Below are 142,928 nucleotides of genomic sequence, written 5' to 3' on the forward strand. Positions count from 1 at the left end.
GAGTGGGGGGACAAGAGACAAAGAGGGGAGAAGGGAACGGCCCAGAACACAGTGGTGAACTGATCCCAAGGTCTGATATTTGTATGTCTGTTATGTGTAGAACGTGGATATATAATAAGGATGGAAAAACATTAATAAATTGGTACAAAAACCACTGCCCGGTTTTATTCATTTCCATAAATCAACTTTACACTTCTGTCCCTCCCTCATCATCCTGTTTCTGATCAGGAGAAAATGTCCTTTTCACAGCAAAACTGAGGAGTCTGCAGATCAGCCATCAACAGAAAGTAAAGTGAAGTGATTGTCACATGTGATACACCGCAGCACAGCACACGGTGCACACAGTGAAATTTGTCCTCTGCATTTATCCCATCACCTTGACAGGCGCCCGGGGAGCAGTGTGCGGGGACGGTGCTTTGCTCAGTGGCACCTCAGTGGCACCTTGGCGGATCGGGATTCGAACCGGCAACCTTCTGATTACGGAACACTAGGCCACCACTGCCCCGGAACCAATTGTTCCTGGAACCGATTTGTTGCTAGAAGAACAACTAACATTTAAAAAGCCAAGTAAAATAAAGTATTTTTATTTAAACAGCTGAATGTTTGTAGGGGCTAACCTGGCAAACACAAGTAATTTATGTTTATATTGTGAATAATGCTAATACGCTAGTATTTTAATATTTTAACACTTTAAATATGCTGAGAAGCACTTTCTTATGAAACAAAGTTGTCTTCATCCATGATCAAATCTACGGATGTAAGAAAAGGTGATTGTTGCAACAAAACTACAGAATACAAAAATATATGTGTTTTCTTGTCCCTAATGTGTGAAATCGAACCCAAATGAAACTGTGACCCTACAAACCAAGCCATGGAGTAGTTTTGCACCTTTAAATTGAATGTCCTTCTTATTGTGCTGCTGTTGTGCTTTGCCTGGTTTTCTTTAAACTGGTACCAGCATTCCAAAATGGGAAATCTGGTACTGTTAAGAAGTCTCTGTGTATTTAAGACCAGCTACAACATCGTAGTGGTTTTTATGATGATCCATTATTGGGTTCTAATTTTTAACACCAACTTTATTCTTTTTATATAAAATTTGTTAAGCGGAGTTTTGAAACTCGTGACTTTTATGATTATTGCATCAGAGAACACGGTCTGGTTAGCAGCGCAGGCCTCAGCTGAGATTGTCTCGCGGTCGTCTCACTGCGTCAAACGGGACCGTCCTGGCTCCGTCTCCCCATGTTTACCCCTCACTAAATTACAGTATCAGGTTCAGACCCTTCCCACAAGCCACCACATCACCACTTCTTTCCCCCCCATCTCTCAGCGGGAGGGTGGGTTATGAACACACATTTACGAACATACACACAAAGCAGTCTCGTCCTCCACAAGCCTGCCTGTGTACTGTCAGCACATACACAAAAACCACTCCTCGGTTGACGCCGAGGGTTATTAACGCATCAGACAGATTCATACACAAGAATAACAAATATTACAGCAGGTGCTGAGTGAGACATGGTCTCTGTTTAAACCTGCGGCGCTGTGCTGACTCCAGCCACCAGGGGGCAGACCTTACCAAGACCATACAAAAAAACACACACACAGACATGCAATTAATTACAAAAAGAAAACATAAAGGCACACACACATGAAAACATAATTCATAAAGAAAGTTAATAAATGGTGGTGCTGCTGGGAGTGCAGAATTCATTTCATTGGATTGGGAAGCACGTGTATTTATATTAAATAGTTGTCCCAGGGTTCTATCTGTGTCACTTGGCTTTTGGAACAGTGGGACAAGTTTGCAGACGCGATGAACTAAGTGTATTAGCTGCAAACGCAGAAGTGTATCAAAAGCCCAGTTTTACAATGTAGTTGTCTACAGGTCAGTTGAATTAATAAAAATAATAGTAATACAATACAAATACAACACAACACAATGGTGGTGCCTGTTTGTGTGCACAATTGCATCATGGTCAGCTTAGCATGAGCAATGTTCAGGTTCTGGGTCCTGCTGCTGTCATTTTATACCATTCTTTCCACCACAGAGCGGTAAGTAAGAACGTTGGGGTCCTGTGTACCATTATTTTACCTCTAGACGTCAGCACAGCATGGATGACATCTTTACTTGATTACCAAGTTTTATTTTCTACATTGCCCGACGACCAGCCAATCCGAATGCAGCGTACCCCAGGCACTTCCTGAAATGAGAAGAGTGCGGCTGTGATCCTAAAAAGTCCACAGTTGGACATGATGAAACCACACTGGCATTAAACCCTCCGGTTCAGCCTGGGCGAGGTTATTTTACACCCCCGGGGAAACACAGGCCGCTCGTTTGGGTTCCACCTTCCTGATAAATGAAATAAGGCCGCGTCTGTTTCCTATTACTGCGGGATTACAGGTAATTGGGCCGGTATTTACAAGCACACTCCATACTACTGTCAGAGTGCCAGAGCGAGAGCGCCTCTCTCTCTCACACACACACACGCACACACACACACACACACACACACTCACGCAGGTTTGATGGTCCAATTCGTGAGTTTCAAGGCAGTGAAAATATTTTTGCAAGGCCATAGGACACTCAAGTTAGGTCATTAAAATACACATTAGCTATTCTGAAAATTGGATTACTTGCTCACACACACACACACACAAAACGGTAAGAGGTCACAATCAAAAGGCAGGAGTGGGAACTCGACGTTTCACAGCAGTTTATGAGCTAAAATATCCAGATTTCAACCCGGCTTTGGTACCAGCAACTGGGAAAACGTTCGGCTGATGCAACTAGAGAGCGGCTGCTGACTGCGTATTACGATCCAGTTCATTCTGAAGTTGAGTCATGAGGTCAAAATAAAGAAATTACAAAGGCAAACGCACAATCATCACATTTATTTTCACATTTTGCCCCGCTGCCAGCCATCATGAGCCTTCATAACATGTGTGCATCAGCTCAGTCACCTAAAAGGTTCCCATGATTCCGACCGGTTTGCATTTGGAACAGAAAAAAATAAACACTTTGCAGCGATCCGACTGTCACTCAAGAATTCCATCCATGGTTCATTCATCATCTGAGGTCTCATTAAATCCGCCAATTCGAGCATTTTCTTCGTTATTATCCCGTTTCAGAGCACAATTTGGCTGCAGGGATGGCAGGATTTATGGCCTGCGTGGGGTTTGTAGGTTCGCAGACCTCGGGTGAAAGCATGACTTTATTGTACAGTAATTGCAACATTAGGCCACCGAGTGCCGATGCAATTCATAAAACAAAAAAGAAACTCTGCTTTTTCCCTCCATATTTTCTCTGGATGTAATTGTTCCCATACGGCCCCAGGAAACCATAAAAAATGTTGAAATGCACAACACTTATGAATTTATTCTAGTACACACAAACACACACGCAGTCTCATTACAGCGGCCAGAGCAAATCCGATTTCACCTCACAGGGGTCACACGAGCGTGTAGTGAGGCATTCTGGGAATTTGCCCATGGACCCGTATTCCTCTCATTTACAGTGACCCCGTGTCAGCGGGTCCGCGCGGGGACTTGAAAGTATTTTTTTGTTCAGCCAGACAGGATTTTGACAGGAAGGCATGACGACTCCGAGGACTTCGCTTCACCTTACGGTCGTTAGTTTAGATTGCGCTCAGAAATGTACTTTAATGGATGGAAAAATTAGCATTTTTCTATTCACAATCCACACACATACATCACAAAAGCAGGCTTAATAAGATTAATTAGTGCTTATGTTCGTACTTACCCTACTGTTTACTACCTATTCTTTATGCAGAAAAGAAAAGAAGCGACTGTAGGGGGCGCAAAAGTAACTCAGACAGAGGTTTTAATCCTACGTGTGGAGCCAGAAATCCCCACGACCCCAAACCCATCCGCTCTCTGTCCATCCTCGCGCTCTCGCTCTTTCTCTCTGCAAGATTGGAAATGAAAGTAATTCAGAGTAACTGTATCAGGTATCATCAGAGAGTAATAACCCTCCAATCACAGCCAATTTCATCGCGACAGAAGAAAGAAAGGAGCGCAAAGCTTTCCATGTGTGTTTCACTGAGCTGCGGAGGCACATGGTACTGCTTAGGAGACGAGACAAGGGGACACGGCACAAGAGACGAAAAAAGAGAACCACGACAGCCAACAGCCACTGCTGCAATATCAAGCACACACACACACACACACACACACACACACACACACATAACCCAGCATTGCCTCCAGACATATGCAGCAGTTGATCCAGAAAATTCTGACCTATTTTTTGGTGAACAAGCAAGCGTGAATACACACACATGTGCACACGCACACACACAAAGACAGACACATGCAGGCAGTAATATAAAGGAAAAACATGATTTAAATAGATTATTTAAAAAAAAATCCACAGGAAAATGTCAAAATGAAGTGATGTGTAAAAAACGCAATATGATAATATTTATTGCCCTATCACTACAATGCACACATGCGTACAGGCAAATACGAAGACCCCTGAATGGCTGAAGCGTAAGAGGTAGATTTACATCGCGGCGAAGGAGACCTGTCGGCCCGTCTGTCCCGCGTAATGGGAGCAGAATAACACGTCAGGCTAGCTAATGGTGTCTAATTTGTCCAGAGGCTTTAATGGCCTCAGTTATTCGTAAACCTTCCACTCACATCAGCTCAAGTGTTCTCTGTGGTCACTTCCAATTCCCTCGGCCGGCACACATGCTTCCAATTTCTCTCATGGACCAATGAGAGATATTATTGAAAGAGTACGTGTGTGTGTGTGTGTGTGTGTGTGTGTGTCTACTGTAAGTGTTGCATGGGTTTATCTGTGTAAGAGTGTGTGTGTGATAGGAAGAGGGAGGATTGATAGAAAATGTGCTCAGAGTTGTATTGTGTGAAATTCTTAAACAGTAGAAGATGAACATTGTGTGATGTTGCTGAATAAAAGTTTCTCCTTTCTGACCAACTGAAATCACTTCTGAATAACATACAACACACCAATGAACACATGCCGAAGAGCTTAACAAACAGTCAGAGCAGGAATACACGCAATTAGACAAAACCCACACACCAACCTGCTCAAACTCCCGCAGGCTGTGGGTCTGGACAGGGCGGCCCTTCTCAGCCTCCTCGCTCCCCAGGTCTGTGTGTCAGAGGGGAAAAAAAGACAGACAAGTTCACCCCAGTGGCGCCATGAATAAATAAAAAGTAAATGAAATCATGTGGACAACGTGGACAATAGTGAACCTTTATACTATTCTGTCCAAGTGAGAGCGAATGAGGAGCTCCCACGGGGCATAATCAGGAAGGCTGGCAGCGTTCTTCTGGCTCGGCACAAACCCATTACACTGCACATAGGCCTCTAATAATGTGTGTGAGTGTGTTTTAAGACGTGCTAATGATTTACCCAGCAATGTGAAAAATATGTAGCACAGCAGAATGAAGCACTGTATTCACCATTTATATGTATTTAAATATTTACTCATTCCAACATAATTAGAACAACGTCCAACGTCATAAAACAGTCACAAAGGGAGATAGTAAGTGTCAATCTGTATGTGTGTCTGTATGTGTGTGTAAGTGCGTGAGTGTGTGTGTGTGTCTGTGTTTGTGAGAGTGTGTGTCTGTGTGTGTACATGTGTGTGTGTTTGTGTGAGTGTGTAAAAGTGTGTGTCTGTGAGTGTATGTAAGTGCATGAGTGTGTGTACATGTGTGTGTGTGTGTTTGTATGTAAGTGTGCGTCTGTGAGTGTGTGTGTGTGCATGTGTTTAAGTGTGTGTCTGTGAGTGTGTGTTTGTGTGAGTGTGTAAGTGTGTGTTTCTGTAAGTGTAAGTGTGTGAGTCTGTGTGTGCGTGTTTGTGTGTAAAAGTGTGTGTCTTTGAGTGTGTGTAAGTGCGTGAGAGAGTGTGTGTGTGTCTGTGTTTGTGTGAGTGTGTAAAAGTGTGTGTTTCTGTAAGTGTAAGTGCGTGAGTGTGTGTGTGTGTGTGTGTGTGTGTGCATGTGTGTGTGTTTGTGTGAGTGTGTAAAAGTGTGTGTTTCTGTAAGTGTGTGTGTGTGTGTGTGTGTGCGCGTGTGATTAAAACTCACCACTCATAACACACATGCTCCTGGGCCGTCCTGCTTTGTTCTCTCCATAATGCCTGAAAACACACAGACACTCCCCTTTACAACTATACACACACACTCTCAACATGTTTACACACTGATACACACATGTATCACACACCCTGCTGCGTCCAATTAACATCAAAGGCTTCTCATATCACAGCTGTAAATCTCAACTTCCAACTATTTAATTCATATTAATGAATTAAAAGTCATCTGTGTTTATTTAGTGGATAAAAGCTATTTCACATTTCCTCAGGGAAATTGATGCATGACACACCATTCAGAAATAAATATTTTAAAACACAACACCTCCCTGGCTCTTGGTTGTCTTGGTTCTATTATGTAAGGAAAGTTGCATAAACTTTTCATAAACTCATTTCTGAAGACAAATGTCAAAATGCTGATCAGCGGATTTTCTAATAAAAAAACACAAAAGGCTGAGAGTGAGAGAATCAAAAATCGGTACGCAATCAATAAATATTTTTGGGAATAATTGTCATGATTATTCCAGGGTTGGGACTGGAGATTTATGTTCGTCCTGTGTTCCTGATTGTTAACTGAAGCTCGCTATAATAGTTAAAAATGTTACAGAGACATGTGTTGTCAGGCTATATTAATCTCATGCACTTTGAGGGCCTTATTTAATACAAATATAAAACTGCCATAAAACCAGTTTTCTTAAGTGACCTGTCTGAAATACACCAAATTAGAGTCTAAATGTTTAGTGTGTATATATATATTTTTTTCTTTTATGACTGCACTATGCGGGGAGGAGGGGGGTCTGTGTGAAAAATATTTCAATGCACGGTATACTGTATATACTGTTAATAAACCAATCTAGAATCTTGAATCTTGAATCTTTTGAATTATCAGGTCCTGACATGGAGGAAACAATCCAGCTCTCCATGGATAAATCTGCAAATCCCTACGTCTTGTGACATTAGCCTGAAATTGTGTCTTGCCCATCTATCCAGCTGATTCCATGGGCGGTAATGGCCTAGTGGGGTTTAAACTCGCCTATGAACCAGAAGACCAATGAGAGTAAAAATTCCCCCTTCACGGGGTCTCCGATCCCAATCGACTCTGTCCTCCTTCGTTGTCCCTGGCTGGTAGGACAACTTGCCCTGTTCCATTTGACTAGCCGAGACTACTACCACCTCTAAGAAACATTTGAAAACCAGCTTGTTCAAAAAGTATTTCAAACGAGTTTAAAACTAACACACTAACACACACACTCATAAAACAAAAAGAAAAAAAAACTCGTCTAGCACTTAACAATTCCCCCGCATGTTCTATTCCTGACAAGTTCGGCCTTATCAGGGCTCAGAGTTTCGTAACTAAAAATCTACAGAAACCAAATGAGAATTGCTGGTGTCTTCCTCCTGAAGTCGCGTATGCCAAGTAAAGTAAAGTAAAGTAAAGACCAAAAAGTCCCAGGTTCAAGCACCACTTACTGCCATTGTGTCCCTGTGCAGGACACTGAATCCTGAAAGTATTGGCTATATTTTTTCTCACCTTCATGATAATTGGAGACTTTACACATTACAGAAAGCCACTTGTGGAATATCGAGTAATAAAATCTGGCAAAATGTCTGCTGACTATGGGGTCCACAAAAGAACACTACTGTGTGCTTAAAGCACGAAATCAAATTTAATGCACGAGTGAGTACGTATTTGAATAGATTTGCATTAACGGCGTCTCTGCATGTCTCTGGTCCTGCAAGTATGAGTGTGATCAGTATGAGTCAAACACACACACACACACACACACCAACAGGCAGGAAAAGGCTTGCAGTGAACTTAAACACCACCTGCTCCCAGAAGATCATCGTCAGCACGCTAGATGATGGGTTGGGGAGGCAATCATCATACCTCAGATCCACATGACCACACTTACGTCCATTTCCATTTCACACCAACACACACAAATCTTACATAAATCTAGAGTAAGTCCACTAAGAATGGTATATATACAACATATGTTTCACATCTGACCCTAAATTAATCATATGAACATTTCACAGTGATTCTAAAAAAAACACGGACAGAGTTAATCATACGTTTTTATAGCATTAGTGCAAATATACGTCTGCATGTAAATAAACTGTATATGTTGCTTGAAAAATACCACAGGTGTCCACAGAACTACACCACATTTAGCTTACCTGCCTCTGTACAAAAATCCACTCATTCTTTCCACTCAAAGTTTCAATGGAAACAAAACAAAAAAAAAGAATAAAATGATCTTGCTCCAGTTCTCTCCAAGGCTTTAGTTTTAAAAAAAAAACTGTCTGTAAGAGACAGTTCAACAGGTCTCCAGTCACCACAATCTACTCTCCTTATCTTAGCATTAGCTTAGCATTAGCCATAGCATTAGCTTCTCCCTGCTGCTGGAGCTCAACACTTCTCCCCAGGAGCGAGAGCCCATGTTCAGCCATCTGACGTGGCAGTCGAGGACCCAGCCAGCCAGTCCGAGTGTCCACACACACACACACACACACACACACACACAGAGTCACTTGCAGTGCCGTGTTAGCGGTAAACAGAAGCGGCGTGAAGGTGCACACACTCTCACACACATTCCCAGTCCTGAAAGGCTGATCTGTTCCAAGTACAAGTCTCAGTGTGTGTACGCGTGGCTGCTCTTCTTGCCCAGACTTGAGCAGTCTCTATTATACTGTCGTTTGGCCTGTTACCTCGGGTAAAATATACCAGGGGTAGGGAGGAGTGTGTGTGTCTGTGATGGGTGGAGAGACACACGTTCAGACAGGTTTCTCAGTTAAAGCTACTGAAGAAGATTTCAGTGTGTGTGTGTGTGTGTGTGTGTGTGTGTGTGTGTGTTTGCCTAATCCTCTGTGTTCAAACTCTGAAAACAACATTCCAGTAGTTGGAAGAGCAGGCCCTGGGTGCAACTTCCAATACACTTTTCCTAATATTTCCTAACAAGCTGCACGCTATTGGGGTGTGGCTGTGTTCTGGAATGTTTTGCCCGAGCGTCCGAAATTCCGAGACCAGCTCAGAAAAGTTTGCATGAGGTCAGTGGAAGATCTCGTCTCTGGTGGAGTGGAAGTTCACACAGTACTTCACACTACAGCAGCAGGGTGCCTGCAAACCATCCTTTTTCCCACAGAACCACACACACACACACGGCCAGACCCTGCCTTGAACATGAAGCCACACAAACAGCTGACCTGTCCAGTTTAAAGGGCCTCTATTATCCTCCATTTGATGATGAACATCCTTATTTTCCTCTATTTTTTGTCATCTGCGACAGTGACTCAAGATCCAGTGATCATGCTCTCCTGACCGTATGAGTAGTTTTGAATTCTGCTGATGTCTTTCTCTGTTTAAGAAAGACCAGACTGTGAAATTTCACGCTCAGGGAGCTGCTTGGTCATCTCTTATTATGTTAAGTCCGTCTAATAAGTAGAGCTGGCAGTCAATAATAAAATGTAATGAATTCCTCGCACAATTCTTCAGACTAAAGCTTGGTATAATATATAAATTATAACAGGGCTTGCACGTACGCGCTGGACCTGCTTTCTATTCACTTCGAATGGGGCCAGAACGTTGAACATGTTAAATGGTGCAACTCAGACGGGTTTATTGCAGGTTATTGATCGGTTGCTGTTCCTGTACAGCAGACACGCCCACCCTCAACACGTACGTGTGACTACTCAGATAATATAATGCACTATTGCATTACTGTTAAAAGGGCAGCCACCCCTCCACCTTCACACGTGGCTCCTGCTGTGTTTGCACAGCTGCCATGGAACCTGCCACCTGGCATGCTGTGTTCCAGCACAGCTGACTTCTTGAATACACTTACTCTGTCAACCACTGCACATCTTTTTTAGAAAAGTCAAACACTGCAGCACAGCACACAGTGCACACAGTGAAATGCATCCTCTGTATTTAACCATCACCCTTGGTGAGCAGTGGGCAGCCATGACAGGCGCCCGGGGAGCAGTGTGTGGGGATGGGACCTTCATCAAGGGGACCTCAGTGGCACCTTGGTGGCTCGGGATTACAAGCACACTTCCTTACCCGCTAGGCCACACACACACAGTGCCAGACTAGAACAGTTGGGAAAAGGATCAGTGCATGTTTTGTTCTAGTGCTTTCTTCAGTCCTTGGAGCCCAACTGCCCCGACACACATGTGTGGCACATGCCAGTGTATGAGGCTGGATCCCTCTCTCACACGCAGATTGAAAGCAGAGGTGGCTTATCTAGTTAGAGAGAGATGTGCTCCCTATAATTAACTTCCACATTAAAGCAGCTGTTAACAAGCCGGCCCACCTCTGACACATAGCTGTAATCACCCCAGAACACGGTCTTCTCATGTAAACCAGGGCTTCGTGGTGGGAAAATACGGCCATTTTTACAGTCATACTGAGCATGATTAAAAAGTTGGGCTCGGTCTGCTGCACGATTCTGCAGGCCTGGTCCATACCGTGCATTCCCAGCACCATCTTATCTGGTATCGGCATAGTTCATATCCCCTTTACTACTTCCTCATCTTCACCAACCTGGACGAGCTTCCTTTCCAAGATGACTGAACATGGCCCATGGAAAGTAAGACAGGAAGTTGGGAAAGGACTGGAATTTAATCGTGTGATACAAACAAACTTGACGCTGGTAAGGTTGGTATGTTGGTTGCTATGTTAAAGAAGGGACTACATTGTTCACAGAGAACCATGGAGAACATGAGAAATGTGGCCCATCAACAGTCTGTTGACTGACATGTATAACATATTACACATAGATCTCAGCACACTAGCTGTCCATCAGAAGACTAGATATGGACCTTCATCTCCCAAAGATGACCTGGCGACCGACTCAAAGTGCATCACACGCACCTCCCACCAATGTCCTGAACAAATAGAGAATACAGTGTCCAGCACGAGTAAACACACACACACACACACACACACACACACACGTTTTTATATGGCAGTGACCTCACAACTCACAATAATTAAACCTAAACGATTCACTAAATCCTGTCTGTATTATAACTTTATGTAATAAATTATAAGCCCGCGTTGCAGTGTAAATGAACCCGGGTCCAGGTGTCCCACCCCGCCTGGTCTCCGTACCTCAGCGCTGCGCTCCACGGATCCATGTCGGTCCGGTCCTCCGGTCCTGTCGGGTCCGGTCCTCCTGTCCTGTCGGGTCGGGTCCGGTCCTCCTGTCCTGTCGGGTCCGGTCCGGTCCTCCCGTCCTGTCGGGTCCGGTCCTCCTGTCCTGTCGGGTCCGGTCCGGTCCTCCCGTCCTGTCGGGTCCGGTCCGGTCCTCCTGTCCTGTCGGGTCCGGTCCGGTCCTCCTGTCCTCCCTGGCGGACACGCGCGCGTCAGATAACGGACACATGCGACAGTGACGGCGACGCGGGACGCGGGTTCTCACATTCCGTCTTCTCTACGTTGTCTGTTGTAAACTGTACAATACTCAGTTCTGCGCGTATTTATGCTGGAACGGCAGGTTGAAAAACACAAAATATTCAGCAGCTTTATAAAGCACGTGGTGCAGAAGAAATGTCATTTATGGATGTTGGAAGATCTACTGAATCCCGGAATGTTGCTGTGTGTGTTGTGTGTTTTCAGTAGATCCTTAACTAGGTCACTTAGTCAGCCATCACTGTGTGTGTGTGTGTGTGTGTGTGTCTACGTGTGTGTGTGTGACATTTAGAAGATGAGTTTGTCCTCAGGTTTCTGCCACTGTGGTGTTCCATGTCCATTTATTTAAAATCTATAAATAAATAAAAAAATAGTTTGATAAGCTGGCATTTCATTAACATGCAATCAACTCCATCAATCAATCAGTCCGTTTTAATGTATTCAGCTTTGACATGGCAAGGAAAAGGTCCTCCTCTGACCCTGGGTTCTTCATGGTCAGGAAATGCGGTGGTACAGACGTTATTACTGTACAGTTATGTATAATGAGGCAGGTCTGACGTGGTGTATTAGAGTCCTATAGGCGGCTATCAGCAGAAAATGTCCAACCAGGCCAGTTTCTCACCAACGTGTCAAGATCAGTTCACCTCTCCTCTACATATACACCATGGACAATGATGACTATAATTAATCATTTCATCTTTTATAATAACAATGAAAGCGGTCTTCTATTATAATTACAGTTCACATCTGTATGTAGAGCTTGTAGATTTTAAACTTTAATTGTTACTCTTTAAGAAACCCTTAAAAAATCTAGATGTATTAAACACTACGGTGTGTGTGTGTGTGTGTGTTTTCACTTTCTGCATCATTTAACAAACACACACGGCATCCACATGAGTTGCAGTGAACGATATATGACCGTGCAAACACATAAAAAGTGCACAGATCTGCCTGCAACACACTGCTGGCTGGGTGACTTCTGTCTTCTGACCCCTAGTGGTCAGAAACAGAACTACGCGGTGTCCAAAAAATACATGCAACTGTTCTAAAGCCAGCGACAGTGGTGGAATGTAACAAAGTATTTGTACTTCGTTACTGTACTTAAGTACATTTTTACGTATACTTATGCATACTTTTTATTTAACTCCATTACATTTTGCGGCAATTATCTGTACTTTCTACTCCACTACATTTCTACAATTTATGCTGTTACTCGTTACATTTTATGAACACAATTTCCTCAAAATCCTGCATGAAAAAATAGTTGTCTATCGCCTTCTGCCGTTGTTTGCCATTTCCTACCAATCCGGCTTTTTATTAGCTCAGTCAGTTAGCAGCAGGAGCTGGTAGACCGGCTTGATAAACATATAGAGGTAAGCTATGCTATGCTATGCTATGCTTTTGGGTATGTTATGACATGTTATGATACTATTATCTAGCGAAATGTATGCTGACATACAGAAATAGTATAAAAGTCACACCAGTGTAGCTTCATTACTTTTTTAATGCGGTGGTAGGATAAAACTGGTTTATTAGCTCAGACAAGATAGCTTAATGTCTTTGCTAGCATAATGTCCAGCTCACATTGACACATTGACACATTGTTGTGCCAGTTCACACTGAAAAAGAACTAGTTCACGTTCATAGTTCATTTTTAAAAATTTTGAACCATGTACTGATGTCATTACGAGCAATGACATCAGTACAGGCATAAGTCAGTATATGTACTATGCTTTTACAAAATGGCACACCTCAGATGTTGAGACAACCATTGTGTGAGTAATTTTACTTAAAAAAATACTTTAAAGTCTACTTTTACTTAAGTAAGATTGTTGATGTAGCACTTCTACTTTTACTTGAGTACATATTTTGCAGGTTACTTGTACTTTTACTTAAGTACTCAGCTTCAGTACGTCCTCCACCACTGGCCAGCGAGCACACATGCATTTACACACAAGGCTAGAGCTAACCTGCATGTCTACAGCCACTCTACGAAGAGAGCAGGACACCAACCTTGGGCTCCTGTGGGGCGGCGCCACTAACATAACATCACGTCCTGATAATGTGGCTCCAATCAGAGCAACGCTGTCCACATGTGCTGCAGATTTACTCATTTACTCCTGTTTCAGAATGATGACTGTGGACGTCGTCGATACAATAAGACAAATACACACACATTCTGATTCAGACTTATCACTGTATTATCCGCCAGTATGACACAGGTCGGGTTTATAGATGTCACAGCTGGGCCCTGGTGACGTACAGGAAGTAAAAGGAAGGAGGTGGCAGCATTAATACGGACATTACGTGTAGTACTGTAAAGTAAAGTAAAGTAAAGTAGAGTAAAGTCATGCATTCCCCTTCGCACCCCAAATCGTGATGATACAACAGCCTGTGTATGTGCATGTGAGTGTGTGTGTGTGAGTGCGTGTGTGTGCGTGGGTGAGTGCGTGTGTGAGTGAGTGAGTGTGTGCGTGAGTGTGAGTGCATGTGTGTGCGTGTTTGAGTGAGTGAGTGTGTGCGTGAGTGTGAGTGCATGTGTGTGCGTGTGAGTGTGTCATATTATCATCACTCCGATCACTCTGTCCATCATCAGGTGACTGGTTTGTTTGAAATCGTCATAACAATGAAGATTGCTCAGGCATTCCTGTTTTTCTCTCTCTCACACACACTCACACACACACTCACACACACAGACGTCAATAATCATTCTCAGTGTCATTCTTGTGTGTGTTTGTGTCCACATACAGATTCAAACACTGCAGGGGAATAAGAGAGCAAGGAAATGCATCACATTCCTCCGTACTCCCCTCAGAGTACCAGCCTGCAGTGGGTGAAATCAGAAACACACACAGTACATTTACTCAGGTACATACATCTTAAACATATATAATGTATATATTCAGTCATGTATTGTTACTACTTTGTGAGTGTGAGTGTGTACATGAGACCACTAGTCCCCTGTTTTAAATAACCAAGAGTGTGCAAGGACTACAGAAATTTGTAAGAACCAGTTCAGTGTCCAACGTGTCTTACTGTGAGGGACTGTGACAGAAATGACCTGACACACCGATTTGGTCACATCTTAATCAGTCTAATCAGAGCCGTTGGATTCTGGGCCAGGAAACTCTTGTTAACACACACACACACACACACACACACACACACACACACACACATACACACACAGAAGAGTTTAATTAAAAACAGACGCCTCGTTCCTTGATTATCAGTCGTCTGTCCATTCATCCATCTGTCTAGCTCCATTGTCTGGAACTTTACCGAACCCGTCCCGTGATGATCGAGGGTTTTAATGCATTAACTCCCTGACGAGAATTCCTTCTAAACCATCAGTACATTATTACACTGTTTTATGATTAATGAGGATGAGCTATCTATGGTGCTGATTCCCAAATTGATAAATCAAAGTCTTTTTTTATATGAGAAAGTAATATTTCTTTATAGTCATGGAACAAATGAAGCATTTTAAGGCAAATTTTGTACATTTATGGCATTTATCAAATGATTTTTTTTTCATGTCATGATTGTATCGCAGAGAACTGACCTGAAAAGAATAGTGATGTCATTGTTAATGTGGAAAACATATTTTATCACATCATATCCCACTGAAAACTTTCATTTGGTTTTAGTTGGTTGCATATTGTCACATATGAACATATATTACGGCACCATTTAGCAGTAAATATTCTCAAAATCTATGGAAACCAAAAGAAAAAATGCTGGTTTGGATAAAAGCGTCTGCCAAGTAAAGTAAAGTAAAGTAATTTAATACTCACATGAACAAATCATGTACTGTAAAAATAACCCAACTTCAAGACATAAATTAAACTGAAATTGATCAATTGTCAGATTATTCCATTCTTACGCTGTTACAGGGGAGTCAGTCGGAACAGAAAGAGGCCGTCCGTCGTGGAACATTATCCAGATAAGCAGCCATTAAGATTAAGGCCTTTGTTAAAAAACGGGAATAATTTAATTTCCGCTCAGTGTGCGTATCATCTTTAGGTCAGCACTTGTGCTAAATGGATAATTGAGGAAAATAAACTCTGGGGTCCACTCCAGCCCAGCGGACAAGCTCCATTAGTGTGTGTATATGCGTGTGTGTGTGTGTGTGTGTGTGTGTGTGTTGCAGTTTTGTGGCTGTTAGATTAAATTCATTATGTGTTGAAAGCACATAAAAAAATGCAATATATGGTACGTGCATTAATACAAATTGAATTAAATAACATATACAAATACAGAAGTACCGTATAGTATAATTTAATATAAGATATCAGGCTTACATAAACTAACACCTAAAACTCCCTCAGAACACAGAAACCTCCATGTGAAACACAAACACCTTGATAAAGAGGTGGTGAATGGAACTCTGTCCCTCGTATATAAGCCTCAACGTGTCCTCAGGCCTTGATTGTAGGTCACAGTCTAGACCGGCGCACAAGCGCCTCTGACAAAGAACAAATCATTCCTGAAAAGCAAAACCACCAGCTTCAAAACCCCGAGCCCGGACAGAGCGGGATGAAAAGGGGGAAAGAAAAATTCGAAATCGAGCTCCCGCCGGGGCGCTCGCCTCGTTCATTACATGCAACTGCTTTCAGAAGACATAACGCGCCGGCGCGCTGGCCTAATAAAGATTAATCACTGCTGAAACTTCCTCCATTTGAAGTTCGGGGAGAATTTGTGCCCTCCGCCTCTCGCTGTGTAACGGGAGACTTTTTAAAAAGCTGCAGGGGGAAAATAAAGCGAAAAAGCAACAGAAAGCAGATTTTCCAGCCAGGGCTGCCTCTGCTGCCTGCTGAGATGTGGACATTAAAGGTCTCAGTTATGACACCGACCTGCCGTTTGTTATTCAAGCCAGTCAATTAAAAGCAGTTCATTTATCAACCAGTTATTATAATTGGATATCAAAAATCCTGCAATTTCCCTAAATACATTGAAATACCTGAATGTGCAAATGTTTAGGAACTCCTCCTGGATGGTTGGGGATGTTAGGAGGACAGAAAGATACCTGCACTTGTTGCCACTGATTGGCAGATCATAATAAATAATCATAAATGCTACAACAAGCACCAATTACACTGAAAAAGAATATGAATATTGTGAAGAAGATCACTCATTTTCATGACCCAGAAAGGAAAAGATTCCTATATGTTACATTTGTTATATATATATCACGAGAATCATTTTTGTAAAAAAAATTTTTCCTCTATTGCATTACTAATTTGAACGATACACATGGCAGATACATGATAAAGTTTCCGAACAGACAGGAAGGTTTCCATGGCGCAACACAGGCTGGAAACGGTCAAAGAGCATCTTAGCGTCTGGTTTGACTTTTGAAACCTGTGTGAACTGTTCACTGCTGTCACATTAAGATGAAAGTGAGCAATTCAGCGCCGAAAAGGATTCCTCTACAAACCAAAGAACAAGACCTTTTCATCTGCATTTCCTCCCGGGGAGTCACATGACCTGAGATGTTTGCGTTGTCCCGGCGTTTTAGCCGGCCCCCAGGGGCCCAGCATTGACCTCTGGGCCCGGCCGGGCGTGGGCCCCGTCCGAGGCCGGTTTCCGTCGGGGAGTCCTGCCGCCGCTGGGACGTCTGTCACCCGTGCGATGCAGACAAGAGTAATGAGGCCAGGAAGTTGTTGTGCTTAAATTAGCGACCTGCTAACCGCGAAGGTCAAGCCAGAGTCCCGTTCCACACTCCTTCTGCTCCATCAGCGCAGCCGTAACGGCCGAGAGGCGGCGGGCCCGTCACATTCTTTCTCAGATAGCGAGCGGCGGGATCGCATTCGCCAAACGAACCCCACCACTGACTGGGCCTCACCACACGCACTCTCCCACAGAAGAACTCGCGCCGCGGCTCCTCTTCCAGCCGGGTTTGGGGTCTGGGGATGGGCCCCCACTGGCCGAGGTGATGTTCCAGCAGGGGGCGTCAGAGGGCCAGCCCTCCCGTCCCTGCCCCGGAGCAGCATTACCGACAGGTCTGGGAACAGTTGTGTTGTGTGGTGTGATAAGGACACTCCTGGACGGAGAGCTGGTCCTGAAACAGTGACCTGTTGTTCCAGTTCCTCCTTCAGACATTCTTTCTGCCAGTTTGTCATCACTGCCTCGGGCCAGTATAAATATGTTGATATGGATTTGACCTTTGACCTCAGCTGAAACGTAAACAGAGTATAAGTCAAGGAGGGTCGGTCCTTTCGAGCTGTGTGTGTGTGTGTGTGTGTGTGTGTTGAAAAGACCTCTTTACTTAATGAGGATTAAAATTGCTGCGCAAACAAATTAAATGGCATCTGGCATCAAAAAGAATGTGTGAACGCAGCCGCCATCTTCAGAAATTCCCCATAATCATAATCATAAAAAGGAGGCGGCCGGGGGAGGTCCTTCATTTGGATTCTTAAAATGCCAGGCGAGAGATGCTTTTTTCATTGTGTGTGTGTGTGTGGGTCAGTGTAAAGGATTTTTTCATTGTGTGTGTGTGTGGGGGGGGGGAGGGGGTCAGTGTAAAGGATTTTTTCATTGTGTGTGTGGGTGTGGGTCAGTGTAAAGGATTTTTTCATTGTGTGTGTGTGTGTGTGTGTGTGTGGGTCAGTGTAAAGGATTTTTTCATTGTGTGTGTGTGTGTGTGGGTCAGTGTAAAGGATTTTTTCATTGTGTGTGTGTGTGTGGGTCAGTGTAAAGGATTTTTTCATTGTGTGTGTGTGTGTGTGGGTCAGTGTAAAGGATTTTTTCATTGTGTGTGTGTGTGTGGGTCAGTGTAAAGGATTTTTTCATTGTGTGTGTGTGTGTGGGTCAGTGTAAAGGATTTTTTCATTGTGTGTGTGTGTGTGGGTCAGTGTAAAGGATTTTTTCATTGTGTGTGTGTGTGTGGGTCAGTGTAAAGGATTTTTTCATTGTGATTAATTCCTATGTTTAGTACTTGCTTTAATATCTAAAACTATTGACTCTGAATGAGGAAATATCACGCGGCGCAAATTGTGGCACCAGCCAGTTGTGTAGTTGTGTAGTTGCGTTGATGGTGTTCATTTATTTGAATTAATTGCTTAATTGTGGAGTTTGTGCAGTGATTGCCAGCGGCGATACTGAAAAGATGGTTCCAGGCCGCACGTGTGCGCAGGTCGCCGTGCAGCTGCGGGTTGCGTGAATGCGTCGGTGTGTGTGTGTGTGTGTGTGTGTGTGTGTGTAGCGGCGAGTTGAAAGCTGTCACCGTTCAGCGCCAGCACGCACATGTGCTTCACTCGGAGCCGCAGGAACCCAACGCCCGGCGCGCTCCGGCTCGTATAAATACAAGAGCCCTGAAACGGGCAAATTCTTTAAATAGTTCTCTGCCGGGGAATAAACGCGTCCGGTGATTTCATACGCCGGAGCTGAAATGAAAAAGCGCGCAGCCGGCCCCGAGGCTCCGAGGCCCCGAGGCTCCGAGGCTCCGAGGCCCCGAGGCCCCAGAAGTGTTTGAAAATGCGAGCGACCGTTTATTGCGCACAAAATGATTTCAGGATCATACGCTGCCATTTGGCCAAACCGCATTGTTACTGCGCGCTCGCAGTTCCCTCGCTAGCTCGAACAACCGAGTCAGGGGGGGGCGAGGAACAGAACGTCCCGTATAAATGAGTCTTTAACTTTAGAAGAGACCCCGTCTCCTCATTTCCTGCGCGGAGATGGTCTCCCGAACCGTTGCCCTGGGCGTGGCGGGCGTCGCTGTGCTCTGGACCTTAAGGGGTAAAACAATCCTTTAACCCCAAGATGTTTGGACTGAGGGCCCTGCACGACCCTGCCTGGAGCAGCGAGAAGGTGCCTGTAGATGGAGACGCGTCCTCACACTCACGCGTCCACACACTCAGCACAATGATTCATGCGTGTGTGTGTGTGTGTGTGTGTGTGTGTGTGTGCTCATCGGTTCTGGGAATCTGCAGAACAGTTCTGACCATGCGGTGTTAACAGCTGGGCAGGTTTTTACACCAACACACACTCACACACTGCGAGGGAGACGGAGAAACCTAGAGACGGTTTACAACAACTAAAAAACAACACCCATACACTCCTCCACCCTACAAACACACACACACACACTCCCCCGACTGTCTCCCCTATAATCGGCTCCATATGTGCTGCTGAGGGGGTGAGCTGCTTGTATGTCATCCACACAGCCGTATTGTGTGTGTGTGTGTGTGTGTGTGTGTACACAACTTGTATGTCATCTATGAGGATATCGAGAGCCTGTGTGTGTGTGTGTGTGTGTGTGTGTGTGTGTGTGTGTGTATGTGTGTGTTTGGGGTCAGAGCCTCTGCACATATGGAAACACTTCAGGTCAGCAGGACCCTGTGGTGAAAGGTGAGACGAGATGCCGGTACTGACACACACACACACACACAATACCATCAATACCGTGCCACACAATTCATCTCCGTATAAATAAATGTGCTTGTAAAAATAAAGTTTTTTGTGATCTATTGAACTCTATAAATGTAGGGTTTTAACGGAGGAGATTTATTTCTCAACCTTTAAACAAACGTCGGCCCTTTAGAGGGAAAAATCACTCTTTTCACCGTGAAACCGTATTCTGCACTCGTGTACGACACACACACACACACACACACACACACAAATAAAGCCGAAATGAGCACTTGAACTGCAGGTAAATCCAGTTCACTCTAAAAAAGGATCATTGTTAGCAATAACAAGCAAACGCCTTAAATAAGAAATAAAAAAACCCTCAAAATTATAATTTGTATTCTTGATTCGTTCTCGATTGCATTTGAATTGCATGTAAACGCGTGGCCTTGTCACCATAGAAACAGGACGTGGCTGATGGTGCGTGGTGACAACATCATCTTTTTTTTTAATAGAGAAATTAGATCAGACGACATGAAAGTAAAAATCTAAAAAGGTTTTTGGCTATGAGGCCAGTTGTTGTACAGATAAACTCTCCAAAGAACAGGCTGACAAGCACACACACACACACACACACCCACACCCACACACACTCGCACACTCACGCACCGTATGGGCAGACAGAGCGGCACCAGTCCAGTCAGGCCCGGCCACGAGTCCCCCAGCAGCCAAACAGCTGGAGAGAAAATCCTCGGCGCTGCCGTAAGCGCTTCTAATTTCGGAGTCTTTTTGTGATATTCGGTTAAACTCGGTTTGCGAAGCCGCAAGATAAATTCGATTCGGTTAAAAAAGAAAGAGAGAAAAAAGTAAAACGCGGTGTTCTGTGCAACCCGATACTGAAAAATCCCGGCGCTGCCGTGCGTGCGCAGCCAATCAGAGAGGTTCTTTCCAGAGCGACATTCCTACCTGCCTGCCAATCACAACTACACAAGTGTGGGCAGCTACAGTTCCACACGCACACACATCAACACAATACTCGACCTACATTAACACACCTCGTCTCTAGAACCACAATAACGCGCACAGACACATCAACACAATACTTATCAACACAATACTACACCCACATTCACACACCTCGTCTCTAGAACCCACAATAGTACGCACAGACACATCAACACAATACTAGACCCACATTCACACACCTCGTCTCTAGAACCCACAATAGTACGCACAGACACATCAACACAATACTAGACCCACCTTCACACACCTCGTCTCTAGAACCCACAATAACATGCACAGACACATCAACACAATACTAGACCTACGTTAACACGCCTCGTCTCTAGAACCCACAATAACGCGCACAGACTTATCAACACAATACTACACCCACATTCACACACCTCGTCTCTAGAACCCACAATAGTACGCACAGACACATCAACACAAGACTAGACCCACCTTCACACACCTCGTCTCTAGAACCCACAATAATGCGCACAGACATATCAACACAAAACTAGACCCACCTTAACACACCTCGTCTCTAGAACCCACAACAACATGCACAGACACATCAACACAATACTAGACCTACGTTAACACACCTCGTCTCTAGAACCCACAATAACGCGCACAGACTTATCAACACAATAGTACACCCACATTAACACACCTCGTCTCTAGAACCCACAATAACGCGCACAGACACATCAACACAATACTAGACCCACCTTAAAACACCTCGTCTCTAGAACTCACAATAACGCGCACAGACACATCAACACAATACTAGACCTACGTTAACACACCTCGTCTCTAGAACTCACAACAACATGCACAGACACATCAACACAATACTAGACCCACCTTAACACACCTCATCTCTAGAACCCACAATAATGCGCACAGACATATCAACACAATACTAGACCCACCTTAACACACCTTGTCTCTAGAACTCACAATAACATGCACAGACACGTCAACACAATACTAGACCCACCTTAACACACCTCGTCTCTAGAACCCACAATAATGCGCACAGACATATCAACACAAAACTAGACCCACCTTAACACACCTCGTCTCTAGAACCCACAAAAACATGCACAGACACATCAACACAATACTAGACCCACCTTAACACACCTCATCTCTAGAACTCACAATAACGTGCACAGACACATCAACACAATACTAGACCCACCTTAACACACCTCGTCTCTAGAACCCACAATAATGCGCACAGACATATCAACACAATGCTAGACCCACCTTAACACACCTCGTCTCTAGAACTCACAATAACATGCACAGACACGTCAACACAATACTAGACCCACCTTAACACACCTCGTCTCTAGAACCCACAATAATGCGCACAGACATATCAACACAATGCTAGACCCACCTTAACACACCTCGTCTCTAGAACCCACAATAATGCGCACAGGCACATCAACACAATACTAGACCCACCTTAACACACCTCGTCTCTAGAACCCACAATAACATGCACAGACACATCAACACAATACTAGAACTACGTTAACACACCGCGTCTCTAGAACCCACAATAACAGGCACATCAACACAATACTAGACCTACGTTAACACACCTCGTCTCTAGAACTCACAATAACATGCACAGACACGTCAACACAATACTAGACCCACCTTAACACACCTCGTCTCTAGAACTCACAATAACGCGCACAGACACATCAACACAATACTAGACCTACGTTAACACACCTCGTCTCTAGAACTCACAAAAACATGCACAGACACATCAACACAATACTAGACCCACCTTAACACACCTCATCTCTAGAACCCACAATAATGCGCACAGACATATCAACACAATACTAGACCCACCTTAACACACCTTGTCTCTAGAACTCACAATAACATGCACAGACACGTCAACACAATACTAGACCCACCTTAACACACCTCGTCTCTAGAACCCACAACAACATGCACAGACACATCAACACAATACTAGACCCACCTTAACACACCTTGTCTCTAGAACTCACAATAACATGCACAGACACGTCAACACAATACTAGACCCACCTTAACACACCTCGTCTCTAGAACCCACAATAATGCGCACAGACATATCAACACAATGCTACACCCACCTTAACACACCTCGTCTCTAGAACTCACAATAACATGCACAGACACGTCAACACAATACTAGACCCACCTTAACACACCTCGTCTCTAGAACCCACAATAATGCGCACAGACATATCAACACAATGCTAGACCCACCTTAACACACCTCGTCTCTAGAACCCACAATAATGCGCACAGGCACATCAACACAATACTAGACCCACCTTAACACACCTCGTCTCTAGAACCCACAATAACATGCACAGACACATCAACACAATACTAGAACTATGTTAACACACCGCGTCTCTAGAACCCACAATAACAGGCACATCAACACAATACTAGACCTACGTTAACACACCTCGTCTCTAGAACCCACAATAACATGCACAGACACATCAACACAATACTAGAACTACGTTAACACACCTCGTCTCTAGAACCCACAATAGTACGCACAGACACATCAACACAATACTAGACCCACCTTAACACACCTCGTCTCTAGAACCCACAATAACAAGCACAGACACATCAACACAATACTAGACCCACCTTAACACACCTCGTCACTAGAACCCACAAGAACGCACACAGACACATCAACACAATATTAGACCCACCTTAACACACCTCGTCTCTAGAACCCACAATAGTACGCACAGACACATCAACACAATACTAGACCCACCTTAACACACCTCGTCTCTAGAACTCACAATAACATGCACAGACACATAAACACAATACTAGACCCACCTTAACACACCTCGTCTCTAGAACCCACAATAATGCGCACAGGCATATCAACACAATACTAGACCCACCTTAACACACCTCATCTCTAGAACCCACAATAACAAGCACAGACACATCAACACAATACTAGACCCACCTTAACACACCTCATCTCTAGAACTCACAATAACATGCACAGACACATCAACACAATACTAGACCCACCTTAACACACCTCGTCTCTAGAACTCACAATAAAGTGAACAGACACATAAATACAATACTAGACCCACCTTAACACACCTCGTCTCTAGAACTAACAATAACATGCACAGACACATCAACACAATACTAGAACTACGTTAACACACCTCGTCTCTAGAACCCACAATAACATGCACAGGCACATCAACACAATACTAGACCTACGTTAACACACCTCGTCTCTAGAACCCACAATAGTATGCACAGACACATCAACACAATACTAGACCCACCTTAACACACCTCGTCTCTAGAACCCACAATAACAAGCACAGACACATCAACACAATACTAGACCCACCTTAACACACCTCGTCTCTAGAACTCACAATAAAGTGAACAGACACATAAACACAATACTAGACCCACCTTAACACACCTCATCTCTAGAACTAACAATAACACACACAGACACATCAACACAATACTAGACCCACCTTAACACACTTCGTCTCTAGAACCCACAATAATGCGCACAAACATATCAACACAATACTAGACCCACCTTAACACACCTCGTCTCTAGAACCCACAATAACATACACAGACACATCAACACAATACTAGAACTACGTTAACACACCTCGTCTCTAGAACCCACAATAACATGCACAGGCACATCAACACAATACTAGACCTACCTTAACACACCTCGTCTCTAGAACCCACAATAGTACGCACAGACACATCAACACAATACTAGACCCACCTTAACACACCTCGTCTCTAGAACCCACAATAACATGCACAGACACATCAACACAATACTAGACCCACCTTAACACACCTCGTCTCTAGAACCCACAATAACGCGCATAGACACATTAAAAATATTCAACACCTACATTAATACACCTCTTTTCTAGAACCCACAAGAAAACACTGACATCAACACAATACAACACCCACCTTAACACACCTCTTTTCTAGAACCCACAATAACGTGCACAGACATCAACCCAATACAACACCCACCTTAACACACCTTGTCTCTAGAACCCACAATAATACGCACAGACACATCAACACAATACTAGACCTACGTTAACACACCTCGTCTCTAGAACCCACAATAGTACGCACAGACACATCAACACAATACTAGACCCACCTTAACACACCTCGTCTCTAGAACCCACAATAACATGCACAGACACATCAACACAATACTAGACCCACCTTAACACATCTCGTCTCTAGAACTCACAATAAAGTGAACAGACACATAAACACAATACTAGACCCACCTTAACACACCTCATCTCTAGAACTAACAATAACACACACAGACACATCAACACAATACTAGACCCACCTTAACACACTTCGTCTCTAGAACCCACAATAATGCGCACAAACATATCAACACAATACTAGACCCACCTTAACACACCTCGTCTCTAGAACCCACAATAGTACACACAGACACATCAACACAATACTAGAACTACGTTAACACACCTCGTCTCTAGAACCCACAATAACATGCACAGGCACATCAACACAATACTAGACCTACGTTAACACACCTCGTCTCTAGAACCCACAATAGTACGCACAGACACATCAACACAACACTAGACCCACCTTAACACACCTCGTCTCTAGAACTCAAAACAACATGCACAGACACATCAACACAATACTAGACCCACCTTAACACACCTCGTCTCTAGAACCCACAATAACGCGCATAGACACATTAAAAATATTCAACACCTACATTAACACACCTCTTTTCTAGAACCCACAAGAAAACACTGACATCAACACCATACAACACCCACCTTAACACACCTCGTCTCTAGAACCCAAAATAACGTGCACAGACATCAACCCAATACAACACCCACCTTAACACACCTTGTCTCTAGAAGCCACAATAATACGCACAGACACATCAACACAATACTAGACCCACCTTAACACACCTCGTCTCTAGAACCCACAATAGTACACACAGACACATCAACACAATACTAGAACTACGTTAACACACCTCGTCTCTAGAACCCACAATCATGCGCACAGACACATCAACACAATACTAGACCCACCTTAACACACCTCGTCTCTAGAACCCACAATAACATGCACAGACACATCAACACAATACTAGAACTACGTTAACACACCTCGTCTCTAGAACCCACAATAGTACACACAGACACATCAACACAATACTAGAACTACGTTAACACACCTCGTATCTAGAACCCACAATCATGCGCACAGACATATCAAAACAATAGTATACATATGTTAACACACCTTGTCTCAAGAACCCACTAGAAAACACTGAAATCAACACAATACAACTCCCACTTTAACACACCTCATCTCTAGAACTCACAATAACGCGCACAGACACATTCACACAATACAACACTCACCTTAACACACCTCATCTCTACAACCCACAATAACGCGCACAGACACATGAACACAATACAACACCCACCTTAACACACCTCGTCTCTAGAACCCACAATAACGCGCATAGACACATTAAAAATATTCAACACCTACATTAACACACCTCTTTTCTAGAACCCACAAGAAAACACTGACATCAACACAATACTAGACCCACCTTAACACACCTCATCTCTAGAACCCACAATAACGCGCACAGACATCAACCCAATACAACACCCACCTTAACACACCTTGTCTCTAGAACCCACAATAACACGCACAGATACATCAACACAATATTAGACCCACCTTAACAGACCTCGTCTCTAGAACTCACGAAACACACAGATAAATCAACACAATACAACACCCACCTTAACACACCTCGTCTCTAGAACCCACAATGACGCGCACAGACACATGAACACAATACTAGACCCACCTTAACACGCCTCGTCTCTAGAACCCACAATAACACGCACAGACACATCAACACAATACAACACCCACCTTAACACACCTTGTCTCAAGAACCCACAAGTAAACACTGAAATCAACACAATACAACAGCCACTTTAACACACCTCATCTCTAGAACTCACAATAAAGTGCACAGACACACAATACTAGACCGACCTTAACACACCTTGTCTCTAGAACCCAATATGATGCGCACACATATCCACACAATACAACACCCACCTTAACACACCTCTTCTCTACAACCCACAATAATGCGCCCAGACATATCAGCACAATACTGGACCCACCGTAACACAAAGACACATTAAAAATATACAACACCCAACTTAAAACACCTTGTCACTAGAAAACCACAATAACACGCACAGACACATCAACACAATATTAGACCCACCTTAACACACCTTGTCTCTAGAACCCACAACAGTACGCACAGACACATCAACACAATGTTAGACCCACCTTAACACACCTTGTCTCTAGAACCCACAATAACGTGAAGACACATCAAAAATATACCTCACCCACCTTAACACACCTTGTCTCTAGAACCCACAAGAACACACAGACACATCAAAAATATACAACACCCACATTACCACACCTCATCTCTAGAACCCACAATGATGCACACAGACACATGAACACATTACAACACCAACTTTAACACACCTCATCTCTAGAACTCACAGTAACACGAACAGAAATATCAACACAATACTAGACCCACCTTACGCGCAGACACATCAAAAATATACAACACCTACCTTAACACACTTCGTCTCTAGAACCCACAAGAAAACACTGACATCAACACAATACAACACTCACCTTAACGCACCTTGTCTCTAGAACTCACAATAACGTGAACAGATATATAAACACAATACTAGACCCACCTTAACACATCCTGTCTCTAGAGCCCACAATAACGCACACAGACACATCAACACAATATTAGACCCACCTTAACACACCTCGTCTCTAGAAACCATAATAATGCACACAGCTAGATGAAAACAATACTAGACCCACCTTAACACACCTCGTCTCTAGAACCCACAATAACGCGCACAGACATCAACCCAATACAACACCCACCTTAACACACCTTGTCTCTAGAACCCACAACAATGCACACAAACTCATCAAAATATTACTAGACCCATGTTATCACACCTCGTTTCTAGAACCCACAAGAATGTTCACAGACACATCAAAGCAATTCAAGACCCACCTTAACACACCTCGTGTCTAGAACCCACAAGAACAAACACATCAACACACTTCAATAACCACCTTAACACACTTTGTCTGTAGAACCCAGAAGAACACACACACATCAACATAATTCTACACCCACCTTAACACACCTCATGTCTAGAACCCACAAGAACACACACAGACACAAGACACATCGTCTCTAAAACAGCAACACACACACATGCACGAATACACCACATGTTCATAACAACACATTTACACACACGCACACGTCATCACAAAAAACTCCCCGTGGTATTTTCATTTCAGACACATACACAAACCTACAGCAACAACCCATCAGCGGTTCCGCACACAATGATGGTCTCCTGCAGTGACTCTGCATGTAATGACATCTTTATTGCGTTGTTATTATTATAAAACATTATTAACCCCTTTGTAATCGGGGTGTTGACCACTGAGAGGCACATGACATTACAGGCCATGACAGGTTATGGCTATTCACACACACACACACACACACACACACACACACAAAATTGAAACATAAGCAAAAACAATACAAGTTTTATGGTACTTTGTACATGTTAAGGAGCTCTTAATGTATTAAGGTGATTCATAATGTTGTCAGTGGACAGCTGGAACTCTTACTAAGCTCATTACTAAAAAGGAGAACCGTTTTTCTTTTTTTTTTTTTTTTTTTATTAAGTTTGTTTAACTTTTTCTCTTGAGAATTTGCAATAATAAGTGCAATCCGGGGAAGAAAAAAACGTGTTAAACTGAGTAAGGATGATGTTTAACATTGGGAAAAATCCTCAAATGCTGGTAGGCCTGCTGTGGAACATTTTACACTACAGTGCTCACATTCCTGTAACTAAAATGCAGCATTTTAATCAGCAGTAAAACTTTATCACCCCAAAATCTAGTTTTAACCCCCCCAAGACCCAGCCCTTCCATGCATTTATACATTTCCAAAACTTAGGGTGCTTCATGTTTTAACCATTAAAATCCTGGAAGCGGAGTTTGAAACACGATGCCCCCGTGGTTCCTGTCAGGGGTTCCTGTCCTACAAACAGCACATTAAAAAGCTCTAAAGCAGCAGAAACCCCAGAAAATGGAAAAAAAATCTGCACATTTCTGTTAAACTTTTACACATTCTGGCACTGTAATGCAAACGTGATCCGTTTTTGCTGCTGCCAGCAACAGCTTCAGGCTCCGTCCCGATGCACAGAACCCTCACAGTCACTGCTTCAGATGCAAGTTTATTAATTTATATTTAGATTTATATATATATATGCCTGTTATTATAAAAGAAATGATACAAGTACAAAGTGAAACTAGGGTTTGTTTTGCAAAAACAGAAAATGACACTAGTTTTGCTGGTATGAAGCACAATAACCACGTAAAAAAACTCGGTCAGTGGTGTAAAGTAGAAATGAGAAGAAATTAATCATCTTTTTTGTGGGGGGGAGCCCTTGTTTATGTTCCGATGCTCCCGGTAGCACACAGGGGGTGCCGCAGGGACAAGAGGGACGTGGGGTGGTATGGGATTGTCTCAGACAATGTTCAATCCTCTCACTAGCAAATTTGTGGAACTTTAACACAAAAAAAACCTTGTCCAATTGAAAAGAAGATCGTAAAAAATACGTAAAAAAGCATTAACACATCAACAGGAAATATCGACTGAAAAACTGAAATACTGAGTCCTTTTCACCTAATTTCATGCTTCGGATTTGGTCCTCAGAGCCCTTTGACACGATCTGGTCTGTTCAGTCTCCATAAACACACTTTCAGTGGAATTGTACAGGCAATTCCCCGAAATGAAACCAGCATGATGGTGATGAAAGTGATGACACAGGCGGTAATGATGATGATGATGATGGTGAAGTAAATCCCAGACGGAGTTTCAGAGCTTGAATCTCAGAAGTTTCCCAGGATCCCTGTAAAAGGCTCCAGGCTTCCCGGCTTTTCCCCGTTCCTCGCCTCTCCTCTGCTCAGTTGACGGTGGGCACCTGGTTCAGGTTGTACTCCTTCGCTTTCAGCCGCAGGTTGGCAATGCTGCTGGCCATGTTCACCCCCGCGGCGGAGGTTGTGTTGGCACAAGTGGGTGGGTAGGTGGCCATGGCGCTGGAGACGATGAGAGCAACATGCCACAAATTTAGAAAGATTTAGAAGAATGACAAAAAATAAATCTACAAAATCAAATCATAACAAGGGACAGAAAGGGAAATGAGATCACGGAGCACTGTGCCACTTTTTCCACAACTGCCTCCCGAGGCGTGACAAAAAGCCGTCACATCAGCGTCATCGACTACATGCTCATCGTGGGGGTGCACCCAAACCAACGATTTTCAAATTCTCTCTTTAATACCCGAATAATAACGGACATGCAATATAGTCATATAATGTAATCAGGGAGAAGATTTATAGCTTCATGCTCATCCGACTGTTCCAGCCACAACAAGAAATGCAAAAAGCCCACAAGTGTTCTTTTACATCATTCCTCTGAAGAAAAGCGAGGTGAATGACATGGAACAACACTAGTGGTCAGAGTTAAGCAAACACTGTCGTCATAATGAAGCTCCGATGCTCTCCGCCTTCACGTTCTTATCTGATTTTCTCCTGACGTGCAGCGAGGCGGCCGTGACGCTTTCAGTTTGTCCCCCAGTTCGCCGCGCTGATATTTTAAATGAAAGATTTTAATGGCTGAATTGCAGTGCTGAGACTTGTTAAATTTACGGTTGCAGGCAGACAGACGTGGAAAAGCACAGGAAAGGGAAGAAAAAAGAAAATGTACTTGCTTTCTGTGGGCAGCATTTTCTGTGGCACTCGAATTGGCCCTCCGTCCGGCCTGGGATACCAGCTTAAGAATATATAAACCATCGTTAAAGCCTTCGGTTATTGTGTGACTATCAGTTCATCAGTGCACAGTGCATGAAAACGCCCGGCGTTTTTGGGGGTCACAGAAAATCCTGCCCAGTAAGGACGAAACCTCGGGACGGGCCGCAGATGGATTATCGCCTCTGAGACGGCGGGACTCCCGCGTGAGCTTGTCAGTCAAGACAGGAGCCTCCGCCATCGAGACAGAAGCAACAGATTCCCGAGGGGAGCAGGATCAGCAGAAGCATGAGAGAAGGTAGAAATGGAGGAGAGGGAGAGGGAGAGAGGCGACAGGAAATGAAATGAAAACAGCCCGTGGTCAGGGGTCACTCAGCGGGAGGCCAGAGGTCACATGGTGTCAGTTATTAGAGGTCAAAGGCCACTGACGTTTGGCGACGGGAAGAGACAAGGTGGAGTGTTACCTGTAGGCGGAGGCGGAGCCCCAGGACAGGTAGTCGTTGGGGCGGGGCGCAGGGCGGGGCACGATCGGCTGCTCCACGGCGGTGACATCACCGGAGTAGGACTTCAGCAGGGACGCGTTCTTGCTGGCCAGCATGGCGCGCTCATTCCGGCGGAACTTGGCCCGGCGGTTCTGGAACCACACCTGAGGAGAGGACAGGTCGAAACGTTCCGTTTCATTATTTTTAATACAACTATTTCAAAACATTTCACTGTAAAATACCTGATATGGCAGCGAATTATTACAAAATTCTCGTGCATGCGGGCCAACTTTTTAATAAACGCTACAGTATTCGTACTTCATTTTTAAAAACTTCTTTCTTGTTGGTCAATATGATGCAGTTGTGGCTCCACGGTCTGTGATGTTTCAATGATATTTTTTAAATCACACGTACACACAATCCCAGTAATTTGCGAACTGGGGTGAAAAATGAAATTCAGCTCCGTTCTTTCTGGTTTGTGTGCTAACAGATGTTGTATTTTGGCACAATCGGGATCTTTATTAGATCAGTAAACTATCTATCTGTCTGTTTATGTAGATGACTTGGAGCAGTGGTGGCCTGGCGATGCGTTACAGGACCACGTAACGATTTGTCTAACTTTTGAAATGAACTCCTTCGCTCCAGATGAATCAGCGCAGAACCTGATGTTCCAGCTCCTTCCTGCCTCTGGACACAGAATCACGGTTTTCACTTTAACCTCTTTATTTCCTCCTGCTTTTTAACTGCAGTTGTCTCAGACCCCACTGCATATGATAGAATGCACAAACACACACACGCATTTGCACACTAAGGTGAACGCACACAAATAAAGGTGTGGAGCTCAGGACTCTGTTATTAAAGTTGTTAAAGGTGCAGACATGAGGAACGGGTTCTGAATTTCTATCAGAGCTCCGCCTGACTCTCTGGGACACATTAATCACAGATGTGCGTGTTCCTTCTCAATATCTCTCTCTCTTTTGTTCTCTCTCACTCCATCTTGCTCGCTCTCTCTCACTTTCGCTCGCTCTCTATCTTTCACTCTCACATCCCCCCTTCCTCTCTTTTCTGTTTGATCTATAAAAAAGCCTAATTCTCGTCTTTCACCAGAATCCTTCTCCTTGCAGCCAATGTGGCTGCGTGCGTGTGAATTTGTGTCTGATCACAGGGCCGGTAAGAGTGTGTATGAGTGTGTGTGTGCGTGTGTGTGTATGAGTGTGTGTATGAGTGTGTGTGTGTGTGTGTGTGTATGAGAGTGTGTGTGTTTATGAGAGTGTATGTATTTGTGTGTGTGTATGAGAGAATATATGTGTATGAGAGTGTATGTATTTGTGTGTGTATGAGTGTGTGTGTGTGAGAATATGTGTGTATGAGAGTGTATGTATTGTGTGTGTGTGTGTATGAGCGTGTATGTATGAGTGTGTGTGTGTATGAGTGTGTGAGCGTGTATTTGTGTGTGTGTGTGTGTGTGTGTATGAGCGTGTATGTATGAGTGTGTGAGTGTGTGTGTGTATGAGCGTGTATGTGTGTGTGTGTGTGTGTATGAGCGTGTATGTATGAGTGTGTGAGCGTGTATTTGTGTGTGTGTGTGTGTGTGTGTGGCGTGTATGTATGAGTGTGTGAGTGTGTGTGTGTGTGTATGAGCGTGTATGTATGAGTGTGTGAGTGTGTGTGTGGTGTATGAGCGCGTATGTATGAGTGTGTGAACGTGTGTGTGTGGTGTGTGTGTGTATGAGCGTGTATGTATGAGTGTGTGAACTTGTGTGTGTGTGTGTGTGTGTGTGTGTAGAGCGTGTATGTATGAGTGTATGAGCATGTATGTATGAGTGTGTGAGTGTGTATGTGTATGTGTGTGTGTGTATGAGCGTGTATGTATGTGTGTGTGTGTGTGTGTGTGTGTGTGTGTTGTGTATGAGCGTGTATGTATGAGTGTGTGAGTGTGTGAGCGCGTGTGTGTGTGTGTGTGTGTATGAGCGTGTATGTATGAGTGTATGAGTGTGTAGCTGTATGAGATGTGTGTGTGTTGTATGAGCGTGTACTGATGAGAGTGATGTAGGTGTGTGTATGAGCGTGTATGTATGATTGTATGAGGTTGTGTGTTGTATGAGCGTGTATATATGAGTGTATGAGCGTGTATGTATGAGTGTGTTGAGTGTGTGTGTGTATGAGAGTGTGTGTATGAGTGTGTGAGTGTGTGTGTGGTGTGTGTGTATGAGCGTGTATGTATGAGTGTGTATGTGTGTGTGTGTATGAGCGTGTATGTATGAGTGTGTGTGTGTGTGTGTGTGTATGAGCGTGTATAGAGTGCGTGTGTGTTGACACCGTCCCCGTATGGTATGGTACCTGCACCCTGGCCTCGGTGAGGTTGACCCGGCGTGCCAGGTCCTCGCGGACGAAGGCGTCGGGGTAGTGAGTTCGCTCGAACACGCGCTCCAGCGCCTGCAGCTGGCTGCTGTTGAACGTTGTTCGGTTCCTCCTCTGTTTCCGCTTCTTCTTCTCCTCCGAGTTCAGCTGCTCATCTGCACACAGAATCACATCATGAACATGTACACAAACAAGAGGAATACACACACACACACACACACACACATTTTGTTCTCTGGTGCCTGTTTACTTCGGTTTACTTCTTTGTTTGGTTGTCGTTTTACTAAAACCACTTGAATGAAGAGTTTCGGTCGAGTTTTTAATTGAGGGAATATGTGGCGGTCGACCGCGATCCAATAATTCTCATTAAACGCTGGCCATTGGCCTCGCTGTTAATTATGCCAGCGTGACGCCAGAGGAGCGGGTAGGTTGGTGTGGGGTGGAGGAGTAGGGTGGAGTAGCTTGGTGTATGGTGGAGTAGGGTGGAGTAGCTTGGTGTATGGTGGAGTAGGGTGGAGTAGGTTGCTGTAGGGTGTTGTAGGGTGGTGTAGGGTGGTGCAGGGAGGAGTAGGGTGGTGTATGGTGGAGTAGGGTGGAGTAGGTTGCTGTAGGGTGTTGTAGGGTGGTGCTGGGTGGAGTAGGATGGTGTAGGGTGTTGTAGGGTGGAGTATGGTAGTGTAGGGTGTTGTAGGGTGGTGTAGGGTGGAGTTGTTTATGGGGTCGTTTTATGGGAACACAAGCGGCCAAATGGACCAGAGAGCAACAGTAAACTGGACGTGATCTCCACTGATCATCTCTCCCTCTTCAAACCTGAGCAGCAAACTGTAAAGATTAAACAAACTAAAAATTTTAATTCGAACGCAGCGAACGGGATTAGAAAATAATCTGATGAAAATGATTTAAAATCGAAACCGAGAAACTCCGGCGCTTTCTGGGCAGCGCCGCAGTGTATTTTAAATTAATACATTAATTTAAATTAAAATGTGATAATACCGCGAGGAGGAACCCCACCCACCCCCACTCATCCACCCAGTCCCCATCCGGGTCCCCCAGTGGCGCCACATCTGACATTTAACCCGCAGCTCTGACCCCAACACAAATGGTTTTCCCCGCACATTCTTTTTTATTATTCCTAAAAAATATATTCCGTTATTCTTTACATTTTTGGGGAGGAAAAAAAATCGATCAACGGGAGGAATAAACACATCATTATTATAATTTTTTTTTAATTGATTTTGAATTTAATTCGTTCACTTTTAACTCCGACGCGCTGAACCCAGAAGCTGAAAGCGCAGCGATTCCCTAAACACACATTTCATATTTTATTTAATTTTATTTCAATTTTAAAAAGAAGAAACATGTTTTCCCGATTATTAATAATCACATTCTCGGCGTATTTTAAAGGTGGAATAAAAATGCAATTAAAAAATACTAGACAGAAGAGGCCGTGATGTTTTCGAACGAAATTAATTTGTTTCAATAAATAAATCATGAAAATGAAAATGGAATGTTCTGGAAATTTTTCTTTTCGTTTCTGGAATTTTTTTAAAGTTTGGTTCTCCCTGGTTCTGCCGGGTTCTCGCGGGTTCTGCAGTAATAAGCGCCTGTCCCGCGGATGCACGTAATTATGACAGATGATTGTGTTGAAATATTTTGGAATATTCGGAACGCGGGTCCCGTTTTCATCTTTTAAGACGTCTTCACTGAACGACTTGTAACGACTTGTCATTATTATTATTATGGTTGTTATTATTAAATTGTCCAGGCCTATGATTTCATGTCCAGCATTTACCAGAGCGCCTTCCAGTCAGTAGTTACAGGGACAGTCCCCCCCTGGAGACACTCAGGGTTAAGTGTCCTGCTCAGGGACACGATGGTAGTAAGTGGGGTTTGAACCCGAGTGTCTCGCCCTCCAGCCTACTGGCACCTTATCGTGGTTGGAATGTGAGTAAAGTGTGAGTAGGAGCCTCTTTTCCTTACTCTCCTGCTGCGTGGTGTCGCTGCCGCTGGTCAGTCCCGGGGACTCCAGCATGCTCCTGCCCGGCTCTCCGACGCCGTCCTCCGCCTGGACGGCCGCCATCTCGCCCGCCTCCTCCAGGTCCAGCAGGTGGCTGACCGAGAACTTCTTCTTGGCCTGCAGCGTGTCCAGGTTGGCCGTGACGGGGCTCTCCAGGCGGCTGGACGAGATCGCGGCTTGTCGGTCCATCAGATGCGCGAAGCTGGACGTCATGACGCGGAGAGAAAATGGCTCCTGACGGGAACGAGGACGAGAGCGGAGAGGAGAGGAGCGTCGGGCCGACACACAGCATCCAGAACCCGGGGACCGGAGCTCAGGCGCGGCTCTGTTCCCTCCACTTCCACCGATCCTCCGCCGATACACACACTCACACTCACAAATCACTAACTCACTAACTCACACACTCACGAACTCACTAACTCACTAACTCACTAACTCACTAACTCACACCAAAAACAAGCCCGCTAAACGCGCACGGACGCGCGGTGACCGGCAGCTGCGTTCAGGGTCCGAAACAGCGAGACTGAGAGCGCGCAGCCGCCAAAACTCCCCAAAAACACGGGGGGGAATGCGCGTGCACGCAGCCTGCTTTACTCCACCTTTACACGCACGCACACTCACAAAAACTAACACGCACGATACACACACACTACACACACAACACACCACAAACTACACACGCACTTACTACACACACACTACACACACACCAAAACAAACACACACGCACTTACTACACACACTACACACACACTAACACACTCACAAACTACACACTGCACACACACAACCCACACACTAACACACTCACAAACTACACACGCACTCACTACACACACACTCACACACGCGCGCACACACACTGCACACTCACAAACTACACACGCACACACTGCACACACACAACCCACACACTAACACACTCACAAACTACACACGCACTCACACACACACACTCACACCACACACGCACACACGCACCACTCACAAACTACACACACACTGCACACTCACAAACTACACACGCACACACTGCACACACACAACCCACACACTAACACACTCACAAACTACACACGCACACACTGCACACACACAACCCACACACTAACACACTCACAAACTACACACGCACACACCACAACCCACACACTAACACACTCACAAACTACACACGCACACACACAACCCCACACACTAACACACTCACAAACTACACACGCACTCACTACACACACACTACACACACACACACACGCGCACACACTACACACTCACAAACTACACACGCACACACTACACACCACACACAACCACACACTAACACACTCACAAACTACACACGCACTCACTACACACACACTTACACACTCACAAACTACACACACACTACACACACACCTACTGAAACAGCGCGCGCTCTGGCACGCTGCGCGCGGGGACCGAGTTGGCGCCATAATTACGCATGTGACGCTCCGCAGACCCGCCGTCTTCATCCTCCTTCCAGCCCGTCATCATCATCGCTCCGGAGAGGCAGAATCAAATCGATTATTGATTATTCTCGATCGATCTGCTTGTAGGTACAGGGTGTCTAAGTCGGATCAGTGGTGCAAAAAATCGATTTGACTGGGCTGCGGTTAATCACGATTAATCACAGCAGGAGCATTAATGCATCATTCATATAACATCAGTTTATTACTACAGTTTATTACATAAGCTTATTACACACCAACCTTTTCCACCTTGATAGTTTAAAAGAGGGAAACAGCACTGAGGATGCTGGGATCGAATTATATGGTCACTTTTGTATCACAACCCGATGTCTAGAGTTTATTTCCTGGTGTGTGCACGTTGCTCATTTTTATTATTATTATTTATGAATAATCATAAATGCACCAGGCAGAGCAGATTACTCAGTGTGTAATAATGATGTTCTACCTACATAAAAGGGTGACGTCAGTTGAGAATTTTTCCCCATTTCTTGGCTTCCGGTGCAAATAAAATCTGACCCCCCCCCCCCAGTGGGGTGGAGTTGTGTGTGTGTGTGTGTGTGTGTGTGTGTGTGTGTGTGTGAATGTGTGTGTGGTATGTGTGAGAGAGAGAGATAGAGAGACTGTGTTTGTGTTTGAGAGAGGGTGTGTGTGAGTGTTTAAGTGTGTTTCTGTATGTGTGTGTGTGTATGTGTGTGTGTGAGAGAGACTATGTGTGTGAGTGCATTTGTGTGTGTGTGTGTGTGTGTGTGTATGAGTGTGTGTATGTGTGTGAGAGAGAGACTATGTGTGTGTGAGTGTGTGTGTGTGTGTGTGTGTGAGAGTGTGTTTGAGTGTGTGTGTGAGTGTGTTTGTGTGTGTGCGTGAGTGTGTGTGAGTGTGTTTGTGTGTGCGTGAGGGTGTGTGTGTGTGTGAGTGTGTGTGGTGAGAGTGTGTTTGAGTGTGTGTGGTGTCGGTGAGTGTGTTTGTGTGTGGTGAGTGTGTTGAGTGGTGTGTGTGTGTGTGTCTGAGGTGTGTAGGTGATGGGTATGAGTGTGTGTGTGTGGGAGGTGTTGTTTGTGGGTGAGAGTGTGTTTGAGTGTGTGTGTGTGTGTGTGTCTGAGGTGTGTATGTGTGTATGAGTGGTGTGTGTGGGGGGTGTTCGTTGCCACAGACGTCCCTCAGCTTCCAGCCTGCAGATCTGGGAAAAGAACAGTTGATGCCATCAAAGGGAAACAGATTGAAACCAGATGTGCTGCTTTCCTTCTTTCCATGTATTTAATTAAAGCGGCGCTGCTGGGACGGAGAGGAGAGGAGGAGGAGAGGAGGAGAGGAGGGGAGGAGGAGAGGAGGAGAGGAGGGGAGGAGGAGAGGGTTTCTTTTTTCCCTCCTTCATCATTAGTTTTCTCTCTGCATTCCCTTTTCCTGCCTACAAACCATCACTGGTGCCAGGAGAGAGATTTTAAATGTTGTGTGTGTGTACGTGTGTGTGTGTTTATGTGTGTATGGTTTCGGTGTGTAGTGTGTGTATGTGTGTGTATGGTGTGTGTGGTGTGTGTGTGTGTAGATGTGTATGTGTGTATGGTGTGTGTGTATGGTGTGTGTATGTGTGTGTGTGTATGGTGTGTGTATGTGTGTGTGGTGTGTGTGTAGTGTGTGTGTATTGTGTGTGTATGGTGTGTGTGTATATGGTGTGTGTATGTGTGTGTGGTGTGTGTGTAGTGTGTGTGTATGGTGTGTGTATAGTGTGTGTGTATTGTGCGTGTATGGTGTGTGTGTGTATGTGTGTGTGTGGTATGTGTATGTATGTGTGTGTATATGTGTGTGTGTATATGTGTGTGTGGTGTGTGTGTATGGTGTGTGTATATGTGTGTATGGTGTGTGGTGTGTGTGTGTGTGTGTGTGTGTGTACAGTGAATGGAAACCTCAAATAAGCTCATGAAAAAGATGATTTGCTTGACCTTTTTTGGACGACGTTTCAGGTTTAGTTAAAAAAAAAACAAAAGGCAATTAAATCTAATAAAAAAACGAATCTGACATTTTCATCCATAATTTTTTATTTCCATCATAAATGTTCTTACAGTACATTTCTAACATAAACAACCACAATAATCATAATTATGCTTTAAAAAACAAGGATTTCGTTTCTTTTTTATTAAAAATGTTTTGTACCATAATCCAACATTGTGGCCCTAAATATTATAATATTATTTTAATAAAAACTGCACTTGTTTTTTTGTTGTAATGAGTTACATCTATTAAATCAGATGACAGTCCAGGTCACTCGATACGGGGCTGAAATATCAAAGATAAAATAAACCAGCAATATGGTTTTAATTCTGCCTTTAATAACATTTATATTCACAACATTCTTATACGGAGCGATTTATATGAATGTTTTAATGTGGGTTGGTAGTAACTGGACTTTACTGCTGTTCTCGCCGTAATCAGCGTCTTAATTCAGAAAGTAAAAAAAAAAAGCTTCTGTACACGGCAGTTATGATATTCAAACAGGACAATAAAACCATAATATTTCATTCAGACTTCACTTCATCTCCACTTTCATCAGCGCTTTCCACCAACGCAATAATAAGAGCTCTGATTGGCTCGTGATCCTTTCAATTAGCGGTTTCCCCCGGAAACCCCGCACACGCCCCGAAATTCCCACGTACTACTCCACCCTCCCTACTATACTCACCCCACCCGGCACCACACCACCCCACCCTTTCTCCACCCTCCCTACTATACTCACCCCACCTACCCCACTCACACCACCCGGCACCACAACACCCCACCCCTTTCTCCACCCACCCACTACACTCACCCCACCCACTATACTCACCCCACTCAGCCCACCCGGCACCACAACACCCCACCCCCTTCGTACTACTCCACCCACCCACTACACTCACCCCACCTACCCCACCCACTATACTCACCCCACCCACTACACTCACCCCACACTACTCAACCCACCCACTACACTAACCCCACCCCACACTACCCCACCCACCCACTATACTCACCCCACCTACCCCACTCACCCCACCTACTCTACTTACCCCACCCGGCATCACAACACCCCACCCCACACTACTCCACTCACCCCATCCGGCACCACAACACCCCACCCCCTTCGTACTACTCCACCCACCGCACCCCACTACACTCACCCCACCTACTCCACCCCACCCAATACACTCACCACACCCCCTCCACCCACACTACCCCACTCCACCTACCCTACATTGTACTACTCTCCCCCGCACTACTTCCCTCCGGTCCGAGCACCATGTCTGAGTGGAGAGGAGCGCTAATAATGGCGGGAGATCAGGGTCCTTCCTGGGGGGTCACTCCCAATTACAAACTCAGTATTAAGATCTCTGTTACGAGTTTTAACCTAAATGTTTAGTCTAATAAAGTGAGAATTGTGATGAATTATAAATTCTGCTGGTAACATATCCCATGTTTACTCTGAATGATGATAAATGTATGGCTATAAAACACATCTGGCCTGAGAGAACGTAAAAAAAAAAAATCCAACATATTTAACATGTACACAACTGAGAAAAAGTCTAAACTACAAACTAAACCGCCGTTTATATAAGTACAGTTATTCTTATTAAAAACAACATTTCAAATACTGGTTTAACTAACGCGTTTATTGCAGCAATTCCTTCCTATCGGGATCAGTGGTGGCCTAGCGGGTAATGAAGCGGACTCGTAGTCAGAAGGTTGCCGGTTCGACTCCTGAACCGCCAACCTGCCCCTGAGGTCCCCTTGATGAAGGTCCCGTCCCATTTACATTTACAGTATTTACCAGACGCCCTTATCCAGAGCGACTTACAACCAGTATTTACAGGGACAGTCTCCGTGGAGCAACTCAGGGTTAAGTGTCTTGCTCAGGGACACGATGGTAGTAAGTGGGATTTGAACCTGGCTCTTCTGGTTCATAGGCGAGTGTGTTACCCACTAGGCTACTACCACCGTCCCCACACGCTGCTCCCCGGGTGCCTGTCATGGTGCCCACTGTCACCAAGGGTGACGGTTAAATACAGAGGACACGGTTCTTTTCTTTTCACGGAACCCTGACATGATGTGTGTAGAGAAAGAGACTCTGAGCCGCAGACTTGAGTCGGTAGACTTTTACTTCATTATTTAACAGAGTTGGGAGAAACCGACAGCCAGTTCTTTTAGAACGTCTGGATTATTACTTTTACTTTTTATTATAGTATTATTGCCATGTTTTACACCTTTAGAAAGTCCCCTGCTGAACTATTTCAGAGTAGCTGTTGGGAAAATTAAAAAGACTTTCATTTGTTTCACTACGTACTAAAAGCTGTGCACCGTAAAAAGTAAGCATCTAAATAAAAAACTAATTTTACAGTATTGCTGCTAGTGTACTTGTTTATTTTTTATATTAAAATGGGATTAAAACGGTCAACGCCCTTCGCTTATTCCCTCCTACTAATAAATTATCCCGTAAAAAGCTCGGGTTACTGGGGAGACGGGGTCCCCATAAATCAGGGCCCGGTCCCCGGGAGTCTGGTGGCGACGTTACGTCATCGATTCAGTCGTTCATGTGTCATTTCCACGACTCACGAGTGATCTGAAAAAGAATGAATTGGGTTTGCGTGGAGCCACAGGCCATAACTGAGGGATAAATGGAGACCTTGGCGGAGGGACTAGATGGGACCAGCGGGGACGTTATGAATTAACTACTACCAACTACCTCACTTGTCACTTTGTCACTTTAAACTTACCTCTGCTGCACTACATGGTTTTGCACTCTCCACCATGTGCCTTTATTTGTATATGGTGTTTTTAAATTTGTATATTGTGTTTTTTAAAATTGTGTTTATACCTTTGTATTCAATGTTACTGTTTTGTATTTAATGTTACTTGTGAGCACCATGGGTCTGAGAGTAACGTAATTTCAATTCTCTGTATGTCCTGTACATGTGGCAGAATTGACAATAAAGCTGACTTTGACTTTGACTTATCCTCAAACTCGGTTTACAAAGAGCCATCAAGTTTTAATTTTATTTTAGCAGTAATTATTCAGACTAGTTTCCAAGAAACGTGCACTGTATTTGGCATCTATTACTTTTTATCAGATGGGGACAGAGTACAGCAGACTTCTATATTTTATGTGGAGCTGATTATAAAAGTGCTTGTTTGTTGAAATTACACCAATAAAACTGAATGTGAACTGACGCGTATAAATAAATGAATACAAAAAAAAACTATATATTTAAAATACATAAAACAATTAATGCATCCAATAATGTGCATATAAAAATACATATTAGTGTCAGAGGGACGCCAGCCGCCTCCACATCCCACACACAAACCATTAAATACAGACACAAGTGATAAATGAAAAGTGCAGGACCTCCTTCTTCCCCAGCGCCAGTTCGGCCTGTCTCACGAGAAGCGGGAGGAAACTGCGCTGCAGCGGATCTGCTTCTCCACGGTAGCCGTGGCAGGACGGTGGCATCTGCACGGCCCCAGAACACATTTTATTCCATTTCTCAGGTGGAGTCGGTCCGTGGTGTCAGGAAGGCGGAGTCCCCGCCGAGGGGTCCGGGCCCTGGGGACCGTCTGCGCAGCCCGGCTCCAGCTGCAGCATCAGCTCCTCCAGCTTGCCGGCCTTGCGCAGCTCGTTCTGCTGGATGATGGCACACAGGTGCTCCGTCAGCCGCTCCTTCACCTCCGTGCGGTGGTGGAGGTCCATCTTGGCCGAGACGTACTCCGCCTCCGCCTTCTCGAAGCGCTTCCTGGAGAGGGAGGCAGAGGCATGAACTTCTTTAACATCCTTTCTGATGATCGGAATTCCCAGAAGAACGTACCAGGCGGCGGAGTACTCCAGGCTGGCCTGTTCGATCAGCCCGCGCAGGATGTTGATGTCGCTGGACACCGAGTCGTCCAGAACCTGCAGCTCCTTCTGGATGCGCTTCAGCTTCACCGCCTCGGCCTGCGTCTGCTTGGACCTGCGTGCAGGGACGAGGGACAGGTTTTCCTGAAACCCCGTCACGGTCCAGCGGTAGCTGCCGACCGGCTTCAACCTACTTTTCTGCAATGGTCTTGGTCAGGAAGGCTTTCTTTCGCTTGTTCTCCTCCTCCATCAAGCGCTGCTCCAGCTGGAGCTGCTCCAGACGACTTTTCTCCCTCCTGTCACACGAGACGCGGCGCGTGAGCACGCCGGACACCTGACACCCCGCAGACACAACTTACTCACTCTTCTATCTGCCGTTTATCCAGCTCTTTAGCCGGCTGGGCGGAGCCTAGACGCTGCTCGGCGGGTACCGAGGCGCCGGGCCCCTCCGGCGCAGCCGGGAGCTGAAGCGCCTTCTCCCGCTGCAGCCGGGTCCGGTTGGTGGGAGCCGCTTTGCGGCCCCGCCCCCTCGCAGCGCCGTGCACAGGGGGATCTGCAGCGGAACATCACACAAGCAAACACTGATTCACAATTTTACACACTCAAGGAAAAGTGCATCAGGGCAGAACATTTTGAGTCGTGACAAATATTGCGATTGGACTTTCATTTGTGGTTTTAAATATATATCTATAGGCCAAGGCACCACTGAGGTCCCGTCCCCACACACTGCCTGTCATGGTGCCCACTGTCACCGAGGGTGCTGGTTAAATAGAGGACATGTTTCACTGAGTCACCGTGTGCTGTGCTGCAGTGTCTCACAATGACAATCACGTCACTTTCACGTCATACATTTACATTTACAGCATTTACCAGTTACAGGGACAGTAACCCCCTGGAGCAACTTAGGGTTAAGTGTCTTGCTCAGGGACACGATGGTAGTAAGTGGGATTTGAACCCGGGTCTTCTCATGTCTGTATATTTGTGTAATAAAACTGTAATATGACGCGTAATACGTAACTAGCATACGAATTGACAGTGAGCGTCCTTGAAATGTGTTTAAGTGGGCGTGGCTTTAACATGGGACACATCTGATTGTTGAGCATGACTGTCTTACAGGGACATCAGCGCATCAGCCAGCGGCCTTGAAATATGTGTTTTACTCTACGAATTTAGATCCAGTATCTAGAGAGCGATACAGGCAATTCGGTAACACACATGTTGGATGTGAGACTGTTGAACTGCCGACCAATCGAGCAAAAGCAGGAATGGAGGAAGCAGAACTCTTTATGCTCGAGTGTCCAGAGACCTACGACACCACCAAACTCACCGAGAGTTAAGAAAACCACGGCCATTTTTACGCCACTCGCTAATTTTTGAGAGGAAAGGAAAATCTTGGGGCGAGTTCTCGTTCCCCCCATTCGGCTTTATTCGCTGGTTCTCGTTCTCCACACTGCGTCGTCCCTCATTTACATTTCCTGTATTTACCAGACACCCTTATCCAGTAGTTACAGGGACAGTCCCCACTCAGGGTTAAGTGTCCTGCTCAGGGACACGATGGTAGTAAGTGGGGTTTCAACCTGGTCTTCTGGTTCATCGGCGAGTGCGTTACCCGCTAGGTTACTACCACCACCCTACTAGCCCACTAGGCTCCTCGTTCTCCCCACCGCACCATCGCTGTCGATCTTCTGACCGCGTCCCCGATGTTCTGGGTGTAAAATCGCGGTTTGGACGTGTTGTTCAGCCTTTAATTAAATGACGTGAAACAGTGTTGGAAGTTTAAAATTTGTCTCCAGTAATCGGTTCCGGTCAGTAAAACAGCGTCATATTCTGGGACGATTTGGAACGCTGCGCTCATACAGACCGCGACGGACCGAACTGTCGCCATTTTTAATAACATTTGAACCTGTTCTTTAAACGCCTTTACTCGGTTCCGCTGCTGATATCCGAATGACGATCCGGTTCGGTACCTTTCTCCTGGATCCTCCGCAGCTCATCGTCAGTAAAACCGGCCCAGGACGACATTTCCAGACGATCCGCAGATACGATCTTCCAAACGCGTCAGGGCGCCGCCATGATTCCGACTTGCAGTTGCCACGTTCAAGACCCCGGGAAGGACCCCAGCGGGGCTGTACTGCAAAAGTGCCTGTTTGAAATGAACATAAGAAATATAATAAAGTTATTGTTTCCAGTAATATAGTGTCTGGCAAAATGTCGCTGTTTCATTAACTAGAAAATTGCGAGTCTGTAATTGGATCAGCATCGAAACGATACGATCAGGCAGGAAAACTGCTCCAATATGTCGGTAAAAAGGGATAAATTAATGACTAGAATCAAGCTAAACATTCTAGGATGTTAGAATTAAGGTGATTTTGGGTATGACAGTGGTGGCTACAGTGACCACCGAGTCTGTATCAGTGAGGTTTGTAAAACGCCTTTTCAATGAAAAGGGCCTGGATTTTATTTCACTTTTATTGTTCATTTTCTTCTAGTCCTGCATGTGCCAGTCATGCTGAAACAGCTGAAGAACTGAAGTATTTATCTGTGCAGTGGGAGAATTTTTTTAATTATTACGACTGGAGGTTTGGAATAATGTCATAAAGTTCTGAATTGGATTTAAACAGAGAAACGCAGAAAAGCACAAAATCTGCACCATGGCAGATGGCGCCACACTTTTAAGATGTGAACAACTTATTAGAATTGGAATTGTTATTATTGGTAAGTTATCATTCATAATATGGAATGATCATTTATAATTGTATGTATATATGTCGATTTGAAGCGAACGTTCAGACTGTGGGATGGATGGATGGATGGATGGATGGAGGGAGATGTGAGTGTTAGGTGGCGTTCAGGAAATAGACACTCAGCTTGTTTAAGTACGGTGCTAATTTTGTTTACCCTCCTGCTCCGAGTTTCTGTCCGTAAGGAGCCGGCGCCCCGTCCTCCCCTCGGGCTGTTTTTTCCTGCCCTCTGTGTTTAGGAAGGCCAGAGGTTAATACGAGAACTAAGTGAGTGATAAGCAGCGTGAAATCCACCGGGAGCAGAGAAGATGTCGAACGAAGGAAGGCTTGTCCATTGTTCCGCCCCGGCTTCATATCTGCTCTTCTGCTCTGATTGGAATGACCTCCGGGGGACAGGGCGGAGCCGACCTCTGCTCCTGCCCAGCGCGGCTCTTTACTGCTTTCTTTAAAGGGTGCCGTAAATTTCTTATATTATTAGTGAGCTGTATGCATGTTTATGAGCGTCTATCCTCTGCTTTACATCTTCTCTAGTTCATTCCAAAGATGTGGCGTTAGGACTCTGTAGTGACAATTACATGAGTGAAAAAGATTAATTCTCCAGAGCATTCCTGCCAATTTGGTCTTTTTTGACCAAATTTCTTCCAGAAATGAAAGATTGACTGCACTTTTTCCACGTTATTCAGTTTAAAAATCGTTTAAGAGAGATCTGTGGATGTCACCTCTTGCCACCCATGAATATTGCACTTTTATTTTTGATGTTTTTCTGCTGCTCAGGTTTGAAATGCACCCATCCACAGAGCCAACAGAAGCATGTTACGCCATTCAAACCACTAGGCAAGTGGTGTGAGGATCTCACCTATTAATTCACACAAATTGCCCGTGCTGCTGGCTCTGCTTCTTTTGATGTGCTGGCCTGTGGCCCTGCTGGCAGCATCATTCAGACAGGAAGCAGGAAATGGGCCGTTCTAGAACCTCTCGCTCAAACTTTTATTCCTTTCCATGATCACTAATAGTCCATGTCTTTCCATCAACTTAACAAACAGAGCATATTTATGGTGCAAAATTGCCATGTGGAATAAGCCTCTCTCTGCTGTTTGACCTCTGTTGACCCCTGCAGTAATTAGGCTGCCTTCGCTGATAAAGCTCCTGCAGTAATGATTATAACTGAGCTCTGTGTACCGGTCGGCACGTGGCCTTCTGAGCATCCCTCTGTATATTCTGAGAGCGTATCCGTCTTTCCCGCCTGTCATTCCACGCATTTGCATGTGCACATCATGTTGTAACCGTGTGTGTGTGTGTGTGTGTGTGTGTGTGTGTGTGTGACCTTAGCACTAACCCACCTCTGCAGACCCTCACATCTTGTTCCCATCTGGGAGACCAATTATTCCTGCGCTTAAAGCCAGGGTGCGGCGAGGGGCAGGGAGACAGGGTGATGCATGGGAACCAGATGGGTGTCCGGGGAGACGCAGCGGTCACTGGGACCCGGCCAGGCCGCCCTGGTCTGGGGTCAGTGTCTCTCTGCCACCCTGATTGGTGCGGTGCAGGGAACGGGTGAAAGAGCTGATCTGGGAACAGGGGCGGAGGACCACTTCTCCAAGTTGGAGGGGGAGAAAAATAAGAAAAACTGGTCCTAGGTCAGTAATTAAGGGCAAGGGGTAACTGCGCCCCTTAACAAAGGGTTTCTTCAACTGGCCCCAAAGGACCCGCATATGTGGGTGCCAATTAGAATCAAACGGCTCTTCACAAATCATTCCGCTCCAATGCAGGACAGAGTTCAGCTCTTTTAAGCACCACAGTGTTGCGCGGAGAGGTTTTCGGAAACCCAACAAGGTGCTCACATTCCGTAAGTCTCAGATCTTTATTGCGCGCCACAGTTCAGCATGTTCCCCGTGCTAATAAACCTGAGGGACACATGAAAGGTTAGGCAATCAGTCGGTGGAGGGAGGCAGGTAGGACCGAGTGGGGGTTTCCCTCCTCCTACAGGAGATGGATGTCCTGGCTCCAAGGTGTCTTCTCTAACCCTTGGTCTACAGAGGACTTGAGGGAGTTCAAAAGTTCAAGTGTGAAGCCCATTATAAGCCACTGAGAGTAAATGAATGTTGTTCGAGTGGCTGAAGTTGTGAGTTTGTGTAGGTTTGTGCGATTGTACGTCGCTCTGGATGAATGCTGTAAATGTGTGTGTGTGTGTGTGTTTGTGTGTATTGACAGAACGTCTCCTCGTAGCTCATTAACCTTGGAGAGATGCATTAGCTCACCTCACACCTCAGTGACTGAGTCTGCGCTGCCAGGCTTTATTATGAACCGAAATTACACACACATGAGCGGAAAAACGTTTCTCAGGAAAGCGGGAGATGCATTATGGGTGCCCATTATGGGGGAAAAGGAATAAAGCAAGACGAGAGAGAGAGAGAGAGCCTGTGGGTAAAATCAGCACAAACCTTTTTAAACAGGACTATAAAGTCCCATAAAGCAAATGAAATTTGTTTAAAGAGCAGAAACCTCTCCACACAACCTCCTGCCACATTACAACATGCAGAAAAGATCAGCGCGTTCTCACAACACCGCCTTACGTTCTCCACGAGTTGCTGCAACGTTCAGGAACAACGTCCTGCTTTTATGTTGCTTTTTTTACTTGGACTCTGAAACGGACATCACTCAGAAGTTTGGAGAAGGTTCTGAAAGTTAAGGTGGAGGGGTGAGGCTGGTGTGTGTGTGTGTGTGTGTGTGTGTGTTTTGGGGCCATGATGCCGCGGGGCTGAATAATGAACCAGAGCCCTCAGCCCCCCGCCGTCCACAGCATCTATAAACACAGGAAAGCAGTCGCGGCGGAGCTGATCAGAGGGATGGAGGGATGATTAGAGGTCAGAATGATGTGGAGAAGGGTGTGTGTGTGTGTGTGTGTGTGTGGGTGTGTGTGTGTGAGGGGGGGTCTCTCCCCTGACCCCTTTGCTTTAGTTTTTAATTTTTATTCCCGAACCCCTGACCTCTCCATAAACAAAAACGCACCCACACACACACACACACACACACACACACACACACACAATGTGATCCTGAATACAGCAAGAGGGATTTTGTCAAGAAATCTGATGATTCAACAAATCTGTAATTGAAAACACACATTTATACAGACACTCACACACACTTTATTGCATGGATCTCTCATTTTTTACTTCCTCCCACACACACACACACACACACACACAGCAGTAAGGAGCATCTGTGGTGTTTGTGAGAGAGTTGGGGAGCGTGAGAATGTGTGTGTGTGTGTTTGATGGGAGAGCAACAGAATGCTGGAGGCTGGGAGGGAAGTTAATAAGACATGATTGAAAGTGTGTTAGACTTGGGCAGATCGCAGCTTTTCTGTCTTTGCACAAAAACACACCTACTCAATCACACACACACACACACACACACACACACACACACACACAAAACAGCCTCCCATGGGCATCCAAGATCCAGATCCTCTCCTCAGAGTGTAAAATGGGGCATCATGCTGGATCCAGAGCTGGAACTGAGGAGGGACTGTGCAGTGTGTGTGCAGTGTGTGTGCAGTGTGTGTGCAGTGTGTGTGCAGTGTGTGTGCAGTGTGTGTGCAGTGTGTGTCCTCTAAGTCCTCTCCTTAGAGACTTGGCCAGTCTCATCTCTTGCTTTCCTCCAATAAAAGTGACAATATCTGCGTGCAGAAGGTCCACCGTACAGGACGGCAAACCAATTAGCTCATTATGTAATTAAGGAATGATCTGAGCCAGCCATGGGGACAAGCATAAAGCAGGGCGCAAATTCAAACCAGATTCCGCCAGCGAGCGAGGGTTACGCCTCTTTCTGATGTTTTCTGATGAGCAGCACCAGCCACACGATGTTCTCGGCGCTGGAACGCTGGAGAGACGAGGTACTTTCCTGCTGAAGTGAGTGCTTGTTTTACGGTTGGCGTCGGCGCCCGCGCTGGTCTGAGAGCAGCGCTTTGATGTGCCTGTGGCCGCTGCACATCTGCCAGCAAGATGTGTGTGTGTGTCCGCGTCTTTCTCCTCATTCTTAAAACCGTATGACAGCCGAGCCTCCCGCCGGCTCCGTACGCCTCTTCTCCTCAACACAGAGAGCGCTTTACGCCGGTACGCCAGACCGAAGCCAACGTTCGCCATGCGTCCGTAGGCCCTCGTAAAGTCATTTCGACAAATCTTTCCCGTCAGAAGCGTGGAAAAAGTTCCCGCCTCTTTTCACACGTTCTATATTTAGACGACTGGAACGGCGAAGGCAGAACGCGGTTAAATGAGCGCTCCGCATCCAGCCGAGGAGTTCACGGAGCCGCCATTTTCCAGCTCAGTCCGAGCGGCCGCCATTTGTCACCGGTATTAAAGTGTTATTTGACGGGCCGGCCCGGTTCGTACGTGGAGCGCATTTAGAAATGATTGCTCCGCCCCTCGGCCCGCTACCTAATGACAGTTGACCACGGAGCTCACGGCTGAGGTGCTTTAATGTTCCGGCGGTTTACAGGCGCGCCGACGCGCTTCCAACATCTGAATAACAAAGACAGACATCTTTCCATCTCACACCTCCAAAGCGCGCCACAGAACCGCCCTCTCAGCCATTTCCAGCGACCCCCTCCCCCCCACTGCGCACCCCCAGCCCGCTCCCTGCGCCTCAAGAAAAACTGAATAATAACGTCCTGGCAGCCGAGCGCGGTTGGCTCCGACCGCCAGAGACCCGGTGGGGAAAAGCGCTCCAGGAGATCAAGGGACAGGAAGCGCGGCCTGGGACAACATTCCGTTTTAAGGAACAGCGTTCTGCGTTATGGCCTGGCAGCCCGGAGGAACCGCTTAGAACAACATTCCCCTTGTTGCATTGTGTTTTGGAAGAGCGGAGGAGACGCCTAGAACATTAGAACATTTACATGGGAGCCTCTTATAAACATGTAGTTACCTGAATCTGGTTGTCTTGCCGTAGTGGAGGAGGAAGGCAGGCGGGGCGCCATTATTATTATTATTATTATTACTTCATTGTCTTTTCTGTGCAGGTCATTTACGAGGGCTTCTTCCTTTTATAATAAGACGCATTAATAGCCACCGGACGCCATGTTGGCTCTGCCACGGGCCGGCCGCGCTTTGGAAGAAGAACGTGCTGTTTTATTCGAGCGGTTTTGCATAATTGATAATAAGAAGATTCGGCGCTCCAGGCAGGGATTTAGTCGTTGGTGGACGCTTATCTGCTGCAGGAAATACTGACACATGGCGAGACGTTTCCGGAAGGTGAAGAAGAACCAAATCAAAACAAGTCAAATCTTGTAAACTAGACCAAGACATGAGGTCAAACAAAATGTCATATGTGGCTGGGAAATCTGCTATCAATATAACACACACACACACCGGCATCCCTCGCCGTACGGCTCCGCTGGAGAGAGATGGCATTATGGGAGCATGTGCGAGCCATTTGTTCTAATTACGGTCTGATCTGAAAGGTTATGGAATTGAAATCAGCATGAGGACTCGCGCTTCCAAGGGCACCGGGCAAAAATGCGCCTACAAGGCGGTTCCACATGTTTCCGTGAGACAGCAGGGCTGAGCGAGTTGAACAGAGGGAGGTAGAAGTCCTGTTAAACAGCACGGCGCGGTGAAAAGAGGTGTTTGTTATCCTGAATTAGGGAGAATTACAGCATGCACGGGCATTACCCCCCCCCCCCCCCCCCCCCCCCACACACACACACACACACCGTAAAACTGTGCAGTGATGCATGTGTGTGCATAATATAAACCCCTTTATGCTAATTACACGATCGGAAAAAGCTTGCTTTCTATTGCTAAAAATAAAGAATATTGAACATGCAAACTAGTACACATCTATAGGAAAAATATGTGCATAAAAGAAATCACACACGCGGCTGCGCTTACTCAGCAGACTAATTATGCCAGACCGGTCGTAACGCGTACGCACAGGCGCTCACACTCTTAAATCTTCCCCTGCTGCTGTGGTCACTGTGGATCTCCACACTGCGAAGAGGCAAACCAGCTGACAGGCAGCAGGCCTCACGGGCCAGACAGCTACTCATTTTAACACGCACACGCGTGTATGACAGGCGGCGCATTCGCGCGTTTTATGGTGCCCGCGCCCTCCTCCGCCAGGGCGTCGGCACCAGTCCTGCACCGGTACAGCGATGCGCAGTCTCGGCCTGCAGCCGATGGATCATGCAGCACAAACATTTCGAAATCAGAAATCGGAGATGCACAAAACGAAATCTAAAAAGACACGACGTGCCATGCAACAGGCCACGCAGGTTGTTTTTTACTGCACCTTCCGGGGCCAAGATATTCTTTGGTTATTGGGACCAATAATGAGGACCCGTTTTGAGATTAACTGCACGGTAGCATGAATAGTCTTAAAATGTAATGCAACTTTTAAATTTCATGCATTATACAGCTAAGCAAAAGTAGTAAATTACCGACTTTTTAAAAATTCGGAGCAGTATTCTGAGTTTCCATGGAGCCGCCGTGTTTTTTTACTCTCTTTCTCAGCGGTTAGAAATAATGCCTCCGTGACGTTCATAACCAGGGCGTTGCCATAACAATAACGAATGTCAGCAAAAAATCTACGTGAACAACATGAACTGTCTTCTCCAGCCAATGACATAAAATGTGTTTGGATTTTTCTGGGCTAGAGAGAAAATGGTTATTATTTTATTTCTTGTTTTTTCAGGGCACCTGCTGTGCTTCACACAAAACCAAAAAAATTCATTTGCACCATGGACATGCACAGGAATAAAATGCTTGATGAAGACAGAATTTGTTAGAAGCCATGCTGGATTACCTCGTGGACGTCTTCCTGCAGCCAGTGTCCTGGTTTTAACTTTTACAGGAAATACATATAATTTAACACATTTTCAGGGACTTTCACTGGACATACAAAAATATGGCCACCATACAAGTTTTAATACCATTAGGAATCAGTGGAATATGTGGGAGTAAAGATAATAGAAGTACCAAGACCAACAACTGTCCAAAAAGGCACCACAAGGTTTAGCAAAAATCCACTTTCTGTTAGATCTTTAACCTGCGGACGGACACTAGGCCGCCGGGCATGTTCCTTTTTGGAACATGAATCCCACAAAGCTCATCCAGAGCCACGAAAGGATCAACAACAGCATAAATCATCAGCAAAATTAGAAACAGGGCATCACTTTCACTCCATGATCAAGAGAATTACTTTTGTGAGTAAAGGGCACCCCTTCTGGGTTAATAAAAAGTTTCGTTTTTTTTTTTTTTTTAGTTTTGGCTGATTCGTTTGTGGGACTTGGCTGCATTACTGAATGATCACATCATTCAAAACTGTTCATTATTCATTTATATTTATGGCCTTATTTTCTGTGGTAAAAATTCAGAATGACAGTCTCTGTTTATACGTTTTTCAGCGTTTTTTATACTTGCATGCTTATTCTGTATACTCACCTATATGTACTACTGAAAGAATGAATATTTTGACAGATGAATATTTTATGCTCTGGCTGATGTCGGTTTTTATTAAATGGACTGACCCTCCGACTGTCACCGTACTGCATCAGGCTGACGCCAGTGCAATAGCACCAGCTGGTGTTAAAAAGGCAGACGTGCTGGTGCTTTTTAATTCAAATCCCTGACGGTTTATCAGCGTTTTACTCCATCAAAAGTAAAAATCCTCCATTTACATTCAAAAGAACAAAGAGCATTTGTCTTTAAATGTACTTAAGTATCAAAAGTAAAAGTACAAGGTCTAATTTTAATTTACGGGTTAAATCAATTAATTTTAGGTCAAGATTTGACATACAGTTTTAGTGGAAAGTCATTAATTACTCTGATACTGATGACTTCAAATGGTCATAAATCATACATTTATCAGACGCCCTTATCCAGAACAACTTACAAACATTAGTGACAAGGACAGTCATCCTGGACATACAGGGACTTTGAAGCTGAATCTGTGAAAATTGTAGGACTGAATGCAGAGTTTTTAATGGACATTTTGTTTTCATCACATGGGATCGAGGAATGTAGCTGGGTTCAAGCACAACTCCACTCGATTTCCACCATACTGTGCATGGTAATAGTTTTATTGTTAGCACAAGGAACATACCGTACTATAAAATACACAGGAACAGCTAACGCAGCCAGTGAATTGAAATGGATAAATTCATTTTCGTCTGCTTCTGCCATTATGAGTAGCGGCGTTTCCCCAACCGGTCTAGATCATTTTGTTGAGAAATCAGCCATCAGAAATTTCCATCAGAATGAAACTGTTTCTCTTCGTGTTTCCCCAGATTAGACAGTGAATTCTCGTATGATGAAATTGGGGCTGAGGCACAAAAGGTCCTTCTTTTCTACAACTTTGAAAAGAAATCTCTCAAACAAGGCCATGTTTTTGGATTCATTCGTTCTAGCATGTGCAAATTATAAAAACTATATTCTCTTTTCTTTCTTTCTGGATCTCTTCCTTTTCCTTACACATGAAGTGAAGGCCCCAGGGCCGCAGCGTTGCTGTGCCAGCCCACGAGTATTAAAATTCGAGAGAAGAACCGAACCCCCACACCATATTCCACAGCGCTGCCGATCAATCCCGGCATTCAGGAGGACCTGCTCGCTCCAATAAGCAAAGCAAACCATCACCGTCACCTTCATCTCTGCTGCCGAGCTTCAGGCGGCGTGGTGTCCAGCGAGGCTATTTATAAAAGTGAAGCGCTCGGCACCTGGAGCTCATGTGACCGGCTTTTTTAACGTTAGGGCCCGCTTATATCGCCGCGGTACGCGATCTTAACTCTCTTTCTATTTAGTCAAATCTGTCACAGCTGCTCCACTGGCGACTTTTTTTTAGCATTTTTGTCTGTTTATCAGTGTTATTATATTGTATATTTCGTATTTTTTGTAGATATTTGTATTGTGTGAATGGTGGTGAATCTGTCGTTGTCAGATTGACCAGAAGGTCTGTCAGCCATGGAACTGTAACCACACAATATATATAATGCACAATATAGCGCACATTTTCCATCAGAAAAAGCTTGATGGTTTGCAGGGGTCACCGTCCCAAACAAACCACTGCAGTTAGGAACAGTTTTATGGTCAAAACCAGCGTCCCACTGCATTTCCACATTAGTGCTGAATTAACAGAACACCAACGTAACCACAAAATGCAAGATTAGCATCACTCACATATACTAACTACATTACTATATAAATGTGAAAGGACGTTGTACATACGGTGCAGCAGTGCTGGCCGCTTATCAGACGTTCAGGTGGCTCTTTTCACGATGCCGTGTACGGTTTACAATCCCGCTGTTTACGTCTGCTGCGACGCTTTTCCATTCAGAACTTCCATTGTGCCTCCAAACCTCAAAGCAGATGTTGGTGTAAGGCTTAACATGCACGAGTGTTCGGGGTTCCATGTAGATGTCACGCAGATGTGCCTATCAAGCAGCCTTCAAATAAAGGCCTTATTCAGGAAGGTTCCGTGCGTACGAAGGCCGGAGGAACAGTGGCAGCACGTATCAGGGGCTGCTGGCCCGACTAACGCATGAATTTATGATTTGCTCACGTCCGTCGAGACATCAGTTGGCGTTAACGAATTCAGAAGTAATCTAAAGCAAACCGTCCCGGACTGCGCCGGAGCGTTTGTACAACATGACCCGAAACATCGGGGAGGGGCGCGGCCGCGGCACGAATATTTGCGGCGACTCCGTGACGCCTTTTAAGCAGAGGGGATCTGACAGGTCTGGAGTCACGCCAGCGGGGAGAGAAAAGAAACGTTCTGTCACTCGGCCACAATCATACACTCCTCCATTCACAGCGGCCATCTGAAAAGCATTAACCGAAACAATGCGGTTTTTCACCGGACCAAAAAATAAAACCGTTTTGCTCGTTATTGTAACTATATGGGAAGATCTCAATTATGTCTCATGGTTTTCTTTTTTCTGAAGAAAGAGAAGAATGGAACCCGTGGGTCAAGAGGCCAGAGCTGCAATGAAAGCATCTCGAGACGAGATCAGAAGATTCGACGCGTTCTACGAAGAGCCCTGACGATGGGAAAAGCTTTTCCGGTCAGGAATTCTTCACCCGCATCGGATTTATTTATTAAGTCATTCTCATTACAATTTGCTACATCGTTCTTTGCTAGTAAAATTCACAAGCGTGACATAAATGAATTTCTAAGCATTTCACTGTAAAAAAAGAAAGTTAAGAAATCTTACTATGGCAGATTTAAAAATAGAAAAATGCATTGAACTGCGCCCCATTATTATATACATCATTTCAATTTTAGTCATATAGTACAGCGAGATCATTTTTCTAATTTGGGTTAGCTATTGCAAGGTGAAAGTAATACCTACAAAATTAATCAATAAGTTAGGATTCATTAACACAAACACATATTATACAAAATATTTATACCTTTTTTTATATGTTTAAAACATTTTGGCATGAAGTGCCGTGTCAGCGCATGGCAATCATCCAGACGGGCATAATGACTTCAGGAAGGCCCTCCTGCTTCTGGACGTCCAGGATCTCCAGGCCAGCCTTCTGGATGATGGCCTTCATGATGTCCAGGTGGCGGCTGATGCTGCTGTCGATGGCGTCCAGCTTGCAGCCGTACCGCGCCATGTTGTCCTTAATGATGATGACGCCGTTGGGCTTCAGGCTGGCTTTGCAGCGGATCAGAAATTCCATCAGGTCCTTGTCGGTCAGGTGACCTGCGGCAAATTAAACACGTATATGGATATCTGGGTCCTGAGAAACATTTATTATTTTGCTACATTTGCCCTACTGACTAATTTCTAAAAATACATTTAATGCCATCACAAGGCCCCGCTGCATAATTATATGCAAAAACAATACCAGTCAAAACCTGGACACGCCTACTCATTTGTTGGTCTTATACATTATAGAACTGAAAACGCAGGACGATGAAATATACAGATATAATATATATATTATACTGTTATATTATATATAATATATAATATAACAGGTTCTGTAATAAACCAAAAAAATAGCAAACAAGGAAAAAAGTTGAACATGCGAGTCAAGGAGCATTTCACACTCACGCCATGAAGGTAAAAAGAGGAAAAATCCTTCACTTTCTCCTCATTCAACAAATACTAAATATGTTTCTTCAAAATGTCTCCATCGCAGTCTTGATAACCCCACAAAGTGTAGGGCCGTAAGTTGTAATCAGAACGCACGAGCAGATTTTCACACAGAATACTCGTATTACACTGAGTTGGGCGAAGCCGCCTGAAAGTCCGCGGGGCTAAAAACAGGCGGCGTGGGATCAGAAATAAGCGCAGTAGGCAGGCAGAACAACTCACAGGCGACCCACTGCATCCAGACCACGTCGTACTTGTTGAGGGGCGGCGTGAGGTCCTTCAGGTTGTAGCAGTAGTACATCTCCACGCGGTCGGCGTAGTCGCCCAGGTAGCATTCGTGAGCGTGCATGATGAAGTGCTCCATCATGTCGGCCATCTCCAGTTTCTCAAAGACGGGGAATAACACGCCTTTAGACACGCGACCGATTCCACAGCCGCAGTCCAGTGCATACTGAGTTCCGGCCTTACCGGGACCCTGCAACACAAACATATTACAAACTAATACATAAATAGATATGAAACATCTGGAGAAAAAGGCGTGTGCAGTCACCATGCAGTAGAGAAAAGAGCTGAAGCGTGCACACCAACAGCCAATAAATAAGTAAAAAGCACCAGATGTATAAAACCCAATAAGCGAATGTCCGTGTGCCTCTTCTTTGCTTCTGCATGATCGTAGAACAAGTTGATGAATAAACCCTTTCCTTCAGTCAATCATTACATTACATAGAGAATAATGTTAAAATCATTCAAATCCCCACATTTAAAGGAAAATGAGCAACCAATCATTAGGCTGAAGCATTCCACATTCACACAAAATATTTAAAGCACAAAACCTCATCATAAAGAATAGCTTACGAATTGAGTAGTATGGAATTTATTTCTTTTCTGTGGCCCTGAGGCCATGGATATATAAATGTGCCTGTAATGTCCACAATATGAAAGTAATGCCTCCATCATCACTCTTCTTTGATGGAATGGTGGTTAGGCAGGACAGTCTAATGACCTTGATGCATCGTCCTCGAAACATTTCACATATGAACATTAGCCTCTTTACCAATACACTTTTACTGACTGTTATACTGGTTTAGATTATATTTATATTTAGAGGATAATGCCCAGAATATATATCCTGGTTGTCATGCTTTAATCCATATGGCTCTCAGAAGTAAAGAATTCTCTACTCTACTCCACTTTGACAGTTTCTACATTATACCAACTTATATAAGGTGTGAAATGAAGCCCATGTGAAGCCGAGCGTATGAACCACATGCTGAAAACAGGCGTGCCAATGATAATCACCATTTCCCCAGAACGCAGAAAACACACACACAACTCTGTGCCCACACACGCACCATTAACCTTTACTCTGCGCTCTTAAAAAAGCTTCTTTATGCGTCCCTGTTGGAAAAGCTGCAGGCCCTTCTTCAGCGAACGCTCCATCATCGCCTCCCTCCCTTTTATTTCGACCCATCGCGCCTCTTCTCGTCCTCTCCGCCAGCCCTGAGGGGGCCGTACGCTCGCGCAGGAAGTTCTGCAGGCCGCTGAGTTACTGCTGCGCCGTTCTCATGGCGTGTAGCTCAGCGTGGGCCTTGCTGGTGCTGAACGTGGGAATAGTGAATGGCAGGGAGAGGGCCAGCTGGTCTGGGGACCATTCGCTGGAAGAGATGATTCCTTTTGCTCTGTCACCGTGAAACGATCCACAATAACGCCTTTTTTATTCATGTCCCTGTTTTTTAGAGGAGGAACCTCTTCCATGACCCCTCACTTTTCTTTTTAACACAGAGGAGCTATTCATGCTGTCGTTCCGCCGTCTTCCCTGCCCACAGCCCAGGTACGCTTCAGGATATGATGCTCAATCCAACTGAATATGAATAAATTAGCCAGAATATTATCAATGTGGATCATAAAGAATAAATGGGGTAACTCTGTTATTTTATATCAGTATTCATGAGCAGTAATTACTTCAAACTTCAACTCATAAAATCAAAAATGTGTTCATATGAGCTCATAAAATGGTTGCAATTAGAGTTTAGGGTTTTTAGCGTGATGAATGTCATGTTGGACATTTAGGAGGTTGTTCGACTCTGAGATGATAAAGTTGTGCGGTAAGAGTCCAGCTGGCGTGTTGTGCCGTAAGCTGCGTAATCTCTGGAGAGTTATCGCCGTGTTCCGGTTCCTCTCATATGTTCCCAGATTCAGGAAGCGGATGGTAGAGGTTCATGTAACAGACGTTAAAATAGTACCTCACACACACACACACACACACCCTTAATTTATATTATTCTATTCGTCAGAATGGTTCTAATGTGTTTGTATTTATTAAATCCAAGCACTGACCAGTACTCCATCTCATGCATGATCATCGTTCTTAAAAAACACCACATTATTTATCAAAATGTGATAATCATACCCCAACAAACTTCTTCAGGAACTGCCGCGACCCCTCAAGATCAATGTCTGAGATCTCCACAAAGTCCCCCAGCATGCCCTCCTCAGAGGCTGGGACGTCCTCATAGAAGCTCTCGGCTCTGTAGTAGAACTGCTTTTCTCCTTTGACGTACTCGCAGGTCAGAGGGTAGAGCTTCACTGTGTGGAGCAGAAGAAGTGCATGCTGGAATCAGTGGACCAGGTCTGGTGGACCAGTGCAACATTTTCTGAAATATGTTCCACTCCACCAACTAGGGGGCATCACTGGTAAAACCGATCACAAAACTGACTGGACCAAGGGGACGTTCTGCATCGTCCATCTGAGAGGGGACAAGTGTGTCCCAGAAAATCTGTCACCAGATTAACGATGATCGCACGGAATGTTGTGCTCCATCATCACAATCGCGCCAACAGCAGAGGAGGAGAGCACGCGGCCGGGGACGCCAGGAAAAGCCTTGAGGCCTGCATGGTGACAGGATTGGCAGTGTGTATGTTCACCTTACACACACAGACACATGGAGTGTGTCGGGTCAACCATGTGACCCGTCACAAGGTGTAAAAATAGCGAGGTTGGACGAGGCTTGGATGAGAACATCGATTTTCAGTGATGAGTGATTCCTTCTGCGCTGACTATGGCCAATCTATAATTAGCCTAAAGCCACTTTATATAAGCCAAACCAAGTTGTTCATCAAAGACTTATTCTATATTTGGCTTTTTTATGGGTAAAACCAACATATCGGGGACAGTGGTGTGACCACGTGGAACACCGGGGACGATGACATCATTATGAATGAACAACCTTGATAATGTGCTTCAGATTTTATCTGTACAGTAAAATTTATGGGGCCACAGTTAATTACGTTGGTCATGACATGTGGGCTCGCCACTCGTTTAATTTACACGGTGTGACACGGCGTCACCAACTGTGCCCCATGGACCACGTTACTAATCTCAGCCAAGGAACAACGTGCGCTTACGCCAAATGTTTAACCCGGTTATGTCCATTGTATTTGTGCATTGGGAACACGTCAGGGATGATGCACTAGACCCCAACACCCAGCTCAACCACCGACAGTTTGCAGCACGCGTTGTGCAGATAATGCGAGATAATGCGAGATTGCATCTTGCTTTCAAATGGCCTTGACTGCAAACAGCCTGCTGGGAACAGCTTCCCACGTGGCATGGAAGAGCTCTGTAGGTGTCGAGATCTTACCCAGTGGCACCTGCTCCAGCAGGTACAGGTAGCTGGCGAAGAACTCGTTCCTCAGAGTGTTGAGCAGGTGAAAGGACATGCTGTGGCGGCACATGTTGTCATCTGTTTTAGCCCAGCGTTCCCTGAAGGCCAGGTGCGTCGCGGTGAAATCCTTGGACTCCGACATGTTCCCAATCCGACGTGAGCGTCTGTCCCGGCCGCAAGTGATCAGCACCGCATACGCCACCGAAAACTGCCCCGGCTTTGCAGATCACCTGCTGCAGCTTAGAAGGAGCGAGAGGCGGAGGGGTGCGCTATCTGTTTCAGAAGCTTCTCAGACCCTGCACCCTCACGGAGCGCCATCTCGGCCTTCGATCCTCAAATACCAACGCAAGGCCGGCGGGCCGCACATTCCTGACAAGCCTTCTAGAGCCTTTGGATCCAGGAGATATTCTTATCCCCCCATCTCATGCTTGTATACACAGTGTCTATTCCAGAGCTGGAAACAGTAGATCCCCCACTTAATTACCCGTAGCGGAGATGGCATTACATGTACTGATCACAGCCAAGCATGCACTTGACTTTAATAAGGCCGTAATGAGAAAAGATTCCTATAAATATTAATAAGCACGCTCTGGCGTGATTATTACAATGATTTTTTCCACTGGCTAACCTAGACCAGTACACCCCACAAAGTCCTGGCTTTTTAAAAAAGGTTTATATAGTCAGTGAGACATGAGAAGAGAATACACACGTTTTTAATGCTACAGGCAGCCTTGGGTCACTGGGGGATTGTCATGATGACCCCCGTCTCATTTTTTGTCATCTCAGCTCTCTTGTGCCACTCATGTGATCGTCCATCTTAGCCATGACCACGCTGGAAACCAGAGGGAATCTCTCTCTGACCTTTCAGAAGATCTGTTCACTTTGTAGTTTGATCCAGGCGAGGCAAATAACGCTTCAAGCACCTGATTTCAAACACCAGATCCACACTGAGACCCACAGGACCATTCTTTCTTATTACCAAAAAAATTACATTTAAGATTACCTAAGAAACCAAAAATAAATGAAAATTAAGCTGCATCGCATGCACATAAGTTTTTTTGGCGTGACACAATCATCTTTCCATCATAACTCATTTATTTCCACAGAATTTTACTTCAGTCGAATCTGATTCCAAATTGGAATACATAGCTTCACTGGTAATCAGATAAAAAAAAAAGTAAAAATATAGCCGCAACAACCCACAAAATATAAACTCTGAGTTTATTTACAGCAGAGGCCCCGCCCTCGTCGGCGCGGTGCATGCTGGGAGGACGGGTCCGCGCCCATAGCAACACCAGCATCACCGTCCGGCTAGCGGTTAGCGGCCAGGGGCCAGGGGCCAGGGGCGTGTGGTAGGCGTTTAGCCGGACTTCTGCACCTCGGACGCCGCGCATCTCGCCGCCGGAGGAGGGGAACGATGCAGGCGGACGACGCGCGGTACCTGAAGAGGTGAAACGTCTCCGCCGGTTAGCATGTAGCCGTTAGCATGTAGCCGTCTCTGCTAAGTCAGCTGGACGATGTGTGACGTGCAGCGTGAAACGTGAATCGGTTCACGGACTACAGCCAGCGATGACCGCAGATGTTATTTTGCGTGATTCCGCAGGAAGGTGAAGGGCGGTAGTTTGGATGTTCATCCCACGGAGAAAGCCCTGGTGGTCCAGTATGAGGTGGAAGCCACCATTTTGGGAGAAATGGGAGACCCGGTGCTGGGCGACAGGAAGGAATGTCAGAAAATGTGAGTCGGTGCAGAATTAACATTACTGTCGTGACGAAATTCACACCAACTGGTACAATTCTGTTCCCGCAGCATTCGTCTGAAAAGCCTGAACGCCAACACAGACACGGCGTCTCTGGCCCGCAAGGTGGTGGAGGAGTGCCGGCTGATCCACCCGTCCAGGGTCCTGGAGGTGGAGCATCTCCTGAAGTACCTGCAAAGCCGCAAGAAAAGCAGCGGTAGTGCCCGCCGCCGCCACCGCCATGCTGCTGCTGCTGCTGCTGCTCTGCGGCGCTGAATTAAAACGACTGTTTCATGTTTGCAGAGAAGCCGGAGAAGCAGCCGGTTAAGCCCAGAGACCTGAGCCTGTTTGAAGGGATGGAGGTCGGTTTAATTTACGTACCTGGCCGAGTATTACAGCCTTACGCCCAGCTGCATGTTCTGTCTGTCTGTGTTAGGTTTATCTGTCAGTCCAACATTTACTAAACAAAGAGAAGAAAGACACAAAGCATTTGAGTCCGTTTTACTTGCAAGGAGAGCGAATGGAAGTCACGCCTTACAACAGGCCTCCAAAAGCTCTGGCGTCCTTCATCGCATCTCCTTCTTTTATTTGGTAGGTTCATTAGGGTTCACATAAAATCACACCATATTAGTTTTATGAATTGATCTTTGGTCGAGTCATGGTGACATGTTCATCTTCGTCTGTAGATTCTTCAGGTGATTGGACTCTGGTTCATCATAGTCTGCTTGTTGTTGGTCCTCAGGTCGCGGTCATGCTGTCCTGCAAGCTTAAAACCTTTGCTCTGAGATTTGTTAATGATTAAGAGTTGTCAGTAATATTCCAAGGATTAATACATATTCGTGCTTAAAGGATATGAATAAAAGAAGTAATTACATGATAACATATATACATTTTTCCAACAGTCTGTGTGTGTGTGTGTGTGTGTGTGTGTGTGCGCCCGTAGCTGGATGAAGAAGCCAACATTAACAGCATAGAGGACTACAAGGAGCTGCTGTACGAGGACGTCCCTGAGAAGATCAGAGGTGCCAAGCTCATCCTGCATCTGGCCAGGAACCCGGACAACCTGGAAGAGCTGCTCCAAAATGGTACAGGCGCCGTAGAGGACGACTTCTCTCGCTATTTCACTGTCGTACTGGGAATTTTATAAGCGGTTTGCGTACAGCGATAAACGGGTCGGTAAAGATCGAATCCCCCGATTACCGTAATAACGCACGCGTGCGTTCATCCTGTATCCAAACCAACCAAAATCCGCTTTAAAAAGGATTCTCCAAATAACACGTTGCTTTCTCAAGATAAAAACCGGCAAATTGCACCTTTTCCTCCTGGTGCAGACGTGCGTAGTTATGTGAATATTTGTTGGTGCAGGATCCTCTTGGTTAAAGTTCGCCAGTATCGGCTGTAAACTCGAACTGAGACTGAACTCGGAAGCAGTGCATTGTGGGAGTTTGTGATTAGCACCGTGATGTTCTGTCGGTGCGCATTACGGCTCCGGCTGCGCTGTCAGACCGCATTACACACGCCGCTTCGCTCGAAACGCTGTCGGCATCGAGCGGCCGTGTGAACCATGTGATCCCCGAGCCCCGGGGGCCGGAGGTGTGTGCCGGGGGACGTGTTTCTGTGTAGCACGCACTTCCTGTCTGAGAGGAAGTTGGCGTTTCTCATGCCATATGAGACTTGACCCCGAGCCCCGCCTCTCCTCTTTCCTTTAACTCAAACCAGATTTTCGTCTGACCCCGCGCCCTCCTCGCCCCGCGTCCTGTCCACCCCGCTCGTGAAGTGACGGCAGTGACGCTGTTTGATGTGTTCAGGGTTTTCTTCTGAATTGGGCCCTATTTACCGTATCTCCGCAGAAACGGCCCTGGCAGCTCTGGCCAGAGTGCTGAGGGAGGACTGGAAGCAGAGCGTTGACCTGGCCACCACCATCATCTACGTCTTCTTCTGCTTCTCCAGGTACCGCGTCTCACCTTTCTCTCGGTCTGGTTGGAGTGTGTGAAGGTGAACGTTGGTGCTCGGCGCTGTCACCGCAGATTTAAATGCTCTCGGAAAAAGAGTCCCCGCCGGACCCAAATCCAACTTTTATTTTGACAAGCTTTCACAGAGAGGTCATTAATGACAGGTCGAACACGGACCATGCCAAGAAAAGACGTTTTCTTCAAGGAGTTCCCAACATGCACTGGTTGGGTGGACCGGGTGTGTATTTTTGTCTTTTCATCCCTGCAGCTTCTCTCAGTTCCACGGACTCATCACGCACTACAAGATCGGCGCTCTCTGCATGAACATCATCGAGCACGAGCTCAAGCGCTATGACCTGTGGCAGGATGAACTGCAGAAGAAAAAGAAAGCTTATATCCTTCCTGTGGGTCAAAGGTCACTGGCAGAGTAAAAAGAAAGAAAGAAAGTGAAGTGGTTCAGCACACGGTGCACACCATGAAATGTGTCCTCTGCATTTAACCATCACCCTGAGTGAGCAGTGGGCACCATGACAGGCGCCCGGGGAGCAGTGTGTGGGGACGGTGCTTTGCTCAGTGGCACCTCGGGCGGGTCGGGATTCGAACCGGCAACCTTCTGATTACGGGGCCGCTTCCTTAACCGCCAGGCCGCTGCTGCCGAGTGATGCACGGGCCAAATGTTAAGCATGTCACTGCGGCAGTCTTAATGTTTTATTGGGAGATGAAGTGTGTCTGTAAACGTAACCGTGCGTGGTGTGTGTTGACACCCCTTAACACGACGCCACGTGAGGACGACTCGGACAACCAGACCCTGCACAAGGAGTATGAGAAAGCCTTGAAGAAGTACCAGGGACTCCTGCTGAAGCAGGAACAGCTGCTGAGAGGTGCGTGGTTCCTTCTTAAAATGACCAGGATGTCTCCATCGTGTATATATATAAAAAGAACGTGAACGGGGACGTCTTGTCTGTCCTCAGTGGCTCTGTACCTGCTGCTGAACCTGTCTGAGGACACGCGCACGGAGCTGAAGATGAGGAATAAGAACATCGTTCAGCTGCTGGTGAAGACTCTGGAGAGGGACAGCCAGGAGCTGCTGGTGCTCGTCGTGTCCTTCCTCAAAAAGCTCAGCATCTTCCTGGAGAACAAGAACGACATGGTAAGTTCCGAGCGGTCCCTGTCCTCCAGAGGACGCTGTCTCTGACGGTCCCGCTGGTCTCACCTCCAGGCCGAGGTGGACACGGTGGAGCGCCTGTCCCGCCTGGTCCCCTGCGAGCATGAGGATCTGCTGAACGTGACCCTGCGGCTGCTGCTGAACCTCTCCTTCGACACCGGCCTGCGCAGCAGAATGGTGCAGGTGGGGCTGCTGCCCAAACTCACGCAGCTGCTCGGTGAGGAGAGGACCCGTCCTTCCGGCCGGTCACCGGGCCGCGTCCCCTGAACGCTCTCTCTGTCCCCCGCAGGGGACGAGTCTCACCGGCAGATCGCCATGTGCATCCTCTACCACATCAGCGTGGACGACCGCTTCAAGTCCATGTTCGCCTACACCGACTGCATCCTGCAGGTAACTGCTGGCCTTCTGTCTCCGCCGGTTCAGACCTGGTGCAGCTTCTCAGTTGGTTGGTCCTTGGTGCGCCCGACTCAGGTGATGAAGATGCTGTTTGACTGCGGGGAGGAGCAGATAGACGCTGAGCTCATCTCATTCTGCATCAACCTGGCGGCCAACAAGAGAAACGCACAAATCATTTGTGAAGGTAACACACACACTCATTTAAATGGAGCAAAACCTCACACACGCTGCACGAGATCCTTGAGACGGGTGTGTGTTCTGAAGGTAATGGTCTGAAGATGCTGATGAAGCGTGCTCTGAAGCTAAAAGACACACTAATGATGAAGATGATCAGGAACATCTCGCAGCATGATGGGCCAACAAAACACCTGTTTATAGTGAGTTTCTTCGTCCTTCCGACACACACACACACACACACACCTGTAACAGCAGAGCGTGTGTTGTGTTCAGGACTACGTTGGGGACCTGGCAGCTCAGATCGGCCGTGACGAGGAAGAAGAGTTTGTTATCGAGTGTTTGGGCACCTTGGCCAACCTCACCATCCCGGACTTGGACTGGGAGCTGGTGCTGAAAGAGTACAACCTGGTGCCGTACCTCACCGAACACCTGAAACCAGGTACCCGCACCTTCCACCAGCCGGAGAGCTTCAGACGCTGAAGCAGGAGACCTCACGTCCGCTCTGTCGTTCAGGGTCCGCGGAGGACGACCTCGTCCTGGAGGTGGTGATCATGATCGGGACCGTGTCCATGGACGACTCTTGTGCTGCCATGCTGGCTAAATCTGGCATCATTCAGGCCCTCATTGATCTGCTGAATGGTAAACTGAACAAATGGTTAACAGAATGGTCATAATTCCTGAAGGACAAACCAGTAACTATCCACCGTATCGCCGATCCTGGGTAAATATCCGAATTGAGCACAGCACCCAGTGTCCGCTACCTTTAACCATCACCCTTAGTGGGCAGCCATGACAGGCGATTACGGGTCCGCTTCCTTACCCGCTAGGCCACCACTGCCCCCGTGCTGATCTGTCCAGGTCCTCACCTTCTCCGTGGTTTATCTGTCTTTCCTGCTTCTCTCATTCCCCGACAGCCCAACAAGAAGATGATGAGTTTGTCTGCCAGATTGTCTACGTTTTCTACCAGATGGTGTTCCACCAGGCCACCAGGGACGTCATCGTAAAGGAGACCCGTATCCTCTTCTACGCACAGTATTACTGTTATATCGCCGTACTGGGTTAGTTCGCCTTGACCCCGCCCCTTCAGAAGCACCGGCGTACCTCATTGACCTGATGCACGACAAGAACGCCGAAATTCGCAAAGTCTGCGACAACACGCTGGACATCATCGCTGTAAGTCGGAATTCTGGCCTGGTGACCTGGACCTGGTAACGTGGAGATGAGAACTTGCAGCGGTCCAGCACATGTGGTCACAGGGGCTAGAAGGTTAGATGAGGAACGATATCTGGTTACCGGTACCCATTCGTCCCATTACTAACCGTAATGCGGTAACGTGGTAACGTGGAGATGAGAACTTGCAGCGGTCCAGCACATGTGGTCACAGGGGCTAGAAGGTTAGATGAGGAACGATATCTGGTTACCGGTACCCATTCGTCCCATTACTAACCGTAATGCGGTAACGTGGTAACGTGGAGATGAGAACTTGCAGTGGTCCAGCACATGGTCACAGGAGCTAGAAGGTTAGATGAGGAACGATATCTGGTTACCGGTACCCATTCGTCCCATTACTAACCGTAATGCTGTAACGTGGAGATGAGAACTTGCAGCGGTCCAGCACATGTGGTCACAGGAGCTAGAAGGTTAGATGAGGAACGATATCTGGTTACCGGTACCCATTCGTCCCATTACTAACCGTAATGCGGTAACGTGGTAACGTGGAGATGAGAACTTGCAGTGGTCCAGCACATGTGGTCACAGGAGCTAGAAGGTTAGATGAGGAACGATATCTGGTTACCGGTACCCATTCGTCCCATTACTAACCGTAATGCGGTAACGTGGTAACGTGGAGATGAGAACTTGCAGTGGTCCAGCACATGGTCACAGGAGCTAGAAGGTTAGATGAGGAACGATATCTGGTTACCGGTACCCATTCGTCCCATTACTAACCGTAATGCGGTAACGTGGTAACGTGGAGATGAGAACTTGCAGTGGTCCAGCACATGTGGTCACAGGAGCTAGAAGGTTAGATGAGGAACGATATCTGGTTACCGGTACCCATTCGTCCCATTACTAACCGTAATGCGGTAACGTGGTAACGTGGAGATGAGAACTTGCAGTGGTCCAGCACATGGTCACAGGAGCTAGAAGGTTAGATGAGGAACGATATCTGGTTACCGGTACCCATTCGTCCCATTACTAACCGTAATGCGGTAAATGGCCAGCGGTCTGGGGAATGTCGTGCAGGCAGCGTACGACGGTGGAATTTGGCCCGTGATGGGTTCCAGTCCTCAGATGAATGTAATTATCCTGATGTGGTTGCTGTGGACGCAGGACGTGGTCCAGGCAGGAAGTGACCCTCACAGGAAGCGCAGCCCGCAGGAAGTGTCCTGTGGACTGATCAGAGGGCCTGTGATGGCGGGTCTGGGCCGCGTCACTGTCGGAGGGGAATAACGGTGTTAAGATGGCGTATTTACGTTGTAGGAGTATGATGAGGAGTGGGGTAAGAAGATTCAGAGCGAGAAGTTCCGCTGGCACAACTCGCAGTGGCTGGAGATGGTGGAGAACCGGCAGATGGACGAGGGCGAGCCCTTCATGTACGGAGATGATGGAGAACCCTTCATACACGATGGAGACATCCTGGAGCGACCGGACCTCTTCTACAGCGCCGGTGGGTCCAACATTCACATACTTGGCATAAAAGGAGGTTTTTATGAGAATGAAAGAAATGCTAAATATCTTTAAATAAAACTCCGAATTGGAATACTGTGTCACGGTAACCATCAGACGGTATAATCCCTGCAGATGGCGCCGTCAGCCCAGATTTCTACACAGATTTCCAGAATGGAGACGCCGTCGGCAGGTCAGACCCACTTTTTATCATTTATTTGATTTATTTAATGCTTTATTTCTTCTTCTTACTTATTGTTCAGGGTATTATGACCATTGTCTATTATTGGAATGAATGTACTATTATTAAATGTTCTAGCATCAGTCGGATCAGTATTAGAACCATTTTAAAACGCGGTTTTGGGGGACGTTGTCCCCTGGTTGGTGAGTAGTAATGATGAGCCGAGGAGGGAGGAGACGCGCAGAGGGGACGAGCGGCGGTGAAACATGTCCGCCATTCCAGAGGGAGAGAAACACCGAATTTCGGCAAGGAGAAAGACAGGAGGCCTGCTGTACAATTATCTTTAGTATTATGTGTTAAAAGTGGTCATTTTGTCACCAGATGTCACCCTTGGTGACGGTGAATGTAGCGCAGGGGCGGAGCGTTACCGCACGAGACTTCATTTCACTTTCTGTCAAGTCCAGTCGCTCCGGCGTTGGCGGTAAATCACGGCCTCCATCACTGGAAGTGATTTGGTCTGAAACGCCAGCGTGTTATGGGAACCGCAGGGGCAAAGCAAACATCTCATATTTTACAGGTGGGAGGACGAGGGAGGGAGAAGGAAAACAGGGGGATGGTGGAGAGAGAGAGAGAGAGAGAGAGGTTGGCGGCGTTGCAGTGCCATCTAGTGGCAAGAAACTTTTTTTCCAAATATTTACAGTTGTCGTGAAGTGAAGTGATCGTAACTGCACAGCACATGGTGACACGGTGAAACGTGTCCTCTGTATTGAACCATCACCCTGAGTGAGCAGTGGGCACCATGACAGGCGCCCGGGGAGCAGTGTGTGGGGACGGTGCTTTGCTCAGTGGCACCGTGGCAGATCGGGATTCGAACCGGCAACCTTCTGATTACGGGGCCGCTTCCTTCCTTTTTTTTTTTTTTTTTTCAGAATTTAAACCATTTTAGATATAAGAGATGGAGTTTATTTGTCCTGTCACTGTCTGTGTTCCAGCGTTGGAACAGAGGGATTTGTGCAGACGGGCGGGGCTCCCGTGCGGCCTGCCACCGCGTACGGCTTCCGTCCGGACGAGCAGCTGTACTACAGATACGGAGCGTCTCGGTGAACACGCCGTGAACATTCTGTTGCAGATGTGAAGTGACCTGTGATTTGTAAAGTTCTTGTAATAAATTAGTGTGTGTGTGTGTGTGTGTGTGTGTGTGTGCGCGCACTAATTATTCAGTGACTACTAGTTTTAATGCATTTTCACTCAATAGAAAATGACTTAACGTTTGCAGTTGTCGCATCAGAATATGCTGTTCATGAGTATTAATATAATGCATAGATGCTGAAGCAGGTCTGTGTGTGTGTGTGTGTGTGTGTGTGTGTGTTTAAATGCATGAGTTTCACATGTACACATTATATATGCTTCTGAATGGATTTTAAAGCACTGGTGCTTGACATGAAATCCAGAGCATCATTTCAGCTAAAGTACTGCATGACCTAGTACAGGGTAGGTACACGTCTTTTATTTTATTCAATAATCACTGATACACTTTATTGTGGCTATAATCCATCATCTATAATCTCTCTTCACAACCGGAAATACACTAAATATTATTATATTAAAACTTGACTGTAATTTAAACGTTTATGTGTGTTTTAAATACCAAGGCTGTCTGGAACTGAATCTTTAAGAATCTTTTTTTGTCGTCATGACCTGATTTATTGCCTTTGTTGCTGGTTAACAAGATATTGAGTTTCTGGTTCATTTCTTTGTAAAATTACATTGCCTATTTATTCAGAGTTTCATTTTTTTAGTTCGAAGTTGTTTTATATCTGAATTTTATTTCTGAGGTCCAGAACATGAAATAAAGAGTAGAAAGTTCACATGGCTGGATCACTTCTTTCATAGGAACATTTAAACTTGAGCTTCAGGGCTTGAGTGTTTTTTTGGAACTTCATCTTTCCATGCACTAATTACATTCTGGGTGTCAAATATTGAATCATGGTGCAGTTTAATAGATTATTTGCAATATCAAAAAAATATTTGAATTTATCAATATATTGTACTGTATTGTTTATCTATATCAACAGCTATTGGTGACATCAAGGGAGCAATATTAATTCTATAGGCCATGATAACCTGTCAATCACCCTCCATCTAGTAGTGCTTCTTTATATGGCACTGAATACCCATGCTCCTTTGCAGCTGAAAGTTAGTCTTGGTCTATTTAAGTCAGGTTTGTTATTCATTTTGCCCAATAAATCAAGTACAAATCTAAAAAAAAAAACTTTATTCCACTGAGAAGAGTTGCACATTTTAGCTAATACTGTTTCACAACACCAGCACGGCCTGTTTCCCCTGCAATATAAATACAGCGCTGTTAGATGCTGCTCTGGATAAAATGAAGTTTTAATCGATGATGTCAACCAGGATTAAGGGGCAGGTCAGGGGTTTTAGATGATAGCTTATTAAAATATATATAACATAATCCTCAGATAAACATGCATGTGTTATTCATCTTGGCACAAAATGTCATTATTTTATATGAAAGTCTTTATATGAAATTCATGATTACTTAATTATAAAATACTACCGTTTAGAGATAAACATGCAACAAAATCCATTTGCCAGTTCTGGCCACTATTTTGGGGGGCTTGTTTGCTTGTGTAAAGTTGAAGGCATCTTCAGGATTTTTCTTCACCTCGGAACAGTTTAAACTGGGCGGAGCCTGATGATTGACAGGTCTCATGCACGCCTCTTCCTCTTTCTTGGCTATTTATACCTGTGCCCATCAATATGTCACATGCGCAATCATCCATAAAGATTGGTGCGTTCTTTTTTCTATTAATTTATATAAAATCCCGAGGACGCCTTTGACCTCACGAGCGAACAAGCTCCACGTCGGGCACCATTTCAAAAGTCCTGCCCAAAATTGTGTGCCCGACTGTGTCCTTAAGGAGCACTTTCCTTCTTCGCAGAGATTTTTGATCAGGCACTTTTCTGGCCATCCACCAGCGCACCACTGCCATCAGAGCACCGCTGGACCACCTCCTCCACCTCGATCACCTCCACCACCAGGTCACGGATCTCCTTCACGCAGTCCGGAGCTTTCGCACTGCCAGGCTCCACGTTCTCTGCTACGACAGGTTGAGGGTCTTTGCTCACGGCCTTGACCTCAGTGAGGTCAGGATCGTGTGCTGTGGTGCCCTCGCTTGCTCCTGCGCCCTGGGAGATCTCCTCCATGCCAGTTCCACCTGCAGCTGCACACTGTTCACCACCAGAGGGCAGGAAAGCTGCAGTTTCTTCACACAGGTACCCAGGAGGACCAGCGGTGATGGGTGCAGCCCCCTCTGTGGTGGCAGCAGGAGCACCAGAGACTGACAGTAGAGCCTCTGGCACTCTGGGAACGCCGAGCAACATTTCTGCGGGCGATTCGCTGCACGCCTCTGCGGTTCTCCCTGTGGATGTAGAGGCGTCCTCTTCCTGCTCATCAGAAGATGGCTGTGTAACAGGAGCGGACTGGGCCACTGGTTCTGACCGCTCTTCTGTCTGGTCTGGCAGTGGCTCAGGCATCAGGCCGGGTTCTGGTGTCCCCTGTCCTGATTCTCCTTCCTCCTCTTGCAGGGAGGACTGGGCCTGGACCGGACTGGGGCCGCGCTGGAGGCCGTTGCCCAGCAGGGGTGACGCGGGGTGGGGCGGACGTCGGATAAGGGAGCCCCCGGCTCGGGCGGGGCTGCTGGGGGCGGATCCTGGAGGGGTGATGTAGAGGCTGGACTGGCTGAAGCGATCCCTCCTGATCTCTGAGAACAGGTTGTACTTCTGCATGGTGGCCGCCTCCTTTACCACTGGGGGAGAGACCGAGGGAGGAAGAGCAAGATGCCGTGAATCGACGCCCTTAATGACGCAGGAAACACAGGCGCTGCCACAACATGGCGACCAGCAATAAACCAACCTTCTTCAGCAGACCGGTTCCCCCATTCAAAGAAGAAAACCACCTGGTTTCTGTGGTAGTTTTAAATATTGAAAGTGAAGTGATTGTCATGGTGAGACACTGCAGCACAGCACACGGTGACACGGTGAAACGTGTCCTCTGTATTTAACCATCACCATGACAGGCGCCCGGGGAGCTGCGTGTGGGGACGGGACCTTCATCAAGCATTCTGAAAACGGTGCTGATTCCCCCACCTGGGCCACCCCTGCCCATTCATTATTATATTATAATATCAGAGGAAGCGATAGCGTTAACGCTGAATCACTAATATCAAATTTGCATGAACAGTTACCGACGCCGGGAGCTGGTCGGAGAAGAGCGCGGTACCTTTGCTGATTTCCCTCTCCAGGACCTGCAGCAGGATGTCCTCGTATACGTTCTGCACACTGACGAAGTCGGCGTGCTCAGCAAAGATGTACTGATCAAACTCCGGCAGCTCCTGCAAGCGGTTCACAAACGCTGAAAATAAATTCCATTTACCGGGCGAGGGACGTGACAAGACAAGGCGGACGTACGGCTTTGAAGGTGGAGGCCAGCGTCTTCTTCATGCTGGGGAAGGTGATGTCCAGCAGAGCCTTCTGGAAGATTTTCTTCCTGACTGTGCTGCTGTCATAGTCATATTGCTGAGGGAAACACACACACACACACACACTAAATAACTCATTTCTATGAGCTCTTCTACTTGGATGTATCAGTCTCAGATCTTTCACCTTCAGCACCCTCTGTTTGGCCTTCTCCATGGCCAGAGCCACGTTCTCAGGACTGTCTTCTAGAGCTTTTAGCAGGAGCAGCTCAAAGGTGTAGGCAACACTGGTCATCAACTAACACACACATACACACACACACACACGTTAATACCAGACCAATAGAAATTCTGATTTATTTTACTGGCCAAAACTATACATTATGTTTCATATTGAAAAAAAACATTTAGATCTGTGGGAATAATGTCTGTGTGTGTAGTGTGTATGTAGTATGTGTATGTGTGTATGAATGTGTAGTGTTTGTGTGTATGAGTGTGTTGTGTGTGTTTAGTATGTGTACGTCTGTGTATGAGTGTGTTGTGTGTGTATGAGTGTGTAGTGTGTGTGTATGAATGTGTAGCGTGTGTGTATGAGTGTGTAGTGTGTGTGTATGAGTGTGTAGCGTGTGTGTATGAGTGTGTAGTGTGTGTGTAGCGTGTGTGTATGATAGTTTGTGTGTATGAGTGTGTAGTGTGTGTGTATGAGTGTGTAGCGTGTGTGTATGAGTGTGTAGCATGTGTGTATGTGTGTGTAGCGTGTGTGTATGTGTGTGTATGAGTGTGTAGTGTGTGTGTAGCGTGTGTGTGTGTGTATGAGTGTGTAGCGTGTGTGTATGAGTGTGTAGTGTGTGTGTAGCGTGTGTGTGTGTGTATGAGTGTGTAGCGTGTGTGTGTGTGTGTGTAGCGTGTGTGTATGAGTGTGTAGTAGTGTGTGTGTATGATAGCGTGTGTGTATGAGTGTGTAGCATGTGTGTATGTGTGTGTAGTGTGTGTGTAGCGTGTGTGTAGCGTGTGTGTATGTGTGTGTAGTGTGTGTGTAGCGTGTGTAGTAGCGTGTGGGTACCTGCTGTAGGTGGATCTGGGTGCTGTGGACCAGCCCCTTGTACCCGGTGTAGCTGAACCTCTGCTGTGTCTCTCTCAGCTGCTCCTCCAGGCTGCTCACGTGCTGATAGCAGCTCTGCAGGTTGACTGGACCCAGCTGGGTCAGAGCCTGAGACAGAAAGGAGAGGACAAGAGTCCATCATTTATCATGCGTTAATGAACATCCCCACTTTTATATACAATAATTCCATGTAATAATAACCGTGTTAATAAACTAGAAAATGTTCATTTCTGTAACTTGGATTCCGCTTCTTTACAAAAGTATACCATAGATCCAATAAAGGGATTTTAAGCATGTTGTTAGGCGACTTCTTACCTGTTTAAGGTCTCCTGTGACCCCGCCCTCCTGGACATCCTGACACAGCTGATCAATCATGGCCTCAGCCATCAACCGCGCCTCTCCAAAGCCCAAGCTGATTGGTCCCATCAGCCCCTCCAGTATGTAGCCCAGGTGCGGCTGCACGTGCTCAGAACAGTGAGCCTCTGCCGGGCCAGACACCCTGGCTGTACGGTGGAGAGAGCAGGTCAGTGTGCGTTGATGGCCGTGTCTGACATATCCTATTACATGTGTGTATTTTATATATGTTTTGAAGGCAGTGAGGAGCTGGTATTTAATATCTGCACTTATAAATTCATTTAGTTTGAATTACATTGCAATTTAATGTAGTCTGGAATAAGAGCCGAAATCTATATCGAAACGTAATTTCTTTGGTCACATGACAGCTCATTTGCATGTTTATAATATAGAGGCTCCATCTGGTGTTTCATTAAATGACACGGATCCATTTCCATGCTCAGTGCAACAAAGATAGGAACAGAAAAGAAAGAAAAGCTGTCGATAAGATCAGTTTAATACTCCAAAAAAAGAGGAAATACGTAGGTAGGTGGGTTTCGGGTCGAGATTCAGCAGAATCTCCGTGTCATTCGCTGCTTGTAAATTTGGTGGTAAAAGTATTTTGTAAAATGTAATTTTTTTTGAAATGTTAATTGCCGATGCTCGGCCACCATTGTCATCGTCAGGTGATGCTTCTTAATTATCATGAGAGAGACGGAGAAAATGGATCGTTTTCGTGCAGAGAAAGACGGGCGTTTAAAAAGCTGCACTTGTCGGGTCCGGCTGGATTTCAGCTCTTCTCCATGGTACCAGGAGTAGCTTTTAGCTTGCTTGTTTAAATAAAGGTGCATGGGTTTAATCACTGATCATTTGGAATATGGATGAAATGTCCACCTGTGAGTTTGTTCTGCAGGAAGGTTTTGGAACTGTGGATCTGGTCCATGTTGGAGCGCAGCAGCCCTTCCTGCTGGTCAGCGCTGGTTCTGCAGGCGTCCTTCAATGCGCTCAGCTCTTGCTGCACACACTCCAGGACCAGGCCATGCGCCTCCTCCACCATCTTTCACCCACACAAACATACAGAAGAGAATATTTATAATACCCACACATGATTAAAACGGAGAGCCAGGCCCAGCAGACTCACAGCAAACCATGTTCTCTTCCCCTCGGTCTTCTTCGCCTTCAGTTTGGGCAGCAGCTCGGCCATAATAACATTAGCCAGCACCTACACACACACGGTACACACACCATAACCCACACGCCCACACCTGGATACCGAGGAATGTGGACAGGAAACGTGGACTCTGACTGTTCTGCATTCCAAACAGTGTTGAGCAGTGACACCTGCATGCAAACACTCGTTTTTAACAAGCACACACTGGTGTGATAAACTGAGGCGCGGTGCATTAGGGACAGCGGTGCATTAGGGACAGCGGTGCATTAGGGACAGCGGTGCATTAGGGACAGCGGTGCATTAGTAATTCTGCGTGCTAGAATTTCAGCATAGGAATTGTGCAAAGTAATATTTGTCATATTTGGGGCCAAAAGCTATTAAAAGGTGTTTTTTTTATCATCAGATCTTAATTTTATAAAATGTCTAAGTTGTCTCCGGCCAACATATTTTTAAAAAGATCAATTTTTGGTGAAAAACATGATCTAGTGGTCAGAAGGGGTATTGCAGATTTGGCCAGATGTAACCATAAAACGTGAAAGTGCCAAGGAGTCTGTAACTTGCATCTAACCTGTGCATCACTGCCAAGCAGCATATCCCAGGATTCATAGCGACCCTTCTCCTCCTGCCACAGCTGCAGAGCTCTGAGGAACGCTCTGACTTCTACTGATCCCTTCCTCAGGAAGTCTGGGAGAAGAGTAGAGGACGAAAGGCTGAGAGGAAATACGGGGACGGGGCTAAAATGTACATGTGTTACCTTGGTTCTGGTGTCGTATACAGTCATGGAGGACGTACAGGAAGCTGGCCTGTTTGGCTTCCTGTGTGAGGCAGAAGTAAGTATCTAGTCTGTATGGGACATGCAGGTAGACGGGGAACTGTCCTGGCATTCCCACCACCGGTGGGGCCAAGTCCTCCTTCAGACCTGCACACACACACACACACACACACTGTTCAATATATCAGAAATGTACCTAATAATTCCAGATGTACTTTTCTGTCAGGGTTCAGTGTCCTGCTCAGGGACACGATGGTAGTGAGGTGGGTTTGAACCTGGGTTTCCTGGTTCAGAGGCGAGTGTGTTACACGCCAGGCCACTAACACCACAAATCAGTTCTTTTGTGACGGCTGCCAGTCCTGCGGGGGTGAATGGACGTCCGTGGAGATGCAGACCATGAAGGGTGCAAGTAGCCTAGCGGGTAACACACTCGCCCATGAACCAGAAGACCCGGGTTCAAAACCCACTTACTACCATCGTGTCCCTGAGCAGGACACTTAACCCTGAGTGAAGTGAAGTGAAAGTGAAGTGATTGTCACATGTGATACACAGCAGCACAGCACACGGTGCACACAGTGAAATTTGTCCTCTGCATTTAACCCATCACCCTGAGTGAGCAGTGGGCAGCCATGACAGGTGCCCGGGGAGCAGCGTGTGGGGACGGTGCTTTGCTCAGTGGCACCTCAGTGGCACCTTGGCGGATCGGGATTTGAACCGGCAACCTTCTGATTACGGGGCCGCTTCCACCACTGCCCCAGGGGGGGACTGTCCCTGTAACTACTGACTGTAAGTCGCTCTGGATGTAGCTGTAGATGTAGATGGAACGTAAATGAACGTAACCATCACCCTTGGTGACAGGCGCCCAGGGAGCAGCGTGTGGGGACGGTGCTTTGCTCAGTGGCACCTTGGCAGCTCGGGAGTCGAATTAGGGGTCCGTTTCCACCGCTGCCCCTTAGAGCTTCATAAAGACCGAATGAAAATACTATTTATCTCGTCAACCAAACAGGCATGGAACTGATACTCCATCTCTACTCACTGTTGCTGTCTGGGAATCCCTGGTCCACCAATGCTATGTACCTCTCCTCGGTGGTGACAACGGTGCCCCCTGTTGGCAGCAGAGTCTGACGTGGTGGGGCGCCCTTCCGGAAGCTCTGAGGAACAGAAGACACACAATCACGTGGTTTCAAAGGCCTTAATGTGTCCATTTCAATCCCGTCAGAGAGGTGTAATATCGGGTATGTATCCCGTTACAAGGGCTCATCTTTATTCAGTGTCACGTAAAGAATTATTTTTTTATGTGAACGTGGAAGTTTAAGTGTCTCAGGGTCTTGTTCCCGAATGAGAGAAGAAGGGAGCAGGAGATCATCTGCAGCGATGAGGGAGCTGAGCCAGAAAGCAAGACTCTCCATTTACCGTCCCAGTCCTCACCGATGGTCATGAGCTTTGGGTAACGACCGAAAGAACGAGATCGTGGTTACAAGCGAACGAAATGAGTTTCCTCTGTAAGGTGGCCGGGCGAAGCCTCAGAGATAGGGTGAGGAACCTAGAGTAGAACCGCTGCTCCTCCACATCGAGAGGAGCCAGTTGAGGTGGTTCAGGCATCTGGTCAGGAGGCCTCCTGGACACCTCCATGGTGAGGTGTTTCGGGCGAAATAATATCTCCAATGTTGGGGTCCTGCTGGCAGGAGACCCCCCGGGTCCACCCAGGACATGCTGGAGAAATGATATCTCCAGTCTGGTCCTGCCGGAAGAGCTGGTAGAGGTGGCTGTCTGGGATTCCCTACTTGGGATGCTGCCCCCACGACCCGGACCCGGATAAGCGGAGGAAGACGAGGACGTTATTATGGAATTACATGGAATTACACGTAATTACGTGTAACAGATTACACGTAACTAGAACGCAGCACACTCTCCACGCTCAAGTTCTACAACGTTGTGGTGTTCCACCTGCACTCAGCTCAGACCCAGCGCTGCAGGAACGTCTGCAAATGCGCCCCCAGCACGGCCGCATCTTCAGAAGTTCACGCACCAGCCTGCTTCTTTCATACATGGCATCAGAGTTAAATAGAATGTATGCAGCTTATCTCCGTTCCTGTCTTAGACTGAATTAAGTTGCAGGTGAACTGAATACATTTGAAATGAGGGATATTAAGAGTCTGATTGAACACATATCGATATCATGCAGGGTCTTGATAACACAGTTGGCCACGAATGCGGTAATATCCTTCACCGCCCTCATAATCACCTCCTGGCTGTCATGACACTCCAGGCTGTAACTGGCTCGCACCACCACGTATCTCTCTTTCCACTTCCTGGTGTCCTCAAAGTGCAGCACAGGACCCTCAAACAGCACTTCCTCTTCCTGCCGGGGCACCTGGGTAATCAGACGACAAGTCCGCAGTTACGCTGTTTTAAACTCCACCTTTCATTTGGGGCAGGAAGTACATACTTACTTACCCTCTGTTTGAGGAGCATGTCTTCTTTCTGCTGGACAAGCTCCTGCCGTAATTGATTGTAGAATTCCACAGAGTATTCCTTCCTATACAGCAGCCTAAAAGCCTCCAGCTCACTTTGGGCGTGGCCTGTAACAGAGAACGTGTTGATCAAGCTCCATCATCATCATCAAATTATTATAATTTAACAATCCTTCCTTAGTATTTTAACAGGTGCGTCTTTGGTCTTCCGTGGTTGAGAATTGGTAGCTTGTAGTGACCCTTTCTCGAAAGCGATGTGATTGTCATTGTGATACGCAGCACAGCACATGGTGTCACGGTGAAACGTGTCCTCAGTATTTAACCATCACCCTTGGTGACGGTGGGCACCATGACAGGCGCCCGGGGAGCAGTGCGTGGGGACGGGACCTTCGTCAAGGGGACCTCAGTGGTACCTTGGCAGGTCAGATGTTGGCCTAACCGCTAGGCCATCTCATGCTTATATGGGTGTAGAATGTAGAATTATGGATGGAATACCACCAATTTATTAATTTTCAGATGAGGTGGCAGGAACTGCAGGTAGTGCAAAAAGGTGCGAAAGCAAATGGAAATTTACACTCACATGTGCACACTACTGAAGTCCACACCAAATACCTGATGATCTGCAGCCTGATTGGTCCTTTCGTGTCTGCTGCAGCAGAGCTCCATTGTGGTTTTATGCACCACAGCTGTACAATATTCAAATCGCAGGAAGTAGCACACAACACACACACACACACACACACTGGCAGCCCAGCTCCACCTCCACTACTAACTGAGGAGGGTCTGGCTGGGGAATGGAGATGTGGGTTCAGGACCGGAAAGGGAGACGTGCCACTGGCCTGCAGAACAATCTTCTGCTGAAACTTTACATGACGGCTGTTCTCCAAAAATGGCACCAAATGTTTATTTTATATAAAAACGTACAGCTTTATTGCTATTAATACACTATATTCCCTCTAAACACCATTCACTATACAGAAATTCGAGTTTCCAGGTTTTCCTTTTCAAAATGAAATTCAGATTTTGAAGAGTGATCTTCATCGTGTTTTATATCAGTTCACTTGATCAAGTTATTGGGAGGACTGTAATTTGCATATTCATGGGTATTTAGACCTAGTCTACCATGATGTAACACCCAAAATATCTACAGACTTCTCTATGAGGTTTATATAATGCAGGCCCGGTGCAGGTAGAACAGCTCTCCTGCTGTGCCACGCCCCTCCTGACTCTCTGGCTCTGCAGATGTCGGGCATTCCTGCGCTGGAGACGTTTATGGGACTGTCCAACCTGCGCCACCGGTTCGGCGCCGCAGCTACATACCCCCATTCCTCGCACATCCTGTTTCTTCCACTACAGAATACGGTGAAACACGATCCACATCAGCACATCGCAGGCCGGAGCTCCACATGCAGAGCAGCTGCGGTGCTTTGTTTAAAACCAGCGTTCAGGGTGGATTTCCTGTTTATCCGGCCAGAATGTGATGCAATCTGTAAAAAAGGAGGGAGAAGGTCCGAGCAGCTGCCGCGTGGTGCCAGCATGGGCCTGACGCCCACGTTATAACGTCCATGCTCATTAATAAAACCAGCAGAAGAGACAGCATGACAGCACCAGGACGTTTCAGATCGGATTCTAGGGCGTGTCTCTGCCATCGGACGCATCCTCTCCGTTCCCAGGAGATGATCCAAATGATTCTGGCCGGACTGAGATGTAATGCTGGCTTTTAATAAGGAACAAATTCATGTTCTTCAAGTTGATCATCGCAGTTCCACCCCACCAATTCTACTCCGCATTACGCTTTAAACTGGCACAATCATGAATATAGAGTTCAGCTTCAAAGGTCCAAGGTCAAAGGCTAATTAATGACACGCCCCAAGATATTCAGAAATTCCCCAGGATTGATTAATTGGATATCGACCCTGATTGGCCAGGATCGAACCCCGTCCTCGATACCCACCCACACTGTAGAGAAGTAAAAATGCTCTCCTACCGCGGATCAAGCTGGACTTGCTGGCGTCCAGCAGGGTGGACGTGGACGTCCCCATGCCTGCGCGCTGGACGAGCTTCGGGTGGCACTGCGCTCTGCGGCTCACAACTCGCTTATTTGGAATGTCGGCTGAGCGCAGCAGCGCGTCACATTTCCTGAGGCTGAGATCACCCGTGACGTCACTCCACATGCAGAAGCGTCCTGCTCCCTGATGTCCACCCCACCCAGCACGTGTTCAGGATTACAAAGTCCTCTCACACACACACAAGTCTTTATTTAACGGGGTGCACACATTACACCGAACGCAGACGCCCCGCAAAGTCACTTCATTTAATACAACACACATTACGCAACACTGCAGCATGCACAACTCGCTCGACGCTCAACATCGATGGCACAGGGACACCTGCTGGGAACCTCGGGGCAACGTTCAAGGAACGCTGGCGTTACGTCTGGAGGGAACCCGGCATGAAATTCAGCAGAGTTCGGAGGTCCATCAGTCGACCCTCCCCGTCTCTTCTTTGATGGGGGCGTGGCTGGCGCTGGCCGGTGCCACGCTGTACTTGGTGAGCACGGCCTTGAACTGCTCCAGCGTGGCGTCGGTTCGAACGCCGGTGGGGTCGAAGTGCGTCCGGCTGACCCTGAAACCAGCTTCGTTCGCCGACTGCAGAAACTTGTTGAGTCTGAAAGAAGGAAAATGCAGCTTTGAAACCCGCGTCTTCACGTCCTCCACCGTACGGAGGAAGCGCGCTGATGAACTGGACCTACTTGGGCATGTTCATGCCACGCATGCTGTGCCGGTGGACGCTGTAGTAGAAGGCAGGGTGTTCCAGCAAGGTTTCCGGCTTCAGCCTTTTCAGAACATTCCCACCTTCTTCCCCCGACTTCCTCTTTCCTGCACGAGGACAACAAAACATTGAGGTCCAATTCAGGACAACGCGCCACGTCCAGCACAGAAGAGGACAAGTGCGTTTGCCGCTACCCGCGTGGTCGGAAGAATCAGCTTCGTCCACTTTCTGCAGGGTCTTGATCAGAACGCCACACTCCACTGCAAACACAGGCAGCGTTTCAACCGGCAACCCAACACACACACACACACACGCACACACACTCCGTCCCAGGCAGCTACACACCCTGGTTGGCGAGGCCGGGCGAGTTGGTGGACGTGAAGGACTTGAAGGTGGTGCAGTCGGCCTCGCAGATCAGGGTCTTCAGAAGAGGCTGCAGGTCCTCCATGCTGTGCTGCACCGCGGCGACCAGCATCCTCCTCAGAAAGCCGGTATTAAACAGCGGGCCGGACCTGAACCCAGATTAGCGGGTCACGTGGTGAATATTCATCATTACGCCGCTCCATTGACCGAGGGTGGGCGTGTCTGCCGTGAGTGGCGACCAATCACAGCAACATTAAACCCGGCTGGTCTGGCATGAAAATTGCATGAATTTGTGTTGGTTTTTATGTTTGCATAATGTTATTATTCCAATAAAATTTGATTGGCTGGCACAAGTGAAGTGAGACACTGCAGCACAGCACACGGTGACACGGTGAAACGTGTCCTCTGTATTTAACCATCACCCCCCTTCATCAAGGGGACCTCAGTGGCACCTTGGCAGTTCGGGATTTGAACCGGGCCGCTTCCTCAACCGCTAGGACACCACTGTCACCCCGCATCAAAGCGAATGAGACCATTTTGAAAGTCCTATTGGGACAGTAGTGGCCTAAGCGAGTAAGGTTGTGGGTTCAAGGTGCCACTGAGGTCCCCTTGATGAAGGTCCCATCCCCACACGCTGCTCCCCGGGCGCCTGTCATGGTGCCCACTGCTCACCAAGGGTTATTGTTAAATGCAGAGGACACGTTTCACCGTGTCACCGTGTGCTGTGCTGCAGTGTCTCAAGATGACAATCACTTCACTTTACTCCTTTAACAGAAGTGACCAGAATCAGCACCTAGAAAGGTCCCACATGGAGACCCTGTTCTGTCCGTGTCTGAGGGCTTGAAATGGTTGTCTCACCACAGAGGACCCAGCACCACAGCGGTCTTTCCCGGCATGCTCCCGTGGCAGCGGCATGGCAGCTGCTTGTACAGACTCTCTGCAGACGGACACAGGAAACCAGACGTCAGGCGCGCTCTCGAGGTCCCGCCAGGCAGCGAGAACGTCCTCACTGACCTTCCACCATGCTCCCGGGCCTGAGGAACACCCTCTCCTCACACCACTGGCAGTGCACCAGCTGCCGGAGCTTCTTGGCCGACTCGTCGGCCTGGGTGGGGCCGCGCAGCACCCGCACCACCACCAGCACGAAGTGTTCCACGGCCACACACAGGAGAACCTCGATACCCTTATTACAGCGTCCAGCGGCCCTGCAAAACACACAGCCAGAGTACGGTAACACCAGCACCAGCACGAAGTTCTCCACGGCCACACACGGGAGAACCTCCACACCCTTATTACAGCGTACGGTAACACCAGCACCAGCACGAAGTTCTCCACGGCCACACACAGGAGAACCTCCACACCCTTATTACAGCGTACGGTAACACCAGCACCAGCACAAAGTTCTCCACGGCCACACACAGGAGAACCTCCACGCCCTTATTACAGCGTACGGTAACACCAGCACCAGCACGAAGTGTTCCACGGCCACACACAGGAGAACCTCCACGCCCTTATTACAGCGTACGGTAACACCAGCACCAGCACGAAGTGTTCCACGGCCACACACAGGAGAACCTCCACGCCCTTATTACAGCATACGGTAACACCACCACCAGCACGAAGTTCTCCACGGCCACACACAGGAGAACCTCCACGCCCTTATTACAGCGTACGGTAACACCACCACCAGCACGAAGTTCTCCACGGCCACACACAGGAGAACCTCCACGCCCTTATTATAGCATACGGTAACACCAGCACAAAGTTCTCCACAGCCACACACAGGAGAACCTCCACGCCCTTATTACAGCGTACGGTAACACCAGCACAACCACGAAGTTCTCCACGGCCACACACAGGAGAACCTCCACGCCCTTATTACAGCGTACGGTAACACCAGCACCAGCACGAAGTGTTCCACGGCCACACACAGGAGAACCTCCATGCCCTTATTACAGCATACGGTAACACCAGCACGAAGTTCTCCACAGCCACACACAGGAGAACCTCCACGCCCTTATTACAGCGTACGGTAACACCAGCACCAGCACGAAGTGTTCCACGGCCACACACAGGAGAACCTCCACGCCCTTATTACAGCGTACGGTAACACCACCACCAGCACGAAGTTCTCCACGGCCACACACAGGAGAACCTCCACGCCCTTATTATAGCATACGGTAACACCAGCACAAAGTTCTCCACAGCCACACACAGGAGAACCTCCACGCCCTTATTACAGCGTACGGTAACACCAGCACAACCACGAAGTTCTCCACGGCCACACACAGGAGAACCTCCACGCCCTTATTACAGCGTACGGTAACACCAGCACCAGCACGAAGTGTTCCACGGCCACACACAGGAGAACCTCCACGCCCTTATTACAGCGTACGGTAACACCAGCACGAAGTTCTCCACGGCCACACACAGGAGAACCTCCACGCCCTTATTACAGCATACGGTAACACCAGCACAAAGTTCTCCACAGCCACACACAGGAGAACCTCCACGCCCTTATTACAGCGTACGGTAACACCAGCACAAGCACGAAGTTCTCCACGGCCACACACAGGAGAACCTCCACGCCCTTATTACAGCGTACGGTAACACCAGCACCAGCACGAAGTTCTCCACGGCCACACACAGGAGAACCTCCACGCCCTTATTACAGCGTACGGTAACACCACCACCAGCACGAAGTTCTCCACGGCCACACACAGGAGAACCTCGATACCCTTATTACAGCGTACGGTAACACCACCACCAGCACGAAGTTCTCCACGGCCACACACAGGAGAACCTCCACGCCCTTATTACAGCGTACGGTAACACCACCACCAGCACGAAGTTCTCCACGGCCACACACAGGAGAACCTCCATGCCCTTATTACAGCGTACGGTAACACCAGCACGAAGTTCTCCACGGCCACACACAGGAGAACCATCCCATACCCTTATTACAGCGTACGGTAACACCAGCACCAGCACGAAGTTCTCTACGGCCACACACAGGAGAGCCTCCACGCCCTTATTACAGCGTACGGTAACACCACCACCAGCACGAAGTTCTCCACGGCCACACACAGGAGAACCTCGATACCCTTATTACAGCGTCCAGCGGCCCTGCAAAACACACAGCCAGAGTACAGTAACACCAGCACCAGCACGAAGTTCTCCACGGCAACACACAGGAGAACCTCCACGCCCTTATTACAGCATACGGTAACACCAGCACGAAGTTCTCCACAGCCACACACAGGAGAACCTCCACGCCCTTATTACAGCGTACGGTAACACCAGCACCAGCACGAAGTTCTCCACGGCTACACACAGGAGAACCTCCACGCCCTTATTACAGCGTACGGTAACACCAGCACGAAGTTCTCCACGGCCACACACAGGAGAACCTCCACGCCCTTATTACAGCATACGGTAACACCAGCACAAAGTTCTCCACAGCCACACACAGGAGAACCTCCACGCCCTTATTACAGCATACGGTAACACCAGCACGAAGTTCTCCACAGCCACACACAGGAGAACCTCCACGCCCTTATTACAGCGTACGGTAACACCCCCACCAGCATGAAGTTCTCCACGGCCACACACAGGAGAACCTCAATACCCTTATTACAGCGTACGGTAACACCAGCACCAGCACGAAGTTCTCTACGGCCACACACAGGAGAACCTCCATGCCCTATTACAGCGTACGGTAACACCAGCACCAGCACGAAGTTCTCTACGGCCACACACAGGAGAACCTCCACGCCCTTATTACAGCGTACGGTAACACCACCACCAGCACGAAGTTCTCCACGGCCACACACAGGAGAACCTCGATACCCTTATTACAGCGTACAGTAACACCACCACCAGCACGAAGTTCTCTACGGCCACACACAGGAGAACCTCCACGCCCTTATTACAGCATACGGTAACACCACCACCAGCACGAAGTTCTCCACGGCCACACACAGGAGAACCTCCACGCCCTTATTACAGCGTACGGTAACACCAGCACCAGCACGAAGTTCTCCACGGCCACACACAGGAGAACCTCCATGCCCTTATTACAGCGTACGGTAACACCAGCACGAAGTTCTCCACGGCCACACACAGGAGAACCATCCCATACCCTTATTACAGCGTACGGTAACACCAGCACCAGCACGAAGTTCTCTACGGCCACACACAGGAGAACCTCCACGCCCTTATTACAGCGTACGGTAACACCACCACCAGCACGAAGTTCTCCACGGCCACACACAGGAGAACCTCCACGCCCTTATTACAGCGTACGGTAACACCCCCACCAGCATGAAGTTCTCCACGGCCACACACAGGAGAACCTCCACGCCCTTATTACAGCGTCCGGTAACACCAGCACCAGCACGAAGTTCTCCATGGCCACACACAGGAGAACCTCCACGCCCTTATTACAGTGTACGGTAACACCAGCACCAGCACAAAGTGTTCCACAGCCACACACAGGAGAACCTCCACGCCCTTATTACAGCGTACGGTAACACCACCACCAGCACGAAGTTCTCCACGGCCACACACAGGAGAACCTCCATGCCCTTATTACAGCGTACGGTAACACCAGCACCAGCACGAAGTTCTCCACGGCCACACACAGGAGAACCTCCACGGCCTTATTACAGCGTACGGTAACACCAGCACCAGCACGAAGTTCTCCACGGCCACACACAGGAGAACCTCCACGCCCTTATTACAGCGTACGGTAACACCACCACCAGCACGAAGTTCTCCACGGCCACACACAGGAGAACCTCGATACCCTTATTACAGCGTACGGTAACACCAGCACCAGCACGAAGTTCTCTACGGCCACACACAGGAGAACCTCCACGCCCTTATTACAGCATACGGTAACACCACCACCAGCACGAAGTTCTCCACGGCCACACACAGGAGAACCTCCACGCCCTTATTACAGCGTACGGTAACACCAGCACCAGCACGAAGTTCTCCACGGCCACACACAGGAGAACCTCCACGCCCTTATTACAGCGTCCGGCGGCCCTGCAAAACACACAGCCAGAGTACGGTAACACCAGCACCAGCACGAAGTTCTCCACGGCCACACACAGGAGAACCTCCACGCCCTTATTACAGCGTACGGTAACACCAGCACCAGCACGAAGTTCTCCACGGCCACACACAGGAGAACCTCCACGCCCTTATTACAGCGTACGGTAACACCAGCACCAGCACGAAGTTCTCCACGGCCACACACAGGAGAACCTCCACGCCCTTATTACAGCATACGGTAACACCAGCACGAAGTTCTCCACAGCCACACACAAGAGAACCTGCACGCCCTTATTACAGCGTACGGTAACACCAGCACCAGCACGAAGTTCTCCATGGCCACACACAGGAGAACCTCCACGGCCTTATTACAGCGTACGGTAACACCAGCACCAGCACAAAGTGTTCCACAGCCACACACAGGAGAACCTCCACGCCCTTATTACAGCGTACGGTAACACCAGCACCAGCACGAAGTTCTCCACGGCCACACACAGGAGAACCTCCACGCCCTTATTACAGCGTACGGTAACACCAGCACCAGCACGAAGTTCTCCACGGCCACACACAGGAGAACCTCCACGCCCTTATTACAGCGTACGGTAACACCCCCACCAGCACGAAGTTCTCTACGGCCACACACAGGAGAACCTCCACGCCCTTATTACAGCGTACGGTAACACCACCACCAGCACGAAATTCTCCACGGCCACACACAGGAGAACCTCCACGCCCTTATTACAGCGTACGGTAACACCACCACCAGCACGAAGTTCTCCACGGCCACACACAGGAGAACCTCCATGCCCTTATTACAGCGTACGGTAACACCAGCACCAGCACGAAGTTCTCCACGGCCACACACAGGAGAACCTCCACGCCCTTATTACAGCGTACGGTAACACCAGCACCACCACGAAGTTCTCCACGGCCACCCACGGGAGAACCTCCACGGCCTTATTACAGCGTACAATAACACCAGCACCAGCACGAAGTTCTCCACGGCCACACACAGGAGAACCTCCACGCCCTTATTACAGCGTACGGTAACACCAGCACGAAGTTCTCCACGGCCACACACAGGAGAACCTCCACGCCCTTATTACAGCGTACGGTAACACCAGCACCAGCACGAAGTTCTCCACGGCCACACACAGGAGAACCTCCACGCCCTTATTACAGCGTACGGTAACACCACCACCAGCACGAAGTTCTCCACGGCCACACACAGGAGAACCTCCACGCCCTTATTACAGCGTACGGTAACACCACCACCAGCACGAAGTTCTCCACGGCCACACACAGGAGAACCTCCATGCCCTTATTACAGCGTACGGTAACACCAGCACCAGCACGAAGTTCTCCACGGCCACACACAGGAGAACCATCCCATACCCTTATTACAGCGTACGGTAACACCAGCACCAGCACGAAGTTCTCCACGGCCACACACAGGAGAACCTCCACGCCCTTATTACAGCGTACGGTAACACCACCACCAGCACGAAGTTCTCCACGGCCACACACAGGAGAACCTCGATACCCTTATTACAGCGTACGGTAACACCACCACCAGCACGAAGTTCTCCACGGCCACACACAGGAGAACCTCCACGCCCTTATTACAGCGTACGGTAACACCAGCACCAGCACGAAGTTCTCCACGGCCACACACAGGAGAACCTCCACGCCCTTATTACAGCGTACGGTAACACCAGCACCAGCACGAAGTTCTCCACGGCCACACACGGGAGAACCTCCACGCCCTTATTACAGCGTACGGTAACACCAGCACCAGCACGAAGTTCTCCACGGCCACACACAGGAGAACCTCCACGCCCTTATTACAGCGTACGGTAACACCAGCACGAAGTTCTCCACGGCCACACACAGGAGAACCTCCACGCCCTTATTACAGCGTACGGTAACACCAGCACCAGCACGAAGTTCTCCACGGCCACACACAGGAGAACCTCCACGCCCTTATTACAGCGTACGGTAACACCACCACCAGCACGAAGTTCTCCACGGCCACACACAGGAGAACCTCCACGCCCTTATTACAGCGTACGGTAACACCACCACCAGCACGAAGTTCTCCACGGCCACACACAGGAGAACCTCCATGCCCTTATTACAGCGTACGGTAACACCAGCACCAGCACGAAGTTCTCCACGGCCACACACAGGAGAACCATCCCATACCCTTATTACAGCGTACGGTAACACCAGCACCAGCACGAAGTTCTCCACGGCCACACACAGGAGAACCTCCACGCCCTTATTACAGCGTACGGTAACACCACCACCAGCACGAAGTTCTCCACGGCCACACACAGGAGAACCTCGATACCCTTATTACAGCGTACGGTAACACCACCACCAGCACGAAGTTCTCCACGGCCACACACAGGAGAACCTCCACGCCCTTATTACAGCGTACGGTAACACCAGCACCAGCACGAAGTTCTCCACGGCCACACACAGGAGAACCTCCACGCCCTTATTACAGCGTACGGTAACACCAGCACCAGCACGAAGTTCTCCACGGCCACACACGGGAGAACCTCCACGCCCTTATTACAGCGTACGGTAACACCAGCACCAGCACGAAGTTCTCCACGGCCACACACAGGAGAACCTCCACGCCCTTATTACAGCGTACGGTAACACCAGCACGAAGTTCTCCACGGCCACACACAGGAGAACCTCCACGCCCTTATTACAGCATACGGTAACACCAGCACCAGCACAAAGTTCTCCACGGCCACACACAGGAGAACCTCCACGCCCTTATTACAGCGTACGGTAACACCAGCACGAAGTTCTCCACGGCCACCCACAGGAGAACCTCCACGGCCTTATTACAGCGTACGGTAACACCAGCACCAGCACGAAGTTCTCCACGGCCACACACAGGAGAACCTCCACGCCCTTATTACAGCATACGGTAACACCAGCACCAGCACAAAGTTCTCCACGGCCACACACAGGAGAACCTCCACGGCCTTATTACAGCGTACGGTAACACCAGCACGAAGTTCTCCACGGCCACACACAGGAGAACCTCCACGCCCTTATTACAGCGTCCGGTACCACCAGCACCAGACCCTGGACGTACCTGGCGACCGACGCCAGCACCATGCGCGCCGCCAGCTCCTTGTAGTACTCCGTCCGCACGATCTGGCAGCTGTAGTGGCGGACGGTGACGTTCACGTTCTTGCAGTACAGCGAGCCGGTGTCTGTGGACGTCACCGACACGATGCCGGAATGCCGGACGTTCCGGAAGGCGGCGTCCAGGTAGTTGACCGCGGTCCCGAACGGGTCCAGGTGTCTGGCGGGAAGAAACGCTGGTGAAACGGCGCCGCTTTTTTTCCCGCCGTCGCTCCCGCGCTCATCTCACACTCACATGTAGTCAAACGGCCGGAGGTGCATGATGACGTTGGCGTCCATCTTCACGACCTCCACGGCAGCGATGGGCGTGTCGCCGTCCCCCTGGGCGTCGCCCGGCCGCTTCCCGCCCTCCACGCGGACGTGGTTGAGGTGGCAGTTCTCCTTAATCATCTTCACGCACGACTCGTTAATGTCATTTATCGTCACCTTGACGGACCCGCGCAGATGCTTCGCCCACTGCAGCCCCATGATGCCTGAGAGAAGACACAAACGGCCATATTTAATATTCTCCTGTCCGCCATGCACGACCCCACCGGCTGGCTGATAACTTGTATTAAAGCCGCCGATTGGCCAACAGGTTCACAGTTGAAATTAAGATTTATTACTTACAAACGTTAATTAATCGACAGACCTAATAAACTGAACTTATTAAGAAGACATTTTTATGGGAAATTAATCTCACCTGTGGCTCCAAACGCATCCAAGCACTCCAGAGGGTTCCTCTCTTCTGCAAGAACTGCCAGAGAACAGAAAACCAACTGCCTACACACACACACACGCACACACACACACACACGCACACGCACACACACACGCACACACACACGCACACACACACGCACACGCACACGCACACGCACACACACACGCACACGCACACACACACACAGAATAAAAGCAGACTTATAGGAAGAAGATTTTGCGGAAGCAAGTGCCGTCATGACCCGGTCCGGAAGGGGTTACTCCGGTCCTGGATCCGGACCAGGGTTTCACGTTAGTCCTGTGTAATTTATTCGTTTTCACCAGTGTCGAATGTATAGAGCTGCCCGGTTCGTTTCTGTTCTCCGTCGGGTCTTAGTTAAGTGTTACACGGTCACCATGTTATCGGATGTCTCCCCTGTCCTGTCCTTCACTCATTAAACCCCGGTTTGGTGACGTCGTGCGAATGCGTCCTTCTTCCTCGTCATGCCACCATGGTTGTGACAAGTGCAAAACTATTTAAAAGTGTTGCTGTTAAGTCAAATTAAACCACAAATGAGCGCTCTGCTCACCGATTGGCCTTCATCTTGCGGTTGAAGAACGTGTCGGTCTTCTGAGGGGTGGTGTGATTGGGCATCAGCTGGACATTAGTGCCCAACTCCTTCATGATCTGAAACGCCTGTCCAGCCGGTACTACAGAGAGGACGAGTGACAAAGATCAATCGTTCAGAAAATAATTAACGATTAAACAAAACCATATATATTCCAAATAACCATATATATTAGTCTTGTTTAATATGGTTGTCATCCCCCTTGGTTTAATCGAAGCTCAATAACTGGGTTTCACGTGTTGTTTTAAAGCCTATAAATAAGCGTGAAAACGGCAGCATTTTGGGGACGATGCTGTGACACCGTCCCAGAGGAAATACTCACGCTGCTCCTCAGACGTCACGTCGGCGCCGCCCGAGAAACTGGCCTCCGTCTCCCCCTTGTTCACGTGTCTCTTCAGATGGCTGACCATGTCGGTCTTACGGGCGATGGTCACAGCACACACAGCACAGTGGTAGTGGGCCACCAATCGGCCTCCAGCCTGAACACACATGCACAGACGAGGGGTTACCAATCAGGACCCGAAAAGCAGCATGACGTAGACATTCTACACTATGAACTATGGCCCCAACAGCTGGACAGTGAGGAGAGGAAATGGATCCAGGCTGCCACCTAGTGGCTGCTCCACTCATAACAAATTGTCCTTTTATTTATGTTTTAAAGGTCCCCTGACATGAAAATGTGACTGTGAGATGATTGAACATTAATATGAGGTCCCTGAGCAGGTCTATGGTGTTGCAGTGGCTAGAAATGGTGATGGGTGTAAAGAGGGTTTTGGTCGTTATGCTTCACCGTTCAGAGAGCGGTAGTCAGACGGTCGGATCTGGAATTTGTCCCATTATGACGTCATATGGGGAAAGGTTACTTCCCGTTTCCCACCCCTCCCCTAAAGCATGATGAAGGGTGGTAATAGCCTAGTGGGTAACACACTCGCCTATGAACCAGAAGACCCGGGTTCGAATCCCACTTACTACCATCGTGTCCCTGAGCAAGACACTTAACCCTAAGTTGCTCCAGGGAGACTGTCCCTGTAATACTGATTGTAAGTCGCTCTGGATAAGGGCGTCTGATAAATGCTGTAAATGTAAAAATGTAATCTCCACCCACCGTCATGGCTTCAAAACGTGTGAAACGTTGCGGTTGCTCAGTGATTGGATGTAAAAATGAGCACAAATGTATTTTTTTTCATTTAGTCCAGCGGGTTCATTGAATTTTTTTATGGAAAAGCCATAGGGTTGTAAGGCAAGGCGCCAAGATGAAGCGTAGGCCTGACATTTTTAAAAATGTCCGTGATGCTATGATCTGCTAGGAATTTTTTAATCATATATATACATTTTACTATGTTAAATAAATACATTCCTTGTTATACCGTAGCGCTGGGTGAGAGAGTGTTTTATTTGGCAGTCCTAATACTAGCGGATCCACATTTGTGGGTCTTGGAGTTTGGACCAGTTTTTCAAGGTGACACCCGCTGAAGCGCTTGACAGATGAGAAGATAGCTGGATCGAGGTACTGACCCACATAGCCAGGTCCTGCAAGAGTTAATTCTTTTACAAACAGGGGACCTTTAAGTTCATTTTATAGAAGCTGAACTATAAAGAAATGTATAATCCCCAGAACAGGAAGTAAAAGTAAGACGGAGATAGATAGATATATATATATAAAGCTGTTGTAAATAACCTGGTCTCCACTCAGACTGCTCCGCAGCTGTCGGCACGGCAGGTGACAGATACACATCTTCTGACCTGAGGGAAAATGCAGTCATGGGTCAAAGGTCATCGGTTGATCGCTTTCAATCATCAGCCATTTTTCTTTCGATTTGGGCTGAGTGAGTCCAGCAGGAGCTCAGTACCTTCAAACTCAACGTAGACCTTCCAGTGCAGGTTCTGAAGGTGGCGCTGTAATTTATGGCTGTAGCAGGCCTTAAACTTCTCCTCTGGACACAGAGGGCAAGACTTCCTGCCAGCTGCAAAGACAGAGAACCACACCAGAAGTCCTTTTTCCAGCTTCAACACTGTCACCAAGCTGAGCTGTAACTCACCGCCGTTCAGGTCTACCAGCATCTCCAGTCCCTTTAAACTGGTCTGGATGGACACGTGCCTCTCTGGACACAAAAGGCAAATGTTCCAAACTGGTAATAACCGATTACTCTTCTATTGTACATGTTCTTAAACGACACCAATAATTCAGGATTTATCCAATAATTAAAGACTTTACCTGGAGAAGTGACAGCTGTGGCACTTTTTACCACAACAGCCTCATCAGCCACCGAGGTGTCCGTTTTTCCGGCACCGGCCTCCGAAGTTCCCTCCATCATTTCAGATCCTCCCCTACCTAACAGACGTAAAATATTACTGCTCATATCACCAGTTTGTGCATGTCTTAAAAATCTAGTTCTTACCAGAGAGCTGCTAGTTAAACCAAAGGCAAGTCAACCATTAATAATACATTTCTGTCTGGAATATAAAGGATATATCGAGTTAAGTGGAACATTTCTGTTACCACAGCCTAAAAGAAGCATTTTCTGTAAAACCAGCCAACTGAGTGCAGTTTGGCCTTTTATACTAACCGCAAAACAACGGTTCACCTAAAACCTGTGGGCGCAACGGGTCCGAATTCCTCGTCGCTGAAAACAAAGCTTGGGTCCCATTGTGGAGCTCCACCACAAGGACGTTCATATGCACGGTTTAAATATATTGGCTTTTTGTTCTACGCTACCTATAAAATATTAATGCGTTATGATTACAATAATAGATCTAAGCAACGAACAAATGTTAATGTTGTCTTATTCTGCATTATCGACATTATTCATAACTAGGTCCTATGGCGGAGCTCCGTGATGAGGCCCACCAACACTTCAGCAGTTAAAAACTCATTTTCCAGAATCTACCCCGACTCAAGCTGAGTAGGCTGAAATGTGTAGATTTTTGGGAAATTCCGAACTTCGTTCTTTGCCTCGAGGCGAAGGTATGAGGCAATTTCCGAACCTTTTTTATCGGCGTCCTCCTGGTGTAGCTGCCCCGCGTCTCCTTCCTGGTGCTCCGCCATTTTACCGTAACTTGCGCAACACACCGTCCCCTGCGTAGACATCGCTCACCAACAAAGTGTACGTGTCGGTTTTTTAATCATTTCACCACAAGCGTGTCACTTTATTTGCAACAAATAAATAATAATAAACGTAATAAATGCAACGTGACCAGGGCTGAATACAGAATAATTATGGGACTACAACCCTCTTGATGAGTAACATATTAAACTGTTCTTGCAAGTATCACTGAATAACTTCTATTATACAGATATATTTGACATATGACATACAAATATTTGTAAATCGTATAACTCCCTCAATAATCTTTTGCCCAAAAAGACTCAATTTCCCACAATCCCTCGCGAAGTTTCCCTCGTCGTACTTCCGGTTGACGCAGAACGTCAGCGCCGTGAACTGTTGGGAACCGGTGAGTCTGTTTCACTCGAGTTTCACCCCGGAACGCCTGAAATTGCGTCTTCTTGTGCGTATGTTCATAAAACAAACCGTTTTAAAACGTTCTACATTAGATAAAAACGACCAAATGGCTTTAATATGTTAACACAGAAGCCCCGTTCTGTACTGTGGTGTTAATTAACTGTCTAACTTGCTCCACTGGCCCGGTCTGATGAAACAAAACGTTCTTCTTCTCCTGGAGAACAGAGCGACACGACCTTGAACAAATCCCACAGAAGCAGTGGAAGCTCCTGCCTTCAATGTCTTCATTCACTACAATAACTTTTTAGGTGATATATGAAGAAATGGACTCATTTTTGGACCATAAACAACAAGAAACGAGAACATGCAGTGATGTACGATGATTTGACTGGGAAGGCCTTTTCATGATGCCAAAAAAGTCAAAAAAGAAGAAACACAAGAACGAGAGGAAGAGGACTGCTTCAGGATCTCAGGAAGATGAGGAGAAGGTGAGAATCTCCAGCTCGCAGATGCTTCGTACATTAATGAATTTGTCATCGTGGAACTTTTTCTTAGTGACCTGTGCTGTGTTGTTTCTCTTCAGGCGAACCCGTTATCATCACGTCCAAAGGACCCGGGATCGAGTTACAGTGATGAGGAGGTAAAGGAGCGAAGAACTAGGCAACGCATGTTCTGTGTCGGTTCTCACTGTGGACTATGTGAGTCTGTCTGTAGATGCTGTTGGTTGAGGAGCTTCGGAACGAGTGCAGGCTGCAGGTGGAGGAGAGCTACGGGGAACTCACCTGCATGGAGATCGATCTGCCAGAGGAGGGCAGCACACGTTCACCCAGTAAGCTGACGAGTAAACCAGTAACTAGCAGTCAGGTTGTTCTTCAGAGTTGTGATGTGTGTGTGCGTGTCATTCTCAGGTAAAGAGCACGTTCGACTGGACCTGCTCGTTGTCCTTGACACCAACGTCTTGTTGAGTCACCTGGACTTTGTGAAGAAGATGAGGACTAACGGGCTGGGAGGTGAGGTGGCGGTGGTAGTGATGGAGGGTTTTTTTATGTGCTTCTGGCAGAATGTAACGTGTTCTAACCCTCCTCAGCCCTGGGTTTCCCCACGGTCCTCATCCCATGGGTGGTACTACAGGAACTGGATGCCCTGAAGAATGGCAAACTTGCCAGTGATGTTGGTAAAAAGGCCACGCCTGCCGTGCACTACATCTACGAGAGTTTGAAGAGCCAGGAGCCCCGCCTTTGGGGCCAGTCCATGCAGCAGGCTTCCCTCGCTGCCTGTGAGTGGGTTCCCCGTGCTTTTTATGCTTGTTTTGTGGGATTATTGGCTCTGTTTTTGGCTTCTCCACATGTTGCGTGTGTGAACCAGACTCAAAACTGATTTGTCTTCTTGGAAAATTCATGAAACATGATCTTTTTACAGTCTTTGACAAATCGGAATAGTTTATGATCTCTGTGATGAACTTGATTATAATAATGGCTCAAAATAATTGTCACATTTCCATAATGTGCCGTTCCGGTGCCGCTGGCAGACAAAGGCTGGAGCCTTTCGGGTTTAAATAAATATGTTGAATAATAATAATTATTATTCCTGTTTGATCTGCTGTTTCTGTGTCCCTGTCCCCTCAACCTCATGCAATAAAATGAAAGCGCCTTCTCACCAGCGGGTGGCGATAGATCACCATTCTCGTGCGTATCACTGCTCATTGAATGCACTTGTAAGACTTCAAAACGTCAGGAACAGGAGAAGGAAACTCAGGAACGGACAGATAAATCTGAGGAAGTGGAGGCGTGAAATAAGCAAACGGGCTGATGTCTGTTCTCAGCTCTCAAGGCCCAAAAACAGACACCTCAAATAAAAAATATAGAATAATAATCACTTTTAAATGCAGGAATGAAGGCTTAAATTGGACAAAAAAAATCTATTACAGTCCAGTGTCATTCATAGGTGGACTCAAGGCTGAGAATAATGATGACCGGGTGCTGCAGTGCTGCTTGCAGTATCAGAAACTGCACCCAGTGGGCGAGCTCGTCCTCTGCACGTGAGTGTGTACTCACACACACAGAACCACGGCCGCGTATGAACGTCTGAACCGTTACATCACGTCCCATCTCATGTCTCCGTTGCAGTAACGATAAGAACTTGTGCAGTAAGGCCACGCTGAGTGGCGTCCGGGCCTTCAGCAAAGCGGACCTGCAGGACGAAGTGGACAAACACAGACGCGGGGTCCTCACCTGTCTCGCCACTCCTGCTCAACACGCCCTCTGTCCAACGCAGAGTCTTCTGGAAAAAGGTCCGGCAGCGACACTGACACCCCTCGCGCTGGAATGTCTTAGAGTTATGCATGGAATTTATGCCAAATGAAACCATATTATGCCATATTAAGATTATGAATATTTATTTTTATATATCGATGTATATTTCCTGTGATGTTTGTGCAGACATGAGCAGCACAGAGCGAGACGAGGAGAGTAGACGCAGCACGGCAGGCGCCGCCATCGATCTGGATGATATCGTGTGTGTCCTGGAGGACAACCTGAGGAGGGCACTGTCTGTGATTTTGGAGAGCGAAATGAAGGAGGCGTACGGAGATCTGTGGTTTGAGGTCACACACACACACACACACTCTCTCTATATTATAGTGTATTTGTAGGGACCAGAATTTGACATTTAGCAGGTTGTTCTCTAGACGGTCTCTTGCATTTATAATATCAGTCAAATAGATTTTGAGTAATCACACATTGTCCTTTACTAACATTGTGTATTTGTGTGTGTTTAGATTGTATATGTGAAGCCGCCATGGAAGCTGTGTGATTTGCTGCAGTGTGTGCAGAAGCACTGGATCGCTGTGTTTGGTATCATTGTACCACGGGGGCTTCTCACAAACGTCAAAATGCTGAGAGACTTCTTGAATTCAGGTACATACACTCGCACACGCTCAAACACTGTATACACACCCCATACACCCGTGTGTGTAAGAGATGCCCCCAGGGATATGAGGCCATTTCTGTGCTATCTGGAGGATTTACGTCCATTTCCAGGACGTCGGTAATCTTGCATACTTCCAAGTGTCCTCTGTCCCCACAAGTATTGGATATAAAGATGTCCGTGTTTAAGATGTCGTGTTTGCAATTTGCTGCTCTTGGCTGAAAGTCAGACATGTTCTGTGTTAAAAATGGAGAGCGAGAGAAGAGGAGGAGGAGGAAGAGAGGGATGAAAAGTACTGCTGCCTGTCTTATATACCAGGGGTGTGTGTGGGTGTCTCGTTTTTGATGGGGGACAATGCGTCCGTGGTCTGACCATCGTTCTGGCCACAGGTCGGCCAGCAGAACGTTCCTCGGTTCTTTTCGCCGTGAGTACGGCAGTGGAGCTCCTGGATGCGTTCATGAATCGCTCCGGCTACAGCAGCCACGTCGCCCAGGTCCTGTCCACCCTCCGGGCGCTGCAGTCCTCGCCCCAACACGCTCAGGTGGGTCCAATGCGCGGCCCTCAGTACGTACGCTGTGCGGTCTACTTCCTTTTATGTGCCGTACGTGTGCAGACTCGCCGGACTCCAGATGTGGAGGATGCAGACGCCATCATGACAGACGAGCAAGAGGAGCATCTGGCCCCTCAGGTGTCACACCAGGAAGTGTGGAGCATTTTTGACAGCATCTGGACCAACATCTGTGCAAAAAGGCAAATGGGCTTCTTTCGTTCAGAAATTGGTTCGAACTTAAAAACGTTCTGACTTCAGGTTTGTCTCGTAGCACCGCAGTGTTCAGGGCACTACACTACGTTCCAGGCTCCATGGAGACGCCCGTGCCACCTTCCCAAGATGCTCTCTGTTGCCTCCATAAAATGTCCGTGGCTGTGGCCCACCTGGTGCAGGGCTTTCACAGGTGACCTACACGTTCAGTACCGCTTTGACCTTTTCACTGACCGGGTGTGTGTGGTATTTAATTTAAATGAAAGTGTCGTTTGTGTCTCTCTCTCAGGCTTCTGTCTTGTGACTGCACTGTCGATGATGCCCAGACGCTGCTCAACTTCATCAAGACCAATGAGGTACGAGACAGTCACTCACTTGGCCCTCTCAGGTTCTTCATTCATGTCTAAAGATCAAGGTGTAAATAATAATTTGTCACTAATATTCATACCTATTAACACTGGCTTCTGAAGGTGGGGTTGGTGTGTAAGTGATTTAAGTTCAGCAGCATGTAAATATGTGGAGCGCTGCTATTTTTCCATAAAAAATGTCTAGTGATAATACAGGACTTGGTTCCTGTTTTCTTTTTACTTGACAGATTATTGGTGTTGAGGCGGATTTCACTGCGAAGGACCTTCATGATTGTCTCTCTCAGCAGGAGTACAGGTATCGGCTGTTATCACATTTTCGAACCTGTGCCTTTGTTACCTACCTCTTTCAAACAAAACCATTTTAATGATTTGGATTCCTCAGTCTAGACTAATAATTGCCCTCAGATGGTGCGGCGTGGTGTTTCTTTTTGTTTTAGTTATTAATATTCCTGATAAAAGAATTATGCACCTGCAGCCAGCAACACACCATTGTTAGAATCTGAGAATCTTGCTGCCATGCCGACAATTGGCCCAGAAATGCCTCAGCATGTCTGATTGTGTTCTAATGTTTCCATAATTAGTACCTTGATTGATGAAGGAATGCCACGCCCTCTCCTTCCTTCATGCAATATGATATTAGTATTATTATTTGGGCCGGTCAGTATGACAGACCATTCACTAATGTCCTGTTGAAGCTAGCGACCCGAAAATCGAGGCAAGGCCTCACCTCTACGCACAAAATGACATATTGGTTGCTTGGTTGGAGACTACGGGACTCCCACAATCCGTGACCAAACTATTAAAAGTGTGAAAAAAATTGGTTTCTTAGAATTTGCGATGACACGGTTCAGTGCACACACACAACTTTCATGTCAGGTCGTGCAGCTTTTCGTTGATATATAGTTTGCCTTGGTCAGATTTGTGGTCTGCGCGCAATTCCCCAAAAAGCAATAAACGCGTTTATTATCCCAGTCCAAAATTTTACTTTTTTTGGACTTTGTGTCCAGATGGTTTGACATACAAAGAAGTGATGATGATGTTGTCTTGTAGATCTCGCCAAGACCGACATTCTGACATATAGTTGTCTATGTCTCTGTCTGATTTACCGATCGCGCACAATTTTGGAAAAACAAAAAAGGTGTCAATGGGTGAAAAAAGGTTGATTTATGCGGGTCGTACCGAAACACGCACACTGGCAAGCTGTATATCAAAAATTAGTACTTTATTGTGTGAGGTGTGCTATTACTTTTATAAGCGATCGGACTGGGCGTGGCCGAGCTATTAACGCTCAAACAGGGTCATTTTCCCATTAGAATGCTAATTTTAGCATTGGTAGCATTTGTAAAATGGGGCCCCTTTTAAGTGGTACTGCTACTGTTTCATTGCCAGCAAAGGGGGTCCTACAAGGGGTACTGATTCATTAGAATGCCAATCAAACACATTATTAAGACCCCCGGTCCTTCGGCTACTTTATTTATATCTTGGCCTCATCCTGTTAGCATTTTTTATGTTAACATTAGCATGCTAACATAAAAAAGTTTTCAACATTGCCCAAAGGTCACCAAATTTCCAATGACTCATCTTGGCCACGCCATGTTTGCGTTTTTGATGTTAGCATGCTAAGAGTAGCATGCTAACATGCACATTTTTCAACATTGTTCTAACATCACCAAATTTCATGTGACTCATCTTGGCCACGCTCTTTTAGCATTTTTTTATGTTAGCGTGCTAGCATTAGCACGGTAACATGCTATTGTTTCTTTCAACTTTCAACACCTTGCTTTAATGTTGACTGTTAGGGGCACGACAACTCTGGTACATTTGGTTTAATTTCAGCAGCATGGTTCAGTTCTATGGTTGTAAAAAAGTAAAAAAAAGATCTGAAATGTAAATTTCTTTCTCATTCACTCGGAGGGTCTTCCTTGTAATAAATTCTGGATTATTTTCACTTCCTTATATGACCTTGAACCAGAAAGGGTCCATCTAAACATGTGAAACCCGTCCCGTGTAGCATTAACACAGGAGCCGGTTATTATTAGACTTACTGTCTTTCTCTTTATTTAATTTGGGTTTCTCTGTAACAGCATCTCATGTCCATTTTTTATGGACTGTTCTGCCAGTGCTGCCTTGTTATTGTGTGTGTGTGTTATGACCTGATCTAGAACAGGAACGTAAACAGATAGGAAAGAAGGAACGTAACACTACAAAAGAAAAAAAGAAAAGTATGAACCTTGACACAAAGACAAAACAAAGACGTCGGGACAGTTAGAAGCGGACAGGGCATCTTTTTCTCTGGTCTTTGGTGTAAATGCCAGGCGTCATGGCTGGAGGAAACCAGGCCAACGTCATCCCTACAGTGAAGCATGGTGGTGGCAGCATCATGCTGTGGGTTGAGAGATGCTGCAAAGAGGAATGGGCCAAACGTGTACCAAGCTGGGGGCATCATATTCAAAAAGAATCGAGGCTGTAATTAATGTCAAAGGTTCATTGAGTATCAAGTATTGAGCCAAGTCTGTAAATACTTAAATTACATGCGATTTCCTGTTTCAAATACATTTTCCAAAACCTCAATAAATTTTGTGTGTAGAATTCTGAAGAAAAAATACCTTTATTCCAACCTGATGCGCTGGGAATGCACAGTACCGACTTTTCCACGTACGGCCACATGCTTTCATGCTGCTTATTATCTGGCCGACGGCACATTTTCATTGTGTCAAATTAAATAAAATGAAAGATGACTTGAAGTGATCCTCGGGTCAACATTACCGGAAGAACGTGAAGAATTCCCGGATCGCTTTTTATTGGTTGCTGAGATGCATTTTGCCAAGTACAATGCTGCTATTTTCTGATTGGCTGGTAACTGAGCTTGTTTCGTAGAGGCGCTACTGTTCGCGTTCTGAGAAATTTGCCAGTTTCCTTTCAGTTCAGCATTTCATTTTTTACTCCGTAACGTCCCGTCCCCCCCCCCCCCCCCCCCCCCCCCCCCCCCAATGGAACGAAGTTAAATACTTCGGTAAAAATGTACTTGAGTAAAATGTAAAAACAAATTACTCCCATAAATGATTCAACTACAGTTACGTGAGTAAATGTACTTCCTAACTTCTGCCGGAAAGAGAGAACATCGTACCCCCCCCACTCTGTCTCTCTAAAATACATGTACATAAATACATAAGTTCTATAAGTAAATTACTAGTTTTTATTGTATAAATTGATTAACTAGAATAAAATGATATATTGTGTGTGGTTAAGTCCACCCTGTTACGTAATCAGGATGCCTGGAGGATTTTATTCCCCTTCCTTTCTTCTCCGTGTTACGTCACAGCTGAGGGACAACTGTCCCGTGTGTCCCGTGAGGCTGTCGCCAGACTACACTACAGCGTGTACTGCAGGCCTTGTGCACACGCTGATCTTTATTTAAACGCAGGAAGATCCGGAGCTTTCTGACCTCTTCTCGTTTTGGGTTTTTTTGCAGACAGAAGGTGTGTTTCGGGGTCAAACAGCTGGTCGAGCTGCAGGCGAATCTGGACGAATGTGCTGCTGCCGCCGGCCAGACGTGGACCTGAGAGCCTCCGGACCTCCAATCTCCCCAGACCTTCCACTGCTGACCACGGCCATGGACGGTTCCTCTTGGTGGGGGTTTTAATAAAGACCCGTGGCCGGTTCTCAGACCCAGGAAACGTTCCACTGTGCCACAGACCCACCAGGCTTGTGTTACGCGTTAATCCCCAAATCCTTTCAGATGACACAGGGCAGGGTGACATCGGTTGTCCTGACACTTGGTGTCGGGTGTCGGTTCAGTGACACCGTGTTGAGCGGTTTTAATTCCTTCAACGTGAAGGAGAGCTTGAGATAAAATTCTCCAGATTTCTTTAAGTTAAGAAATAGACGTGCACTGTGCTGCATACGTTTCGTTGTAACCTGGGTTGCCAGTACAGACTGTAAAAACGAGTCTTCTGCCTGTAATTCACAATTTCTCACAAATGTACATGGTTTGTAAAAATTTCTACAAAGTCCTTCTTTATAGACTCTTTAAAGATTGTTACTCTTCATTAGGTTCTTTTCATTATTTCATATGAACGCGTTTTAATTTATTATAAAATGTTTTTCTACACTGAGAAAAATAAACCGGGACGTGAAATTATAATAAGCATCTACATGGCGTATAACTGCAGGTCAGCCGTCTCTGGCCCACATCCAATCAGCTCTTAGCTGTAACGGAAACTCCCATAATCCCCCATGTGTGGCCTACTACCGCGCAGTGTGAATGGAGGCGGGGCCTGGGTGACATGCAGGTTATTTCTGTGAATGGAGGCGGGGCTTCGGGTTAAGTAACCCGATTACATGACGTATCTGACTGTTCGTGTTTCATTGATCCAGATCGTTCAGTCACGTGTGCTTTACTCCTCATCCCAGTCTAGTCCAGGACACTTTTATGAATGGAATTCAGGTAAAACAAAATCAGGTTGAAATGGTTTAATTAATGCAAGAAATACGAGCATATAAACAAAATTCTGCTTTTTATTCATTGTAACGGCGAGGAAATGCAGCTTTTAAATGGTCAACACAAAATAAAGGTCAAATGTCACCTCTAAAAGGAAGGAACTGAAGCAGAAGCTCTAGGATGTGTGTGTGGAGACAGGTCTGCCTGCATCCGCTAGTTCTATGGGTTAAAAAGGCCATGGTTAACGGTGGAGCGGTGTGCGGTAGCGATGAGCTCACCCGTCCTTCAATAAGGCTTTTTGCACGGCAGATCTTTAAACGACAGCATTAAAAAAAAAAAAAAAAAGTGAAATGGGGGGAATAAAATAATACCTACGATGGAGCATAATTAATCATTCTTGAAAAAATTTAAATGGCATTCTGAGTTAACGAAGAACAAAACTACAATATATACAGCAGAGGGAAGAAATGTATAACTGTATGCAATATGCAAAGGTTTCATGTTGCGCTCAGCAACCCCGCCTCCCCAGTAAACCCGCCCTCAGCCAGTCTTCACTGAAGACCCCGAGAAAGCCCCGCCCACCCACCTTACAGAAGTCACGATTATGCCACTAAGCCTGTTAGTTTGGAAAAGGTGCCCCTCCCTCCCTACCGACCCCTGACCCCTGACCTCCCACCCAGCCGCTAGGCCTCCGCCGCGCAGGACAGCCACTCCCCCGTCTCCGGGTGGTACACCTCCATGGTGTTCAGGAAGTCGTTCCCATCGAAGCCCCCCATCGCGTAGATGACGTTGCCCATGACGGCCACGCCCGAGTTGCTCCGCGCCGAGGTCATGCCCCCCAGCATCTTCCACTCGTTCCGGGCGGGGTCGTACACCTCCACGCAGCTCAGGGCACGAGAGCCGTCGAACCCGCCCACCACAAACAGCTTACCTGCGGATCGGAGGCGGGGCTTTAGAACCCGTGAGTGCGAGGGGAGTGTTTAGCGGGGGCGGCGGACTTGCCTTCGTACACGCCCACGCCGGCTCCCCTGCGGGCCACGTTCATCGGCGCCACCAGCGTCCAGGTGTTGTTCTCGGGGTCGTAGCGCTCCACGCTGTTCAGACAGTTCCACGACTCCGCCCCTCCGATCACGTACATGAAGCGCTCCAGCCCGCAGACCGCCGCCTGGTGCCTCCCTGAGGGAAACGGGCGCGGTGAGCGGAGGGCCCGGAACCGGGCGCTAAACGGCGGCCGCGCCAGGCACACTCACTGATGTTGAGGGGGGCGCAGTTGGTCCAGACCCGGGACACCGGGTCGAAGGAGTCGCAGTTCTTCAGGCCCTTCTGGCCGCAGGGGTCCGAGCCGCCGACCACGTACAGGCTGTTCCCCAGGGAGCAGACGCCTAGCGGGCGAGAAAACGCGCGTCAACGCGACTCCGCCCATATACGACCCCGCCCATATACAACTCCGCCCACGTACAGCCTGTTCCCCAGGGAGCAGACGCCTAGCGGGCGAGAAAACGCGCGTCAACGCGACTCCGCCCATATACGACCCCGCCCATATACAACTCCGCCCACGTACAGCCTGTTCCCCAGGGAGCAGACGCCTAGCGGGCGAGAAAACGCGCGTCAACGCGACTCCGCCCATATACGACCCCGCCCATATACAACTCCGCCCACGTACAGCCTGTTCCCCAGGGAGCAGACGCCTAGCGGGCGAGAAAACGCGCGTCAACGCGACTCCGCCCATATACGACCCGCCCACGTACAGCCTGTTCCCCAGGGAGCAGACGCCTAGCGGGCGAGAAAACGCGCGTCAACGCGACTCCGCCCATATACGACCCGCCCACGTACAGCCTGTTCCCCAGGGAGCAGACGCCTAGCGGGCGAGAAAACGCGCGTCAACGCGACTCCGCCCATATACAACCCCGCCCACGCGCGACCCCGCCCATATACGACCCCGCCCACGTACAGCCTGTTCCCCAGGGAGCAGACGCCTAGCGGGCGAGAAAACGCGCGTCAACGCGACTCCGCCCATATACAACCCCGCCCACGCGTGACCCCGCCCACGTACAGCCTGTTCCCCAGGGAGCAGACGCCTAGCGGGCGAGAAAACGCGCGTCAACGCGACTCCGCCCATATACGACCCCGCCCATATACAACTCCACCCACATACAGCCTGTTCCCCAGGGAGCAGACGCCTAGCGGGCGAGAAAACGCGCGTCAACGCGACTCCGCCCATATACGACCCCGCCCATATACAACTCCGCCCACATACAGCCTGTTCCCCAGGGAGCAGACGCCTAGCGGGCGAGAAAACGCGCGTCAACGCGACTCCGCCTATATACGACCCCGCCCACGCGCGACTCCGCCCATATACGACCAACCCACGCGCAACTCCGCCCATATACAACTCCGGCTATATACGACCCCGCCCACGCGCGCCCACGCGCAACCCCGCCCATATACGACTCCCCCTATATACAACCCCGCCCACGCGTGACCCCGCCCACGCGCGACCCCGCCCATATACAACTCTGCCCACGCGTGACCCCGCCCATATACAACTCCGCCCATATACGACCCCACCCACGCGCGACCACGCCCGTATGCGACCCCGCCCACGCGCGATCCCGCCCACACGCACGACCTACCTGCGTTGCAGCGGTTGGTCCGCAGCTCCGGCACCTGCGTCCACTCGTCGGTGTCGGGGTCGTACGTCTCGCCGCAGCTCAGCTCGTCCGAGTGTCCGTTGGAACCGCCCATCACGTACAGCTGGCCCTGTTACCCGGCGGAACGTCCGTTAGCGTCCGTTATTTTACTTGTTTACTGATCTGGCGCCGCGACGCACCATGAGAACCGCCATCTGGAAGCGGGCGCGCGGCGTGCACATCGGCGCGATGAACGTCCAGCGGTCCGCCTCCGGGTCGTAGCGTTCCACCGTCCGCAGACACTCCTCCCTGTTGTAGCCGCCTGCACAGACACGGCGCCGCAGGTGAGACCCGCGCCGCGTTCTACCCCCCGTACACGCTGCCGGCACCGCGCCCCACCTGCGGCGATCAGCTTCCCGTCCAGCGCCGCCGCGCCCAGCCCGGAACGCGCGTACTGCATGGGCGCCAGCGGCTTGTCCTCGCCCGCGTCCAGGGAACCCTCCAGGCTCAGGCTCTTCAGCAGGCAGGGCGTGGCCGAGGGCGAGGTCTGAGGGCTGCTCCGCCCGTGCAGGAAGATCACGCACAGAACGCCGTTCAGCACCGCCAGGCACAGGTACGTGTTGTCTGCGCGCACAAAACACCGCGTTACAGGAACCGACGCCGCGCCGGAGAACCGCGTGACCTGGACACTCACTGCTGGTCTTCTCCGACGCGATGTACTTCCACTCGGGCTTGCAGGCCTGCGCCGCGCCCGGGCTGCCGGACGAGCTGCTCGGCTGCCGGTGGACGTTCTCGCGCGGAACCTTCTTCTGCAACACACACAGAGACGTTCTAGATCCCGGCGGAACGTCCGACCAGAACCCAGCGGCTGCTGAGCTCCTGCCGGTGGACGTTCCCGCGCGAAACCTTCTTCTGCAACACACACACACACACACACACACACACACACACAGAGACGTTCTAGATCCCGGCGGAACGTCCGACCAGAACCCAGCGGCTGCTGCCGGTGGACGTTCTCACGTGGAACCTTCTGCTGCAACACACACAGAGACGTTCTAGATCCCGGCGGAACGTCCGACCAGAACCCAGCGGCTGCTGAGCTCCTGCTGGTGGACGTTTTCGCGCGGAACCTTCTTCTGCAACACACAGATGTTCTAGATCCTGGCAGAACGCGCGCGCACACACACAGAGACAATCTGGAACGCGCACGGAGAACCCAGCAGGTGCTGCCAGTGGACGTTCTCACGCGGAACCTTCTTCTGCAACACACACACAGAGACGTTCTAGATCGCGACGGAACGTCCGACCAGAACCCAGCAGCTTCTGAGCTCCTGCCGGTGGACGTTTTCGCACGGAACCTTCTTCAGCAACACATACAGAGACGTTCTAGATGCCGGCAGAACGTGCGCAGAACCTTCTTCTGAAACACACACACAGAGACGTTCTAGATCGCGGCGGAACGTCCGACCAGAACCCAGCAGCTTCTGAGCTCCTGCCGGTGGACGTTTTTGCACGGAACCTTCTTCAGCAACACATACAGAGACGTTCTAGATGCCAGCGGAACGTGCGCAGAACCTTCTTCTGCAACACACACACACAGAGACGTTCTAGATCCCGGCGGAACGTCCGACCAGAACCCAGCAGCTTCTGAGCTCCTGCCGGTGGACGTTCGCACGCGGAACCTTCTTCTGCAACACACACAGAGATGTTCTAGATCCCCGCGGAACGTCCGACCAGAACCCAGCGGCTGCTGCCGGTGGACGTTCTCGCGCGGAACCTTCTTCTGCAACACACACACACAGAGACGTTCTAGATCGCGGCGGAACGTCCGACCAGAACCCAGCGGCTGCTGCCGGTGGACAATCTCGCGCGGAACCTTCTTCTGCAACACACACACACACACACACACACACAGAGAGACGTTCTAGATCCTGCGGAACGTCAGACCAGAACCCAGCAGCTGCTGAACTCCTGCCGGTGACGTTTTCGCACGGAACCTTCTTCTGCAACACACACAGAGACGTTCAAGATCCTGCCGGAACGCGTGCGGAGAACCCAGCAGCTGCCGGTGGACGTTCTTCTACAACACACGCATACGTTCTAGATCCTGCCACGTTCGGATAGAACCCAGCGGCCTCAGCGGCTATACGTTAACCTGCACAAATTATTCATCAGCTCGCCACACGGAACCCCACAGTAAACTGATCCGGGTGCGCGGGTCACTGGAGTCGAACTGTTTAAACCGTATTTTAAAAGGAACGTTCTTCACCCCCCCAGTGGGTTCTTTTCCTGTTAGAAATATCAAACACATCCACTTACAAGCATCTACACAACGTTGTCCTGTTTATTCTATATTTACAGCATTTACCAGACGCCCTTATCCAGAGCGACTTATAGTCAGTAGTTACAGGGACAGTCCCCCCCTGGACACACTCAGTGGTAGTAAGTGGGGCTCGAACCCGGGACTCCGTGGTCTTCCATTTACAACTACTGCATTTACCAGACGCCCTTATCCAGAGCGACTTACAGTCAGTAGTTACAGGGACAGTCCCCCCCTGGAGACACTCAGGGTTAAGTGTCCTGCTCAGGGACACGATGGTAGTAAGTGGGGTTTGAACCTGGGTCTCCTGGTTCACAGGCGAGTGTGTTACCCGCTAGGCTACTAGCACCCAGTAGTTACGGGGACAGTCCCCCCCTAGAGACACTCAGGGTTAAGTGTCTTGCTCAGGGACATGATGGTAGTAAGTGGGGTTTGAACCTGGGTCTCCTGGTTAATAGGCGAGTGTGTTACCCGCTAGGCTACTAGCACCCAGTAGTTACGGGGACAGTCCCCCCCTAGAGACACTCAGGGTTAAGTGTCTTGCTCAGGGACATGATGGTAGTAAGTGGGATTTGAACCTGGGTCTCCTGGTTAATAGGCGAGTGTGTTACCCGCTAGGCTACTAGCACCCAGTAGTTACAGGGACAGTGTCCCCCTAGAGACACTCAGGGTTAAGTGTCTTGCTCAGGGACACGATGGTAGTAAGTGGGGTTTGAACCTGAGTCTTCTGGTTCCCACTAGGCTACTAGCACTTTTCTCTCTAGTTTAGTGTGTACATGCGTGTATATTTTTATGGTTGTACTATGGGGGGGTTGAATCACGGCGTTTACGGCGTGTACGGTTTCCCCACCAGGTGCACAGATCCAGGTTAGTGAGTAAGTGGACGTATTTATTAAAGACGTATTTATATGTAGTTATTGATGGGATGATGCGGCGGCTGCGGCGGCTGCGCGGTACCTGCACGAACTGGATGTGGTCCTCCTGAGCGCCCCACACCTCCGCCACCGGGCAGTCCAGGAGCTTGTGGTCAGCGGAGTAGTACAGCGTTTGCACCTGCAACACACACAGCGACACAACCCATGTGGCTGTCTCCATGACAACGCGGTGGAGAGGGGGAGGAGGAAGCGCCGCCGCCGTCGTCGTCTGGTCGAGGGGAGCTGCACGCACACACCAACACACTCACAACCCGCTCTCTTCGGGACCGGCCATCTTAAAAAGTAAAACATCTCCAGGACAGGGACACGTCCTCTTCCACGCCGCCGGTCTTCTTTAGCTGGGAAAGGTGGTGGGGGGGGGGCAGGGGGGGGGGGGTTAGGAAGGCGAGTCTGGAACTTTCTTCACCGCCGTCGCTGCAAATCTTCAGGTTATTAAAGCGGGATCTTGCGCTGATGCGGCCGTTATTAACCCTATAAAGCGCGTGGTGCCGGTGCGTCCGCACACACCGCGGTGCTGCCGGGGGGGGGGGGGGTAAAAAGCGGGAACTCTGTTATGTTCGGAGTCACATGTCAAACCTGGATAGAATTTCAAACATGACACGTGGCGCACAGACGGCGGTCTTCTGCGGCGCACTATCCGCCATTAACGTTTAAGAACGTCCATTTCTGACCCCGCCGGTCTCGGGCGGGACTTCGTCTTCTTGTGCTTGCTGCAGCTGATTGGTTAAAAGACCTACAGAGAGAGATAGACCAAGCGAGGGGAAGACAGCCATCAGTGCCAGCGTCCAACACACACACACACACACACATCGTTCTGCTCACCTGGACCAGTGTGTGTTACAGCCCGTTACTGTATGAAGCAGAAACACACACACACACACACACACACACACACACACACACAGATCCAACACGTGTGATCAGAGTGTGAAGAGCGCGCGGCGCTGTCCCAGCAGAAGAGGGGACTCTACTGCTACTGACCTCCTCCATCAACCTCTCCAGCGGCTCCCCGTTCTCCCAGATGCTGCGCTGCACCCACGCCATCACCTTGGAGTACAGCTTGCCGTTGCTAGGCAACGAGAGGTTCTCCTCCAGCATCACCTCCAGCTGTGGAGCAACATCAGGGGGTCAGACAGAGCGGGAGAGGGTCCCGGGAGAGGGGCGAACGTCGCGGACCTTCAGCCGGGGCAGCTTCAGGAAGTCTTCCTGCTCGGACACTTCCAGAAGGTTGTCCTGAATGAAGCCGTCGATCTTGCCGAGCAGACGCCCGTCGGCCATGTCGCTGGCGAAGTGGCGGTAGGAGATGGCGCTCTGGTAGTCCATCCTGGCCAGAAGGTAATCTCCACAGATCTGTGCGGGCGGCACAAACGCGGCGGCGTCACGGCGGTAACCACGGCGACCGGGTCCCCGGGCGCCCGCGACTCACCTGCTTCACCCGCTCCATCTTCAGCCGCCTGGCGGCGGAGTAGACCTCCTTCACCAGCTCCTTGTCGGCCTTCAGCCTGCGGTAATAACGGCGATTATAATAAATCCTGCGGCGCGGGCGTGGCGCGGGCGCGGCGCCGGGACTCACTGTGCCGTGTAGGCGTAGTTGAGAAGGACCTCCACGGCGGCGGGGTCCAGGTCCTCGAAGCGGACGTGGGACACGCCGCGGGGCTCCGCGTCGCTGTTGAAGATCTCGAACAGGTACGGGCTGCAGCAGGCCAGCACGGCGCGGTGGGCCATCAGCTCGTGGCCGCACACCTGCCGGGGGGCCAAGCGCCAGTCAGCCAGCGCGCTCATCAAAGATAAATAAGGCCATAAAGCGAAGACCGCGGGACACTCGTCACCGGAGTCACGTCTCAAAACGAAACCCACCTGAAGTCTGACGTCACAGAACTGCCCGCTCTTCCGGAGGGCGTTCATCTTCGCCACGGTGGAGTCCAAAAAGGTCTTGTCCTCAAAGATCAGATATCCGTTGGGAATCATTGTGGCCGAATCTGCAGTTGGTGCCTGCAACATGGACACGAACCTGAGCAAACGTCTCCACCGTCCCACTAGGGTCCATTCTTCCACCACGGAGACTCACCTGATGGAGACGGGCGTAATTTGGACACCGAGGAGACAGAGAGGCCGAAACGAGGAAGAGAGCGAGAAGGACGCGGAAGTGGACCCTTGCAGGGAGACACACCGATCAAACTAGCAGGCTTGGCGTGACTAATCAAGTCCCGGGTCCCGGAGGCTATAGAGTTATACTTTTTCTGTGTGGGTCGTACATGATAACCTGCAGAAGAGCAAGAAAAGAGAAGAATGATGAAGAACCCCACATCATAAACCCAAACTTCAAACGCATAAATACACCAACACAGGAATCCTCTACATGCAGGTGAACGAAGTCCCCACGTTTCCACAGACAAGTCCCCTTCTGCTAATATTAGTCTTGGACACGGCTTAAATTAAAATAACGCTTCATCGCCGTATCAAAGTATTATCCTGTTTGAAGACAGGATATTGTAGGACCGTCTGTACGCACATCCAATTATCCGCTGGCCGACACTGGATCCCAGCGGACCGCCATGACCTGTGACCTCTGATGGCGCAGCGGGCCACGTGGGAAGAGGTGAAAAGAGCAACGTCCACAGCAGTTATGAGGAGATAACCTCCTATTTTTATTTTGCTCTGACCAGCGCTTTATAATCTAGAATTATTTATGTAACAGAATATATTTAAGAATATAATGAACCAGGCACCACCCGCACCAAAAAGGCAGGAGATGGTACAGAAAAATGAATAATTACAGCTCACATACGCTGGAAAAGTAAATACTTCTGCCCAGGAAACACATTAAAATGCAATAAATTAATCATAAATGTGAACAAGGTCAGAGGGGTCAAACTAACGGAGTAGGGTGGCCCGGAACGGCGCGACACGCCGGCGACAAACGGATAAGGTGACAATTCCACTCCCGGCGCCAGACCTGCGACACCCGGTGGGTGACCGTCCGTTATTCAAAATGTAGGCGAATACAAGCCCAGAATCTTATCCAGAAAACGATCTGAATATGTCGCCTGTTTAAACCCCGAGCGGGGGACAAAAATCCACCATCTTAAAAAAGGAACCGCCCCCTACAACAGCCGTACGCTGATTGGACAAGGACCCCCGACGGACGATTTCTATTGGCCGCTTCAGCTGTCCGTCCACGGGGCGGCGCAGAAGTGATTTCTCGACCCCAGCGACACGCGTCCCCGTAACGCCACGGCGCCCAGCTCCCCAGGCCGGAATTAGGTCAGTGGGGCTGCAGGTTCCATTAACTGCACCCCCGGCATCCACAAAAGGAAAAACCAAGTACTTCCGATCGATCACATTAGCGCTAAATCAATCATTCTCTTAATTACCACCACGACGACAGATCTTCAGTTCAGACCGACATAGTCCGGTTTTATATCCACGTCGAGATGACGTTAGTTCGTGGTAATTTACTGTTAAAAAAGACCCGTGCACAGTGGCCAGAGTCGCGGGTGAAAAATATTTAAAAGTATTTTAATAGTAAACTACAAGGTCACATGACGCTTTTTAAAATGCCGAGCGGTCGAGGCGGGAACATGTATAATAATGTCAAGTTGCCTGAACACGCAGGAAAATCACAGCGCGGGAAACGAAGCCCACGCCGCGTGGGGTGGCGGGTAAAAACGTGCCCGCGCGCCATCTCCACGACAGGAGAGAATAAACCGCGACGTTTCCGTACGTACCTGGCCACTCTGACAGAAGACGAGATTAGACATATTTAGCGCGAAGGCAGCGAACACGACGCGAGTCCCGTCCGTCCGTCTGGGTCCGTCCGTCTGTCGCCTCGGAACGACAGTTAGTGACAGGGCGGTCTCTCGCGCTTTAACAAAGCCCCGGCCCCGCCCCGCCACGCCGTCGTGACGTCACGCCCAGGAGGCCCCGCCTGCGGAAAATTACCGACTGTGTGGGCGGGGCCAGGCTGGCTGAAGGTGCCTTTGGCAACAAACAGGAAACGAGTTTCGTCATTCGAGAGCCGACTGTTAATATTCCTGCACGACATGTCGTTTATTTGACGGTAAACCAGGGGACAGCAGCTGTGGCACGTTTCTCCAGGTCCTGTGTTGAGTGTGAGTCTGGTATGGGTGGTAGTAGCCTAGTGTGTAACACACTCGCCTATGAACCAGAAGACCCAGGTTCATATCCCACTCACTACCATCGTGTCCCTGAGCAGGACACTTAACCCTGAGTGTCTCCAGGGGGGGACTGTCCCTGTAACTACTGACTACTGTTAGTAGCGCTGGATAAGGGCGTCTGGTAAATGCTGTAAATGTAAATGTGAATGATGTTCTCCCGATGACACCTCCACCCCGGCGTCTGGCCGCTCCGCAGGGCCGGTAAGCCGCAGTCGGCAGGGTCCAGCTCACGCCGTGGCCGGCTGATTAGATTAATGGCTCAGGATGGTCAGCACGCCTCGCCCGGCCGTGATCCTGCGGGAGGCCGCGGGGCTGCCGGTGCGAGGGCCTGTTGCTAGGCAGCGCGGCATTCCACACTTCCCTGAAAAACAATGTTCTCTTGCATCAGCTTTGCGGCGGCCAAGTTTGTGCTGTCGGCTACGGTGGAAAATGTTCTGTACAGACAAACTCCAGAAAAGTGATGCGAGTTCCTTCTCTCTTCTCAATCTCTCAATCTTCTCTCACAATCACTTCACTTTAACTTTAACAGCTCATTTTAGGGGAAAGATGTCTGATTCAGCAGCGAATTCTGTACCAGAAAACCATCCCATTGTCCCCAAGGCTTGGTGGCTGGATATCTGGTTTGGGGGCAGTTTCAGGCAGCAGTCGATGTCGAATTTGCGTTATTGCTCTGTTGTCTCGAGGGTCGGACTGCTTCATGGTTATAACTGCAACCCTCCAGCCCCTGAAAACACCTCAGTGTTCTGCCGAGAAGCTCTCTTTTCCGGTTATGTTTTGGGAATTTGGGCTACGTTTGAATAGCGGGAATGTCTGTTGAACCAGAGGAGTAAAATATAAAACGGCGAGTGGTGAACTGTTGCTATGGCAACAAAAACCCTAACCTTAAACCAACCTCTCTGATAAAAGCGCTTATGGATTTTATTTTAAGTAAGAACTGAGTTTAATGACATTTGTATCAGATGATTAAACGTAACATGGTGGCAGAGCCTCAGGTTCCAGGGGATCTGGGTCTGACTTTTTCTTTTTTAGGGCCCTGACCATAATCAATAGCAGTTTGGCTTTACATTTATGAAAAAAATTCCTCACCACTACGGCAGTCGTGCATTTGCTTATGTAAATGCGCCGTGCGCCTGGTAGCCAACACACATCCCGGCAGTAGCAGCAGAACGACACACCTGCTCAGGTCTTCAGGTTCTAGACTGATTTATTCAAAATGCTCCACGGAAATGGAAATGGACTCCGAGTCATTAGGTTGAGAGTAATTAATGGCCTTTGTGCCGACTCAAGTAATGAAGAGCACAAGAAAACGGAGGCACAAGCGTGTCATTATCCCCCCTTGGCTTATGTGTGTGTGTCTAGTGTATGGAACCTTCTATAACCATCTATTGTGTCTTCAGACACGTGGCCGCCTGGGTTACGTAACCGGGCCGCTTGCTTCCTGCTTCATGAAGCCTCCCGTCGCCAGCCGGGGTTGCCATGGTGACATGGCATGGATTAATGCGTGTTGATGGATCAGGACGAGCCCCCTGTCTATCTGATGCACAGGGGGATCAGCCAGGATCTCTTCGTTTATTCCTGTTTTTCTTACATTTGTTTTGATCCTTTATACAGAAATGATACATAATTTAAGCGCTAATGCTTCTGAACTGAAGCCCCAACCCAAGTGGGCGGGGACTATTTAGTGACATCAGCGGCACTCTCACAGATTGTTCATTTATTGCAGGGTTATGTAGTGTGACCTATAGTATAGGAAAAATTCACCTGGATATTTTTCAAGGGATTCAATGCATAATAACAGTTGGATAGTAATAGTCTACACTGAATGTTAAAATGGATTTTCTTAGTTACTTAGCCAATAATTCTATGCACTTTTTGTTGTCTTTATGTAAATTTATATTTATTGTTTTCTGTTCTATATTATATAGACAGTTATATATTATTGTCAGAACGAGGGAAAATAAATGTGATTCCTTTGTGCATGCTCCTCTTCATCATACTGGGCTTACTGGTTTATTGAAAAGTCGAGTGACTTGTGACGTCTGATTTCTGCTCAGAGGCAGGGTCACCAAGCGTAACTCACAGTTTTGAAGCCCTTTGAACGTACCAGTCAATGACAGAATGCCAGATATCAGGCTATCGGTGCTGATAAAGCCCAGCCTGCCTCATGTCTCTTTGCTTTAGGCATGAATGTGCTGAGCGGACGTATCCTGAGGGCCATTATGACGCGGTTTTGTGACTATTATATCATGCCAGTAGGTCTTTTAGACAGGAGCAGCATTTATAAAGCACAAACACTGTGAGCCAGTGGCTCACATGATCTAAAGGCCCTTTCATCTGTAAAGTCAGAGAGAGGGTGGCGAGACATGCAACCTGTCCACAAGCTGCAGCGTAGCGTTCTCTCTATTACAGGCAGGAAAACAGATTTTGATGAACCTTTACTGTACTAACATTCGTAGCAATTACTTATACATAATGATTTGAATTTTGTTTGTTGTAATTGTTTTATTGATCTTTGCATTTTTCTGAGCAGAGCTTATTGATCTGTGATGTCAGAGAATGATTAATTGAGCAGAGAAGGGACTGGATCTTCAGTAGAAACATTAACAGACTGTTCCTGGGTCAGCTAGCAACACGCACAGTACGTGACATGCTGTTTTTCCTGGGCCTCCGTGACAGTGGCCGTCCTAATCGTCTGTCCTCTGTGTACAGATAGTACCTGCCGTCCAATCAAAGTCCAGTTCACTCAGACTCAGTGACAGACTCCTCACTACAGACCCTTTTTTCAGACTGTCTTTAGGCTACGGTGACAAGTTGGGGTGTTACTGGGACAGCAGGGACACAGGATCTGTGAGGGAACGGAGAGCAGACAATGGCGGGTACAGACACAGCCCAGTTCAGGCAGAATGAGGGCTTTGTTAGTCAAACACATGCCAGTCTCACCAGCTCAGCCGAAGATAACAGGCCAACACAGAGTGTCCCGGTCCACTGTAATATCAGAAGCTGTGACCTACTAATTGATGAACGCCCAGTGAATGCATGTCATTGTGTGTTCAGGTGTCGAGCTTGCAGAATTAGAGAACAATATACAATATCCAGTGTTCCAGAGTGTGTAACGTGTGTCCGGTGATACGTGCTTCTCTCGTCTCGTCTCTCACACACACACACACACACACACACACACACACGTGAACATGTCGCCTCTCTTCTCCTCTCAGTGAGGATCTGAAGCTGTCCACACCATCTGAGCTCAGGTGAGGTGGCTTTGGAAGACCACCAAAGCAGGGCCCACTGGGCTCTCCAGTTTCCTCCCTACATCCACAAGCAAATGTAAAAGTCCCCGCCCTGTGGCCAGTGAGTGATGAATATGTAAATGTATTAATAACTCCCAGGCTGCAGTTTGTGTGGCGGCTGCCACTCTTGATAAATATTATTTAAGTGCTCGCTGATATGTGGTAGTCGTAAAGTGAAAAGCTGCTGAGATCTGTGTGATAATGTGCTCTCTGCACATTAATCTTAACCGTTGGCAGAGGAATCATCACACTAATCCTGCGCAGTGCATTAGAATGCATCAGGAGTAAAAAAGCTTTATTTTCCCCGGCGGTATTCCGGACCGGAGTTTCCTGTCTGCCTTGATTGTTTTCATCTGAAATGAAATGCTTATATTCCATATTTCCATTTATTTTGTCCTCCCGGAAAGCCAGGGCTATGCTTTGCACACCGCTTGTTTGTTTTGCACACAGAAGGCGGAAGGTCACCGAAGCCCATAAAAAGTTTAATTTTAACCAGCAGTGGCATGAAGGGCCCCACGTTTGGGTTCTTGCATCTGGGGAGTCCCAGCCGGACGTTCCGTGGACGAGCAGGGATTTGCATCCCTCTTTATGGAAGGTCTGAAGGCTTGTGTTGGTATGCATGTGTTTCTCTCCGTGTGTGTATAGGGGGAAGGGAACGTATCTCAGGTGTCGGACCACTAATAAAAAAAAATATGAAAACCAAGAGAAGCACACGAACACACAAACACACACAAAATGGCAAGTTCACACTGCCATTACTAATGAAAACATGTGCTGACACCAGCAAGTCACTTGGCTTGGAGATGATCAGTCACTGTGGACCCAACACACACACACACACTGGTCATTTCAGACGTGGATTCGTTCCCGGGATCCTGGCTGCCTGTTTATAGGTTCGAATCCTGGATTTAACAGTAAATGTGGGGAACGTGGGGCAGGAAGGGGACTCTTACACAGACACAGACACAACATCCAGTGCGGACTACCAGGAAAGTCTGGACCGTGACAGGAAGTGGATTTTTTTTGCCCGGGAATGAACCTGCAGACCTAAACCTGACCTGGCCTGCAGGGTTTCAGTAAGAGCTTTAATCATTGCCCGTGAGGTCGTGCCCTCTCCACTGAAGGCCCTATTGACGTGCACTTCACATCACAAGTGACCTCCGAGACCTTGAACAGGTACTTCATCATGTTGACGCCTCCATTCCATCCGTTTGAAATATTTACCTGTGAAGTGAAGTTGACTTTATTCTCATTTCAGATATACCCGTGTTAGACGGTACATAGTGAAATGAAAGAACGTTTCTCCGAAACCTGGTGCTACGTGGAACATTTAAACAACGTTACATACTGATATAAAGTGTACGTGTGCGACACAGACAAACTGGGCTACATAAGAAGTAGTGTGTGTGTGTGTGTGTGTGTGTGTGTCCAGTCCCTGAGTGTTCAGGTGTCTGGTGTCCTGTGGGATGAAGCTGTTCCAGAGTCAGACAGTGATGGACCCGGATGCTTCGGAACATTATCCGGATGGTAGTCCTTCACAATGCTGGTGGCTTTTCCAGATTCAGCGGGTGTGTAAATGTCTGTTATGGAGGGAAGAGAGACTCACATGATCTTCTCAGCTGTCCTCACTATCCATCTTCTACATTGATATTCAGATTATAGAGTCTCAGTCCATTAACTTTAAGCTTGCATTGTGCACACATTTTAGTGCTGTAGGATGGTAGAATTAGTGTCTTTGGGGGTCAGGACCTGGACCCGTTGCCACGTTCCACCATGTACCCCGGTATATATTGGAAGTCAGTGTTTTTACCCATTTTGTGTTCCTTGTGTTACATCAGTCAGTGTCAGTTAAACGTTAGATAACTGCAGTTAAACATCAGTTCACATCTTTGTAAACTTTTGTCTTTTTTTGGGTAATAAATTCCAGCCTTAGAGACAAAACCTCTTGAGTCCTTGTGCCTCGGTGTTCGGTCCCTTATCCAATAATCGATTAATTATGCTCTTCATAAGCAGTTTCCCAGTGTCGGAATGCTGATTCTAATACATATTTTTTGTTGAAGAGACGCTCCTTTAAATAGACACACAGCTGCCATGAGCGAGTTTTCCTCTGCTGTTTTAACCCGACAGCATTTTACACCCTTCTCCATTATTACAGTGACAGATAATGATTATTACACATTATAATTGATTTATTGCTAAAAGATGGCTCCCTGTACCTGACAGTGAAAAATTAACCCAGCGTCAGACAACAACCACTTCCTTTCTGCGTGTGGAGAGTTGTGCAGCGTCCAGATGTGGTGGAGTGTGGGTTCCGTGTCCTGATGTGGGTCACGAGGTGCCAGGGCGTGTGGGGCGGAGCTTTCCGACTGGAATGTTCTGTACGATCCGTCTCGGGCAGATTGTCACGTCTTCGTCACTTTATTGGTAAGTGCTGGTATTGCACTTTCACTTCTGTACCTTTGTTCATCATTTGCAAAACCACACACACACACACACACACACACACACATGCTCACACTGTGATGAGTGGTTTTGTGTGAAGAAATATCACATAAAAAGTGTATCCATCCATTATTTACAACAGGTATAAAGAATTATAAAAGATATAAGAATGTGTGTGTGTGTGTGTGTGTGTGTGTGTGTGTGTGTGTGGACTTACACAGATTTCGTCCAAATGATTTACTTTTATTATTGCCTTTCTGCTCCTTTTTTGTGTGAATTTAAGGGACAGCCGCAGTAAAAGACAGAAATATGTAGTAATGGGCTACAGCTGTAGGAGATGTGAGGGCCGACTTCAGACAGCATTCCAGTCCCTTCGTTCTTCAGCACATGAACCTTATAAATAGTTTGTTCCAGATACAGAACGTTGTATTATATTATATTTCCTTGTGAAGCCTCTGGGACTGTACAGAGTCACATGATTATGAGTTTTTATGTCTTATCTGAGTTATATGAGTTTTAATGTAACTTACAGACTTGACTGACTTGAACAGCTTTCTGTTTTCGTGCTTTATAAATAAATGTATTATTAGTATTATTAGTATTATTGAAGGAGAAATTGTGATTACATGACTCTGTACAGCTCCTCTAACATCTAAAGATATGTTCCGGGGAATTACTCTTCAAGTCTGAAAACCATTTATAATGTTAAAAACATGAAGAGGAAAGTTAACAAAACACACACACACACACACACACACACACACACACACACACACACTCCCGATGTCGGTCGGGTCAGTTTATTTCAGTGGGAAATCCTGTTAAGAGGATGTGAAGCACTAATCAAACAGGCTTGAGTTGCGGCGTAATGACATGTGTGGCTATTAGTCAGCGACTCGTTTCACCGGGCATCACGGGCATCACCGGACGACCTCTGACCTGACGTGAAGTGCTCTGTTACGTTTTATTATGCACTATGGAATTCTACTTCATTATTCATGGTAGACGGCTGGGTGGAGCGAACTGAAGATTCCAGAGTGTCCGTCTGGGAAATATCAGCGTGTGTGTGATGATGGATCTTGCTCTCATTCCTCATGTGTCCAGTGTTTACGCTTCATGGTTATGGTTATGGTGATAAATGTTACCTACAGGAAATTGAACGGAGTTAAAGCTCTAGATCCCTCAGCGGTCACCTTGGAAACCGCAGGTTTCTTCTCCCCTCATCTCCTGAAGAACGTCAGGAGTTATCAGTCACTTCCCCTCTCCATCCAACTCCAGCACGGAGCAGGAACAGAACGACTCTCCCGTATCCATAGCAACAGGACACACATGGACCCTTGGGGTGTTTGACATTCCACACCTCGGTCGGGAAGAATATACATATACAATATACAAGAATACACACACACACACACACACACACATACACACCATGTGTACACATACACACCATGTGCACACACTTTTTTCTCTTTCTCTGTGTTTTTTTTACCAAGGTCAGTGTGATATGCAGGTATGTGTGTGTGTGTGTGTGTGTGTTTACCCACACAAGGTCAGTGTAACACAGACACACACGCCCATGCCAGAGGCTTCCTCCACGTTCCACTTCTTTACAGACATCAGCACAGGGAGAGGAGATGTTCCATCAACGTTCCTCTCGTCCTCACCGCCGGCTCCTGGCGCTCCGTCTTCTTCCTTCCTGTCCCTCGTCTCGGCCCTCATGCTGTTGTTCCGCTGCGTTGTCATTACGGACGATAAGCGGGATTTCCTCCTTAATTCAAATTTCATTCTACAGAAAGTGTTTAAGGGCCAGAATAACCTCACTGAGCCGGTTCTAAACCCCACGGGGGTTTTTATTAAACGTCACGGCTGGACCTGGTGCACGTGTGTTCGTCCTCATAAATATAAACAGTGGACGTCCCATTCAGCCTCTCAGCAGGTAAAACCGCCACCATATCTGGACGGGGCTCCAAGCTCATCCAACCACGGCCGCGTCCAGTCGTAATAACGAAGGATCAAGGCACAACGTTTCATTAGTTAGATCTTATTCTAGCATCTTGTAGGTTACATTATTTTGTTACGTTGTATGTTATGTTACGTTGTACAAATAACGTTATTCATGTTCCAGAGCAGAGCATCGATCTTCTCACCCCCATCTCACAGAAACACACCGTATGGGCCTAGCGGTTAAGGAAGCGGCCTCGTAATCAGAGGGTTGCCGGTTCGAATCCCGATCTGCCAAGGTGCCACTGAGGTGCCACTGAGCAAAGCACCGTCCCCACACACTGCTCCCCGGGCGCCTGTCATGGTGCCCACTGCTCACTCAGGGTGATGGGTTAAATGCAGAGGACAAATTTCACTGTGTGCGCCGTGTGCTGTGCTGCTGACAATCACTTCACTTTACATATTACAGTTCTGTAAAAAATGCCTCTGTGTAGGGAGCTAGGGATCTTACATGTTAAATATAAAAAATGAACTATTTTCCTTGTGCAGCTCATTGTCTATAGTTCTCTACAAATCCAGACAGATTTCCGGTTTATGATTCTTTAATTCTTTAAAAGCGACCGATTCTCCTGAGCGCTTGATGGTTTGTCCCTTGACGGTTTATTTTTGAGGAGAAAAGGGCAGTGGATGCTGTTCATCTCTACATCACCTAGCGGGTAACACACTCGGCTATGAACCAGAAGACCCAGGTTCAAACCCCACTTACTACCATCGTGTCCCTGAGCAGGACACTTAACCCTGAATGTCTCCAGGGGGAACTGTCCATTTGACTACTGGTCTCTCTTTTGGTAAAAGCTGTAAATGTGAATGTCAACGTGTGCTCTGCCACCACTGAAATACGTCTGAAATAATCAGATCCAGTCCAGATCCGTCCTTACTGGGTCTGTCTGTATAAAGCTTGTTGTTTCCCCAGTTGTCCCTGTCTCATGACGTCACATGTCGTCCTCCATCCTCGCCAGGTCAGCCATCAGATCAGATGTTTACAGACACAAATTTTATACTGACTTGCGTGTCCTGGTCATGGCCACGCCTGCTGGGGACAGATGACCCCGTGACCCTGTGCATCTTGTCACGGTGACGGTAGCAGCAGTGCGTGGACGTCCTCTTATCGTACGCGGGTTCTAACATGTTCTCTATTTATTACCTGTCCTCTGGGCTCTGCCTTTCTGTTGGTGGACGACATGACGTGACTCTTCTCTGCTGACACACACACAACTCACCACACATACAACTACACACAACTACACACGACTACATACAACTACACACAACCATTTACATTTACAGCATTTACCAGACGCCATTATCCAGAGTCACTTACAGTCAGTAGTTACAGGGACAGTCCCCCCCTGGAGACACTCAGGGTTAAGTGTCTTGCTCAGGGACACGATGGTAGTAAGTGGGATTTGAACCTGGGTCTTGTGGTGGCCTAGCACTTAAGGAAGCGGCCCCGTAATCAGAAGGTTGCCGGTTCGAATCCCGATCCGCCAAGGTGCCACTGAGCAAAGCACCGTCCCCACACACTGCTCCCCGGGCGCCTGTCATGGCCGCACACTGCTCACTCAGGGTGATGGTTAAATACAGAGGACACATTTCACTGTGTGCACCGTGTGCTGTGCTGCTGTGTATCACAAGTGACAATCACTTCACTTTCATTCATAGGCGAGTGTGTTACCCCAAGGCTACTACCACCCACAACTTCACACAACTTCACACAACTACACACAACTTCACACAACCACACACAACTACACACACACGACTTCACACAACCACACACAACTTCACACAACTACACACAACCACACACAACAACACAGGACTTCACACGACTACACACAACTGCACACAACCACACACAACAAGACATGACTTCACACAACTACACACAACTACGCACAACTTCACACAATTACACACAACCACACACAACTTCACACCACTACATACAACTACACACAACTACACACGACTACATACAACTACACACAACCATTTACATTTACAGCATTTACCAGACGCCATTATCCAGAGTCACTTACAGTCAGTAGTTACAGGGACAGTCCCCCCCTGGAGACACTCAGGGTTAAGTGTCTTGCTCAGGGACACGATGGTAGTAAGTGGGATTTGAACCTGGGTCTTGTGGTGGCCTAGCACTTAAGGAAGCGGCCCCGTAATCAGAAGGTTGCCGGTTCGAATCCCGATCCGCCAAGGTGCCACTGAGCAAAGCACCGTCCCCACACACTGCTCCCCGGGCGCCTGTCATGGCCGCACACTGCTCACTCAGGGTGATGGTTAAATACAGAGGACACATTTCACTGTGTGCACCGTGTGCTGTGCTGCTGTGTATCACAAGTGACAATCACTTCACTTTCATTCATAGGCGAGTGTGTTACCCCAAGGCTACTACCACCCACAACTTCACACAACTTCACACAACTACACACAACTTCACACAACCACACACAACTACACACACACGACTTCACACAACCACACACAACTTCACACAACTACACACAACCACACACAACAACACAGGACTTCACACGACTACACACAACTGCACACAACCACACACAACAAGACATGACTTCACACAACTACACACAACTACGCACAACTTCACACAATTACACACAACCACACACAACTTCACACCACTACATACAACTACACACAACTACACACGACTACATACAACTACACACAACCATTTACATTTACAGCATTTACCAGACGCCATTATCCAGAGTCACTTACAGTCAGTAGTTACAGGGACAGTCCCCCCCTGGAGACACTCAGGGTTAAGTGTCTTGCTCAGGGACACGATGGTAGTAAGTGGGATTTGAACCTGGGTCTTGTGGTGGCCTAGCACTTAAGGAAGCGGCCCCGTAATCAGAAGGTTGCCGGTTCGAATCCCGATCCGCCAAGGTGCCACTGAGCAAAGCACCGTCCCCACACACTGCTCCCCGGGCGCCTGTCATGGCCGCACACTGCTCACTCAGGGTGATGGTTAAATACAGAGGACACATTTCACTGTGTGCACCGTGTACTGTGCTGCTGTGTATCACAAGTGACAATCACTTCACTTTCATTCATAGGCGAGTGTGTTACCCCAAGGCTACTACCACCCACAACTTCACACAACTTCACACAACTACACACAACTTCACACAACCACACACAACTACACACACACGACTTCACACAACCACACACAACTTCACACAACTACACACAACCACACACAACAACACAGGACTTCACACGACTACACACAACTGCACACAACCACACACAACAAGACATGACTTCACACAACTACACACAACTACGCACAACTTCACACAATTACACACAACCACACACAACTTCACACCACTACATACAACTACACGCATTTGGTTCAACCTGCATGTGTTGATGTAGAACGTGTGCACTGTTCTTGCTGTTCTTGCTGGTTTGTGAGTGGATGACGAAGCATTAACTGCTCAGCATTCACAAGTTTGAAAGTTTGTGCTTGAGGAGATGAATTAATCACCATCACATGCACAACCCACACAGAAATACACTTCTACTGTGTATTCAGCAGTCAATCTGGAACCCGCACGCTCTCTTCGCCTGTGTGTGTGTGTGTGTGTGTGTGTGCTGCTATCACAGATACCCGACACGAATGTGTCTGGACCAAAACAATGTGCGTGTGTGATCGTGTGTGACAGATGGATGACATTCCACTTTGTTCCCTTGTTCTGTTTCTGTAATTGACAAAGTACAGAACATCCTGGGTGCCGTTAAAACTTGCATGTGAGTGTGTGTGAGTTTAGCTGCAGTGTGTATTCCTCTGTCAGGAACTGTATTTCTATGTCATTGTTTACACAAGCGCCTGTATGTGTGTGTATGTGTGTGTGTGTGTATATATGTGTGTGTGTGTGTGAGTGTGTGTGTGAGTGTATATATGTGTATGTGTGTGTGTGTGTATATATGTGTGTGTGTGTGTGTGTGTGAGTGTATATATATGTGTGTGTGTGTATATATGTGTGTGTGTGTGAGTGTATATATGTGTGTGTGTGTGTGTGTATATATGTGTGTGTGTGTGAGTGTATATGTGTATATGTGTGTGTGTGTGTGTGTATATATGTGTATATGTGTGTGTGTGTGTGTGTGTGTATATATGTGTATATATGTGTGTGTGTGTGTGTGTGTATATATATGTGTGTGTGTGTATGTATATGTGTGTGTGTGTGTGTGTGTGTTTAATCCAGGGGATTACACTGTGAATAAGGGAGCTGAGGGGAGAATTGTGTGCATGTGTGCGTCTGCTTGTGTCTCTTGTTTTTGGATGAGGGGCATGTGGTCACCTCTCATAGCGCGACGCATCTCGTGATCCTGCTTTAAACCCACCATCACAACAACGAAGCTCAGTCCTCCTCCTCCTCCTCTTCCTCTCCATCTTCAACCGGCCCGGACATCAGCGTCATAGACCGCCAACAACCCCATATTCATGCAGAAAGTACGCGGCGTGGGAACGCTGGACACACAATCCCGGAGCCCAAATTACAACTCAAATATACCAGTCAAATTGACAAAAAAGCGAATAAAACACGCTTCCTGCCAGGGCGCCGTGTGCATATTCATGCTGTGCATCACAATGACGGAAAAAAGGAATTATGCTCTGAGGTTATTGAACAATGTTAAGATCGGATGCAGCTTTTGCACTTTTTGAGGGTTGTAGGTTAACATCTTAGCCACAGAGGTGACATTTAAACATTTATGTGTCAGAACTTGCATGCTGTCCTGACCACATGACTCGGTAAGCTTTCCGTTCCTTCAGATTGTTGAGGGGCGGCCGTGGAATATGCTAGAATGTCTCTGTGTTGAATTAGCGGATGGTTGCGTAAGGACCCAGGGAGTTATGCAAGTCACAGACACCACTCTCTGTCTCTTTCACACACACACACACACACACACACACAGTGCAGTGGTGGTGTTGTCATGGTTTTTCCATCCAGCCCCGCTGAGTGGGCGGAGCCTGCATGTGGGGTTTCCTCCACACCAGTTCACCATCCCGAGGTGAGAGCGTGTGAGTCCCCGGAAGGTCTGAGACTGAGCAGGATGGATAATGAACGAATGAATGAATAAGTCTCGTTTCCCTCACCGCCGGCAGATAAGGGTGTTAAATTCATATTCATTTCAGACCCAACGGCGTGCAGGTGCAGAATAATATTCCGGTTATTATGTTTATTCCCTGTCTTATTTCTCCAGGGGGTGAAAGTATTCATTTGAGCAATTTAGAAGAGGCCAGACGGGAGCTTCTGGCAGCAGATTTATTTCTCCTTTATTTCCAGTGAACCGTACATTATTATACAAACTCTGGTTTATTCCTTTCAGCACAGCTCATATAATAAAAGGAAATAAATATCACTTCTCACTTCATTACAGTAATATGGAAGCGGAGTGAAGGCTGGTGCTCAGCGTACGATGGGTGTGAGCTGTTTACGAATCAGGCATCACTTTCTTACGAAGGTTATTATGTTGATGGATTCATTTCGTTTCCACTGTCAGGAACACCAGAGGCTTTGCATGGAAAAGTCATCATCCTCGTTTGCATTTGGAATCCCATTTGAATGTTCTGGATGCTTAATAAATCAGTAATTCCATATTTGTTCCTTTGTTTTTCTTGCTCGAATGGGTTTTTGATGCCACACACACACATACACTGACGTGAGCAGGTAAAAGTTCATGTAAAGGTGCGATCATGGTTGTGGTGAGTCTGTAATTGACTGATCAGCAGGCGGATTCTGCCCCCTGGCGGTGATCAGGTGCAACTGCCCGGACCCGCTGCTCTTCCCTGGTCATCAGTCGCCTCTTACTCTAATTATGTGGGATCAATATTACCCATACAATTGAATAAAGTTTTTCAGTTTAATAAAACCATTTTAGATATTATGTCTGATTGTAAATTGATTGAATACATTAATTAAGCCGCTGGAATAAAATGATAATAAGCTGTTTAATTTTTCTTTTTATGCTGATATTCTGCAATAATAATAATCTATTTTCTAATAAGTCATAATAATAATTATTGTTTCGTGTATTGTTCTATTCGGTGGGTTTATTTGTTTGCATGGAATGACTTTCTGCATCTTTCTATGAAAGCAGGATTGTGGGGAAAGTGTGAGGTTCCAAGCTCAGTGAGGCTCCAATAAAACTAATAATTCATAATAATAGTCTAATAATGACTTATAATGACCACGGCAGGTCGAAATTAAATACTGAGTCTACAAGAACAAGTTATATTTCCATATTGCTCGTATGACTTTATTTTGTAATATTTGTGTGAAGTTCCTGCTCAGCCTCCCCATGGTGTGGAGTAAAGTGGTCAGTTTTCCTCTTCATCCATTTTTATTCTTATTGTAACATTTGTAACGAGCTGGATGACGACGCGGCGCCGCCGTCCAATCAGAAGAGCGCTCGTCCGGACCGGGGATCGATCCGCCGGAGCTCCGCGGAAACTCGGCCATTCTCCCCGGCAGGATGGTCCCCGGACGGCTCGCCCCGCCGCTGCTGGCCCTGCTGGCCCTGCTGGCCCCGCTGGCCCCGCTGGCCCGGTCCCAGGAGCCCGAGGGCGCCTCCACCCTGGCGTTCGTGTTCGACGTGACCGGCTCCATGTACGACGACCTGGTGCAAGTGATCGAGGGCGCGTCGAGGATCCTGGAGACGTCGCTGAGCAGACCCAGGAGACCCCTGCACAACTTCGCCCTGGTCCCCTTCCACGACCCGGGTGGGTGTCCCGTTCTTTCACTTTTATAAAGTCGAGGTGCGAGAAGTCGCGATTTGGCGACAGTTTGGTGAACAATGACAGGGAGGCTGTGTGTGTGTGTGTGTGTGTGTGTGTGTAAGAGATGCTTCAGATTCACTTCCACAAAAGCCACATTCCTCCACATCTCCACATTCCTGCATCTGCACCAGGCTCTCTTCATTATCTTCTGGACTTTATTCTGACAAATCAACTTTTGGGCGATTTTGGCCGTTCTTTCCACCCTGATCACGATCCCCAGCGCGTTCCCGAGGGAAGATGCTGCCGCCGAGTCTGGTTATCGCTTCTCTCCACCAACCCGTATTCCAGATGTTCCAGGGAAGTCAGATTCTTCTGAGCATTTTTCTCATGTCGCATCAATCAAGAGTTTTCAAGTTCAAATGCAGTTTTTAAATCCGTCTCAAGCGCCGTGCCAAGTCAAATAAAGATCTGAGAGGCGAACTGTTCATACGAAAATACATTCACGTACAGTCAGTAGCAACGGGGACCGTCCCCCGGAGACACTCGGGGTTAAGTGTCCTGCTCAGGGACACGATGGTAGTAAGTGGGGTTTGAACCTGGGTCTTCTGGTTCGTAGGCGAGTGTGTTACACACCAGGCTGCTACCAGCACCCTAGATGGTTTTATTCCCATCCACCCAGATCCCAGAATTCCACGTCCACTCCTCATTCCAGGACAAAATCTCCAGACACGTTCCGAAAACACATATGGAGTCCTGCCGTTATTATCTCATTATTATACTGTAATGGTATATAAAACAGACACACACATAAATACACACATACAAACACACACTCACACAAGTACACGTGCACACACACACACATAAATATGCACACACACACAAACGGATTGTGTGTGTGTTTTGGTTTTGGGAGTAAACACGGTGGTGATCAGGGACGTCCCTGTTGAGTGACAGGTGACAGATTTGGTTCACTGCAGATCTTTATGAGACAAACGGAACGTAACCTGTTGTCTGGAATGCCCAGCTATGCGGGACGCAGAACAGGAAGTGATGTCATTTCTTAGACCTGAGGGTCAGTTGACCAGTCAGTTACACTCAGACATCTGGAAGCGGTTTGAAGGCATTTAACCGTCTTCCTCACACACACACACACACACAGACACGCACACACACACAAAATCTTACATACACACACACACACACACACACACACACACACTTACATGCATGCATGCATGCACGCACACACACAAACTTACATGCACACACACACACATACACACACACACAAACACTTACACGCATGCACACAAACTTACATGCACACACACACACACACACACACAAACACAGACACTTACATGCATGCACGCACACACACCCACACACACACACTCTTATACACACACACACAAACACACTCACTCACACTTACATGCATGCACGCACACAAAATCTTACATAGACACACACACACAAAAACTTACACGCACACTTACACACACACACACACACACACACACACATACTCACTTACACTTACATGCACATATGCACACACAGACACACACTCACACTTGCACACACACACAGGGAGTCGAAGTCAGGTTTGCTTCTGATGCAGCTTGTTCAGGACGAGATCACGCTGACACATTTTTATCTTTTTTTGCGCTGGTTTCTGTGTTGATTATGAACTAGAAGCGTTACGTGCAGCTCAGCACCTTGTTCAGCTAAGATGAAGTAGTTGTATTTATAACCATGACATATCTGCTGGATTGGTAGAGATTGGGTGGCAGCAGGCACCTTGAAGGCTGGTGCAGCTCTGTACTGAAGAGGAAGCCGCCTGTTGCTGTTGGGAAGTTCACCGACTCCAAAGCAAACAGGCCAGCGCTCCGTGTTCACCCCGTCCCTGCCCGAGAGAGATTACAAGGGCCCGGTGCTATTAGACAGGAATTCCTCTGTGTGTGTACTCACCGGTGCTCACATGGTCATTTGTGGGTGAAAAGAAACCAGAATGGCAGATGATGAAAAAATCCCATCATCAGATCTTTTTACTGGTAAAAAGATGTTAATTAACAAAAACGCTGAGGACTTAACACCGAATACAGAAGCAGTTGTTGTCAGACAGGCTTTTGTGACTTTTGAGTATTTATATTTATATATATTTTTATTGGATCAGAAACAGAAAAAGTACCAAAATGATCACTAAGAATAAATAAACTAACCTGAACAAAAATCTTTTCTTCTTTTTTTCAAAACGCAGTAAATGGCTGCCATAATGAGCACTGTGTCTTCCTGTCATGTGTCTTATGTAAGGGGATAATGGACAAATTTATATGCAATGTACCTTACTTGATATAGAAACGCTGTGTCCGTAACTTCTGTTGCATTCATGTTGTGGCGTTTGCATTTGTTTTGACCCTTTTAGGCCACCGTACAAATGTACTAAAGTACCGAACATAACTCTTTGTGTCATGTTCCAGTATTAGAACATGTAAGAGAGCTCTTGATTAATAAAGTAATTTTAGGTGAAAAGTCTGTAACTTTTGCACAACAATCTTTTGAATGTTTTTTTCATTAAAATGATCATGAGCACAAAAAATGGAAGGCAAACAGATTCCATTCAGTGAAACACAGTGGCTGTGTTGTTTGAGAACAGGTAAAGTTTAGTTAACAGATTTAATTTAAATAACTCAGAAGAGACGCTCAGGTGACGTCAGGGGCGGGGCTTGCAGTGTTTGTGGGTGTGGTCTTTAAACATCAAGCTCAATCTGCTGCACTAAACTCCAGAGGAGGACCTCAAAATGCTAGTTGTATAGTTGTGTTGTCTTAAAACCGTTCTAATAGCTCTGCTCATTAGAATTGAATAGTCTCTACTAACAGCAAAAATAAACTTATAATTACATGAGATGCTATTACAAACTTTACTTTACTGTACTTTTCTTTACTTTACTTTACTTTACTTTACTTTGCAGACACTTTTATCCACTTACAAGGAGAAGACACCAGCAGTTCTCATTCGGTTTCTATAGATTTTGAGTTAGGAAACTAAGAGCCCTGATAAGGCCGAACTTGTCATGAATAGAACATGCTGGGGATTGTTAAGTGCTGGATGAAATGTATGTATTTGTTTGTGTGTGTGTGTGTGTGTGTGTGTGTGTGTGTGTGCATGTGTTAGTGTTAGACTCGTCTGAAATATATTTTTTAAACAAACTATGACCTTACTTATAAAGCACTGTGAATATATTATACGTGCGGATGATAACGCTTATGAATTGAATCGTCGTGTCCACACAGCCATGTTTAATATTCGCTCTTTTTGAAATAAATAAATCCTGGATTAATAAAAAAAAGCAGAACTGAACAGAACGTCTGAGACGGATTCAGGACATTTCTGCACAGATGGTGAGTAAAAAAGTCGCTGCAGCAGTTATGTTGCAGAGGAACGAGAGATTTCGCATGGAGGAAAAGTTAAGATAAGTGACTTTGAAATGTAGTGGTGATAAATTTACGTTGTCACTGTCTGCCTCTGGTGGAAAACACCAGAATTTGCCTCGTTAGATGAGAGTTTTGCCAAATGAGCACAGTTCCTCTGCGGATCTGAGATGAATGCCTGGCACCTCAGTGGTGACCCGTGACAGTAACCCATCATGGACCAGCTGATGGCCACCTGTCTCTAGATAATGACTGAAGTGGCAGCTGAGCGCCTGGTGGCCCTGAATTGAACCCAAACACGGCGGTATAGAGAAGTGTTCCCAGTGGATGTCAGCAGCTGGACTTCAATAAGTGGCCATGGATCTGGAACCTCCCAGAATGCCGCAGTGCATGCCTGGTCCACATGGGCTTTCTAGTGTCCCCTGTAGACAGGATGTGTGGTTGTGGTCTTGTCAGATGCTCTTGGTTTTTATCGAGCCTGACGTCATGGATGGACCCCGACATTTGGTTTCTGTTATGAATGACCACATCACGGCACATCATATCCACATGCTGGTCCTCATACTTGTCACATTGAAGTACATTTTACTGTGTTTACACATGCAGCAGAAGAATACAGCAGATCTAACCCTGGACTCCCCTCAGCCAGACCCCTACCTGCTACCCGTACGCTGGACTGTGAAGATCTGAGCACGTGTTTCCTGGTCCCACAGGCAGGAGCCAAAGAGCCATGTTCTTATTTTATGAGAGGCTGGAGCTGAAATTTTGAGCTGTTCTCTACATCTTCATTATTTCCCGAGCTGAGAGCAGAACGATGCACAAAGGGAAATTCTCATTGCTCCATCTCCAAACTTCCTCAAAATTTGCCAAAGCTTGTTTGCTGCATGTCTAAATGACTCTGTATTTATCTCTCTCTCTCTCTCTCTAACACACACACACACACACACACACACACACACACACATGCACACATAATCACTGGCAGCTGCAATCATATATGTTTACCCAGTCAAGACAACTGTGTTACGTGCCAGATGAAGACCCCCCTGAAGGTCAAGGGTCAGTGCAGGAATCCCATGTGCGTGCATGGAGACCCACAGATGCTCAGAACGTGCTATTAAATAAGAGTGACCTGCAGAATACTAAAGTCATAATGTGCCAGAAGAAGTCTCGAGCTCATTTATCTGCCATGATCCAGATGTTTATTATCCTGATGAAGTCATGGCGCCGTCCAGCTCTCCGCGGCTGGAGTTTATGGCGGAGATGTGAGCTTTAAAAGTCATCGCGTGTGCTTGTGTGTGAAAACCAGTGAAAACCGAATACATAAACTGGAACCGAGAATTTCCACACACAAAAAACACGGCAACTTTCCCCACGAGAACACAAATGATATAAATTTAACGTTACGTAAGCAGCCAAAACCGTAAAACGAGGCTGAATCCCATGCGCGGCAGGTTTTCGGGTTTGTGTGAGGTAGCTGCGGTAAGACCGGACCAGAGACCATCCGCCATGTAGGAAAAATTCGAAAGTGGAGTCATCATTAAGCAAAAGGAAAGCCGATGATGGTGGAATATGGACTTTAAGCAACTCACTGGGCCATTCCCAACGATCCCGGAAACTTCTGCGAAGGCCGGCTGGCACTTGACTCGTCACATTTGTCGTCTGAGGACGAAGCATTTGAGCAGAATTTCTGAAGCGGTGAAACCGGGTTCAGGACGGGTTGTGGCACGGATGTAGTTTGAGCTGATGGCCGCAGTGCAGGGACGGAGCGGGAGCGGATAATTACTCTACAAGAAGGAACATGGTTCCAATGTACAGTATTGGAACAGATGAATACACGCTCGTATTTTAAAGCAGGTTCTTTTCCCGTCTCACACAGGCGCTCCGTGGCTTCATTTTTGCTTTAGTCGGCAACGGCAGCACCGGGGGAATGTTGTTTTTTTTCTTCCTCCTCTTCTTCCACAAAAGGGGCTCTGTTCAGCTCCTCCGCCGATCTGGTTATACAACATGCAACATCTGGGAATGTTCTGATCTCCACCAGAAATGATGTTCCCAGTTACAGTTTGATCAGCACGTATTGGTTGAAAGTGCAGTTTACTCAGAAACACTTGCCCTCGGTGGCACTGCTCAGATCAGCTGTCCTGTGTTGTAGATCCAGTCCGGAGTTTCATGTTGGTCCTGTGTAATGTTTCCTGATCGTGTTCACCTGTGTATGACTGTATAAATCTGCCCCGTTCGTGTCTGTTCACCTTCGGGTTGTTGTTACTTGTTATTGGATGCCTTCCCGGTCCTGTTCATCATGTAGTAAACCCCTGTTTCATTACGTCGTGCGTCTGCGTCCTTCTTCAACGTCATGTCCAGCCATCATTCCAGATCTACTGCCATGTCAAATCAGCGTGATGAAGACAAAAGGCCAGAATCAGTACTTTTGTTCCATTCATGCTGGCCAAGTCAAAATTTGCTTTGGTCTCGTCTTCTGCACAGGCTGCGAAAAAATCATGAGCACATATGCAGGGTTTAAATGTATTGATGTTTATATAGTATTAGTTATGTAGTATTATGTAGTATTTGCCAATCCTTCACTTTGAGTCTTGCTGGAGTCTTTAAGCAGCCATGATCACAGTACTATACTATACTAGTACTATACTAGAAAAAAACACCTTATACTTGCCTATATAAAGCTAAGTTGTCACAGGAACCACGTTAAATGGTTGGATTAAAAAATGGTTAACAGTGGCTGAATTTCATCATCCTTTACTGCCATCTACTGGACTGGAAGGTCAAGTAAAGGTGAAGATATTTTGTAAAGTGAAGCACTTTTTACAATAAAAGTGAATCTAAATGGATGGATCTGCTACATGACATTAATTCACATGAAACCAAATGGGCATTTTCATAAAAGATAAAAAAGTCTTTTTATAGACTTCCTGGCTCCACACACCATGTTTGTGGAGAGTGTTGTGCGTTGGTGGGCGAGTGCTGCGGCAGTGTCAGGATGACCTGTGCTCCTCTTCTCCCTGTAATTTTCACAGTAAGACTAATTTGTACTTTGGGCACCTTGACTTGCTTTTAGTTTCCAAGCTTTAAAATATTGTGGTGCTCTTGTGTTCAAAGCAGCTGATGGTGTGAAGTGTCTGAGTTCTTAATCTCAGACTGGAACAGGACTGTGTGATGTATATCAGTAACACTCATATTGTCTTCAGTTTGAATCTGCAAGTAAACTTTATTAGCTCGGATATTTTCAATATAAAATGTTGGACCAGTCACATGGTCCATATATATTAGTAAAAGAATTAACAGAAAAACCATCTGACATGTCTTACTGTATTCAGGGAAGGAAAATGATGATGTCATGCCCAACTCTAGCCATGAATCTCAGCCAGTTGAACAGGGCATGGAACTTGGAAACTTGTGTTACTGTGTGTAACTTGTGTAACTTGTGATGTCATCTGGTGGACAAAAAGGAACACCCTAAAAGAAAGGGCATGTCAGATGTGAAGATGATGGAAGAACATACCTGAGTCATGTGCTCAGCAGACAACAGCTGATGGATGAGAAAGTCCACGGTGAGGAAGTGGACAGACATTTTCCAGATGGTGCTTTCGGCAAGTTGGAGAAACCCTGTGGAGGGTTTTATGTTGGTGTGCTTTACCTATCTAGATACGAAGATGTTAGTACACGCTGAGAAACTTTATGTAGGAGAACACACATTCAGCCAATAAAGATCAAGAGTTAAGCTACAAAAATATATCCAGTCTCAGTCGTGAGCTATGAACTAAGACATGCCTCTGCCGCGTTCCATTTGCCGGAATGTCTAACTTCAAAATTTAAGCTGGAAGTCAAATAAAAGTCCAACATGGCTGCACCGTGCACACAGATATGGATCCAGTGCCATGTGCACTGTTCATTAGACAATGGTGGCTCAGTGGGTACAGAAGTGGACACGTAACCAAGGTGTTTACAGGTTCAAATCCTGAACCGCCTAGGGGCCACTGTGGCAGAAGTGTCAAAAGTACACACGTTCTTTATTCAAGTACAAGTATAGATATACTATACAAGTATAAAGTTACTGGACTCAAGTGCATAAAAATTTGTTAGCACATCTTTTATATGTGCTAACAAAGGCCAGGAATGTTGGATGAGTTACATTTCTCTGACCTGAGGCCAGGGATATGGGATGAGTTGCATTTCTCAGAGATAAAGCCAGAGATGTGGGATGAGTTGCATTTCTCAGAGATAAAGCAAGGGATGTGGGATGAGTTGCATGTCTTTGACATGAGGCCAGGGATGTGGGATTAGTTGCATTTCTCTGATGTGAGGCCAGGGATGTGGAATGAGTTGAATTTCTCAGAGATAAGGCCAGGGATGTGGGATGAGTTGCATGACCCTGACATAAGGCCAGAGATGTGGGATGAGTTACATTTCTCAGAGATAAGGCCAGGGATGTGGGATCATTTGCATTTCTCAGAGATAAGACCGAGGATGTGGGGTGTGTTGCATAACTCTGACATGAAGCCAGGGATGTGGGACAAGTTGCATTTCTTAGAGATAAGGCCAGGGATATGGGATGAGTTGCATTTCTCAGAGATAAGGCCAGTGATGTGGGATGAGTTTCATAACTCTCACGTGAAGCCAGGGATGTGGGATGAGTTGCATGTCTCTGGTGTGAGGCCAGGGATGTGGGATGAGTTGCATGTCTCTGACGTGAGGCCAGGGATGTGGGATGAGTTGCATTTCTCAGAGATAAGGCCATGGATGTGGGATGAGTTGCATGTCTCTGACGTGAGGCCAGGGATGTGGGTTGAGTTGCATGACTCTGACGTGAGGCCAGGGATGTGGGATTAGTTGCATGTCTTTGACATGAGGCCAGGGGTGTGGGATGAGTTGCATGTCTCTGACGTGAGGCCAGGGATAAGGGATGAGTTGCATTTCTCAGAGATAAAGCCAGAGATGTGGGATGAGTTGCATTTCTCAGAGATAAAGCCAGGGATGTGGGATGAGTTGCATTTCACAGAGATAAGGCCAGGGATGTGGGATGAGTTGCATGTCTCTGACGTGAGGCCAGGGGTGTGGGATGAGTTGCATGACTCTGACGTGAGGCCAGGGATGTGGGATTAGTTGCATTTCTCTGACGTGAGGCCAGTGATGTGGAATGAGTTGAATTTCTCAGAGATAAGGCCAGGGATGTGGGATGAGTTGCATGACCCTGACATGAGGCCAGAGATGTGGGATGAGTTGCATGTCTCTGACGTGAGGCCAGGGATGTGGGATGAGTTGCATGTCTCAGAGATAAGGCCAAGTATATGGGATGAGTTGCATGTCTCTGACGTGAGGCCAGGGATGTGGGATGAGTTGCATTTCTCAGAGATAAGGCCAAGTATATGGGATGAGTTGCATGTCTCTGGCGTGAGGCCAGGGATGTGGCATGAGTTGCATGACCCTGACATGAGGCCAGAGATGTGGGATGAGTTGCATGTCTCTGACGTGAGGCCAGGGATGTGGGATGAGTTGCATGTCTCAGAGATAAGGCCAAGTATATGGGATGAGTTGCATGTCTCTGGCGTGAGGCCAGGGATGTGGCATGAGTTGCATGACCCTGACATGAGGCCAGAGATGTGGGATGAGTTGCATGTCTCTGACGTGAGGCCAGGGATGCTGGATGAGTTGCATGTCTCTGAGGTGAGGCCAGGGATGTGGGATGAGTTGCATGTCTCAGAGATAAGGCCAAGTATATGGGATGAGTTGCATGTCTCTGACGTGAGGCCAGGGATGTGGAATGAGTTGCATTTTTCAGAGATAAGGCCAAGTATATGGGATGAGTTGCATGTCTCTGACGTGAGGCCAGGGATGTGGGATGAGTTGCATGACTCTGATGTGAGGCCAGGGATGTGGGATTAGTTGCATGACTCTGATGTGAGGCTAGGGATGTGGAATAAATTGAATTTCTCTGACGTGAGGCCAGGGATGTGAGATGAGTTACATTTCTCAGAGATAAGACCGAGGATGTGGGGTGTGTTGCATAACTCTGACATGAAGCCAGGGATGTGGGACAAGTTGCATTTCTCAGAGATAAGGCCAGTGATGTGGGATGAGTTTCATAACTCTCACGTGAGGCCAGGGATGTGGGATGAGTTGCATGTCTCTGGTGTGAGGCCAGGGATGTTGGATGAGTTGTATGTCTCTGATGTGAGGCCAGGGATGTGGGATAAGTTGCATTTCTCAGAGATAAGGCCAAGTATATGGGATGAGTTGCATGTCTCTGACGTGAGGCCAGGGATGTTGGATGAGTTGCATGTCTCTGACATGAGGCCAGGGATGTGGGATGAGTTGCATGTCTCTGACGTGAGGCCAGGGATGTGGGATGAGTTGCATGTCTCTGATGTGAGGCCAGGGATGTGGGATGAGTTGCATTTCTCAGAGATAAGGCCAGGGATGTGGGATGAGTTGCATGACTCTGACGTGAGGCCAGGGATGTGGGATGAGTTGCATGACTCTGACGTGAGGCTAGGGATGTGGGATTAGTTGCATTTCTCTGATATAAGGCTAGGGATGTGGGATGAGTTGCATGACTCTGACGTGAGGCTAGGGATGTGGGATTAGTTGCATTTCTCTGATATAAGGCCAGGGATGTGGGATGAGTTGCATTTCTCTGATATAAGGCCAGGGATGTGGGATGAGTTGCATTTCTCAGAGATAAGGCTAGGGATGTGGGATGAGTTGCATGACTCTGACGTGAGGCTAGGGATGTGGGATTAGTTGCATTTCTCTGATATAAGGCCAGGGATGTGGGATGAGTTTCATAACTCTGACATGAGTCTAGGGATGTGGGATGAGTTGCATGTCTCTGATGTGAGGCCAGGGATGTGGGATGAGTTGCATGTCTCAGAGATAAGGCCAAGTATATGGGATGAGTTGCATGTCTCTGGCGTGAGGCCAGGGATGTGGCATGAGTTGCATGACCCTGACATGAGGCCAGAGATGTGGGATGAGTTGCATGTCTCTGACGTGAGGCCAGGGATGCTGGATGAGTTGCATGTCTCTGAGGTGAGGCCAGGGATGTGGGATGAGTTGCATGTCTCAGAGATAAGGCCAAGTATATGGGATGAGTTGCATGTCTCTGACGTGAGGCCAGGGATGTGGAATGAGTTGCATTTTTCAGAGATAAGGCCAAGTATATGGGATGAGTTGCATGTCTCTGACGTGAGGCCAGGGATGTGGGATGAGTTGCATGACTCTGATGTGAGGCCAGGGATGTGGGATTAGTTGCATGACTCTGATGTGAGGCTAGGGATGTGGAATAAATTGAATTTCTCTGACGTGAGGCCAGGGATGTGAGATGAGTTACATTTCTCAGAGATAAGACCGAGGATGTGGGGTGTGTTGCATAACTCTGACATGAAGCCAGGGATGTGGGACAAGTTGCATTTCTCAGAGATAAGGCCAGTGATGTGGGATGAGTTTCATAACTCTCACGTGAGGCCAGGGATGTGGGATGAGTTGCATGTCTCTGGTGTGAGGCCAGGGATGTTGGATGAGTTGTATGTCTCTGATGTGAGGCCAGGGATGTGGGATAAGTTGCATTTCTCAGAGATAAGGCCAAGTATATGGGATGAGTTGCATGTCTCTGACGTGAGGCCAGGGATGTGGGATGAGTTGCATGTCTCTGACATGAGGCCAGGGATGTGGGATGAGTTGCATGTCTCTGACGTGAGGCCAGGGATGTGGGATGAGTTGCATGTCTCTGATGTGAGGCCAGGGATGTGGGATGAGTTGCATTTCTCAGAGATAAGGCCAGGGATGTGGGATGAGTTGCATGACTCTGACGTGAGGCCAGGGATGTGGGATGAGTTGCATGACTCTGACGTGAGGCTAGGGATGTGGGATTAGTTGCATTTCTCTGATATAAGGCTAGGGATGTGGGATGAGTTGCATGACTCTGACGTGAGGCTAGGGATGTGGGATTAGTTGCATTTCTCTGATATAAGGCCAGGGATGTGGGATGAGTTGCATTTCTCTGATATAAGGCCAGGGATGTGGGATGAGTTGCATTTCTCAGAGATAAGGCTAGGGATGTGGGATGAGTTGCATGACTCTGACGTGAGGCTAGGGATGTGGGATTAGTTGCATTTCTCTGATATAAGGCCAGGGATGTGGGATGAGTTTCATAACTCTGACATGAGTCTAGGGATGTGGGATGAGTTGCATGTCTCTGATGTGAGGCCAGGGATGTGGGATGAGTTGAATTTCTCAGAGATAAGGCCAGGGATGTGGGATGAGTTGCATGACCCTGACATGAGGCCAGAGATGTGGGATGAGTTACATTTCTCAGAGATAAGGCCAGGGATGTGGGATCATTTGCATTTCTCAGAGATAAGACCGAGGATGTGGGGTGTGTTGCATAACTCTGACATGAAGCCAGGGATGTGGGATGAGTTTCATAACTCTCACGTGAAGCCAGGGATGTGGGATGAGTTGCATGTCTCTGGTGTGAGGCCAGGGATGTGGGATGAGTTGCATGTCTCTGACGTGAGGCCAGGGATGTGGGATGAGTTGCATTTCTCAGAGATAAGGCCATGGATGTGGGATGAGTTGCATGTCTCTGACGTGAGGCCAGGGATGTGGGTTGAGTTGCATGACTCTGACGTGAGGCCAGGGATGTGGGATTAGTTGCATGTCTTTGACATGAGGCCAGGGGTGTGGGATGAGTTGCATGTCTCTGACGTGAGGCCAGGGATAAGGGATGAGTTGCATTTCTCAGAGATAAAGCCAGAGATGTGGGATGAGTTGCATTTCTCAGAGATAAAGCCAGGGATGTGGGATGAGTTGCATTTCACAGAGATAAGGCCAGGGATGTGGGATGAGTTGCATGTCTCTGACGTGAGGCCAGGGGTGTGGGATGAGTTGCATGACTCTGACGTGAGGCCAGGGATGTGGGATGAGTTGCATGTCTCAGAGATAAGGCCAAGTATATGGGATGAGTTGAATTTCTCAGAGATAAGGCCAGGGATGTGGGATGAGTTGCATGACCCTGACATGAGGCCAGAGATGTGGGATGAGTTGCATGTCTCTGACGTGAGGCCAGGGATGCTGGATGAGTTGCATGTCTCTGAGGTGAGGCCAGGGATGTGGGATGAGTTGCATGTCTCAGAGATAAGGCCAAGTATATGGGATGAGTTGCATGTCTCTGACGTGAGGCCAGGGATGTGGAATGAGTTGCATTTTTCAGAGATAAGGCCAAGTATATGGGATGAGTTGCATGTCTCTGACGTGAGGCCAGGGATGTGGGATGAGTTGCATGACTCTGATGTGAGGCCAGGGATGTGGGATTAGTTGCATGACTCTGATGTGAGGCTAGGGATGTGGAATAAATTGAATTTCTCTGACGTGAGGCCAGGGATGTGAGATGAGTTACATTTCTCAGAGATAAGACCGAGGATGTGGGGTGTGTTGCATAACTCTGACATGAAGCCAGGGATGTGGGACAAGTTGCATTTCTCAGAGATAAGGCCAGTGATGTGGGATGAGTTTCATAACTCTCACGTGAGGCCAGGGATGTGGGATGAGTTGCATGTCTCTGGTGTGAGGCCAGGGATGTTGGATGAGTTGTATGTCTCTGATGTGAGGCCAGGGATGTGGGATAAGTTGCATTTCTCAGAGATAAGGCCAAGTATATGGGATGAGTTGCATGTCTCTGACGTGAGGCCAGGGATGTGGGATGAGTTGCATGTCTCTGACATGAGGCCAGGGATGTGGGATGAGTTGCATGTCTCTGACGTGAGGCCAGGGATGTGGGATGAGTTGCATGTCTCTGATGTGAGGCCAGGGATGTGGGATGAGTTGCATTTCTCAGAGATAAGGCCAGGGATGTGGGATGAGTTGCATGACTCTGACGTGAGGCCAGGGATGTGGGATGAGTTGCATGACTCTGACGTGAGGCTAGGGATGTGGGATTAGTTGCATTTCTCTGATATAAGGCTAGGGATGTGGGATGAGTTGCATGACTCTGACGTGAGGCTAGGGATGTGGGATTAGTTGCATTTCTCTGATATAAGGCCAGGGATGTGGGATGAGTTGCATTTCTCTGATATAAGGCCAGGGATGTGGGATGAGTTGCATTTCTCAGAGATAAGGCTAGGGATGTGGGATGAGTTGCATGACTCTGACGTGAGGCTAGGGATGTGGGATTAGTTGCATTTCTCTGATATAAGGCCAGGGATGTGGGATGAGTTTCATAACTCTGACATGAGTCTAGGGATGTGGGATGAGTTGCATGTCTCTGATGTGAGGCCAGGGATGTGGGATGAGTTGAATTTCTCAGAGATAAGGCCAGTGATGTGGGATGAGTTGCATGTCTCTGATGTGAGGCCAGGGATATCGGATTAGTTGCATTTATCAAAGATAAGGTCAGGGATGTGGGATGAGTTGCATTTGTCTGACGTGAGTCCAGGGATGGGGGATTTGTTGCATTGCTGGTGTTGACTTGACTCTCCCTCGAACAAGGAATGTTCACTAACACTCTTACCAGTTTTATCAGTCATTTCGCTGAGCTGCCACGATCATGAATTATATAATTTCCCACTTTGCTTTGTGGTTTTATATTTTTTGCTCTTACTCCCTTTATGTTCATAATCGTGCGCACCAGTAGCTGTAGTGTTTCAGTCATGTCACTATGATGACGGGCGGTGTCTGGGCAGCTGAAGAGAATCCAAATTCTGCGGATTTTGACATCATTTAAACACAAGAGTAATAAGAGTTAATAGTAAAAGTAAATATAAGTATAGATATTCACCTTTAGGGGGCAGTGGTGGCCTAGTGATTAAGGAAGCGGCCCCGTAATCAGAAGGTTGCTGGTTCGAATCCCGATCTGCCAAGGTGCCACTGAGGTGCCACTGAGTAAATCACCGTCCACACACTGCTCCCCGGGCGCCTGTCATGGTGCCCACTGCTCACTCAGGGTGATGGTTAAATACAGAGGACAAATT

General features: G+C 47.5%; 10 protein-coding genes and 1 long non-coding RNA gene across 20 annotated transcripts in view; 4 read left to right on the forward strand and 7 right to left on the reverse strand.

The window, feature by feature from the left end:
- The window catches only part of LOC114781151 (myomegalin-like), a 30,674-nt gene extending 18,990 nt beyond the window's left edge, over positions 1-11,684 (reverse strand). Inside the window, exons 1-3 of one of the 3 annotated variants that reach the window (XM_028967879.1) lie at positions 11,200-11,684; positions 6,079-6,131; positions 5,067-5,134 (exon numbers count right to left, since the gene is read on the reverse strand). In XM_028967879.1, the coding sequence (XP_028823712.1) occupies positions 5,067-5,134; positions 6,079-6,131; positions 11,200-11,225 (147 nt within the window). In that variant the 5' untranslated portion in view covers positions 11,226-11,684. Of the gene's footprint in view, positions 1-5,066; positions 5,135-6,078; positions 6,132-8,264; positions 8,784-11,199 lie in introns of those variants that run through there. The other 2 variants (XM_028967878.1, XM_028967880.1) reach the window with 2 other exon arrangements.
- Positions 11,685-29,368: 17,684 nt separating this feature from the next.
- On the reverse strand, positions 29,369-36,132 carry LOC114781130 (paired mesoderm homeobox protein 1-like). 2 transcript variants are annotated; one of them, XM_028967838.1, is made up of 5 exons: positions 35,781-36,132; positions 33,780-33,955; positions 31,422-31,603; positions 30,921-30,982; positions 29,369-30,246 (listed from the first exon to the last, which is right to left on the reverse strand). In XM_028967838.1, exons 1-5 carry the CDS (start codon positions 36,028-36,030, stop codon positions 30,191-30,193), a joined length of 726 nt encoding a protein of 241 aa, XP_028823671.1. In that variant the 5' UTR covers positions 36,031-36,132; the 3' UTR covers positions 29,369-30,190. The 2 variants fall into 2 exon arrangements, with proteins under 2 accessions (XP_028823671.1, XP_028823670.1); XM_028967837.1 differs by lacking the exon at positions 30,921-30,982.
- A 6,376-nt stretch (positions 36,133-42,508) lies between these two features.
- LOC114781160 (golgin, rab6-interacting) lies at positions 42,509-45,289 on the reverse strand. 2 transcript variants are annotated; one of them, XM_028967893.1, is made up of 5 exons: positions 45,132-45,289; positions 43,528-43,717; positions 43,359-43,460; positions 43,139-43,279; positions 42,509-43,066 (listed from the first exon to the last, which is right to left on the reverse strand). In XM_028967893.1, the coding sequence occupies exons 1-5, from the start codon at positions 45,184-45,186 to the stop codon at positions 42,844-42,846; spliced, it is 711 nt and encodes a 236-aa protein (XP_028823726.1). In that variant the 5' UTR covers positions 45,187-45,289; the 3' UTR covers positions 42,509-42,843. The 2 variants fall into 2 exon arrangements, with proteins under 2 accessions (XP_028823726.1, XP_028823725.1); XM_028967892.1 differs by having other exon boundaries at positions 42,509-43,279.
- A 4,425-nt stretch (positions 45,290-49,714) lies between these two features.
- Positions 49,715-56,634, forward strand: LOC114781161 (uncharacterized). Its single transcript, XR_003747541.1, has 3 exons — positions 49,715-49,800; positions 55,840-55,959; positions 56,344-56,634. It is a non-coding gene; the product is annotated as an uncharacterized LOC114781161 (long non-coding RNA).
- Positions 55,905-61,110, reverse strand: ntmt2 (N-terminal Xaa-Pro-Lys N-methyltransferase). Its single transcript, XM_028967891.1, has 4 exons — positions 60,645-61,110; positions 59,414-59,589; positions 57,226-57,478; positions 55,905-56,607 (listed from the first exon to the last, which is right to left on the reverse strand). Exons 1-4 carry the CDS (start codon positions 60,808-60,810, stop codon positions 56,351-56,353), a joined length of 852 nt encoding a protein of 283 aa, XP_028823724.1. The 5' UTR covers positions 60,811-61,110; the 3' UTR covers positions 55,905-56,350.
- Positions 61,111-61,740: 630 nt separating this feature from the next.
- On the forward strand, positions 61,741-70,810 carry kifap3a (kinesin-associated protein 3a). The gene is made up of 20 exons (XM_028967887.1): positions 61,741-62,117; positions 62,272-62,403; positions 62,476-62,621; positions 62,708-62,766; positions 63,348-63,489; positions 64,255-64,354; positions 64,625-64,749; positions 65,139-65,237; positions 65,328-65,506; positions 65,576-65,738; positions 65,811-65,911; positions 65,993-66,101; positions 66,182-66,294; positions 66,368-66,533; positions 66,608-66,733; positions 67,009-67,107; positions 67,182-67,267; positions 68,576-68,762; positions 68,897-68,954; positions 69,935-70,810. Exons 1-20 carry the CDS (start codon positions 62,086-62,088, stop codon positions 70,044-70,046), a joined length of 2,334 nt encoding a protein of 777 aa, XP_028823720.1. The 5' UTR covers positions 61,741-62,085; the 3' UTR covers positions 70,047-70,810.
- Positions 70,811-71,202: 392 nt separating this feature from the next.
- niban1a (niban apoptosis regulator 1a) lies at positions 71,203-81,488 on the reverse strand. The gene is made up of 14 exons (XM_028967886.1): positions 81,281-81,488; positions 79,277-79,401; positions 79,065-79,193; positions 77,856-77,970; positions 76,802-76,966; positions 76,616-76,731; positions 76,018-76,098; positions 75,771-75,933; positions 74,859-75,046; positions 74,505-74,651; positions 73,629-73,739; positions 73,434-73,541; positions 73,246-73,357; positions 71,203-72,772 (listed from the first exon to the last, which is right to left on the reverse strand). The coding sequence occupies exons 1-14, from the start codon at positions 81,465-81,467 to the stop codon at positions 71,916-71,918; spliced, it is 2,604 nt and encodes an 867-aa protein (XP_028823719.1). The 5' UTR covers positions 81,468-81,488; the 3' UTR covers positions 71,203-71,915.
- Positions 81,489-81,759: 271 nt separating this feature from the next.
- On the reverse strand, positions 81,760-95,025 carry trmt1l (tRNA methyltransferase 1-like). Of its 2 annotated transcripts, XM_028967888.1 has the most exons (16): positions 94,959-95,025; positions 94,189-94,305; positions 94,013-94,075; positions 93,824-93,937; positions 93,652-93,716; positions 92,296-92,452; positions 91,935-92,055; positions 91,346-91,425; positions 90,899-91,136; positions 90,611-90,823; positions 83,443-83,633; positions 83,287-83,365; positions 82,411-82,577; positions 82,260-82,325; positions 82,046-82,172; positions 81,760-81,960 (listed from the first exon to the last, which is right to left on the reverse strand). In XM_028967888.1, exons 1-16 carry the CDS (start codon positions 95,017-95,019, stop codon positions 81,774-81,776), a joined length of 2,046 nt encoding a protein of 681 aa, XP_028823721.1. In that variant the 5' UTR covers positions 95,020-95,025; the 3' UTR covers positions 81,760-81,773. The 2 variants fall into 2 exon arrangements, with proteins under 2 accessions (XP_028823721.1, XP_028823722.1); XM_028967889.1 differs by lacking the exon at positions 82,260-82,325.
- Positions 95,026-95,362: 337 nt separating this feature from the next.
- Positions 95,363-103,497, forward strand: swt1 (SWT1 RNA endoribonuclease homolog). Of its 3 annotated transcripts, none has more exons than XM_028967846.1 (16): positions 95,363-95,426; positions 95,743-95,922; positions 96,018-96,074; positions 96,149-96,263; positions 96,343-96,444; positions 96,522-96,710; positions 97,379-97,472; positions 97,561-97,724; positions 97,873-98,036; positions 98,211-98,349; positions 98,749-98,900; positions 98,973-99,109; positions 99,181-99,312; positions 99,409-99,475; positions 99,715-99,782; positions 102,960-103,497. In XM_028967846.1, the coding sequence occupies exons 2-16, from the start codon at positions 95,839-95,841 to the stop codon at positions 103,048-103,050; spliced, it is 1,755 nt and encodes a 584-aa protein (XP_028823679.1). In that variant the 5' UTR covers positions 95,363-95,426; positions 95,743-95,838; the 3' UTR covers positions 103,051-103,497. The 3 variants fall into 3 exon arrangements, with proteins under 3 accessions (XP_028823679.1, XP_028823678.1, XP_028823681.1); XM_028967845.1 differs by having other exon boundaries at positions 95,374-95,426; positions 95,660-95,922; XM_028967848.1 differs by having other exon boundaries at positions 95,416-95,480.
- A 448-nt stretch (positions 103,498-103,945) lies between these two features.
- Positions 103,946-113,697, reverse strand: ivns1abpa (influenza virus NS1A binding protein a). Its single transcript, XM_028967844.1, has 15 exons — positions 113,542-113,697; positions 111,882-112,076; positions 111,671-111,805; positions 111,387-111,556; positions 111,240-111,315; positions 110,990-111,163; positions 110,795-110,920; positions 109,836-109,931; positions 107,253-107,367; positions 106,958-107,182; positions 106,759-106,880; positions 106,562-106,688; positions 105,179-105,310; positions 104,931-105,104; positions 103,946-104,859 (listed from the first exon to the last, which is right to left on the reverse strand). The coding sequence occupies exons 3-15, from the start codon at positions 111,779-111,781 to the stop codon at positions 104,612-104,614; spliced, it is 1,896 nt and encodes a 631-aa protein (XP_028823677.1). The 5' UTR covers positions 111,782-111,805; positions 111,882-112,076; positions 113,542-113,697; the 3' UTR covers positions 103,946-104,611.
- Positions 113,698-128,217: 14,520 nt separating this feature from the next.
- The window catches only part of hmcn1 (hemicentin 1), a 67,361-nt gene continuing 52,650 nt past the window's right edge, over positions 128,218-142,928 (forward strand). For all 3 annotated transcript variants that reach the window (XM_028967871.1, XM_028967868.1, XM_028967870.1), the window contains exon 1: positions 128,218-128,511. In XM_028967871.1, the coding sequence (XP_028823704.1) occupies positions 128,265-128,511 (247 nt within the window). In that variant the 5' untranslated portion in view covers positions 128,218-128,264. The remainder of the gene's footprint in view (positions 128,512-142,928) is intronic.

This window comes from Denticeps clupeoides, unplaced genomic scaffold (genome assembly GCF_900700375.1).
Source record: "Denticeps clupeoides unplaced genomic scaffold, fDenClu1.1, whole genome shotgun sequence".
Taxonomy (NCBI): domain Eukaryota; kingdom Metazoa; phylum Chordata; class Actinopteri; order Clupeiformes; family Denticipitidae; genus Denticeps; species Denticeps clupeoides.

Coding starts and splice junctions, on each gene's coding strand:
- LOC114781130 (XM_028967837.1), bottom strand. CDS start 36,030: ATGACGTCCAGCTTCGCGCATCTGATGGACCGACAAGCCGCGATCTCG. Junction 31,604..33,779: donor TCACCGAGGCCAGGGTGCAG/GTACCATACCAT, acceptor TCCTCTCCTCAG/GTGTGGTTCCAGAACCGCCG. Junction 30,247..31,421: donor GGCTCCGCCTCCGCCTACAG/GTAACACTCCAC, acceptor CATCGTCTCCAG/CGCCATGGCCACCTACCCAC.
- LOC114781160 (XM_028967892.1), bottom strand. CDS start 45,186: ATGTCGTCCTGGGCCGGTTTTACTGACGATGAGCTGCGGAGGATCCAG. Junction 43,718..45,131: donor GCGGAGGATCCAGGAGAAAG/GTACCGAACCGG, acceptor GTTCCGCTGCAG/ATCCCCCTGTGCACGGCGCT. Junction 43,461..43,527: donor GATAAACGGCAGATAGAAGA/GTGAGTAAGTTG, acceptor CTCGTGTGACAG/GAGGGAGAAAAGTCGTCTGG.
- ntmt2 (XM_028967891.1), bottom strand. CDS start 60,810: ATGTCGGAGTCCAAGGATTTCACCGCGACGCACCTGGCCTTCAGGGAA. Junction 59,590..60,644: donor GCTGGAGCAGGTGCCACTGG/GTAAGATCTCGA, acceptor TGCTCCACACAG/TGAAGCTCTACCCTCTGACC. Junction 57,479..59,413: donor TCCTGAAGAAGTTTGTTGGG/GTATGATTATCA, acceptor TTTGTGTTGCAG/GGTCCCGGTAAGGCCGGAAC.
- kifap3a (XM_028967887.1), top strand. CDS start 62,086: ATGCAGGCGGACGACGCGCGGTACCTGAAGAG. Junction 62,767..63,347: donor GCCTGTTTGAAGGGATGGAG/GTCGGTTTAATT, acceptor GTGCGCCCGTAG/CTGGATGAAGAAGCCAACAT. Junction 67,108..67,181: donor CGTCATCGTAAAGGAGACCC/GTATCCTCTTCT, acceptor CCGCCCCTTCAG/AAGCACCGGCGTACCTCATT.
- niban1a (XM_028967886.1), bottom strand. CDS start 81,467: ATGTGGAGTGACGTCACGGGTGATCTCAGCCTCAGGAAATGTGACGCG. Junction 76,967..77,855: donor GGGATTCCCAGACAGCAACA/GTGAGTAGAGAT, acceptor GTGTGTGTGCAG/GTCTGAAGGAGGACTTGGCC. Junction 76,732..76,801: donor TATACGACACCAGAACCAAG/GTAACACATGTA, acceptor CTCTTCTCCCAG/ACTTCCTGAGGAAGGGATCA.
- trmt1l (XM_028967888.1), bottom strand. CDS start 95,019: ATGGCGGAGCACCAGGAAGGAGACGCGGGGCAGCTACACCAGGAGGAC. Junction 92,453..93,651: donor GCAGTCTGAGTGGAGACCAG/GTTATTTACAAC, acceptor ATGTGTGTTCAG/GCTGGAGGCCGATTGGTGGC. Junction 90,824..90,898: donor CTCCGGCCGTTTGACTACAT/GTGAGTGTGAGA, acceptor TCTTCCCGCCAG/ACACCTGGACCCGTTCGGGA.
- swt1 (XM_028967846.1), top strand. CDS start 95,839: ATGATGCCAAAAAAGTCAAAAAAGAAGAAACACAAGAACGAGAGGAAG. Junction 96,075..96,148: donor CGAGTTACAGTGATGAGGAG/GTAAAGGAGCGA, acceptor GTCTGTCTGTAG/ATGCTGTTGGTTGAGGAGCT. Junction 99,476..99,714: donor ACTTCATCAAGACCAATGAG/GTACGAGACAGT, acceptor TTTACTTGACAG/ATTATTGGTGTTGAGGCGGA.
- ivns1abpa (XM_028967844.1), bottom strand. CDS start 111,781: ATGATTCCCAACGGATATCTGATCTTTGAGGACAAGACCTTTTTGGAC. Junction 111,164..111,239: donor AGATGGAGCGGGTGAAGCAG/GTGAGTCGCGGG, acceptor CCGCCCGCACAG/ATCTGTGGAGATTACCTTCT. Junction 107,368..109,835: donor ACCACATCCAGTTCGTGCAG/GTACCGCGCAGC, acceptor TGTGTGTTGCAG/AAGAAGGTTCCGCGCGAGAA.